The sequence below is a fragment of the Stegodyphus dumicola genome, chromosome 5 (assembly GCF_044657685.1).
Source record: "Stegodyphus dumicola isolate Sdum_Otavi_A_Nest chromosome 5, ASM4465768v1".
Classification (NCBI taxonomy): Eukaryota; Metazoa; Arthropoda; class Arachnida; order Araneae; family Eresidae; genus Stegodyphus; species Stegodyphus dumicola.
The window spans coordinates 100,897,501-101,019,396 of record NC_140772.1 but is presented as its reverse complement, the minus strand read 5'-3'; the positions used below and the strand labels follow the sequence as shown (position 1 = coordinate 101,019,396).

The following is a 121,896-nucleotide window of genomic DNA, read 5'->3' as shown; positions in this document are numbered from 1 at the left end:
AACGTAAGATAAGCAGTTAGAAAGATCTGCGTATATCGCGATCTCAGATCTTTATAAATATAGTGGACTTTTTACTCAGATGTTGGAAAATATAACTGTACTTGTTTTTGTTAAGATGGTAAAAACAGTACACTACTTATTATTTCCTATTAAAGCATATAAGACGTGCGTATGTATTTTTCATTCTTTACAATAAGCTACCACTGTTTAACTTATTTGAGGAAGATAAAAGCGGAACAAGATTCCCCCCCCCCTTCATCAAATATCAGCGAAATTCGAGACTCAGGTGCAGTGTCTTTTATCGGCAGGTGTTCGCCTTCCATGCGGGAAAATAGTTGGTGACGTTACCCACGACTTACCAGTAGCAGTTTTATCATCAGATGTACTTTGGGATATGAGAGAAAACTTACGTCCTTCATATTTCTCGAAACGTGGATCCAATCTTGATTCAAATGGCATTATAGATTTCGGACTGTGGTAAGTGTTAACTCTTTGGTTCAATATACATGAGTTGCGTCCAGCAGAAAGGTTGAATTGCTAATTTTTTATGCTAATTTATTTTACTTTGAAGATCAGATGATATGTGGCAAACATTTAAAATCTCAAAAACTATTAAGTTAAATAACAAATATTTTTTGTGCTTATATCGAAACAAGACTTACTGATATGTATTTGCTGTTGGCAAACTTCGTAATTCAGTCTGATAAACTTTTATACTGCAGACCAAATTTGTGTTCAAGTAGATTTCGAAGCACAGCAGTTTTTATCTTTGCAGTTATTCAAATAGGATTTGAACGTATTATTCATTTTAAACAAAAACAAATACCTAGAATTTCTATATTTGTCTACATGATGTACAAATATATCCTAAATAAAAAGTACATGAAATAGTTTTAAATTCCAAAGAAACATTTTCCACCTCCAAAAGCAAACTCATTTTTTTTATAAGAATATCTCTTTCTTTATGAAATATGACTATATTATTCCTTAAGAAATATTTCTAACTGTGTAATTAGATTAATATTTGATTAAAGAATATATTAACAGGCAATAGAAATATTTCTCCAAAAAAAGGGGAATTTACTTTGCCTTAGTAGACTTTCTTAGAATCAATCTTTAAAGCAAAACTAATCTGAAATCTAAGAAATGAGTTCCCTTAAAGATTCTCTAGAAACCTGATGAACATATCAATTTTTTTGTTTTAAATATTACAAATATTAACGTCATTTACAAGTACCTGAATGGATGTTTGAAGCTAAGCAATGAATATTTTCCGAGTTGATCTTTACATTATGGTAACTTGGCGTTTTTTTGGCGAAAATTTGCCGACTAACTCTCCTACAGCAACCCTCTATTTTTTTTTCCCGCCGCCATTTTGTCTTCACGAAGTAAAGACATGTTTCTTTTCTTTTTATCTACTGAACACTTCTTCCAACAATCTACTAGCCGAATTACACTTATGCTAGAAATTTTATCTAACAAAACTGCTTAATCATGACAAATATTCACTGCAAAATTGGGAAAAAGTGCACAATACCATACTCCTTACGCGTTTTTCAAAATAACACATACACATAAACCATGTACACGCCGACTTATTTTTACTTAAAAAAACATCCCAGAATTGCACAAAAATGGCATTGCGCACACTCTTCACTATATCCATGTACACTGCTTTTTTCTCATAAATTAGAAAAATTTCACGAAAATACATGACAATTTTCTCAATCTTTAAACCCGGTAAAAAGAACATATATGAAATTACCTGATCGCGAAAAAGTATTTACCCTTTCCAAATATGAACATTTCCACATATAAAATAAATAAAATATCCAAAAACTTTTACCTCTAAATCATCTATTACATTATACACGTCACCAACGAATTCATACCGCAAGCATTACAAATACTTAGTATCAAATATTTAAATTATTTCCATGCACGTTTACTTCAACTTAAACGTGTACCAAATTCCTACAAACATAAAATTCACAAAATAACTATCATTTAATTAAAATATCACTAAACCATGTACACGCCGACTTATTTTTACTTAAAAAAACATCTCAGAATTGCACAAAAATGGCATTGCGCACACTCTTCACTATATCCATGTACACTGCTTTTTTCTCATATATTAGAAAAAATTCACGAAAATACATGACAATTTTCTCAATCTTTAAACCCGGTAAAAAGAACATATATGAAATTACCTGATCGCGAAAAAGTAATGAACATTTCCACATATAAAATAAATAAAATATCCAAAAACTTTTACCTCTAAATCATCTATTACATTATACACGTCACCAACGAATTCATACCGCAACCATTACAAATACTTAGTGTCAGATATTTAAATTATTTCCATGCACGTTTACTTCAACTAAAACGTATACCAAATTCCTACAAACATAAAATTCACAAAATAACTATCATTTAATTAAAATATAATTAAATTCAAAAACATTACTTAAAATATAAATGAGCACATACATTAAATTAATACATACATAAATACCCATTTCGAATTCACTTTGGTTACGGCCATGGGATCCAAAAATTCACGAACACTGTTTCACACAAGACAGAATAAAGCCAAATACAAAATTTCCAGATTTTTTTCCCGATTTCCCCCCTTTTCCGATTAAAGAACCTTAATTCGTCCATTAATATCACATGACATATCCCATGATCTCTCATTTCCCTCACACAAAATAATGCGTAATCGGAACTGAGTACTGCTCACATTATTACCAAAGTGCCAGGTAGTAACCTTTATCGCCTCCAAAATGTCGCCAAACTACCAGTTACCATATTGTAAAGATCAACCATTTTCCGTTTTTAAACCTAACAACGTAGGTTACCTTTTAACAAATATCTGAAAAAACCATATTGATAGTAATTACCTACCTGAACCTTTTTTCTCGTGATGGTGCTATCCGCAGAGCAGCTGCTGCTGAAATTCTTCAGTGTGCTGGGCTATTCAGATACTAAAGGGTAGTGCTTTGACCTTAAATTCCGCGGTTTGTCGCTCTGTTTCTTTTCAACTGAGAAAAATTTCCAAAAAAATTTCACCTTCAATCCCACTTGCTCTGCTACATGTTCGAAGAATTTCTGAATCCATTGAGTGAGCTTTCAGGAAGGCTGCTATCAAAATGTAATAATCTCATTCTGTCTACAATAATGTTGTATCGAAGTTCTTAGCAACCAAAGATTTTTATCAAATATACATAAAATGATACTGTCATTCATTCATTTGGCCTGCTAATTTCATTTCATATATATCAAATATTGTATGAAATGAATCCACTTATCATGTGATGAAACTTTTTTCGCCTAATTTATTGGTAAGAAATGTACAAGTATCAACTCACCTTACTGAAGAGATCCAAATCCGGAGATTTTTCTAGACATTACTCTGTTCCTCAGCATAGTTCCATTACTTTTATAATATATATATTATCAGCGGAATTCTTTACATATATATATGCAAACACATATTATTTTAGTTTACGTCAGTGTTTTTCTACTAAAAAAAGTGCTCTGAAAGCACGCAGGAGGAAAAACAACAGAATACGTTTCACTGCAAGCTTTAAAGTGAATTATGATGAAACAATAAATTGTATTTTTAAAAAATAGTAATTCCTAAAGCTTTTTTTTAACAGAAGCATATTATCAAGAGGAAAATTTAAGAAATCAATTTTATTTCAGTAACTTCAAATAGTTATTATAATAATTAATTTTAAGCAAATTCAGTCATTAATTACTTCCATAAAGATGAACACTTTTCATTTAAAATCGCTGCCCTTTTTTCCTTTTTTAATTAATACAGACTTTATGTTTCAGTTCTCTTTTTAAAAGACAATATTTTATTTCTTAAATAAAACAACATGCTTAATTACTGTATTTTACGTGGCATAAAATGTTATTGATATTATTTACTACAAAATAATTGCTCCAAATTCTGTCACTGTTTATAAGTGAATATGTGTAAATTAGTTGAGGTTGAAGGAGTAAGTAAACAGCTAAAACTTCTTATTTTTTGTGTATAGTATATGTATATTGTGCCTGTATGTATTGCCATGAAAGACACAAACTGGAGAATGTTGATATTCTCCGGGCGAATATCAGCACATACCAAACACGTCGGTAAAGACCGAAAAATATTTGGTTTTATTCTTATACATTCGGACTATCACCACTGTATATCGACAACCACAAATATGCTTTGGTGGACGCCGAAGTGAAAAGGCGAGAAGATAGAGAGACGTTGGTAAAAACAAGGGTTCTCTTGTGCAATTCAAAGGGTCGTAACAGTTTAAGTTGTCGCAATAAATAAGACCGTAAAACGTCAATCACATGACTAAGTAAGTTTATTACCGGTGTTATTTTCTTTTCTCATTTATAATGTACTGTTTGTTTTAAGTTCAACAGTTTATTTACATGTACTTGAGCTTTCTCCTATTTTGACCCACATCATAATATGTTTTAATAATAAAGTGTGATTTAAAAACGTAACAAAAATAGCTTTATACAACACTCACCATCAGTGCATGGTGAATGTCGGCATTTGCCGTTGTATGTGAGAAATAAGGATATTTAGCAAATATTTTGGACGTACATCGAGCGACTATATGAATGTTGACATTCACTTCAGAATGTCGACATTTTCCAGATTTCGGTTTATCACGGTAACATATATATGTTACCGTGATAAACCGATACCGTGATAAACATATATATATAATATATATATATATATGTTTGTACTTTGAATTTAGCAAATATTCTCTCATTCATATAAAGCTAATTTAAATTTTAAATTATGAAAATTCAATTGTATACAAATAAAAGCTTAATTATTGCTGCAAACTAATTTGCAATATACTTCAAATTCAGAAAGCATATGTAAATTAAGTGTAACAAGCTAGGTAGTAAGTACAATACTGAAAGACCAAGTGGTCTAAAAAATTTTTTGCGCAATATGCTGCAAAATTAAGGAAATGAGAAATTGTAGAAAGCTCGCCAAAAAGTTACCAGGAGCTGTGGCTGCAAGAAGTTCAACACATTTTTTAAAAAACAATGTCACTGAAGGGTGAAAAATTATGCTACACGCGAAATAGAATGCAAAATATATTAAACACAGTAAAATACTAATCGTTGGAAACTAGTAATGGCAAAAAATACAGTAAAATACCTATCGATGTGATAAGAGAAAAGTTAAAACATATAAAAAACCAATCGATGGAACAAGTTAAAACATAAAACAAACAAAAACATATAAAAATATAAAGCAGAAAATGGTAAATTAGCTTAATTTGAAGTCCAACCTGGCTTTTCAAGGGAAATTTCTAGTTAAACGTCGAACTAAGCTAACTCCATTACGCGTTTCACCGAAACAGACAATTGAAACTTTTGCGTTACAAAATTTTTAATTAATTAGATGAATTGTCTTAAAAAATTTTTTTAGTCTCAATTCTCTGTTCCAATTTCCCGACGCGTCCGCACATAATGACACATTAAGGTGTTAAAAGATGTAAATGCAATTCCGATGCACAGCAATAATTAAGATAAAAATAAATAGCAGTCTGCTATTAGTCAAAATATACAAGAACTTACAGGCTGGACCTGCAAGCTTAAAGAATTAAACCTTTATAAATTTTAGAAATCTGAAATTAAATTTAAATGAAAACAAACACAGTGGGTCTTGCTAAGACCAAGAAAAATTTTTTTTTGGTAAAAGAAACATTAAAACCAGACCTGTGGCTATGCAGAGTTCTCCATCGTGAAGCAAAGTAGAAAAGGGGTTGTAATTCCCCTCTTTGACCTTTGACGCTCTCCCACTCGTCGTGTGACGTAAGTAGGGGGAACAATGTCACTTTGCAACAGCCAATGTGATTAGACTGTCCGTTGGCTGGAACTCGTCCCTAGTATTCAAAGGGGGGGGTTGGAAGACTCGGAAAGACGTGGACAGATTTCAAAATGGCGTCAGTCAAGTTGTTTGAAGAAAAAAAAAAAAAAAACTGTTACTGAAAGTGAAAATGGCTAATTCAGCTAAAATTACTTAACATGGCCACAAAAGTAAGGTAAAATGGAAAAAACAGTCATTTGTTAATAAAAGTCGTAATTCTTCAAGCTGGAGGGCGATCAAGCTACAATGAAAAACGAAAAGGCCCGATTTGTTAATAAAAGTAGTAAAATTGGCCCTCAAAGTAATTTAAAACTATTTAAACAATAGTATTAAAAGTATTGTGCCAAAATTTTTTGGAGGAAAGAAAATGTAGTGACAAGAATTATTTGTACATTTTTACATTAGATTCTCAGAATCAGCCATCCACTTTATACCGTCCCATTGGGCTTTAAGCATAAAATATCATTATCTAACTCAAAAATTCTAAAAATTGGTAAGGCTAATGCCAGCTTTTTTTAAGGTATTTTTAATTATTTTTTGAGGAATTAGGTTATTTTTCAAAATAGTTACGAAGTATAGTATTTCTTCTTGAAGGTGTTTTGTAGTATTGCAGATTCTTTGTATTCTGAGTAGCTGTGAATAAATTGTGTTAAGGATGACTCTTTTGGAAATATTTGAATTCCAGTTGGTTAATTTTAGTGTTGAAAAATTAAATTTTCTTCTTTTGTCGTAAACTTTAATAAAATTGTAATCAATAATATGTAAATCAAGGTAGACTACATTATGTTGCACTGTATTTGTATTATTTAGTTTTAAACATGTAGGGTAGATATTAGCAACTTCTAATTTGTTGTAGTTGTTAAATGCAATGACATCATCAATATATCGATAGATGTGTTGGTAAAATTTATGTTCTTCTTTACTGAGTGAACGGACAAAAATTAATTCTTTTGTAAAAAGGAATAATTCACAGACAGAACTTGAAAAATTGCCTTCCATTGGAATTCCCTGTATTTGTTTAAAGATGCTATTGTTAAATTGAATAAAATTATTGAATAGCACGCTTGAGAGAAAAAGTTGCCATTTTTCGTTGCTTATTATTGTAGAAATTTGCGGAAATAAATCTGGAAGAGCAAGTAAGCTTGTAAATATTTCTTCAAGTGGTAAAGTAGTATAGAGATTTTCAAAGTCGTAGTATTGGATATGGTCTATTTTAAGTGAATTTACAGTTTTCAGAACTTGTTCGTTACTTGAAATCATGAAGTTGCAATGCAAATCCTTAAAATCATAGTTATTAATTAGGTCACGTATTAGGCGAAGTTTATTGTTTTTAAAGCAAAAGTGGTCTAGAAAATACTAGTTTAAAATACTATTAAATGCTCACTAAAACGTTTTTCCTTCGTGGTTTTAAATTGTTCTGTTCCTTGGAGATGGTATATGAAACGTTTTCTTATTATAAATTATTGGTTTATATATACAGAGAGAGATATATACAGATATATACAGAGAGAGAGAGATATACAGATATATACAGAGAGAGACACACGCAAAGAATTTATTATAAACTTGAAGGCAATATATGCAGGTGATGATGATGTTGTAAGGATTATGTTAATTTTATTAACAGTTAAATTTTTGAGTTCCTGTCCTGTCAAATTCTTAACTTCCACTTACTACTTCCGGAATTTTAGAATCCTCGTCTGAATACATAATGAGGAAGAGCAGTATTTAACAGCGAAGTTCTACTTGCTGAGTTTTAATCAGAGTTTCTGATTTGCGCGCGTCCGCCTTGTTGCCTGCTCTCTCTCTCAAAGCTGTTATTACGTTCGGCCGTACTCAGGCCCTTGATAGCTTCGCAGTCAATTAGCGTTAAGGAACCAACTCGGTTAAAATCTGGATAGCTTCGGCTATATCTCTTTAGTTTAGATTACTTTTAGTTTATTTTTTAGCCTCTTAAGTTCAAGCCCAAGTGTCGGCTTTTATTGTACACTCCAAAACGGAGCTCTGTTAAATCTTATTTGAATAATAAAGGGTTATTTACCCTTCCAACTTGTTGTTTTTTGTCACACGAACTTAAGCGATTATTCGCTTAGCAGTTCTTAAGATTCTTCCCGTTCAACTGTAAATTAGCTTTTACAGAATGAGGAACTCTGCAATGTATTTATTGAAAGATCTCGATCGAAGACTGAAAAATATAAGTATTATCGAATAAAAATTTCTGGCAAAATCGTATAATCTGAACTTAGAAATATCGTATACTATTTTTAAATGTATTTTTCTTTCAGAATATCGCACGTAAATAAGCTGTGAATCGAAATGTATCTTTCTTATCGGGAAAGTAAAATCATACTTTGACAAAATAAAAACAAACAAAATGTATACAATTTTAAATATTTTAATAATGGAAAAAGATTCCAAACGAATGCTTGAATAAGAGCATATTGTTTCGAATGCTTCTAAATCAAGTTTCTGTCAATAACGGGAAATCTGCCTAAGCAGAAATAAGATATATCAGCTTTAAATACTTTTTTGAGGGAACAGTTAACGTAACAATAAACAAAGATTTTCCGCTTAAAAAAGCTAAAAATTTATCGACTTTTGCCGATATAGTACGTGGCTGAACGCAAAAAATTGTAGAGCCTTATACGAATACTATGTAGTAGGAGATAAATCAAAATACATTGCGAGCTTTGATGAGTATAAATTATCCATAAGTTACGTTTTCCACCAGCAACCTGATTTATGGCACGACACAGACTGACTCCTCACTTCCGTATTAAGCAGGAAATGAAACCAAAGGCTTCTGTTTCGTTATCACTTGCCGGAAAGCTTATGGTCTCCCAAGCCATGGGAGGTGGGCGTTTAATTTTGAATTCTCTAATGCCACACCGCTAAATTTAGCCAGTTGTGGTCATCACTTCCTAGGGCACAGAGACCGTGAAAAGGTGGGCCTACCTATGCACCTGGATATTCGAATCAGCACTCGGGATTTAGGTCCTTTGTTACCCGACGGGCGAAGCCTTATTTCCGCTCCCATGCATTATTAGGAAATGCCACGCTCGTGTTTTTATACCTCCTGAGCCGAGACTGCCAGTACATCAAATGCTCCTGAAAGAGGTAGATGAAGCATAAATTTATTTAAATGATCGCAACAAGAAAAGATTTATTATATATAAAGAGAAGGAGAAAATGTATAAACCTGTTTCGATAAGGCAAAGAAGTTTCAGTTATGTATTTATGATTGATGCAGGATGTTTCCTTCAGCGGAAAATTGAAAATAAGAAAAATATGAGAAAATAGTATTAAAATCATCTCACCATATTATCAGAAAATGTTTTATGTTCGATTTTTAGAGAAGGCCGATTCCTTTATCCTAACAAATTAAAAAAAATAACACTATTCAAAGAAAAGCAACCAGTCATACTTCTAAAGCTACCGCTGCATTTCTTTTCCTTGATGGGCTCTGGAAAATAGTTAAAGAAGAATACAAAACCAAAGATTAACAGGAATTGTCTCCACTCAGGTTTCAGGAATTTATTACAACAAAAATAGTTTTGACATGGCCAGACAAGGGCGAGAGAACATAAATGATACACCACACTTGCTTATCTTATTTTAGAATATAATGAAAAGTTTGATCTTACAGAAGCTAAGCGTGTTTTCTAATTAAACGTGCAATTTTAGAGAACATGTAAAATAACACTAATTAAACTGAATATTAATATTAAAATTAAGTTAAAATTAAAAAATAAATTAAAAATAAGTATGCGCAAATTATATATTTACAAACACTAAAATTAAAAGCTGATGTGGGACACCACATGACTTCCTAATACGACTTATTAAATTATACATATTTTTTGCTGCACTTCACTTAAACTTATTTCCTAAAATTTCACTAGAGACATATTTCTAATCCAATCAATTCAGCTCTTACTTCGTAGCAAGGCAAAAATACGTAAAAACTCAATCTTAATTAAAAACTGTAAACTACAGAAAAACTTAAACCACCAACCACAGTTAAAAAACAATATTTAGAATTAAAATTAGAGTTTCTACGCAGAAGCAAGCAATTTGGGCAGGAAGATAAATTTTCGGTGTACAAAACTGAAACTTAACTTTTGTTCACAGAGGGCACGAAGAGACTGATGTTGAAGCACCAACTGATTTAATTCACTATTCTACTAAGAGTTTCAAATGTAAACAAACGACTACATGGTTAGGCTTAGTACAATTTAAATGACTTTTAAATTGTTGATAATTCTACAGCTACTGCATGCAGATTAAGTAAAGTCATAAAAACACTAACCGGAACATAAGGACAACATAATTCAACCACTTTTAAAGCAAAAAAGGCACAATTTACTAATATATAAGAATAAAAACACTGAGTCACCGAACCGGATAATAGAGTGGGTATACAGGGTGATTCGCTACCAGACCGACAAACTTGTAGGGTGTGGAGGGGATACAGAGACAACTCGGAATCACATAGGAATGCAGGATCGCAAATGCTATAGTTGCGAGCTATACACCATAGCATTAAGGGAAAAAAAAAAAAAAAAAAAAAAAAAAACAGAAACAGCAACACATTAATAGGACAGAAAACAATTTACTGAAAGGTTCTACTGCAATAGGTGCTCGAAATTACGACCAGAGGTTGTCAGGCAGGCCTGACAGTGGCACTGCGTGGAATTCCTTACGTTCCGGAAAATTCCTCCCAGCAGTCTTGCGGTAGATGGCGCTGAACGGAAGGCTGCGTGAACAGCGATCCTGCTGGAAGTCAAGTCGTCATTTGCGATCCGTTTCCCGAGGTTAGTCAGGGCTAAAGGGCTAGTTCATCGAAATCAGCCTATATGCGGTCAAGTCGTAAATTTACAACCACTTTTTTCACGGGGGGGAGCTGAAAAGAAGAGATAATCTTGCTCGGGATCCTGAGAAAATGTGGGGGAGCTTTAAAATCTAACGTCTCTACATTTAGTTTCATACAGAGGAAAATACAAATTGAATTCCTCGAACGAATGCAATTTTGTACCATGAAAATGTATTATTGAACGATAAACTGTAAAGCAAATAACATCTTTTTTTAAAGCCGTAGGAGTAGAAAGACAGATATTTGTTATATATTTTTTTTTATTTCGAATGCTATGTTACATGTATCAAGGCTTAATATCTAAAATCAGAAGTACCGGAAGTACCTATTAAGTTCTAAAATTGGAAGTATTGGAGCCCTATAGAAGACCTCGAGGAAAGAGGTAGAAGAATAAATAAATAAATAAATAAAATGACTCCAAAAACCATTAACAATTTAAAAATTAAATCATTCATTATTAATATAATTAAATAATTAATAGTTAAAGTAATTAAATAATTAAAATTTAATAAAATGCAAAGAGATAAATTAAAATTTAATAAGCAATTTTCAATATAATTTTATTACTAAAAATAAAATTTTCAAGATCACATTTCTTCTGAAATTGTTGTTCAGTTGCATAAAAGTGCCGAAGCCAGCTTATTTAGGGCTGCATCCAGAATTATGAATTATTCTCAAAACTAAGAAGTACCGGAGCCGGTTGCGGTGGGCTCCGGCGCAATTTGATCTCTGACATGTATGCGAAGTAGTCGAGTATCTGAGAAAATAGTCATAACCCAAATGGCTTTCAACCTTTTCACGTCTAAAAAAAAGGACTTTTTCAATTACATTGTGATCGCTGCTTTTTGGTTAACTTCCTAATAACATATAAACAATCGTTGCTTTTATTTGAGACTTATGAATAAAATAACGCAAACTAGACTGCATAAAATTCTTCAGAATGACGTTAAATAATAGTGAAAAATACATCATTGATGCACTTATGGGATTTATATGTAGTAGTTAATACGGAATCCTTAAATTATATGTATAGGTATATATATATATAAACGGAACAAAATATAGAACAAGGTATAAAATAACAAAAGAAAAATATTTTTATTATACAATGCTTATTACCATACGTATATTTATGTAATATCAATATAAATGGTTAGCTAGGTTTCATACATATATAATTTATTTTTATATTTTGTATTTTTTGTATTATATTTAGTACTGTATAGGTATCCGAAGTTTAATTTTACTTGTTCTTCTTTTGGCTTACGACTTTAAGTGAGAATGAAATGTTAGGGCCTTCATAGGGATTAAATTATATACACTCCATTAAGATTTGAACCCCGGATCGACCTACCAGGGTTCGACGACTTTACCGCTCAGCCGCTAGTGAACCACACACACATACACATCCACACATATACATTAAATCATATTTACATGTCGTTTATAAAGTATAATTGAGTGCAATTTAAACATAAAGAGTTAGAAAATATTCTACGGAATTACTTCGCTTCGTAGACTTTTGGTTAAGCTTCACCATATTTCTTAAAGAGAATCTCAGTGCTAGTTCCATTTCCAAGCCGTTTATGTACCTTATTTTTTATGCTTTGAATTATATTTAGAGAATTATTTCACCTGATTATAGCTGAAAATGCAGTTTTTTTAATGAAAAATTTAAGGATAAGAAGAGAATTAAGTCCTTTTCTAATTATTCTTGAAGCATTTAAATTAAAAAAAAGGGCACATTAATAGGGATCACTGAACTAAGGTGCTCGACAGAGGACAGATTAATTAGCTACTAAATTTTGATTTTCATTGAGTAAAAATGAATTCATCTGCATTATATAAGAAAGTAAATGTCAAAAAATGTTTTTTATATTCTCGCAGTCATAATATTTTTCTTAAATATTCGGATAATTCATATTCAAATATTCCAATCCATTATAATAAGTAATAAATCGATATAGTAAATAAATAATTAAAATCAATTAAATGGAATTTTAACTTCAAAACTTTTCGCATTCTATATAATTTGTCTCTATTCTAGTACCACGTACATCCTTGTATACATTACTGACTTAAGTGAAGCATAGAGGAGAACTCTGTAGCTCCATTCAAGTTTTTATTCCTGATATACTGATACTGAATGAGACCTAAAAACACTTTTCTTTTACAATATATCTCCCCTTGATCCCTAACACACCTGCTTATTTTCCCCTTCCCAATTAACACCAAGGTCTCCCTCTTGACCGCATTCGAGACGCCATTAGTTCATCAGCTTCTCAGGGCTGAAACAAACCGAAAGAAGAGACTGATGACGTATTTGGTTACTCTTGCTCAGTTCTGCTATTCAGTTTCTTAAGCATTTGCTTGAGAATCAAAACGCTTTGAAGAATAGTTTAATAACCAATATGAGCCGAGATTTTAGCTCATGAAATTGCGATATACATGCCTTTATATATGAACTAGTAATGTTGCTACGTCATACTAAATTAAACTCTAATATGTATAAAACGTAAGTAAAGCATGCGTAAACATAACTAATTTTTTAGGTCAGGTGTACCCTAAATGTAGTAAATCTTTTTCATAATCATCTTTTTAAATATATGTAAATAGTAAACCATCGATAACATAGGTAAATTTATACATTTACGAAGAATTCTTTTTGCGTTAAAATATCAGTTAGTCGCAAAGTAATTTGCATTATAGGAATATTAAATAAAAATATGCAAATACATTTTGAGAATATACGCTAAAGACTTTACACATCTATCTGATTAAAAATTAGTTTGCGTAGTGGGCGAATTTTCTTGCAATACTGGAGCACTCTGCGTAAGCTGCACATCAGCTTCTCCCATCTCTGCATCATATGCACTTTCAGATGGTTCAATACTTGCTAACTGCGACTTCGTAACTTCACTATCAGTTTCCTTGAACTTAACAGTCGCATTTTCACTTTCTTCCACTTCCACTTCAGGCACTTGAGAATCAGGAACTTTATTTACATGAATTATTTCTTCAACTCTTTCAGAAGCTTTATAAGCCACTTCGTTTATTTCTTCATCTTTACAAACAGTATTATCACTGTCTTCCAGTTCAACTTCGGACACCTGAGGACGAGAAGCGTCTTCCCCGTCTTTTTCTTCACCTTTTCTTTCTATTTCTTTAATCTCGTTAGATAGTTCATCCTTCATTTCTTGATCTTTCTCATAAACTTCATCAGACACTTCATTCATTTCTCCATCCTTCGAGTCTTCAGGCGCCACTTCTATCATTTCCACATCTTCTTTTATGGCTCCAATTTCTTCTGTAAGCTCCACTTTCATCTGTAAGAGTTGCCCTGGAAACTCTTCTTGGGCGACATTTATTTCTTCTCGTCCGGCTTTCTTTCCTTCCAATCCAGCTTCCATCTCTTTCAGTGCGGCTTTGATCTCAGCTCTCATCTCTTCATATCCAGCTTTTATCTCGGCTAAGAAGTCCACCAAAGTCTTCGTTCCCTCCGCGATGGCTTTCCTCTGCAGGCAGATTTCTTTTTCTGACACCAGTTGTTACGTAATTTTCTTCGTTCACGTTCGTACGGGGCTCGTGTGGATTTGGAGTAAATAACGACGACACTTGATGAAGTATCGAAACACACTTTATTTACCAATATTAATCAGGACAGCTCCAAAACATTTTTACAGTCGTCGAAGATCTACTATACACTCGCTGGAACTATCAGCGACACAGCCTTCAGGCTATCAGGCTATAACGGTGAAGACAGCTTCACTGTAAAGCACCAGAGTACAGCTCTTGACTTTGCTCGGTCGTGACTCTCCACGCTACAAATTGCGATGCACTCGACGACACAGAGAGCATACTCCCGACTCTTCGGTTCAGTCGTTCCCGGAGCTTAACACACTCTCTCGACGATGCACTAACCTCAATACACTAAGAGACTCTCTCGATGCACTCGACGACCAACTCTGCGCTAGACTTCGAGATACTCGCTCAATGACTGACTATCAGCTCGCTGGACGAGGCAACTGACTGCGAACCAGTAGGGTTTATATAGCATTCGCCTTGTGTTCGAGAACATTCTGGGCTAAACCGGTCAGAATTCGTTCCAGAAGGTTCTCCATCCGTCCATGGCATATCGCCAATTTTGTCGCCAAATGGGCGATTTCTCCCCAAATGTGGAAACACTGCCGTCCTTTGCCGTTTTATGGCAACCCTATAACTGCTTTGTGGAGAGGCTATCTTACCGTACCTGTACATTTCGTAACAATATCTGCTGTGGAGTGGCCAGTTCTGAAGCTATATTGCCTGAGCTAGTAATAATGTTATTGCTTGTGGAGGTGTAAATTGAACCTATTGGTAAGGAGCTTTTTGTATCTTTTTTGCAAAGTTTGTCTTAAAAGAGATCATTTAAATATTGATAAAAGAAAGAAGTGCGTGCTTTATATGGAATATTTAGGTCTGGGTAATCCATACCATCCAAAAAAAAAAAAAAAAAAAAAACGGAAAGAGCTTTTTCCTTATGATTACAGAAAACCTTTTTAATTTCATTAACTGTGAAAGGAACGTCATCTTTAGTTTCCAGAATATTCATGTCTTCTCCGAGCAGCTTTTGCTCCGCTGCGTCATTATCTGGCTTATCAGGAAAAACAGTATTAAGAGGGATGCTGGCAGAGTTAGATATGAGATTTTGATTTCGCGGAAGACGAAGCGAATTTTTCAGTCGACTGAGATGATACAACAATTACACAGAAAAGCGTCGACGAAGAAAACGAATTTTTGCGTGGGCCTGGAATCAAGAAAATTCATATAATCAGAGCAAATTTTACTGTGGCTCGTAACTGCTTTTTAGCTGAAGATGAGAAAAGGGAATTGATTTAGCAATTGATAAACAGCTGCGGAGCTCAAGCAAACAACGGCGTTATTAATACTGATTCACCTTGCATTGCCGTAAAAGCCGTATCTGAAGGGGGGTTTACTCGACTAAATGGCAAAATTTTTCTCGTTTTTAATAACTAGTTTAACTTTGTCTTAACACAAGCATTTTATAGATATAGCCAAATATTATTATTAAGAATAAAAAGCACAATGCAGGCTTATAAAACAGAAAAAAATCTGATGTGTACACCACATGACTTCCTTCTATGGAATATTAAATTATACGCACTTTTTCTTGCATTTCATTTAAACTTATTAGATTGAATTAAACCTACTTCGCCGACAGCGCATAAACCACAATAGAATAAATGCATTCTTTAAAATTCACTTTGTTTACCATAGCGACACTCTGACGCTAGGTTTACTTAACAGTATTATATTTCGTTCATATTATAACTCAGAATGCACAAAATTTATATCATTCAAAGAATTATCTAATCGTTGCCACATGTTCTATTCAAATACTATAATAAAGCTAGAACTATGTATAAAAGAGATTAAGCGAACAAAACAAAAAAGAAACAGTTTTCCACAGACGATTGAGTATTTCTCATTCAATTAATTCAGTTTTCACTTCGCGACAAGGCAAAAATGCATAAAAACTCAAAATATCTGTATTAAAAATTACGAAATGTGAAACGCTTATTTTCTCGAAAAAATTCCAGAAAGTATTAAGCATGATTTAAATAATAAATGAAGGCGTTATCTTTGTTGTTGCGAAGCTAAGGTTCTCTAGATTGGCAACAAATCCGCTACTCAGCTGTTTCAAATGTAAACAAGAGCAATGGCCGCCATCAAATTAGGCTTAGCGGCACTTAAACAATTATAAAATTGTTGATAATTCTAAAAATATTGCATACAGATTTACTAAAGGCATAAAACCCTTAACCGGAAGATAAAAACAACATAATTCAAATATTAAAGCAAAAAATATTAAAGCAAAAAATGTACAATTTACCAATATATAAGAATAAAGAAACTGAGATCACTGAGCCGGGTAACAGAGTGGATATATTTATAAATATATTTATATACGTTTGGCGCGGCCGATTGAAACCAAAATACGAGGTGCACATCTACATGTTATAGTAGTCTTATATACAAAATTTCAACGTTCTGAGGCTACTCGTTTTTGAGTTATGCGAGATACGTACGTACGTTCGTACGCGCGTACGTACATACGTTCGTACAGACGCCACGAAAAATTCTCTCCAGAATTCATTTTAAAGCAGTTTTTTTTTTTTTTTTTTTGGAGGAAAAGAGTCTTTTATTCTGTCCTTACGTACAGATATCACGCAAAAACATCGTTAAATTGCTTTCGAAAGTGGTCAAAGTGGATATTTTCGTTGAAATATGCTGCCTGATGCTTTTCGCGAATACAATACTTCCTTTTTACTTCGTACAAGGAAGTGAAAAGGCCATCAAATCAAACACAGTGAAAATCCTATAACACGAAACTGACGGGACTGAAATATTTTTTCGTGTAAAAGAATTTCGCGTTAAAGGATATTGAAAAAAAAAAAAAAAAAAAAATTAATAAATAAATAATTGAAATGTTTCGGATTTTAAATTACATCCAAAGGGAAGTTTTTTAAACATTTTGTCTGTTACCTTTATTTATTGAATAACTTAATTAATTTATTTCACTCCCCCCCCGAGGGGGTCGACGTAGAGACTATAAAATTTATGAACCTAGTGGTTCTGGAGGCCCCAAAAAGGTCACTCATTAGCCCGCACGGTGGCATATTTCACAAGTGCACATCTGTGTATCCACCGAGAGAGTGGCTTCTAGGATGGACCTATCGACATGCAGTAATATTACTGTCATGTCATATGACCTTTCGCGTGCTTTAATATTTAGGCAAGATGTTTGAAAACATTTTGCAAGGCAATTTTCTGTACAAAATAATTAAAGCATCGTCCATTTCTTCTGAAAATGTTCATTCCGAAGCTGGATCAAATGTAAGCAACTGTGAAGATTTCACTACCTGGTTCAAAGGATTTGAAATAAATAAAAACCCATGTTGGATACTCCGCAAAAATACCGATGTGAAATATTACTTAATATGTGGTAAATAAGATGAAGAAAGAAATATGTGATAAATATCTGAGCTCAAATGCTATCTTTACATAAAACTATGCATATGAGAAAAATATTTACGCCAATTATATATGTAATAGAAGTGAGCACTTTTTATTGCAGTCTATATGAAAAAGATGTTCTATAATAATAAACAATGCAGAATTTTATTTAATAAGTGAATTTTAATAATTTGCATTCGTATACATTTAGTGTGTTAAATTTCACATTTAATAACTGCTCACTCTTAAATGTACTGTCTTCTCCAGAAATACTCATCAAATAGAATGAATTTACTTTGTTCACAACGAATACATTCAACTTATTAACATATAACTTTTAATGTTAATAATGTATATAAGCAGATCACATACAATATGTATTCTGAATCTTACACTTTAAAAGTCAAAAGAATGCAAGCACTGAAATAAGAAAACACTAAATTCATTATAACAGCTGAGAAAGACGGAAAGACTTTCTCAGCTCAATTAAAAAGACCTATACACTTGAATTCTGTTAATCCACAGGTGTTAGTAAATGCATAATCCGAGGCTAATTATAGCTTGAGTCATTTTTTCGATATAAAGAGCGATAATATACCGTGAACATCAATCTAAATATTAATGCGAGATAAAAATCGCGAAAGCGAAATGTCAGCGATTTATTAAACTCATAAAACGAAAGCACTATGAGATTTTTTACTATTACGCCATATATTTTTACCTGAGAAACAAATGCAAGTTAAAACGTATACAACATCTGCGAGGATTTAGTTTCAAGAATAATAAAAGCTCATTGGTCCATTTTCGAAACTCCTCCCTCAGTGGCTACGCTAATGTGCACTTATGAAATATGCGGCCCAGTGGTCTGGCGTGTTCTAGAGCGGTATGGCTCTAGTAGCCCCAGGGGGTAGCGCCCCCGGTTTCGCTGGGTACTTTCCCACTGCGACGGGCAGCCCGAGCGACTGGCAGGTAGAAAATTTGACGACCAGTGTCGCCTAGGGCGATGCATCTTTCTCTCCAAGGTGCGAGGGCGGAGGTTGAACCACTGTGCCTGGTTCTAAGGGGCGAAGGAACTCATAGCAAAGAATTTGTGCTCATAGTGCGGTTAAGTCTCGCGGAGTGAGGAATACCCATATCTTATTATTTATTAAATATCATGCTCTTCGCACTTAAACCATAAAATTCAGTTCAAGAGCAATATCGCAAAATAATTTTAAATTGAGCATATCTTTAGAATTTCCAATACTCAGTCTCACGCGCTGGAGATAAAAATGTTTTTTTCTGTACAACGTTGCCATTGCTCGCTTTGAAATCTTTGTTAATCAAAAATTCGTTAAAGTTTTACTAAATATGAAATCAATAATAAAACAAATTCCAAATTTCAAATTTGGTCTTCCAGATGCCCATATTCGCAGTAGGATTACGTTATTCAAAATTCGATGGCTCTAGGTACCGTTGTTTTATCACAATGCGAGAAACATACATACATTTATGCAAATTCTTCATTATTTAATTTCTTCAAATATAATACAGGGCGATAATATTTGATGGACACAGTTTGAAAAGTGAAACGGGCATTTCAGAATGATTCGACGCAAAATCGCAAATGAAAACAATAGTCCCTCACGAACAAAGTCCCTTTGGACTTAAAAAAAAAAAAAAAAAAAAAAAAAAAAAAATTAAGTTTATTAGATTACATTTTATTTACATAGATATGCATACACGCATGTATTTAATAAAAATCAATGAAAAAAAACATCTACAAGAACCTAATTTAATTTCAAATTTTCAGATTTTTGAAAAACAAAACACATTTATAGTGTTTTTGGAAAATAATGTGATATTTTTCTGCGCATTGTTTTTTTAGAATCAAATTGTCAACAAATTGTTCGATGTCGTCCCTTTTGTTATTCATTTCACCATTGGAATGTGCGTCTAAATAACTGCGCATACTTTTTTCCTGTGGGCATTTTTCCTGTCACTATTCCTTATTTCGAATGACGTGGGAACAGGAGCTGCATTATTCATTTGATTTTCGTTGCCGGAATCTACATCAATGATATTTTATTTTTGAACGAACTCCAAAATGTCTTTGTCTTGGGGTTGTACACACATTATCACCACCTACTGCAACGAATTCTTCCGGTGATACAGCAGGACAATCTAATAATACAGAAACTTTCTCAAGCATTTGATTAAATGTCGGCTCAGTTTCAATATCCTCCTTCTCCATTTCTTTTGACGCCAACCAAACTCACTGATCTTTGCACACACTGCTATGTACTCGTCACCGAATTCCACAGCTAACTGATGAGAGATGATATGTTTTTGCGTGGCGTTTACAGGGGTGAAGGGTGAAAGTAGCTTAGATAAACAAAATTGGCTCCTGTCTCAGGCTATTCCGAGAGTATTTCAAAGCCAAGTTAAAGCTTTTCTACGAAACATGTTAAACCACCTTTCATTCCACACCCCTCTTAAATTTCGCTTGCGCCGTTGATGTTTTCAGTATTTTGTTTATTCCCAGAAGGGAGATCTTTTCGTGTTAAGCGATTTTCGTTTCATGTTAAAAGAAAAATACATAGTAATTTGTCGGGACCGTTGTATTATTTCGTTTTACCCTATATTTCGTCTTAAGCGTTTTCGCGTTACGTATTTCACTGTATTTAAATAATAATTATTTACATTCTAAACATTTAAACATAACATTTAACATCTAAACATTTAAACATAAATGGCCTCTAATTCACTCTATAAATATGTTAGCACCCTTTTATAACAAAAACTAGTTTTTTCGTTGTTTTATTTCTATTTTAACGGGTATAGTCACTATATGTCGCACAGCTATTCAAGAACAATTTTTAAAGTAGCTTAAACGCATGCCTGAAGCAAATTTTTCAAGAAGCAGTACTAATTGATATATTGTATCGCTGTTGGTGGCCGTAATTGTTAAGAGTTCTTGTAATCTTGTTTCACTTGAAGTAAGACACTCTGTATTTATGACTAAATAAATGGATTGTGACCAGAGTTTCCTATGTGAATATTACTCGTATCTTTGTTCTGTACCTCCCCTCGAAGTTTGTACCATGAATTTGGAATCACCCTGTATCTAATGAACAGATTCTATACACATAGAATAAGATTAAGTTGAAATTATGTTTTAGATTACATACCTTCATTGTCATTGGGCCCAGATATCTATTGTTAATGGACTGATGATATCATGATAATCTCCTATAGCATATTTGGTAATTCGGTATTTTCTCTTACAAATTTTTTTCATCTAATATCTAAGAATGGGAAAAAGAACTCCATTTTATTTTTACTGAGCATGAATATTATTCTAGTCTAGTCCGCTGTGTATGCAAGTGGAAAGATCTCGGCGTCGACTCTCTTTGAAGATAGAACTAACCAGCTTTCACCTGTTTTCTTGAATTGCTAACTGACATTAGATCGCAAGAAATTTTACTTTTCACATGCTTCTTGCAAGTGATATTACCGCAATTTTAGTGCAATATTTTTGTTCATACTCATGAAAGTATTCTTGTGATGTGAAAGAGGGCTCGAAGTAAAGTATATTGCTGCATTAGTTTTGAGTTTAAATCATCATTAGGGATACAATGGATGAAGTAAGTCTCTCGCAACAAATTATCAAGCAGCATGAGGGAATAAAGAAAGAAGACAACATTAGGTCATAGCCAAGGCCGGCGCCAGAGTCGATACAACCGAAAAAGCTACACACAAGTTTTTAGAATTTCGGTAGGCACCAGGTGGCAGAGTTTAGAAACAGCAGAGATTGTACCTAACGGCAAAAAGTCTAGTACCAGCTTTGGTCATAGCGCAGACAAGCTGTCAGTAATACAATGTTATGTTGTCAGGATTGCTAGTCCTTCTAATTGCCTTTGCAAACATAACTGGAATCCTGAGTAGGAACAGGGAGTTTACTCAAAACTTATGTTCGTGCGTGTGTAGAAGATACGACAAAGACGAGAAGGGTTAAATTTACCCTTTATTTCCTACAGCGTACAGCCGTTCCTGTACTCCGGGATACAGACACCAGCTCTTATGGTCTAAAACGTAGAAAATAAGAACTAAACCAACTTAATAAGAACTAAACTAACTTAATAAGAACTAAACTTAGATGCTTTACAGAGAGTAGTAACGCGAAGACTGGCCTTTTTAACTCTACGTATGGAGTGAGCAGAATGCAAAAAAACTACAATCCGTCTTCAAATATCGGCGAGAACTAAGTTCTATCCTTTTAAGGCAGACAGGAACTGACTGAAAAGCACGCGCGTGGTAAGGCAGCGAGAAGTCTCTCTCTTTCCCTTTTGGCTAAAAGCCATATCTTAAATACTTATACAGTTTACAACTTCATTTACATAAACAAATCTAATCGCGTTTATTCTGACGGAAATAAAAAATAAGAGAGGATAGTAAAGTTTTAAAATAAAATAAACGTTAGTAAAATTCAAAATCCTTACAATGTTACTGACGGCATGTTCTCCATATTTTTAAGACATTTAAATTTCAAGAAAAATAAGAAATTTTAACAAAAGATTGGTCCTGCGGGTCTTAAAATCTAAGGATTTTACTTCACTAGCCACCACTACATTTTTGCAGTCAAATAGAATCTCTGAGTTGTTATTTTTCTTTTACACTTCAGTTAGTCCTTATTCGTATAAAATTCGCATCTTTGAAAATATTCAATATTTTAATAAGAAATATGGTAATCTAAGCGTGAAAAAATATATTTCTTTAAATTACGATGGAGAAAAATTAATGAGGTTTGCATTTGAAGTTTATAAAAATACAGCGTTAATAACTGAATATCACAGCTGTTCAAATATCTTTCTGTCTCGAAAAATAAGTTGTACCTTTGTATTATTTACTGCTGTTAAAGTTGTTAACCTAGACACTTGATTTTTGGAACAGGTGGAAGAAATGTAACTGTATTACCGTTTCGCAAGCGCTGTGCTCAGTTGACTATTTACCTGAAGAAGAGTGCGAAGCGAATTACTTGGCCCTTTTTCCTTATAAAAATTTCCCTCTTCTGAAATTCATCATGCAATCCCTTAGTTTTGCAAAATAAGGAAATAGGGAAACTACACGTAGATTTTGAATCAGAGTTTTTAAATATTTGCAAGGTACTTTTCTAAACTGTTCGAAATCTTAAATTATACCATGATAGACAAGGGAAATCTTTCTAAAACCTAATTCATTTCGTAATTTGCTTGTTGTTATTAACTTGCGTGTAACTGTGGCTTGAACGGCTTTTGCGTCGTCATAAAGTGAATGTCGGTTATGGCGGCTTGACCGTACGTCGGCTTGATCATACATCGTCTTGACCTTGAAGTTTGATTTTAAGGGGGCTCATACACCTTAAACCCCTTATGATCTTCGAATATATGACTGTTGCAAGAATTGGGATATTTTATTTATTTTAAAAGCAATTACTTCCAACTTTCTACAGCTGACTACATAATATAGCTGCTGTAGAAACTAGAAATCAGAAAGTTTGTGTTGCCACAAATATTTGTGTAATTTAATCCGCTTAGTGACAAAAGTTTTCGTCATGTTTCCACCTTGCGCGCATGATATTTTAAAAATGACGAATGGTACATACTTGAAATTTAATGGAATTCTTTATATGGCACTATTTTCTAACTGAACCAAAAATTTGACGAATATTTTAGTATTAAAAAAATTTATGCACGAAAACATTACAGGTTTTTTTTAATAAGATACATTTTATAAATCCAACTCCGAATAAGATAAAAATTTAACATTAAATTCTTAGAATTTTAGGTTCACAGTAGTTTCCAAATGTTATAAAAGCTATGTATTAAACATGGAATTAAATTATGCAGCAGAATGTTTTAAACTGTGCGCGCAAGGTGGAAACTTGACGAAAACTTTTGTCACAAAGCGGATTAAATTATAAAAATATTTGTGGCAACACAAACTTTCTGATGACTTATTTCAGATAGCAGCTTTATTATGTAGTCAGCTGTAAAAAGTTGGAAATAAATGCTTTTAAAATAAATAAGTTATCCCAATTCTTGCAACAGGCACATATTTGAAGATCTTATGGGTTTTAAGGTGTATGAGTCCCCTTAAGGAATAAAGAAGACACTGGGCGCAAGATCGGATGAATATATGGGATGGTGAACGGGGTCACTGATAGCAGGCTCCTAGGCGCAAAGCCCATCCTGATTAGAACAACGACAAATCAAGCACAAAACGGTATTACGGCTCTCACTGTGAAAATACCAGAAGTGGGAGAAGACCTGGGTTTCATTTCGTAATGTTCAAGAAAGCGTGGGAAGTCATCCGGATGTTGGAGTCAGTCATGCAAAATATCGATGTAGGTAGAATGGCATATTAAGAACTGGCACACATTTTGCACTCTCAACTCCAACCATATCAACAAGAGCATTATTGAGCAGCAAGAAGAAATCCCTCTTCTTCCACCATTCTGGATCGTACCAGCTTGAATCCACTTGCACAAACGATCCATGACAACAAGGAATTGCATAAACATTTTTTCCCTAGTTATGATTTCTAGTTTTACCCTAGTCGGGAAGAAAATCTGTCTCGGAACTTTTCGGACAAATGGTGTATCGAAACAATGTAAAATATGTGCAGAAATAGGAAATATTTTGTGTAAGTTAAGAAAATATTACTAAAATTGATAAGTTCTTCTAAATATATAATATAAATGATAAAATACCATAGTGTGTCTTTGTGTGTGCTTTTTAATGTGCTATGCTTATCATTTATGTTCCATCTTCAGAAATAGTATACGGCACGTATTTTTCCGCTCCCGGTTTTCAAGCAGTAAAATTAGTAAGAAAAGGGGGGGGGGATACGGTAATAAGAGTTTGAATGTGATACATTCATGTCAGAAATTATATGTAAGGTGTTTAAAATTAAAGTATTCTTATTCAAACCTTTCAAGCGTAAGAATCCTTGGATAAAGTGTCGTGAAATAATGTATTCTATATTTAAAAAAAAAAAAAAAAAAAAAAAAAAAAAAAAAAAAAAAACTTTCAGATTTTATTTTAAGCCCGAAGGGGCATTTCTTTAACGTTTTGTGTGTTACCTTTATTTTTCAAATATCATGTTCTTTGCACTTAAACCATAAAATTCAATTCAACAGCAATATCGCAAAAGAATTTTAAAAGAGCTTATCTTTAGAACTTCCGATACACAGTCTGGCACGCTGGAGGTAAAAAGTTTTTTTTTCCCGTATAGTGTTACTATTGCACAATTTGAAATCTTTCAGCTTTTTAATCAAAAACTCATAAGTGCTTTAGAAATTATGAAACAGATAATAAAACAAATTCCAAATCCCAAACTTGGGCTTTCAGATGCCCATATTCGGGTGGAGACGTACGCTATTAAAAATTTGATGGCTCTAGGTACCGTTGTTTTATCACAATGCAAGAAACATAGATAAATTTATGCATATTCTTTATTATTTAATTTCTTTAAACACAATGCAGGGCGATAACATTTGGTAGCAACAATTTGAAAAGTGATTCAGACTTTTAAAATTTTCAACCCACAATGCCAAGACGAAATTAATAGCCTTTCTGGTTTAACACCTTTTGGTCTAAAAATTCAGCGATAAATAAAGTTGGAAAATGTACCGAAATAGGAAAATCTTATTTATAAATAAGGAAAACTGTCCAAATTACCTCTTTGTGGAATTCAGAGCTAATACAAAATTCTGCATTTTAATGTGTATCACAAGTTCTACTGGATAAGTTGCTTCCAATTAACCTGACCTATTTAAAACCTTAACTTTTGGAGAATGTAAAAAAAAATTTCTGTAACCAGAATCTCACAGGTTTTGGTATTGAAAGTTCTACAAAGATTAAAATGCATCTTCATCATTCTAAGAACTATTCTGAGGCCAATATCTGTCAAACTCAATACTTTCTAAGAATGGTAGTACAAAATTATTCCAACTTTTGCATCTGCCGAAAACAAGATTTGATTATGCCTCAGTTTATACGGGTAAAATTGAGCTCTTCAACCAGTAGCAAACTGCAAGTCTCATCTTCCTGGAAATTGCAGATACATTTCATGATCTTGAGTCTTCTCACTAGATCCCTCAACGAGAGCTATTGCAGCGTGTTCTGACAGTCTTACATCCACATTTCTTCTTCAAACTACGAATTTAATAGCTTCCTTTGTTTCCTGTCTGTAAATTTTGTAGCCGATTTTGAACGCTATGAGAAACAAGTTTTAGGTTCCTTGAAGCAAAATATAATCTGTACTTGATTCATAATTGCTCTGTATAATCTCAGGCCTCCATTTTGTTCGTATCTGATGGTTTAGGGCTTACGTGGTAACTTTTTTATTCCCATTATCTGATCATTACGCCCTTTCTCTATTCCTTCCTACTAAGAATTTATTTACTTTTCCCCTCCCTAATTCACAATTGTCTGAAAAGCATATAAGTATTTTCTCCCTCCCTTCCACATGCTTTTTTAGTGTAACTGTAAGATTTACACTCGATGCGTATTCGAGAGATCCGGAGTTTGAATCCCGACGAGGGCACTGCACATTTTGTTTATGTTTCTGCATCGATATAACCTAATGACATAATGACACTACAGGGACACACACCAAATCTAACAGCATTTAATCCAAGGCTCTTTTGAAGTGTGAGGTTCCTTTAATTTGAACAACTAGATTTTTTGAATCTGTACTGTTACTTCTCTCTTTCCGGTGTCTTGCCAGAATGGAAATTAGTTCGTGTGTATTTAAGTGAGATTTTGAATTTGTTAAGGTAGAGTGTGTTCTTCCTCTTGAGGCCACGTTACTAGACTTGCTACTTTAAACAAGAGTTCCTGTCTTCGGCCTTGCGTTATTGTTGCCGATACTTTAAACTGACGAAGTTCTGAGCCAATTTTGTGTTAAATTGCTCTGTGTAGCCTTTGGCGAATAGTTTATTTAAATTTAATCTTTACATCTGATCTAGTGCTTCATAAATGCTGGGAGTTGTAATCATTAGAAATGCCTTTCATTCAAATTATTTAGTTTTAAATAAAGGATCTTTTACACTCTTTACAAGTTTCTGACGTATATGTCCGATGACTTAGCGATAAGTCTCGTAATTTCTACATAGAGTTTCACGTTAGATGATATCCAAGAGAGTTACGCTGTACAGCTCTGAATAAGAATCTGACACGACAATCAATACTTTAATTACTCTAAATTAGGAAAGAGGTAATTTATTTAAAGGTTTTTCCTATTATCCAGGTTTAAAATCCCATATCTTTAGGTTTCTCTGATATCTCTGGTTCTTCTAGTAAAAGTTGATGAACTTGTTCGAAATCAGAAGGTAGATGTACTATTAAACTTTTCCCAGCTGTCAAAATTTTTGGCTTAATTTCTACAGAAAATGAACAGTTGAAAAATATATAATATTAATCTAAAAGAACAATAGAAAAAGAACTAATCTGAATTTCAAGTTTAAGCATTTAGTTTTATCCTTTGGGGGGGAGCAGCAGGCGTGTTTTTAAAAAGATACTAATTAAATCAAGGGAAGACAGTCATAAGAGAATCCGGAAAAAGACATAATTTCTGTTAAAAAAAAAAAAAAAAAATCTAAACAAAGGTTGAAAAGTTCTTTTCTTACTGAAAAATTTATGGCAAATGCATTACTAACATCTTATCTATGGAAGATATGAAAAAGAGATGCACAGAAGTAGGAGAAAGAAATTTTGTCTAATAAACCATAAATCAAAAACCAAGATAAAGGCGCACATTCCGCTATACAAGTTTTCCACATTACGTAAGAGCTTGATGCGATCAACATGTACATTCTTCTTTGATCAACATGTTCTGGAGTAAATATGATTGGCAGCGCATGATATATTTGTTTGATACTGTGTAATATGTGCTTAAACGGCTATCTCAGAAATTGAAATTTTTAGCAGAAGTTTGTAAACGTCAGAGACGCAGCTAGGGGTTTCAGCGTCCGAGGACAGCTGAAAATTTCACTTCCCTTCCTGTTTTCCAGAATGCAATAGGAACGGGAAAAAAAAAAAAAAAAAAAAAAAAAAAAAAAAAAAAAAAAAAAAAAAAAACGGCTCCTAGATGTTCGTCCATTACCTAAGATTTCCCGTTGCTCTCCGTTATTTATTTATTTATTTTTTATCTGACTTCCTTAGAAAAAGCGACAAGAAGTCTTCAGAGTAACAAAGATGAAACAAGAAACACAAATTAGACCCGTTTCCACACTTTTCAAAATTGTTCCTGTTTGCATAATATTGCAGAATACACTATACGCCTCCCGAAACTTTTTTCTCCAGGTATGTCACAAGGATGGGAATGTTTCTAGGGTGTCAATAAGAAGGATTGGGCTGTTTTCTTTGTAAATAAGTTAGTCTTCGCGGTGATAATTTAAGAAGATGCCTTAACACATGTCTGCGTTCAGTCATCTTCTCGAAATCTCTAATTTCATTCTATTTGTAATTTCATTAGAATATTAACTGTATTTTATACCTCCTGTCTTAATGAATATGGATATTTTAGATTATTGAACCTAAAAGAAAAACCACTAAGTCTTTATAAAAGTTAGTAATATCGAATTCGGCACTGAAATAAGGAAAATGTAGTTTATTGAATTTGCATAAAACTGCAAGGGTAAACTTAAATGCAAACAGTTGTAGGAAACGCAAAAGAAGAAAATATTCCTGATTTCAGAATTTACTATGAAAGCGTAGGAAGCTTATACAAGCAAGGCTTTTGAATATTAACTAATATTTCCCAGTTTTCAATTTGTAAAACTGCACCATACAAGTCTATGCAAAAGTGTAAGATATGCTCAAGCAACTACGTGTAACGAAGATTGCGGAATTCCAAACGAATTATTAGAAATGGATAATAATTTTAACTTTTAGTTACTTAAAAATTAAAAAATAACAGAATTTCGGCCTTTTCGGGTAAGAAGGGAAGGGAAGCAATGACTATGTGTGGTGCAACACCGGATATCCTAGTCCTCGGAGAACTTACCTCCATCGAGAAATTAGTCGATTTCAAATATATCACTCGAATTTAGCAAGATATTGCAAGTACCGTTTATGAAATGTGAATAGTGTTTGCAGGAAATCAGAATTAGATGACTTAATTCTTAACAAAAGGGCCACTAAATTCATTGCGAAAAAGAAGCAGTGAGAAGCAGCTGAACTTTCTTTGTGGGTGGAACATCTGAAGGATGTTCTAAACTTTTTTTCCCAAATTTACATTATTCTTTGTTAATTCTAGGAGCACCTCAGTTCAAATAAATGCCGTCTTGAATTATTTCCCGATAAGCGAAAGCAGACTTATGAAAGCTATTATTTTGTTTAATTAAAAATTATGGTATTGACTGGAGTTCCGGATTTTGAAGTTGCAGTCACATTCTAAAGTTACAATAACGCTAAAAGAAGCTTTTTCCTTTCTTGGAAATAAAAGATTGCAATTTCCACTTGAATCAGTATCTGTGGAAAAGAATTCAAGACTTCTGAACGAACGACTATAGGCACAGTGAAAAAATGAATCGATAGAATTAAAAAGGGATTATGCGACTTTTTTTTTCCAAAAATGAGATTAATGCCAGGAATTACTACACCAAGCTTCATAAATTATGTAAAAATTAGCTCAATCACCTCGGTGAAACAGGAGGTCGTATAATTCGCAGAAATTATTAAAAGGGGACATGTGCATACTATGGAGTTGTTCACTAGCTTGTGAATCGCATTCTCACTTACCGGTTGTTTATGTCGTAAGCACCCATTTCTAGCTTGCTTGTGAAATTGATTCCAATAATTTATAATGTAATTCAATTCTTCTGAATGAAATAAAAGCCGGAAAGGCGAAAACACAAAATAAACTGTCTATACAATTTACAAGAGGCATGTAATAATCATATTAAAGGTGACCGAAAGCATAATTCACAAGTGCACATCACTATCACCACTGGGATTTCAAAAATGAACCAATGCGCTTTTATTGCTTTTGTGAAGCTGAATCTTTGAAACTGTGCTTATGAGCGCATGTTGTTGTTTATGTTTTATTTTGTATTTGTTTCGCAGTTATAGATGTATTGAGTATAAATGCTGCTATCATTTTAGTAGAAAATCTCGTAGTGCTTTCATTTTAGAAGTTTATTCACTTTCGCGAAACTTATTACGCACTGATATTCGGATTAATGTTCGTGGCTTATTATCGTTCTTTATGTAGAGAAAATGACTCAAGCTACAATTAGCCCTAAATATTATGCATTTACTAACACCTGTAGATTAAGAAAATTCAAGCATATAATTTTTTTTTATTGAGCTGAGAATAGCTGGAAGTGTTACAATTAATCTAGTATTTATCTCAATACTTGCATTCCTTTGTTTTTGAAAGTGTACGATTCAAAATATATATTGTGTAAATTAAATTAAGTTAAATATAATTAAAATAAATTAAAATAAAATTAAATATAATAAATAAATTAATAATAAATTAAATACATTCGTTGTGAATAAGAGAAATTCATTCTGTTTGAAAAGTATTTCTTGTGCAGGCAATACATTTAAACAGTGCTAATGTGAAATTTAACACACTTAATGTGTAGAAATGCAAATTAGAAAAGTTCACTTTGAATTAAACTGTGCATTGGCTATTATTATAGAACATCTTTTTCATATAGACTGCAATGAAAAATGCTAAGACTTCTACTATTTACATATTTCATTACGCTTATATTTGATCTAACTTCGCACTGAAAATTATCACAATCCATCATGCTTTAATTATTTTATACAAGAAACTACGTGGCAAAAACATTTCAACGATCTTGTTTAAAGAGCTTGTGAAATGAGAAAAATATTACTGGAAGCCCACCGGTCCATTCGAGAAGCCACTCCCTCGATAGCGATACAGATGTGCACTTACGAAATAAGCTGATGGAGCGAGCTACTGCTGATAATTATCTTTATGTGTAGGAATGATTGTATTGTGAGTGATACTAAAGAAGCTTACTTCTTCTGTGATTTCCATAAAATTAGCATCTTCCTAAAACTATTGCATTTGAAATACGTAAATTTCGCGCTCGGCAATTCTAGAGGTGTATATATATTTTTTTTCTCTTGGATAAAAAAATCCCTAATTTACGGATTTCGAGTCAGGCCATTCTACAAGGAATTTCTTTTTCCTTTCGGGAAAATAATCACGAATTTACGCATTTCGAATGAGTAGTACCAGTTGGGGATCGTTTTTCCTTTCGCCGGTTTCATACAGCCGGCATAGTTGGCGGATGTAGATTAAGGTCTATTTTCTATAGACCTTCGGTATCTAGACGAACGTAATTGAAAGTCTTTTTCCAAAAGATAATCAGTACATAAGGTAAAGACTTACGAATGGGTTTATAGTCATTATTTTAATTGAATTTTAAAAAAATTTTCTATTATAAGGTATTTTAATTTTATATATTTTGAAAATCCGCAAATACAAAATCCTACCTCAGATGTTCCCTTCCCAAAACTTCCAAATTTCCACGTTCTGTCCAATGTTTGCACGGCATTTTGAATAAGTTTGTATATTGATCATTTTTCGTTTGTGGAAGGCTTAAAAGTGAAACAGAATAAATTTCTTTGTAAAAAGTACTAAATAAGATGAATTGAACACATTGTCAAACATGTTAAAACAAGAACCACACTGTGTTCATGGCACTCGTCGAAATGAAAGTGTTCGATAAAATTCAAATTTGTTTTCATATTAGGGGTCATTCCGTTCCTTCCATGCAATCATCAGGAGAACTGATTGGATCTACAGGTCAGAAGAACGTAAAGAATTGATGAGGAAGACAAGCAAAAAACAACGATTTAATGTAATACGGGTTAGGCACTGATCAAATCAACAGGTTGAGGAAATGAAGGGACTTAATGGAAATTTCTATGATCACGTGTATCAGATGAAACTACGGCATGTCAGAAAAAAACAAGACAAATTAACCTTCAGGATACCGTTCATTATGAGGCATTTTATCACCTGTGACCCATGTAAAGACAAGGGATACGCGGTTTGAGCAAAGATACGTTTATACCAAAGAAAAATTTACAGCGCTATCGTACCTAATTTTCTTAACGATATACTTTTAAAGCTATATTAACTTACCGTAACATTTGTTTCTATAAACAGAAACAAATTTCTTATAACAATGAGGGTTTTTACTATTTTGATCCTAATCTGAGAAAATGTCACAAAATGTAAAAAGAAGATATGTGTAAATTAAAAAAAAAATTGTGGAGGAAGGTGCTATGAACAGCTTAATTGTTTAAAAAACATGAATTACGTAGATTCCAGTTATATTAGTCTCGTAAATTTTTTTTGTTGACGTCTGACATTCTTATGAGAAGTTGGATAGTTTTTGTTGCTCATGTAAAATTTGACTTTTGTCACATAGCCCCTTTCGACATTCAAATTAAAACCTCAAAATGTGTGCGTTCCTTGCCTACAGATCCACAGAATATGTTCATAATGGTTGGATTTTTATGTAAGAAAACTATCTATGTGAAGCAAAATCAAAGGAATTTTATGATTACTTTCTTGATCTATGGCTTGAAAAATGCAGATGTGGATTTGCAATGGGGGAAAAACATAGGACAAAACTAATATTAGAGAAGGATAGCATCACAGATTTAACATAAAACTATCATAAAACCTTAGAGTTGATAGAAGTTTTAAACAGAAAAGACATACAAAGCTTTTTTTTTTTTTTTTTTTAATGACCGTTGTAACATAAATTTAAAAGGAAGAAAAACAATTGTACTTAAAAGTATAAAAGTATCCAACATTTGATGCAAGAGTTTTACAAAATGCAAGAAAGTGCTTACTATCCTTTTCGTATTTAGGAAGAGGCCGAGTCTGTGTTTGGGGTGGCATCTCTTTGGGTGGACGCACAGATCTACAGGTCTCTCCAAGGGGAACCGTGAATGCTCATGTTTATAGAGATGACATCCTTGATGCTTATGTGCTCCCATATGCCGGGGCAATAGGTGATGCTTTCCTGTTACAGGACGACAATGCAAGACCACACAGGGCTCGCATCGTATATGATTATCTTTAACAGGAAACAATTATGCGCATGGAGTGGCCAGCTCGATCCCCGGACTTGAATCCTATCGAGCACGTTTGGGATGCTTTAGGGAGACATTTAGCTGCTCTCAATCCGCCCCCTTAGAGCCTTGCCGCGCTTGCAACTGCTTTGCACGAGCAATGGCTCTCGCTTCCTATGGAACTGATAGACCGCATAATTGAAAGCATCACACATCGCTGAATATGCTGTATTGCTTCTAGAGGCGATTATTAAATTATGCATACTGAAGGTACTTTTACTATAGCAAACTGACATCTTCGATTTGTTCATTTTATACATGTGCTAATTTCTACACTACCATAACTGTCTGGTGATTTTTATGTTATTTGATACCATATATGTGTTGTATATTGTGAGTAAGTTTCATAAAATTCTACATGTAACTTTTCAGTAATCGTGATTTTGTGATTTTTCCTTAATTTATGATAACCAGTGTATATATATACAATAGCGAATAAAGTAAAAAATAGTTTAATATCCAATCCAATTACGCGCTGACGACAGCAACAAGAGCTGGGAATATGTAATACAAAATGAAATAGTAATAACATAAATCATTGACCAAAAAAAAAAAAAAAAGCTTAAAATCTAATAATAATTTTCAATTTGAGTGGAACGAGTCTAGAAACATGTAAAACAGAAATATTCCAACATATTCAAAAATAAAAGAAATAAATGAAAATTTCATCTGAAAAGTATGAAATAAAAATAAAAAAACAGAGAATTTTGTTCTTAAACTCTGTAATACAAGAGCAAAAAAAGTTTTTAAATGAAAAAAATATATACGTCCATGAGCCTAAAAATGTGTTAAGTAATAAATTTCGGTGAACTACGGATATGAAACTAATTAAACTCAATTAAAAATAATTAGAAAAAACTTCTATTGTAACATAAAATATGTAGTAGTAAAGGTGAATAATTAATAAAAGGAAAAAGGGTTGAAATACCTGGATTTTGAATCCAAAAAATCTGATGTGGACACCATATGACTTCCTTGTACGGCTTATTAAATTATGCATACTTTTTGCTGCGTTTCATTTAAACTTTTTCCCCCGAACTTCATTAGAGATATATTTCTCATTCAACCAATTCAGTTCTTACTTCGCGGTAAGGGAAAAAATACATGAAAACCCAAAACATCTTCATTAAAAATTGTAAAACACAGAAAAACCTAAAACACCAAATAGAGTTAAAAAAAAAGTAAAAATAAATAAATAAATAAATAAATAAATACAATTACAGTTTAAATTAATTAATTAAAATTAGGCAGAAAGACAGACTTTTCGGTGCACAAAACTTCTGGCCCACTCGACAAAAAGACACTGAAGTCGGTGTAGAAACTAAGTTAATTCACTATGCTACTACACTGGTTTTTATAAATTAAGCAAAAATCACAAAAATAGCTATAACTCCCTCAAAAATAAGCCAAACCGTGTAAAACTGAAAATGTTGCCAAGTAAGAGTAGCTGAGTAAAACTGTAATATGCAAATTAGTGGCGCTGCACTCAGAATACGTCATCTGCTAGGAGAATAAAAGTCTATGTTTGAGAGCAAGCCCACATATTTCATTCTGATAGTGACATCAGAAATGTGAGATAGCCAATTCATAACAATGACTTCCAGGCATCATTTGCCTGCAGAACTACGATGGAAAGCCATTGGGAGACTAGAGGCAGGATAAAGTCAAACAGAAGTGGCCAGATGGCTAAATGTGAGTCCTTCTGTGATTCATAGACTTTAGAGGTGATTTCAAACCACAGATTCGGCATCTAGGAGGTTAAGCCAAGGACGGCCAATTGCTACGACGAGCGCCGATGAACGATATTTGACATTATGTGCACGCAGGAATAGAACCGCTACTCCGAGTCTTCTTAGATCCTCCTTTGCTGCAGCCACCGGAAGGTTGGTGTCAACGTTAACTGTGCGTAGAAGGCTTCACGAAGGTGGTCTGTATGCGAGACGACCAGCCATTTGCGTGCCGCTCACGTCACGCCATAGGAAGGACCGTTTGCAGTAGGCACGACAGCATGTCCACTGGACGCCCGAGCAGTGGAGGGCTGTTCTCTTTACGGATGAGTCCAGGTTTAGTCTAAAAAAGCGATAGTAGGCGTTATTTGATATGGAGAGAACCTGGAACCCGTTATCATCTGTCAAACATCCCTTAAAGAGATACATACGGAAGAGGCAGTGTCTGTGTTTGGGGTGGCATCTCTTTGGGTGGACGCACAGACCTCTATGTCTTTCCAATGGAAGCTGTGAATGCTCAGGTTTATATAGATGACATACTTGATGCTTATGTGCGCCCATGTGCCGGGGCAATAGGTGATGCTTTCCTGTTACAGTACGATAACGCAAGATCACACAGGGCTCGCATGGTAGATGATTATCTTCAACAGGAAACAATTATGCGCATGGAGAGGCCAGCTCGATCTCCGTACTTGAATCCTATCGAGCACGTTTGGGATGCTTTAGAGAGACGTCTAGCCGCTCTCAATCCTCCCCTCAGACCCTTGTCGCGCTTGCAACTGCTTTGCAAGAGCAATGGCTCTCGCTTCCTATGGAATTGACAGACCGCATAATTGAAAGCATCATGCATCGCTGTATGTGCTTTATTGCTTCTAGAGGCGAACATATTCCATATTGAAGACACTTTTACTATAGCAATTTGACACCTTCGATTTGTTCATTGTATACATGTGCTAATTTCTTTTATACTACCAATTTGTGTGGTCATTTATTTTTATATTATTTGATACCTTACTATGTGTTGTATATTGTGGGTAATTTCATAAAATTCTACATGTAACTTTTTCAGTAATCGTGATTTTACCTTAATTTATGATAACCAGTGTAATAGTGCTATAAAAATAAAGAGAAATTTTGTATCCGTACGTATTCGTTACTAAAATAACAAGTACTTGTTTCTCTCGTATCGTTACTTTTCGGTACAATCGAGTACTAGTATGAAGCATCGCATCGTATTGCGTTGCACATGACCTCATTCGTACTTTGTACATATGTAGTGGATGTAATCCAGAGTCCGTGGGTATGTATAGCTGGGCACCCTGCCTCTGGGGATTATATCAGGGAACTGGTCCTTCAGGATGGGACTGGGTGTGGGGCTAACTATCCCACCCTGTAAAAAATAACGGTTCAGAAATCTCAATGGCTAAATAATGGACGGATATCGCACTGATGACATGGAACGAGAACAGATTTGCGTATTGGCACTTGGAATGCGCGTACACTCTATAAGGGTGTAGCACTTAAATATCTCATTGATATGTTTGAGAATTATAAATTAGACATTTTTGGCCATTCAGGAGATCATATGGCTTGGCCAAGGAATTTTGGATAAAAGAAGATACAGTGTTTATATAGTTGGTCTAGATAAGCAGGACTGCTTTGGGTTAGGATTTGTATAGTAATCAGGAAAATTAGAAACAGAGCCATAGACTTCAAACGTATGAATGAAAGAATTTGTAAAGTGCGAATTCGAGCTTGTCCTCAAAATATTAGTATTATCAGTGGACATGCACCCACTGAGGACAAATGCGAAACTATTAAGGATGATCAGTTTGCATGAGGAAAGTAGTGATAATGGCCTAAGAAAAAGATTGTTTCGTAAGAAAAGAAAGCATATATGGAACTTATGAACTTATTATAGGAGGTACCTTCTTTGAACATAGTAATAGACATAAAGTCCCATGGCACTCACCAGATGGAAAAACACTAAATCAGATTGGTCATTTCCTGGCGGATCTAAGACACCGAAACAGCCTTTTGGATATTTGCAGTTGTTGTAGAGCCAGTGTTGACTCCAATCACTTTTTGGTGATTTCTAGGCTGAGAGGAAGGATAAGGAAGACCTTTTGGATGAGGAAACAAAGGGATGAAGTCCTGGATGTTAACTCATTGCGCAAACCTGTGACAATGAAATATTATAAAAATAAATTAAAAGATAAGCTACTGAAATGTGGTGATTTACAAAATGCTGATTTCTCCTGGAAACAGATTGAAAAAAATAAATAAGGATACTGCAAGAGAAATTATACCAGAACTGAAAAGGAATAAGCGATATGGATGGTACGACTGCGATTGCGCAAAAATTACTGAGGAGAAAAACAAAGCTTATAAACTTACGATTCAAAAACACTATACTAGAGGAGCAGAGGAAAATTATAAAGAGTTGAGAAGACAAAAAAAAAAAAAAAAAAAAAAAGTTGTTTCGTAAGAAAAGAAAGCATATATGGAGGACACAGTTTACTGAGATAAATTAAAAACACAAAAGGAGTCGAGAAAATTTCACCAAAGAATTAATGCTCTCTATCTCACTTTTTCAAGACCTTTTACTTGTAGAAAAGGTGATGGTGAGCTTAAAAGTGATCGAGTTGAAGTGCAAAAAAGATGGAGAGAGTTCTTCAGGGATCTTCTCTGTGGAAGTGATCTTTCAAAGGAGAAGGCTGATCTAACTATCGACCTGAATGTTGCTGAAAATGATTGAACTCTGGAACCCGGTGCACCGTCCTTATATGAAGTGAGAAAGGCTATTGAAAATTAATTAATACTGGTCTACCTGAACTGATTGATGATATTCATAAGATTATATTTAGGCAGGTCATGGACGAAGAAGGAAAAGTTTCTAAATCAGTCGTCTTTCAGGAAACAGTAAAGAATTTCGTTTAATTAAATCAGTACATTGAAAAAGTCTTGATTTCTTTCATCAGAATGAAAATATTTTGCTAGTTGTCAACTATTGCAAAAAAGATATTGCCAACGATTTAAACAACTAGCTAATTGATTTTGTATCTAAATCCAAAACTGCCCCTCCACGGATCCCAAGCAAGAGGTATCGAAAGGATTGACAAATTATCAAAAGCTAGAATTCATATGAAGATGAAAAAAGGAGTTTAAAAACTACGTTCAGTTTAAAAAAAATTAATTTTGAATATTAAAAAAATTTTTCTAAAGTGGTGTGCAGAGAAGTTCCAGAATAAATCTGCTCAAAAAAGACCCGAAAAGGATTTTAAGTAGCAATTTAAGTGTGGATATAGGAAAAGTATTCTGATATAAACTTTAGTAAATCTAAATTTTAAATGAATATTTATGTCAAATTTGAAAAAAAAAAAAAAAAAAACATTTTTCAGTTCCTATCACTCTTGTCTAAGACCTCTTTACATGTTTAATGTAATTATAAATTATAAAGATAATCTATGGACGATGAAAAACTTTTAATTTCTAAAATTGCGATAAGGAATATCTCCCGAAACCTTACGTTACCTCCCGATTATCTCATTTCAAAAATGCTTTAATTAATATAAAAACCAAATTATGAAATCACTTACATGTTCCCAAGAATTTAGGTTAATAAATGATACCTAGGTAACGGCATCAAAGAAAACGGAGAGGTGCAAAATGAAATAATTAGAATGAAGAAAAAGCAATGTTCCATACGCCGGAAGTAGTATCTTCCGGGAAAATTAGCAAATGAACGGGAAACGCAGACTGGAGCTTTCGTTTCATTTCCGGCAAGTACGGTATGGAAGCGAAGATAAGAATTTTTTTTTCCCCCGACAAGAACAAAAGTATTTAGATGTCACTTTGGAAACTGTGTGTAAATAACGTTTGAGAAAGATAGAAAATAAAGAGAGACTGGTAGAGATATCTTTGAAAACGTTTGTCCTGGTCTTCATCTTGTTCTTGGAATTCAAATGTTAATTCAGGTAAAAGCTTTTCTTCCTTTTTGTAATTGCTGTGATTTCCAGTGATACAACAGAGAGCTTAATTTCAGCTGGTAAGCAAGGAAGTATAGCTCCAGTAATTTTTTTTTCAAATAAAATTTTAAATTTTTGTCGGGGTACATCACAGTCTTTCTTTAAACGAATTTCGTTATATCTTCTTCGATGTTTGAATAAATTTATGTCATATGATATTGTTCAAAACTCTAACATTTACTTAATTATGAAGCTAAATTTACTTTTTACAAGAATACTTATTTTTAGCCTAATAGCCCTTCTCTGCTCTTTTTAGCACAGAAGGGCTATTAGTCTCGAAACGACATTTTGCGTCGAATCATTAAAAGCGTTGCTGCCACCAAATATTATTCGCCCTCTATTATATTAAAAGAAATTAAATAACGAAGAATCTGCATGATGTATGTACGTTTCTCGCTCTGTGAAAAAAAAAAAAAAAAAAACAATGGTAACCCAGAGCCATCCAGTTTTGAATAACGTAATCCTCTAGCCGAAAATGGGTGCCTGGAAGAACGAATTTTGAATTTCGAATTTGTTTTATTATCTATTTCATATTTTATGAAACTTTAAAAATTTTTATTAAAATCTAAACGATTCCAAAGGCAGCAATGGCAACACTGTACGGAATAAAACACTTTTGTCTCCAGCGGGCGAGACTGTTTATCGCAAATTTTCAAGATATGCTGCTTTTAAATATGTTTAGCCCAAAGGGGCGTTAGCCTAAATGCTGTCGGAAAGTGTACTTTTGTGTAAACGAAAAAAAGGGCCCTTTAGGCGTAATATAAAATCTGAAAGCCTTCAGAATTTTTCTTTTATATTTTTGGAGTCATTTTTTTATTATTATTTCATATATCGGGTTGCTTCTGTTTTGCGTCTTTTTGAGCTCGGTGCGCTTAAATTGGAAATACTTTTTATATTTTTAAGCTTTATTGCTTATTTATAATTTCGTAGCTCTCTCTCTCTCTATATATATATACACACACACACACACACAACGTTTTTTTACCCGATCCTTTTTACACGATTTTGAAATAACACGGTTCATCAATAAGCATAAAGACACTGTTTCAGACGAATTTTTTGCTCTAGCATGAATCCTCTCCCAAACGTTTTTGCATTCTAATTTTGACAGTGTGATCAGAAGTCGGTCGGTTTTATGCCTACATATGTGTTGGTGACTTAGCTAGTGTCTACTTCATTCCAGTAGTCACGGGAAATACGCGAATTTTATTATCACTCTTTTTTGTATCAATGCAGTTCAACTTGAGCACAGCATTCGTTATTTAGTGTGAAAATGCTCAGTTCGTAGGATGCAATAGATAATTTCAATAAAGTTCTAAAAGTTGATGTTCTAATTAAAGTTTTTTCCCAATTCCATGGTGAAATTTCCAGTATAATTTGTATTAATGATAATTTTTTATAACTAAGAAAGGTAATATTGTGTTAAATTTTCGATCTAGAAAAGTTATAGTACCGTTATTAATAAAATGCCTGAACAACAACAAAATATTTCGAGGAGACAAGCAATTTCGTGAGAAACTAAAATAAAAATGTTAGACTGTCTAAAGAGAGACGAAGATCCTACATCCTTCGGCAAAACTTTTTGGTTTAAACGAAGGACTATAAGAACAGTTAGAAAAAATAAGAATTCCATTCGACAATCAATAATATCTGAATCGAAACTCAGTTACACTTTTTCTTATACTCGAAATCCTGTCTTAGAGAAAACGGAGAAACACATGACATTTTGGATAGAAGATTTACTGGAGAAAAGAATACCTATTGATGAGAAAATTTTAAAAGAGAAAGCACTTAGAATATACAACCAGTTCCGGGAATTGGAACCATCAACAAGTCTTCAACGAAGAAACTGTAATTTAATGTAAGTGAGGGATGGACAACAAGTTTTCTAAAAAAAAGACATGCATTTCACTATGTAAAAATAAAAGAAGTAGCATCAGCAGACGAAACTGCTGCAAAAATTCTTTCCAGATAAACTAGCAAAACTAATTCAACAGGGGGTTTATACTCTCGATCAAATTTTTAATGCTGACAAAACGGAATTATTCTGGAAGAAAATGCCTGAAAGAACGTACATAGCAAAATCTGAAAAATCAGCTGGTAGTTTCAAAGTAGCCAAAAATCAGGTCACCTTCTTGTTTTGTAGTAATGCATCTGGTGATAAAATGTTAAAGCCTCTGTCGATCAAGAAATCCCTTATGCCAAGAGCTTTAAGAGGTTAGAAAACTGAACAACTTCCGGTTTATTTGATGGCGAATAAAAAGGCATGGATGACGCCTAATCTGTTTGCAAACTGGTTCAACAACTGTTTTGTTCCTGAGATCCACAAATATACGGAACAAGGTTTGGAATTCAAAATACTTTTGCTGGTTGATAATGCGCCCAGCCATCTACTGCCGGATCATCCAAATATTCAAATGCTGTTTTTGCCGCTTAATATTACCTTGCCGATTCAGCTACTCGATCAGAGTATTATTGCAAAATTTAAAATGTACTACATAAAGAAAACGTTTAAATATATTTTAGATTTAGTGGAAGAAAGAGATTTGACAGTTGTGGAAAGCATGGAGAAAGTTTACAATTATGGATTGTATTACACATGCTTCTTTTGCCATCCAACAGTTGCGCCAATCGACCTTAGTTTTTTTTTTTCGGGGGGGGGGCTTATTACGTGCTCCGCCCTTAGGCACTACACGAAAAAGGAGGGATGCTCCGTGGAGGTTGTTTTAAGGGGAATTGGCTCGTATCCACGTTACACATGGGAAAAACCACGAAAACGCCCATGTAACCAGCCCGTTCGCCGGGACTCGAACCCCGGACCGAACTACCAGTGTTCAGCGGCTTTTACCGATCGGCCGCTGGCAGGCCTTAAATGCTTGTTGGAAAGAAAATTTGCTAGCATGCGTCAAATGTGAAAGTTTCGTAACACAAAAATCATATGTGTGTTCTGAAATTATAACTCTATCAAATGCAATTGATCGCGAAGCTTTTAACAACATGCAAACGGCTGACATCGAGGAATTGATGCGTGAAAGCCCTTTGGACGAGGATGATTTGATCGAATTTATGAAAGTCTATGATAATAAAGAAGTCGATAACGGCGAAGTCGAAGGTGAGGTTCAGCTATTAATGGTTGATTTAATTCGCAAGGCTTGAGTTTTGTGTAGGTGGATATCAAGAATTATATAAGCAACTTCAGAAACCCCCCCCAAAAAAACAGTCGCTATTAACAGACTTTATAACAATAAAAAAACCAACAGCGGCCGTTAAAAAGTGCATGCTTGTTATTACGTAGCGATGAATGATTGCGAAATTAATTTTTATTCCTAATTTTAATTTTAATTTTTATGGGTACTTTTGAACTGAATTTTATATCTACACTAATTTTAATTTTTTTTATAAAAAATGGTTTATTTTTGTTTTATAAGTATGTAATGTGTATTTCATTATTACATTTTTGCACTGTTTTTTGGGGAAAAGATTTAGAATTTTTTATCTTACACGATTTTTTAAAGTTGCGGAACATATCCCTAAATTTACCAAATATCGTATGTATTTTTTACACGATTTTTTGGGGGGGGCGCGGCTTTCTAAGAAACGTATCTACTTTGTAGAGAAAAGGTTAGGTTAGGTTAGTTTATTTAATTACGGCAAAGCCTCGAGGGCTATCTGCCTAAGAGGAGGGATGCCTTCGTGGAGGACTTTCTAAGGGAAACTGGCTCGTATACACGTTACACATGAGGAAAACCACGAAAACACTCATGCAGCCAGCCCGTTCGCGGGATTCGAGCCTCGGACCGAACTACCAGTGTTCAGCGACTTTACCGCTCGGCCGCTGGTGGACCGTGTAGGGAGAGGGAAAAAAAAAAAAAAAAAAAAAAAAAAAAGGAGTTGGGTGTATATACTATATATAAGAGTTTAACCCCCTCTGTGGGTTTTGAAATTTACATATATTTTTGTTTTTGTATAAGTTGGATTGCTTTATTTGCAGGTTTTGTTTTTTTGAACTCGGTCTGCTCAAAATAATTTTTCTTTTTTTCAAATTTGTTTATGTTTTTGATGCTGTAATTTTGCAATTTTTTGCACAGTTTACATCGGCCTGTAGGATTTGGACTGATAAAGACACACATTACTCTGATTGTTTTTTTAATTATTTTAAATTTCATTTTTGTTTTTGGCATGTTTACCCCCTTTTCCTTGTAAATAGCCACTGTGTTTCTGGTATCTTGTTTTTGCATGTATTTATTCCGAGGGATGAATTTTAAACTGGAATACTTTATTAGAATACTGTTATTATTTTTATTTTGCGTTACTATCACCACTTGCTCCTGCTTTCATCGAGCCACTGAATTAGGTTTCGAATTTCTTTTTACTTTTTTCATTATGTATAAATAAAGAGATGATAACTAAATCAAAATTATCTAACAGGAAATACACATATCAAAACTAAAACAAGAGCGTAAACATTTCAAAGCTGAAACAAAAGCGGTTCAATAAATTTGATAAAACTCATATAAAATAAAAAAAAAAATTAAAAATGTATTGAAGATTCTTTGGTTTTTTTCAAGGAGTAGTTGAAGAAATTTCAACAGAGCCATGTTTCTGAATTACATTAAATGCGTGTTAGTAATGTAAACATTTTAAAAAAGAGAAAGAAAAAAAAAAAAAAAATAACCAATTAAGATGATTTAGTTAAAATTCAATTGTTATAAAAGTGGAATAAAAGGAAATTTTTAATTCAATTAATCGTGAAGATACAACTTACTCTGACGTGTCCCCAAAACAAGGTTTTATCATAGTGCTTAATTAGATTAAAGAATTTATAAAAATTTTAACTAAATTATCTTGACATTTTTTTAAAATTTTGTTAATTGGTTGTTCTTTCCTTTTTTTTTTTTAATGTTTCCATTATTAACAGTCATCTAGATTTAATTCAGAAACATGACTCTGTTAAAATTCTTCGGCTGCTTCTTTGGGGGGGGGGACATTTCAACATACTTTTTTTTTTTTTTTTTTTTTTTTAAATATTTTGTTTCAGTTTTGAAATGCTTATGCTTTTGTTTTAATTAATTTTGATATGTGTATTTCTTGTTAGAGGGCTGCCCACCTTTCATGAGGTAATTTTGATTGAATTACTATCTCTTGATTTATTAATTAATTTCGCAGCATACTGAGAGATTTTAATAATTTGTATCATCTTAATTTGAAATTTCTTAATAATTTGTACCATGTTAATGAGTAATACCTAAAATTTTGTTTACATATGCATATATATATAGATTCAAAGAAAATTCAATCACGGAAACCCCGCGAGCTTGTTGATTTTCCTTGCCAGAGGTCATTTAGTAATTATAGTGTAGAGTTCCTCACTTTGTAATTTTAAGTTAATGTTGGAAGTGAAGAATCTTAAGAACTGATAAGCAAATAATCGCTAAAGTTCGGGTGACAAGAAACAACAAGATAGAAGGGTAACTAGCCCTTTATTATTCCAATAAGATTTAACAAAACTCCGCCTGGGAATGTACAAACAAAGCCCTCACTTGGACTTAAACTTAAGAGGCTAAGAATTAAACTAAAACTAAGATTAACTAAAGAAATATAACTAAAGAAATATAAAATAAATATATATATTAATATATGTATACAAAATGTATATAATATATTTTGATATAAATGTATATAAAGAAATATAAGCTATCAAGATTCAAATCGAGTTGGCCCCTTAACTTATTTGACTACGAAGCTTAGCAAGTACGGCCGAGCGTAATAACAGCTTTGAGAGAGAGAGTGGCCAAAACGGCAGACGCGCGTAAATCAGAAACTGATTCTCTCTGCCTCAATAAGTAACTTCGTGGTTTAAATACGCTCCTTCTCATTAAATATTCAGCAAGATTCCAAAACTACGTTCTGGCCGGAAGTAGTAAGTTAAGAATTTGACAGGAAAGGAACTTTAACTTAAAATTTAACTGTTAATACAATTAACATAATCCTTACAATAGGATTAAAAATCAGACATAATTCAGGAATAAAAATCAATCCAGAAGACACAAATTCTAATTCTCGGAATTGCACAAACTGAATTCAGTCCTTATCTAAGTGTGCCATGCAATATTGATATTGTCTCATAACATTGATGGATATCCCATAGAAAAAAATGTATTCTTTGGATATAATTAAAAATATACGCATATAAGCATTACTTAGTATTGTCGTAGGAGCACTATAAACTGTTTTCATTCTTTGATGAATACAACATCCAAACCTGTAAATTATTTAATTCATTATACATTTTTCATATTTTATACTGAAATAGGTATAATAATGAGATAGGTATATGGGCAATTATTGTAAGTTTTATCTTTAGTAATATTTCCTGGTGTAATTTAAATGGTGGAATGGCTCTGGCAAATAAATGGGCTGGCTCAATTTTGTCCTTTTTACGTTCTACTTAAAAAATCTTCCACAAATACTTTTATTCTCAATAGGAATTTTAAGTGCTTTACCATAATCCAATCCAATCTGATCTTGCATAAAATAATTACTAAAATGTTTTTATAAAAAGATATTGTGCAAAACCTTTAACAATCTAAAATGAATTCTAATATTAAAAATGTTTTAAAATATTAGTTAGACTTTAGACCAGGGTTTCTCATATGGGTTGATGAATTTTTAAATGGTCTCTATGATGGTCAACGATTCGATATCCAAATATGCAATTACAATTGATCAGCACAATCAAGATCCCACTGACTGTAAAAAAAAGATAAGTAATTGTATATTGATATAAAACCTTATTATACAAATAAATCAAGTCATATTCAAAACATGAGTGCACTAAGTTTGGTAATTTATAAATCATTCGAGAGAAATTACCAAACCAATATTATAGAATTTTTTCCCTCTTACCCATTGGAAAAAAGCTTTAGTCAAGTCAATAACTTAATCCGGAAAACAAGAAACAAGCTGAATATTTCTAAACGAGCTGATTTAAGAATTAAGCAATTTTATGCCAAATATTTAAAAATTTATTTCAATATGCATCAAGTGCAGCCATTACATTCGTTAAAATCAAACTCTGGGGCAATTAAAATCTGTGATTTTGCATCTTTTGCAAGTTCATTTTGCATCTTGTTTATATCTCTAAAATTCAAAATAATAAGAATACAAATAAAGCATAAAACTAAAAAACCATCTCATCTAAAAAATCAAACTCTGGGGCAATTAAAATCTGTGATTTTGCATCTTTTGCAAGTTCATTTTGCATCTTGTTTATATCTCTAAAATTCAAAATAATAAGAATACAAATAAAGCATAAAACTAAAAAACCATATTTTTTTCCAAATCTTTTATGCATATTCTTATATAGCTCTATAATCCTTAAGCTATGTATGCACAATTATTTGTATTTTTATTATGTTATATGCTGTATATTATAGAGAAAAATATAAAAAGGTTAATGAAGAAAAAGCCTGGGAATCCTTAATTTAAAAAGTACTCTGCTTTACAAGGCTCATTCTTGGTCCTTTCAGATGTTATATATATAAAGAATAAAATCTTGTGGAAATATGTGTGGCTACTTATATTAATTTGTCTGGAAAAAAAACCCTCAGAGTAAACGACAAAATTATCTGTGTAGTGTCGCTTTAGTTCCGTTAAGTTTCTAATTAAATTTAGTTAAAGCGGAATGGCAACACCTTCTAGTCTCCGCGAAGAACGAAGTAAACAAACTTCGGTTTTCTGTCACGCGATGCTACGTGCATGTAAAATGTAAATAAATCTTATGAATAAGAATCTATAACTTTGTAAGGAATAAAATATTGGTTCCATTGGAGTCAGAGAAGTGTTATTTTTCTATATTTGCACACCAGACACTTCACTGGTGACCCGGACGTCATCGAATTCTACAATGGCTGACGAAGACGAAACCGAAATTAAAGCAACAACTGCATCTGTCGCCAAGGTAAGCGTTAAAGTTCCTCCTTTTTGGAAGCCAGATCCTAAAATATGGTTTATTCAACTAGAAGCACAATTTAGAAATGCAAAAATAAATGCAGATCAAACAAAATATGATTATGTTATAAGTTACATTGAACCCGATATTTTGTCACAGGTATCTGATATTTTGCTAAGTCCACCACAAGATAATAAATATGAGGCAATTAAAAATAGACTAATTTTATTATATGCTGATTCAGAGACTCAAAAAACCCAAAAATTACTGAGTGAGTTAGAACTGGGTGACAAAAAGCCATCTCAATGCTATGTGAGATGCGTAATTTGGCTGGCGATAAAGTAACAGGGTTTAATTCCCAAATCTTATCGGCCATTGTAGCCACTTTTGACAAATCTTCACTACTAACAGATATAATGCTACGCATATTAAAGGGTAAACGTTGTAGCCACAATGTTTTTAGGAAAGTATCTGTTACTTTATCGCCAGCCAAAAAACTTAAAAATCCTGCAGATCCCTATACCGGACAGCGACAAGAAAATTTACTGTGATACTTCTACAAATTATAATCGACCATACATCCCTGCAAAGTTTCGGCAGAAAATATTTTCTTCAATCCATAATTTATCTCATCCTGGAATAAGATCCACGATAAAATTGATAACACGACGTTTCATATGGCCCAATATGAATAAAGACTGCCAACTATGGACTAGAGCATGTTTATCTTGTCAAAGATCTAAAGTTCACAGACATACACATTCATCTTTGGGAGAATTCAAAGTACCTCCACACAGATTCCAGCATTTAAACATACATCTGGTGGGTCCGCTACCTCCTTGCAAAGGATTCAAATACCTTCTAACCATCATCGATCGTTATACACGATGGATCGAAGCGGTACCGTTAGAAGATCAATCAGCAGAATCTATTGCTAAAGCTTTGATTTATACTTGGTTTTCACGCTTTGGAATTCCGAATCGCATAACATCTGACCAAGATCGGCAATTTGATAGCCAACTTTTTCAAGCTTTAGGAAAATATCTTGGTTTTCATACAAACACTACAACTGCGTACCATCCACAGGCAAATGGCCTGATCGAAAGACAACACCGAACTTTAAAAGCAAGTCTCAAATGTCATCTACTCGAATCAAAATCATGGCTGAAAGCATTGCCTTTCGTTCTTTTAGGCATAAGATCTGCCATTAAGGAAGACTTAGGCTGCTCATCCGCAGAACTTATATACGGAACCCCTTTAGCATTACCTGGTGAATTCTTTTCAACAGTACCTCATATGAAACAGTCTGAATTTTCTCAAAACCTTCAGAAAATAATAAGAGCTATGAATCCAAGTTCTACCACCACCCATGGAAATAGAACAGTCTTTGTTTCTAAACATCTTTCCAACTGTTCTCACGTATTCCTATACAACAACATTAATAATTCGTCGCTACAGCCTGTCTATCTTGGACCGTATCCTGTAAGAGCAAGAAAGGATAAGTACTTCGATATTGAAATCCAAGGAAAAGTTAAAAGAGTTTCAATAGACAGACTAAAGCCATGTTTCCTAGTGCAAGATTCTGATATTCCTTTCCAAAACTCCCATTCCAAGAAAGCGGAACTTAGGGAAACGCCTGCACTCAAGAACACTGAAGAAAATTCAGAAAATCATCATGAAACTAAGACTACTAGAACCGGCAGACATGTGAAGTTCCCCAGTCACTTTAAAGATTATCTTCCATAATCGCTGTCACTAGGAAGGGGGTGTGTAGTGTCGCTTCAGTTCCGTTAAGTTTCTAATTAAATTTAGTTAAAGCGGAATGGCAACACCTTCTAGTCTCCGCGAAGAACGAAGTAAACAAACTTCGGTTTTCTGTCACGCGATGCTACGTGCATGTAAAATGTAAATAAATCTTATGAATAAGAATCTATAACTTTGTAAGGAATAAAATATTGGTTCCATTGGAGTCAGAGAAGTGTTATTTTTCTATATTTGCACACCAGACACTTCAATCTGCAATCAAAAGCTTAATTGTGCAAAAAAATACAGTTTTTCACGAACTGAAACTAAACAGAGTGTTTAAAAAATTCAGGTTTAAAAAATTCAAATAATGTAAAGTTCAACTTAGGAAAGTTAGTATTGAATTTGAGTTCTACATTTCAGTGTTTATAGAAATCAGAGGTGTGCTCTTCTGTTATTGGGACTGTATTCAAAAACGTATGTGTGTATTCAGAAATGTAAGTATATAAAATGTATATAATATATTTTGATTTATAATCTACTAGCAGCTTTGCTGCCAGCCTTCGTCTGGCTTTTAAATGTACCGGGAAAATGGCTGAAGGGAACACCAAACGTTAAATTTAAAAACTGCGTAGAATTTTACTCTGCAGAACAACTTTATAAAAAAAGTTATTACGTATAACAAAATTACAATGAAATAAGCAATATCCCTTAATAAAAATATCAATTATCTTAATAAATAAATTAACCAACTTCCCTTTGCAAAATCTTTAGAACTCAAATGGTACAAAGGAGGTTAAGAAATTTGTTTCCTAAAAAAATCACTCAAAACTTTTCAATATCTTAAAATCAGTGAAATGAGCAATAAATAACATAAAAGAATACAAAAAACAAAACATTCTGAAAATCAAAGTATAATTAATGATATTTTATCTTATATTTTCAAGAGAAAAAAATTACAATGAAATAAGCTACGTATATCCTTTAATACAAATATTAATTATCCTAATAAAAAAATTAACCAACTTTCCATTGAAGAAAAAAAATCATGCAAAACTTTTCAATATCTTACAAACAGTGAAATAAGCAAAAAAATAACATGAAAGCAATTCAAAAAACATAAAATTCCGCACAGAATTTTACTCTGCAGAACAACTTTATAAAAAAAATCAATAAAAATGTCTTATATATATGTATAAATGACAATGAAATATGCCAATCTCTTAAAAACAGTGACATAAGAAATACGATGAAAAATTGTTGCCAAACCCATATTTCTAAAAGAATGAAACTATTCAAAATGATGCGATTGCATCAAAAATCTATCAACAACGATAAGACAGGAAAATTGTTGCCAAAATCACATTTTTAAAGATGTGAGAAGTGTACTCGGAAGCTTCATTTAAAATTTTTTTTAAAAATACAAAATATTCTAATTTTTCCAAAATTCTTTTTGTAAAAGCAGTCGCAAAGATGAAAGTTTAACGTGTCCAAAAATCAGAGAAAAATAAACTGTACATTTTTAAAAATTTTTAGAAAAAATCCCGTTGAAAAGATGTTAAGCTCCCTTTGTTAAATAAATTCGTATTTAATCGATTTATTGAAACACGAAATTTATTTTAAGATCGCAAAATAGCTAAATGCCTACGTTTCATGACGATGTAAAAATGGAGTGTGTAGAGTAAAATCTCGCTTTCCTATAGCCTATTATGTCTCAAAATGACGCGATTTCGTCACAAAATATAAAATATCTAATTCGAATTTAAAAAAAAATCGCTTCGAGGTGCACTGGCTCTTGTTTAGATGCACCTATGTTCTAAATTTCGTGGCCGTGGGTCTATTAGCTTACGCGCAGCAAACGAAAGACACACACACAGAGACAGACTCTTTCTTTTATTATATGTAGAGATACATACAAATCATGCATTTTTACTTTCTGAATGTATTTTATATTTTCTATTTAGTTTACTGTTACATACATACTGACATAAAATTTTGATTGGAAAAAAGTTTCTCAAGTTTGCTACTAAATACATGAGTAATTTTTTCTTTCAGGTAAACGATTCTTTTTTTTTTTTTTTTTATTCACTTTATTCTCATATGAGTTTACCACATTATAAGGGGAAAAAAAAGCATAAATTAATAATAAGCATCTTCAAAGGTTTGTTAATTTTCTAAACTATTTTTCTTTCCGAAACGAAATTTTATGTCCTTTGACATAAACAGCCTAAAATTTTCAAACAATTTTTTGGATTAAGAGCTCTAAAGATGAGGATAAACAACATTAAATAAAAAAAAAGTTATATAAACAACATATAAATATAGTACGGATCGTTCATTCTCTCGGTAATGCTTTGCTCATTTTCCTAAATAATTGAAATATATGCAGATGAACTGTTATCATGGGGAAAAGCACGGAATAAGTCTGTATTTAACGTCGCGTGAAAACCTGAAAAGAGATGAACTGAGACGCTCTCGTCCTTAAATAGCTTTCAATCGGCCGCACGAGATCTTTCTAGTAATTTCTGCTTCTCGAGATTTCTGAAAGGCAAAAAAGATTGTCGAATTACGGTTACAGCTAACATAGTGTTCGGTTACATTTATACTGAACAGTACATAGTGTTCAGTTACAGTATATTGAACAGTACTGAGATAAACTTTTACTCAATGTTAAATGCACGTGCTCTTGTATTTTTAATTTTCCGGCTAAGCTTTCTCTTAAAATCTGTCTCGCGCTGCATTGCACGAGGAAGTACAACAATTTCAATTATAATTCTACTAAAATTAGCAATCTAAATACAAATTTCGTAACAATATTTAACTCTTGCAGAAATACAAATTCTTTAAGATGGCAAATAAAGCATGCCCACATATCCACTAATTCAGCGTCTGCAGTCTACCGCACATCTCCTTCTCTTTATTTTCAAAAGTTAAAGAATTAAAATGTTTTTAATTTTGTGAAGTGTGATAAGTGATAACAGGTCACACCATGCATGCTAAAGCGAACAACCCAAACGCGACGAATACTGTTTTTCCTGACAATCCGGCGTATTAATTCAGAAAGGCACAAGAGGACTAGGATCAATATTTTGTAAATTTTAGTCTCTTGTGTTTGTCTGAATGTACTTTACTTTTATTCTTCTCTCGTATTATGAAACTGAGCATCATACTCTCTAGTACATTTTACTACAATTTTGTTTAATGTGGGCAATGTTTTATTGTGTGTAATTTATTAATTAAATTTTTATGTAATTGTGTATGGTGTATATAAACTGCATTACACATAGCATATTCGATACGCCCGTGGTTCCTTGCCATCATGCAAATCGTAGAACTACTCATGAATATGGAAGTACTACTTTATATATTATTCAGAAATGTGGACATAACTATTTTTTTTTTTTTTTTCAGATTAAATGGTGTGTATTTTACTGTAGTTCTCTTGCTAAATTATTGCCAGAATTTTTCCATTTTTAGCCACTTTCGATCTTAAGTAGTCAAATTCTTTTTCAACGCTTTTATTTGAGAGTGAATGGCATTCATTACACCTTTCAAAATTTACTTTGATCTACTGTTGCCAAATTTATTCCTTCAATAGCACACTTTTTTATGCTATAATGTTGTGAATAAAAGAAAGATGTGGTATTTTAGAAAGGATAATTAAAACATTTTAAGTTTTTTAAATTGGGAAAATTGCTTATTTTAAAAGTTGTTTTAAAGCTTAGAATTTGGGCTTTTTATCATTTTTAACGAGCAGTGTGATTGCACTTAATTTTCCATTTACTACGAATGGTTCTTGCAGCATTTTAAGTGATCCTAATTAAAACAATTAAAGTTGCATGTCAGTAGCAAAGCGAAGTTTCAAGACTTTAGTTCAGCTTCTAAGAGCCTCTGGGCTATCCTTAGATAAATAATCGTTGATGTATAGGATGTTAGGTCAGTTTGGAAATTCTGTATCACATTAATAAAGAAGATTCTTGATTTAAAAAGAAATCGCTTTTTTATATACTATCATGAGTATTTTCATTTTGAATGAAAAATTTAAGAACTCCAAAGGCGATGAATTTTGTAGGAAATCTGAGCCAATTTTATATCTGCATAAATCAGGAATGTCATGTAGTATCATGGGGGCTTACAATTTTGTTCTGAGATGCATCACATATCTGACATTTTGCAATTTTAATTTCTATTTGCTTGTTGATAAACGGTCAAAACAAAATATTCTTTCGCACTTTTCTCTACGGAAGTGATCCTTATGCCTTAAGTTCAACCGTATATTTCATACAGCATTTAACGATTGTTCCACATGAAGAAAATTTCAAATCTATTCATATTATCAAAATTCAACAAAATACCAAGACTTTTTGACTATCAACATAATTATACTTGCTTATTCATGGTACAAATATTACAAAATATTTAGTGTAGTAAAATGTACAATATTATTTATTAAATATTGATACATACACATATAATTTAATATTAGCCTATGTAATGAATGCGAGTAACGTATGGTAACTCCCCCACTCGAATCTGTTATGTAATGAAGTTTTGAGTATTACAGACTATATATGCATTAGGTAGTAGAGTAATATATCAAGGATACATGGAAATAACATGCCTTATCTGTCCCAATTCAATTCACAAAATAAAAAAGAATAGCTTTAAAAAAATTGCAGTTTATCAAATCACAGAAAGAGAAATAAATGATAATTCATCGCTACCGGAGTGTTGTTATTTCAAAGAAAAGCAACATTTTTTGTTTTTGCTTGTATTTTGGGGCTTATTTTAAACTAACTTTATTTATAATAACTCTGTTTTTGAAGTGTTTATTTAATGTTTATTTTAAAGGGGTTTTTTTTCATTGCAGATTTTTATATATGCTCAGCAGCTGAATATTAAATCCAATATTCTTGGAACTTTAGTCACTGCATTTATCCAGCATTTGAAGTTTCCAAACCAAATATGAAATCAGCCATTTTATACATCGTTTTCCTATTGGCTTCTTTTAATCTGGCCTACAGTCAAGACGATATTGATTTCGAAAATGTCTTCGAAAGCCAAAGCATTCCAAGTTTCTCATCGAATGAGCGTGTTTCATCCTATGATACTAACTCATACTATAGAAATGAAGAAAGTACTCAGTCTCATGTGGTTATTCCCTGGATTGGTTCGGAGAACGTGGACTCGTCGAACATAAATTCAAATCAAAGCGAACAAATGAACTCTGATATCTCTTTTGGAAGTAATGAAACATCTTCATCGACGAATGCTTCATTAGTGTCTTCAATGAAGACATCGTCAACAGTGTCAACTTCTTCGAAAGAGTCTTCGTTAGCACTATCTAACAGCAGCTCTACAAGCACTTCTACACTGAAACGGTTGGAATCCATAACAGAAACCTTCAATAATGAAGCATTGTCAGATGAAGGAGACAATTCTTCTGAATCTTCTGCTATGGCAGATGGCAGGACCAAATCGGGTAGGAAATCAACCATATTTTTTGTTTCTTCTTCTAGCGAACCATATGAGTCAACAACATCATCTGATGAAGAGGAAGAAGTTGTTCTTGGTACAAGGCAAAATATTCTTCCTCTTCCAAGTAAGCTGCTTACGCTTCATATTATTGATAAAATTTAGCATAAATTATATTACTGATATCTCTGTGTTAAAAGCCTAAATCTCTATCCTTATCAGGAAGAGTATCACTAACTAATTATTTTATTTGTTAATATTTAAATATTTTGTATATTAACTATTTTATTCTCATAAAGTCTTAAAATGTTGTTTAATTAATTAACGTATGTTATGAATGGGTAATATTAAAAAATATTTTTTGAAAATAGTACTGAATACAATAAAATAAATTATACTGTTCAAGAGCAGACAGGAAAAAGAAATCTGAACGTTCCACTGTGTAAAATTTCCAAGTAGATTATGATACGGCTATTGCATAGGTGTAGCAGTGTACGGGTTGCGTAAGTCATACTGCATGTAAAGAGACCTTACACGTCATAAGGGAAGTTTATAGAAACTTTGGAAAACTACACACCTCTTTTTATAACGTACGGTTTCAGCAAATGCTGCTATTCACAGAAATGCTGTTATTCACCGTTATATAACATATATTATATGACAGTTGGTTCTATCTAGATAAAAATCTGATGTCAAATATGCAGTCTGTTGCTTCCAAATGTTAAAGACTAGTAATTTTTCTTCGTAAATCATGAGTTTTAAATGAACCTATAGGTAAAACTAGTGTTCGGCCTAAGCTTCGTACGGATCATTCAACAATCTGTCGGAGATAAATAATTCTGAAGAAACTGGAAATTAATCCCTGTTTTATCGAAGAAATATGTCACCATGAAAATGTGAACAAACAAAACGACAAAAATTTGCATTATGAGGTAAAAAATGCAGAAAGTGCTAAAATTTTGTTTCTAATCAATATGTATTATTAATTTTGCCATTAAAATTCTACACTAAGAAGAAAGGCCGACAGAAGTGGGCTTGCAAGATCTGCAGTGACAGGCGAGGGTCTCCCAGAAAGGGGCGCCAACAGGCGCTTGTTAGATATTGATCAATCTTTAACCACATGAATTCTTATTAATAAATATGCGTTTATGAGGAGATATTCGTAAAATAATGAAAGAAATACGTAATGGCAGAAATTGCGTTTAAAAAAATATATGTCGCAAAATATCTTTGGAATGAAACTGAAATAATAAAACTTACTCATATTTAGAAGCGGCGCCAGATTTCATTGCGGTGGCGCCGGGTGACAAAATTTACCGCCTTGTGGAGCGGTGTCAGGATACCTGGGTGAGAAGGTCAGGACACCTGGGTCCTAGGAATGACACTTGGGTGGGTTTAGAATTTAGATGAATTAGAATTTAATATGAATTTGAAAAATAAGTACTTAGTAGTTGTGAGTTGTGAAAATTTTAGGAACAGGAAAGTTCTTCAGTCCTTGGACGGCAGAAAGTATAGCGACGGACTTGCGTATCTTTTCAATATTTCTTTGTGAAAACATCTATACTCCTTTCTTGAGAGTCATGCTATTCAATCAGTACAGCATCTTTGTACAAAGCATCAAATTTAAGATCGCTTTATTCATTCGTGTAATCTAAGAACTCGTATACGAATATTAGTTCTTCATCATATCTATTCTTGTTATTTCATTTTTATGGCTTCTGTGAACTTCTATTGAGTCCCTGCTATTAAACGATGCCTTGGTATTATAAAATTCTACAAAATTTATCATTCCTATTTTTTGCATCCCACTTATTCTATTTCCTTCAGTGATATATTTAAACTCTTGAATACCAAAAGTAAGATCAAAAGCTTCATATTTTTGACTCAGGGCGGCAGGGCTTCCTTGTCTTATGATAGCAAATAGCAATGAATTAGCATTACATTCACTTTATCCCAAACTTAGCCGTGAGGTTCACTAGGCCAAAACTGGGAGTTCCTTCCATAAATCAAACATATTTCATTCATTCCTAGGACAAGCTAGAGAAATTTCGGTGCAACTGGGGGGGGGCGTATAAACTACAAGCAGAGGTAATTCACATATGTACAATCGAGAGTTCAGTATATTGTCAACAACAGTGATTCATCACTGATAAATTTACTCACAGGATACCAAAATCCACTTAGGATGATATAGAAAATATTTTTAAATATAATTAGAACCTTTAATGTTTTTAATTTAATAGCTTAGCCAATTTTAATTTGTTTAATACAACCTTAATTCGAACCTTAGTAATAATCTGTCAGAGACATTTAATATTACCTCCTGAGAAGATTTACCACTCATTTTAATTTTAAGCTTACAGTCAGGGCATCATTGTCAAAGCTATTTTTCCGCACTGACGATTTCGATTAAGTGGAGTTTTACTGTAATATCTTACGTAGGGTGAGTAACTACCTAAATATAAAGACTAATTCAGATTCAAATTATTTATGAGGGTATTTATTTATTTATTTATTTTTAAATATTATATAAAATAATGTAAAACCTAATAGTTCAATTTTAACTTAAGCTATGTGATTAAATTTCTGATAGATATCTCTGAAAAGCTGAATGACTTACCCAAACCAGCCATTGGCAGACTATTCGAAAAATCGGACTGTTCAGATGAAAAAACAATTCAGTTGGCAATACTATTAATGCTATTGAAGTTAACAACAGTTAGAAATCAATCAATAATAAAAAGTAATAAATAATAATATAATAATTAATAAAAAATAAAAAATAAATAGAAAATAAAAAAAATTTAAAATTTTGCTATAATATTTTTCTAAAATTAAAAACGGCGTTTTATGAAATTTTCGCTGATCCAGATGCTATTTTTATTCCAAGAATTTATAGTGGTTAAGTTTTTATGAACGGAATTGCTTCCTCTGAAGAAGTTGCAAGATTTGTAACAGGAGGTCGTACCTTCAAAAGATTCTCGAGCTTCTGGCTTCTAAAATTAAAACCGCTGTGAAATTAGCTAATATTATCTCGTGTTCTGTGCTTCTTTTTCACTTTGCGAATTTCGGAAAAATGTCATTTTATTTCGTTGTGCTGTTTTCAATTTAAGAACTTTTTATTCATTTCTTTAAACAAATATCCATTTTTTTTGCTTCTTCACCAAAGGGATGTGCAGTTCTTTTAATCAGTTCCTAACATTCAGTTTAACGTTGAAGCAGAAATCAGATACTGAGTGTCAAAGAAAATTCAAAGCTATCTTCTGTGAGAAACTTAGGACGCATTTTATGAAATAATAAATGAAAATATTTTTAATAAGAGTATAACGTGAAACACAAAATATTTGTATTAAAATTAAAGATTTAAAATTTTATTTCCTCTGTCAATGCTTAGCACTAACTAACTATCATAATTTAGTGCTAGTTATTCTGTTAAGAATACTTAACAGAATAAATCCAGTCAGCCAACAGCTTCAAGATAAGTAAGGACCTATTTTTATGTTCCTAGTTATATTTATATTAAGCTAGCGGAAGTACCCAATGCTGGTTAAATTAGGTTGAAAGTAATGTATCTAACAACAGAGAGAACGATAAACGATCTACATAAATGTATGTACGCTTCTCGCATTGTCATAAAACAACGGTACCTAGAGCCATCAAATTGTGAATAACGTACGTTCCCACCCGAATATGGACATCTGGAAGCCCAAATTTGGAATTTGTTATATTATCTATTTTATATTTTGTAAAACTTTAACTTATTTTTGATTAACAAACTCAACGATATATAAGCGAGCAAAGGAAAAAGTAAATAAACCTTTTTATCTCCAGCGCGCGAGACTGTGTATCGGAAATTCTAAAGATATGCTCATTTTAAAATTACTTTGCGATATTGATACTGAACTCAAGTGTATGGTTTAAGTGCGAAGAACATGATATTCAATAAATAAAGATAACACACAAAACGTTGAAAAAAAAGTCCCTTTGGGCGTAATGTAAAATCTGAAAGCTTTTTTTCATTTATTTTTTATTTTTAATTAGGATTATATTATATGCTGCATAATATAGAGCTAAGGTCCTCAACCGGTGGTACGCAAAGAAGCAAAGTATTTTTAACTATTAAATTCAAAAATTAAACCCCCAACAGCCTGATTGAGTTTTTTTTTCTCTAACACTCGTAAATTTAAGCGATTTGAGCTTTGTTCATCAAGAGTGGTGGTGGTGGTGGTAGTACTTTGTAGTTGTGGTACTAAAGGTTTTCAATTTTTTGTTTAGATGGTACGCGGTAGTTAAAAGTTTGACAACCGCTTATATACAGAAAACAATTAGGGGATCAATTCAAGAAAAGGCTTTTAAGTCCCAGTTTTTAATATGTGACATATTTTGTATGTTTGCGTACAAATAGTTAGAGTTTACAAAGGAAGAAAGGTACTTTTCTTATTACCCATGTACTAAATTCAGCAAAATGTATATTACTGTGATGATAAAATTCCTCAAATTGTTTTTGCTTCCGTATTGTAATCACGAAAAATTCCGGGTACCATATTTCAACGAAAATATCCATTTTGACTGCTATCGAATGCAATTTAACGATGGTGGGCCCTTTTTACAAAATATGAAATAGATAATAAAATAAATTCCGAATTCCGGCTTCCAGTTGCCCATATTCGGGTGGAAACGTACGCTGTTCAAAATTTGATGCTTCTAGGTGCCGCTGTTTTATCACAATGCGAGAAACATATACATTTATACAGATTCTTCATTATTTAATTTCTTTAAATATAATACAGGGCACTAATATTTGGTGGTAACAATTTAAAAACTGAATCAACGTTTATAGTGAATCAAAATATCGAGTTAGCCATGTTGGAGCGTTTATTGCCCATTCAAAAAAAGTCGCCAAGCTGTGGTCTAAACTGCATTTGGGCCTTTATTTTATCCAAAGAAACACTTCAGAGATCTGGAAATTTCCATAAAAATAGTCGTACAACTCATAACATCACAAAGTACAATCAATAGTTACACTTCAAACTATTAAGAACGTTAAACAAAACGCAATGTAAAGATAAAGCTAACCCAGAAATATCTCAACATTCCGAACTCACGCTGAACTGACAACTCGATGCAACAACAACTATGAGAAGATGCTCTCTCCGGCCTTATGTAGTTTTCACCCGGCCGCGGGGATATTTCTAGTACTTTCCGCTTCTCGAAATTACTGGAAGGCATCATGAAGATTGAATAACTGTTACAGCTAATATAACGATCAATTACAATACCTTATGGGTTCCAACCTTGAAGTTACAGCTATGTGAGTGGAACCTTGAGAACTGCTAAACGAATAATAGCTTTAACTCAGGAAACAGAAACGTAAACTCAAGAAGGGTTAATTACCCTTTATTGCTGAAAATAAGGATTAACAGATGGCTCTTTTCTCAGGACGTACAGCCTCCACTTGGGCTTGAATTCAAGTGTACTAAGAAAATCAAACTTAACTAATGCTTAACTAAAAAGATATAGCCGAAGCTATCAAAATTCTACAGGAGTTGGCCCCTAAATGCTAACTAAACGGCGAAGCTATCGAGGGCCTGAAATACGGTCGAGCGTAGTAATAGCTTAGATTATAGCAAATGGCAAAAGCGCGCTAGTCACATTCTCTGGCTCTCTAACGAAGTCAGTGGAACTTCGACTTAAATACCTCTCTCTCTCTTCCTTCATTTGCGTTAACCACGATTCTAAAAGCACACTCTGGCAAGAAGTTTGTAAGCTGAAATTAGAAGAGACATGAAAGTAGTTTTAACTAAACTGTTAAAAACTTAGGATAAACCTTACAACCTATTACGGTAATACAGGGACTGGACCAAAATGTTGCCATGTTTGACGACTTTGACCATTTCTCTCCAAATTTGGTGACAAAAATTTGTTTCCTAAACCGTTACCAGCTTGGGGATATCTCACCAAATTATCGAGATAACCATTTATTCAATATTAAATTGACTTGCCCCTGTATTCTTAATTTTCCGGCATAGCTCCTCTCTTGTAAATTTTTTCTCGAGTTACATTACACAGAAAAATATAACCCCTTCACATATAACTGCACTAAAATCATCTTATGTAGAAATTCGTAACACTATGTACGGTATTACCATAAGTTATTTTCTTCCTCCTTTCTGCATGCCTTTACGGTGTAACGGTACACACTCGGCGCATATTCGAGGGGTCCAGGTTCGAGTTCCCGCGAATGCAATGCACATTTTTCTCGTCTCCTGCATAAAAAAAATCCTAATGACTCTACATTACATTAGATCATTTATGCAGTTTCCTTATCCTGTTTCAGTGCACCTCCCAGTAGAACCAAGGCCATCTTGAAGAGAAGGCCGGAGCTAACGTTTGATGACGTCACAGCCAGGGGCAGTCAGCCAAGATGATCTTCGATCAGCGTGCTTTCTTTTTCCCGATAGAATATAAGAAAAAAAATATTTTTCTCTTCCTATAAGCATTAGTAACAAAAAATACTGAAGAACTCAGTACTAGTCTTTTACACTTAGACGACAGGAGTGCATCTAAGGGTAGTTTCTCAAATAATATTAATTTTTGCTTGCTAATAGTAAAATTTTTTGCAATACTATACTTTTGTTACATAACATTATGTGCAGTTTAATAGCATTAAATACTGCAAAATCAAATAGTTCTACACCGGTTAAAATGGAAAATTATACGAAATTTTTAACCGCAGTGTGAATTGCATTCAAAATTAAATCATAAGTAAATATTTTCACTTATTTCCAAGCAATACAAAAAACTATGTTTTTGCTCTCTCATATAAAAAAATTACCCAGAAATTCGAAAGCTTCAAAAATTTATGTTTCAGATTTTTTCAAAGACTGACATTCAACAGAAAGTTATGCTTTTCAGATAAGTTTTCATATTATTTACATATAATTGTTTATATCATATAATTTTAAGATGAAAACATGTTACTTTTTAATTAATCTGGAAACATAGCAAAATAAATGCATTCCGTTTCTTCATTATTTAATTTACACATAGATTTTTATTCATATAAAATGAATACAAAATCTGAGGCCATTCTTTTAGATGTAACTTCATAATATACAATACACATTATTCTCATTTCTTCAAATTTTGACATTCACAAATGCATGCAGAAATATGCATACACACACACATATATATATAATGTTTTCCAGAATAGTAAATATACGTATATTATTAAACAAATTAAAATCTAATATACTTATTACTTCATACTGAATATCAAAATAAAAACACCCACCAGTTATTTATCCTTGAATAATTTTCACTAAATACAAAAATTTAAAGCTTATTTACACGTGCTCAATAAATATTAAAAAGATATTGATTCTTTTTGCATTTGTTATTTATAGACACATATAGAAAGATATTCAATGTAAAAATTTGCAGCAATTAAGAAACACTTATTTTCATAACAAAACATTTGTTTCATAAATTTCAGATATTACATTTAACTGAAGTTAATATAAAGGAATAATAATTTGCCTAACATAATTAATATTTTTATTGTAATAGGTTATGAAAAAAACGTTGTAACTATTGTATTAACCTTATTAATGTATACTCACCGAAGCATGTTAAACAAGTGACTCCAGATTACTGATATTAAATTACTGTATTAATAAGGATTGGTTTTTCCTTTTCTGGGGGGCGGCGAGCGGTAAAGTCGCTGAACACTGGTAGTTCGGTCCGAGGTTCGAATCCCACGAACGGGCTGGCTGCATGGGCGTTTTCGTGGTTTCCCCATGTGTAACGGGTATACGAGCCAGTTTCCCTTTGAAAGTCCTCCACGAAGGCATCCCTCCCCTTAGGCAGATAGCCCTCGAGGCTTTGCCATAATCACACACACACTCCTTTTCTGGGGTTTCGCTTGCTTTTTAAAACGATCATTACGAACTTTAGTATAATTATTCAATAAAATGTTTGAAATTGAGGATAAACATAACCGTCGTAATTTACCAATTTCCATTTTACATGAACATATTAACTGTATAGATCCAATATTCATGAGATCTAGTTTTTCTTCAGAAAGCTGTATCAATAAAAGTTTTTGGTTGTTGGCACATAAAAAGTCAGTTTCATAATGTTCTGAAATAAGTCCCTGAAATATCTGAAATGTAACTGCAATAATATATACAACAAATTCAGTAAGCCACAATAACCCCCCTCTATCGATGCACTCCAACTCCAAATAATCTGAAAGATTATTTTCACATTCTAAAACCTTATCAGAATGTAGAATATTTTTGCCTTTTGAACAATTTGTTTTATTAGAGACTTTTCGAGTCACATATCCACCTATATAAATTAATACTCTCATATCTTTTTCCGTTATTTTAAATGTTTGTGAAAAGGAAATAATTTCATTAAATTTTTCAGTGCTACATTCAGTACTGTTGTCTGAATCATCATTATCCGTTTGTAATGTCTTTATTGTGAACTCTCCGTTTTTTGAAGAATTCAATTTCATCCAGCTAATTAACTGGAGTTTCTTTTCAGATTCTAAAGCCTGAGTCAGTGAAATATGGTAATTTGCACCACTCATTTGGCGATATTGTCCAAATCTTGCCTCCAAATTGTCTGTTTGAAATTTTCCATACAGCACATACTGGAATTTTAAATTCTTTAATTCGACATGTAATGCAGCAACAGTCTTTTCAACAAAAAGTTTAACGGCAGTAGAAACATTCTGCCGTTCTAAAGAAGTTGGATATAGAACTTTTTCGAAAGAGCTGGAGCTCTTTTTATAGAATGCTGTTGCTCTATGTTATATAGTTTTTTCAGATGCAATAGACTTGCACAGTACAACTTATTATCTGTATCATCAAAAGATGGAATATTAAAGGTTTGATTGGTTTCAGCTTGGTTTAACCAATTATTCCTTATACATTTCAGTAAATGAACTGAATCAAATAATAAAAAAATCTTTTTTCCCAAACGAAATTCATTTTCAATAGCAGACATCATATGACCATTTCATAGCATTTCAAACATTTTCGGTTAACATAGTTGTTGTCGGAAATTATGGAAACAACCTCGAAGCCACAATCATGAACAAATTTTAACACCTGTAAAGTTTGAATTTTTAAATCGTTTGGCTTGAGATTATGGACAGGAAACATTGCAACAACTTCTTTATTTGAAGATAAGATTGAAGAAATCATAAAGGTTTGAATTGTAGAAGCTTCTTGAGACATATCTGTACATGACAAGCCTTCAATTTTACCGTTCTTATATGCAACAGTAGGTTTAATATAAATCTCATCAAGTAAGAGATTCACAGCCTTTTCATGATTTTGTAGTTGTGAAGATTTATGAGATAAATACTTTGCATTTAACCCCGTTGTCGACCAACATTTAATGCTAACTTTTTTAAGTAGGAAGGATGTGGTAAAATCAAGGACGAGCTTTCTCGTATTCGAGAATAACACGTAGGGCTGCTATAAAATAATGTGCAAGCCCATATCATCATTTCAGCTGTGTAGGTTGGGCGTTTAGCTTTCAGTAATGATATCTGTTCCCTAAAAAAATTTAATCGGTAAATCAGCAGGGGAGAACCCCTTTGGATTGGGCCTTCTCTTCAAGATGGCCTTGGTAGAACGGTGTTTAGGACACCAGGGTACCTAGGCCGAAGGCCTTACCCCTTGTAGAACATTTGGTAGCTTCGAATGATGTGAGATGAAGTAACCAGTAAATTCCTAGAACAAGAATGTGTAAACAACAAAAATCATAATAAACATATCAATATCAGTTACATAAATTTTGGTTCTGGAAAGCTGTAAGATATAAAAAGTAGCATAATAGATGATAAATTGCTACTAGCGGCAAAAGCCGTCGAGCTGATCCAAACAAAGTCCTGTGCTTAGTCGTCAAAGTCCTTTCGTTAGATTCTAACTGCTCATTCGTCGGAGCCAGTCACGTGGGAGGTCACCCTCCTAGAAACTGACCCCAATCGATGCTGCTTGAAAACCAGAAAACTGGAACTAAGAATAAGTGTAGAATGTGAAGAAAAAGATAGTAAAACGTAATATTACTGCATCTCTATTGATGTAAGGTCCTTAAAAGTCTTCATCAGCAATCTTCACAAGGTACATTGCAGCTTTAAATCCACATGAAAGTTTTTCAGCAGTAGTTTTTGCTTTCTTGATATTTTCAATGTGAAGAATGTGAAGAAAAAGATAGTAAAACGTAATATTACTGCATCTCTATTGATGTAAGGTCCTTAAAAGTCTTCATCAGCAATCTTCACAAGGTACATTGCAGCTTTAAATCCACATGAAAGTTTTTCAGCAGTAGTTTTTGCTTTCTTGATATTTTCAATGAGGTTTATAATTTTTCCCAGAAATTCTTGAACCTTATCGTCTCGTATCCAGTTAATAACGTAACTAGTATCTGCAAGGACTTGATTAATTTTACTCTTTAGATTTTCACTGTACGAGGCTTTCTGAGGTGGAGGGAATTTTCTTTCTGAATTTTTGGTAGGGTGTGGAAAGTCATCGCTCTTGATAGTAAATTCCGTCGTCTTGCGGAGGGCTGGTTTCCGTTCAAATTTTTTCTGATTCACCTCGCACCCACGATAACTGGATACATGATTTTTTCCGCAAAATAAACATGTGGGAGTTCCGTCCTGCTTCTTAGGGCAAGTGTTACTGCAATGTTTATCTCCGCATTTGCAGCATCTAATTTCGTTAGTGCATAGGTGCTGGGAGTGCCCCCACTCCTGACATCTAAAACATTGCATCGGTCGTTTCCTGGGGGCTGTACTTTTCAATCTTTATGCTCACGCTGAATATACAGTTCAGCTGATGTATTGCGTAGCCTTCTTGGTTTCTTTTAAGTTCAAAAAGCCATACTGGCAATTTCTCTGAGTTGTATTTTTTGCTCCGGGAAAACTAGTGCATATTTCTCTTAAATCGCGTTTAACTATCAGCTTTTGTTTGAAGACAATAGGAGAGGGTATTTCTTCAGTGCATTCATTTTCTGATGCTTTCGGAGTATCATTCAATTTCTCGAATCTGTTTTCAGTAGAAATTTTCATCTGGTCAGCCGTAGGAGGTTTCCGCGCCGTTTTCTATGGGGATATCCATGGGTTTTCCTTCAGTTCATCATTTTCAGTCTGTGGAGTGTTATCTGCGGGGCTAGGCACTTCTGCTGCGGGAGTGCTGTATGCGTTATCTATTGCTTGAATACTTTTCAAGATTTCCGGTTGATGACGTAACATTTTCAGTATTGCTGCATGAGTTTTACTTGGAGCTCCAGAAATCATTTCTTGGGTGATATCAGTCTCGGATAAGGTAATCATCTTCTTTTTCTTACTTTTCCTCCTGGGTGACTTGATAAAATCTTCACGTCGGAGTGGAAATTGCATAGATTTACTAGAAATCATGGACCGGTCGGATTCCATATCGTCATCGGAAGTATCACCTTGTGTCATAAACAAGGATATTTTGTTGTACCCAAGGGTACCTGCACCCTTGGGTACCTCAGAAATACGCAGTAAAACCTAATCAGAAACTTAACTGTCCGGGACTGGGACAGTTGAGAAAAGCTAACTGAATTATATACTGCGTACGGGTGAGGTTCGAATTCGCCACGTTCCTGTTTCAGTGCGGTTGAAAGTAGAGTTTGGTATAGTTAGAGTAAATAAAATAAAAATTTAATAATTTAAAATGCATTTTAAATCGTATAGTATAATATTACAGCGTTTTAAACTTCAGTATTGTTAAAATTTCTCTCCTATCTTTAAATTTCTGTTCGCTTACGATTTTGTTCTTTTTTAAATTCAGTCATAATTTCTGTTATCTGTCTACTTCATTACGTTAACTACATGAAGCACTTCTAAAAAATAATAATTATATTTTCTCCCTCTAGAAACAGCTCTTCAGAAAGCTATGGAATGGATGGTAAGATGTTTTTAACAAATTTTCATTATTCTTTTTGTAGCAACTTATATGTAATGATTACTTTTTATGTTTTTTATAATCTTATTTCTAAAGAGAATTGCGTAACAGTCAAATTCAGTGGTATTTAATTTCTGTTAAACAGAAAAGAGCAAAAGGTTCTGAAATTAGAATATTCATCGTGTTTGATGCTTTATTAAACTCAGCGGACTAGACCGACACATACGCGTTCATTCCCATAATTGGGTTCGTCCAGCTATATTACATTTTCGTGGCCTTCTCGAAATGCAAGTTTAATTTATTAATTAATTTCGAACTCACAATTTATATTTAAAATTGTCAAGAAATTGGTTTTTAGAATTTTACTTTATTGGGTAGAGCATTTTATTCTGAATAAAGTGACACTATTCTCTTATTTCTCCTATATTTTTCATGTTACAAAAATAATTATATGAATATTTAAGTGAAATATATATATATTAGATAAAAAGTAAGAAATTTAGAACCAAATTCACAGAGACGCGAAAGAAGTGGAATTCAATATCAGTAAATTCCAAAATTCTCTATAAATATGTAAAAATTATCAACCAATTGTCACCAAACTGGAAGAATTCCCGAAAACTACAAATATGTAAAATACAAAAATTTCAAAATAGTAAATAGGAAGAGGAATGCAATCAACTGGTTGATATTTTTTACATATTTAGAGGAAATTTTGGATTTTACTGGTATTGAAATTCACTTCTTTCGTGTCTTCCTGAAATTGGTTCTAAATTTCTTAATTTTTGTCTAAAACTGATTAATTTTTCAGCAGCATCTCGCGCGGAAATAATTTTGGGAAAAACTTTGTTTTAAAATAAAAATTTGTGATACTATAATATATATATATATATCTTGAATGATCTAAAATTCATTGAATTCGAAAACAAGTTTTTCTAATACTTGCGCAATAGCTGCAAAGTAAGATAGTAATAAATTATTTACTAAAGAAATATTGATTATAGTATCTCCTAATATAAATTTAGTAGAATGGATCAAAAAAAGGGAACCCATATGTGGGAAGTTTAATTCCGAAAATAATGTTTTAAAGAAACTTGAATGTAAATCATGAAAAAAAAAAAGTTTTTTTTTCTAAGGGGACTTGAATTTAATTCATGAATAACAAAATTTCAAACTTTGAAAAAGAAAGTAAAAAACAAGTAATTATTGCTATTGATCGGAAATTAGTTGACTTTTCAAGGGGAACAAACCAACTCCCGTTCAATGAACAATAATTAATAAATGCGAAGGTGTTTCATCTTTTACTATATAAGTAAGAATGATGATGCCAAACTGGCAAATTAATTTAGGCCAAAATTGTAGTTCCTTGAAGTGATGGGATTATAGCCAAAGCAGAGTATCAAAGAACTCATTCTGAATGAAGCATTTTCGCTAATACAAGATTCTTTAGAAATTTTGAGTGAATAGCCAATTTATGTAGTGAAATTTACAAGATACATGAGTAAATGTCCCTCGTCACCTTCGCTTTTATGCATGCTAATTCAAGACTATTTTTATAAAAATAAGCATAATAAACAGTAGTAATTTTAACTGTAATTATGAAATAGAACTCAAAGTAATTCAAATAAAAATGAGAAAAATAATAAACTTAACTATGTTATCTTTGCAAAAACAAATCAAATAAAAGGTAAAAAATTGAAATATATATAATAAGAAAGTGAAATGTGAAGTGTACATGAAAATAAGGCCAGGAAATGCATTAATTAACTTACGTTCTTTCTAGTGGGATGTTGGTAAAAAGTTTTCTTCTGTGTCTTACTCAGAAGGGGGGGTGTCCGAAATTCCGTTATCGGCAGTGAGGATACTTTGAAATAGTACATTCTACAGTAGGGAGGTATGTTGCAGAGTTCTTATGTGAGTGAAAACGACTGTTAAAATTTTGAATATACTAACTAGTGAATGGAAATTAATTAATTTCTGGCTAATTGTCGTGTCGGAACGAGGTAGAAAAAAAGTAATTTTCACTGTCAACGAGCTGACAGACCAAAGAGTATGAAATAGGCTCATTTTTTTTTAGTAACAGCATAAGAAAAGTCTGAAAACAATTTTTTACATTACATACAATTTTGTAATTACACTATGTACAAATCCTTCAACTATCCATATATACCGTCATCCAATTTATACCGCCTTCTCAGTTTAGGAACAAATTATCATATCCCTATCAGTTAAACGATTTACAGTGAGTATTTAACGTCTGCCCTTTTAAGACAATGGTTAATAAATCGATTAGGTATTAGATTATTTTTGAGAATTTTAATAAGGAGCAAAATTTCGCTTTGTAGATCTATCGTATCTGTGCGAATATTTTTAATACGTTGTATTTGATTTAGGATAGTATTACTAATAACATTTTTGGAGATGTTGGAAGTCCAATTTATTAATTTGTTAGTATTGAAATTAAAGTTTCTTGTTTTATCAAACAGTAAAATTTTTTGTAGTTAATTATTTGAAGATCAAGATAGTCGATGTTATTTTGCGAATGATTAGTTTTATTAAGTGTAAGGCATTCTGGATAAATCTCGCAGTATTCAATCTTATTAAAATTATTAAATGTAATAAGATCATCTATATATCTGTAAGTGCGCTTGTAGTAATTTAATTCTTGCTGTTGTAAATTTTTTGGAAGGTAAATTCTTTGATAAATAAAAAGAGATTACAGATGAAAGTACTGGAATCTGCGCTCATTGGAAGTCCTCTGACTTGTTTAAAAAGTTGATTATGAAATTTAATGTAGTTTTGAAAAAATGGTGCATTTTAGGTAGGTTTTTCCATTTACTAATGTTCATAATCGTGAGCATAGCAGGAAAGAGTTTAGGCAGATCAAGAAGACTACTATAGATTTCTTCTGAAGGAAGTGAGGTATATAAGTTTTCAAAGCCCATGGCAGTTAATGTTTTGTATGTTGATTGTTTGAATGACATTAAAGACAGGAGTGTTATGGATAATCCAGCAATAGTTATGATTAGTGTTACAATCGTTGAAAACAATTATACAATTTTTTAAGCTGAATTGCAAAATAGTAGTCTGCATTTTTCTTGTAGTTATTAGTTCCATTTGCTATGAATCTGAATTTTAGTGGTGTTTTATGGAATTTGGGAACTATATATAGTTTAGTAAATCTGTTGTATTTTGGATTTAAAGAGATATTTAGATTTTTTATGAAAAGTTTTAATTCTGTTAATTATAGATGTTTCTCTACTGTTTGCTAATTGAAAAGTTCTTTATTAATAATTGCTGCGTAGAATTCTTTTCATATAATGCTAAAGTTATTATTTGCTTTATCTATTTTGGTAATAGTAAAAAGTTTTTTTTTTTTTAATTATTATTATTTTTTATATCAGACAGTAGTTGTGACCAATTTAATGTACTTTGAAACTTGAGGTGATTATGTGCGGTGGAAATGTGTTTAAGTATTTCATCTTTCCATTTTAAAAAGGTATCTGTAGGGTAAATTCAGTTGATAGCTTGCTTTAACTATAAATTTGTTGATGCTGTTTTCGAAAGTCTTGTAACAGTAATTTTTGTTTATGTATCTCACTGGTCTATATTTTGCTCCATAACTAATTAGTGTTTTTAGTTCATCGTTTTGTATGATATCCAGGTTGCCAGTTATTATGTGCTGGTGATGAGCACCTACGTAAGTACTGTAAATTGGTAATTTGCAATGTCATTCTGCTGACTCATCTATTTCATGGTAGTTAGTAAGCAACTTGCTTAAAGTCTTTTGATATTTAAATGCAACTATTGGTATGGTGTCTACAACTGGGAAGTAAGCTTTACATTCGTTGAAGATTCTTAGAGAATCAAATATTGTCAAACTGCGGATGCAGAAAATTGACTTTAAAATAAATTTTGCGTAGAGCCAGACAGTTAGAAAGTCTAAATTTACAAAAATCAAGAACCATGTCTTTAACAATTTGTATTTCGTTGTAGTTTTTAAGAATGAATTTTTTCAGTTTTAAAAGGAATTTATTAGTTCAAGAGGTTAACCATACACGAAATAATTTACTAAAACTAGAGAATTAATTAAGAATTATCTAGTTTTAGTAAAATATTTTGTTTTCATTTTTATATCAGTAATTGTATGCATTACTTTTTGCTTTATTAGGCAACTGAATTTATTTCATTAGAAATTGTTTTTATGTATTACTGATAGGAGAGCGAAAGTGTAGAGAAGGCATTCGTAATTTTCGGATGAACTATAATGCTTCATCAGCTAATTTGGAGTGAACAAAAAGAAAGTGGTTTTCCTAGAAAGTTGATTCCATTGGGATCTGATCGAGCTCCTCTTGATAACATTAAATCAAATATTGATTGCATTCCTCTTCCTTTTATTTTTATTGCATTTTTATGGATTTGTATTGTTATCGGTGTTTTTCCTAGTTTCCATATCCTGAGTTGTTTCGTCTTTTTACATTTTTATCGTGAAATTTGCGATTCTACTGGTTTTATATTTCCTTTCTTTCATGTCTTTGTTGTTTTGGTTCTATATTTATTACTTTTTGGTCCATAATAAATAATATTTCAGCAGTATTTTGAGAAAAAATTATTTGGGATATTATTGTTGCAAAGAATTTCTGTATGTATATATTAATACATACATATATGCATATGCAAAATTTCAGTCCAAGATTTCTGATTTAAATACTTTTCATCAGCTGCCATCGAAGTTAGTTTACACCAAAAAAACACGTAATATTCATTATAATTTTAGTGCTGTGTGAGAAGACGTACTTTTTGAATGCAGTCTTTATTATTTTAAATCAAATTTAAAAAAAAAATAGACTTGCTAGATCCAAATTTATTTAAACTTTCCTCAATGAATCCTTTAATTCGAATTTATGGAAATTTTACCAAAGAAAGTAGCTTAAGCAAAACAATTGCTGATATAGCTCTAAATGAAGCAGTTATAGCTTTCAATAAAGATTTGTCTTAATTTTGGCAAAACATGAGGCTTATCTTCCTAAGAAAAGAAATGTTTTCCTGTAGAACTTTCTAAGGAAAAGAAACTCATAACCCCATTGCCCATGGCGAAAGCCACAGGGCATCCCTGCAGCCAGCTGTTTCGCCGGTCTTTAAAATGAAGTTAAACTACCAGTGTTCAGTGACTTTATTACTCAGTTAGTAGTGGACCACATTTAATAAAGAAAGGAAGAGAAGACTGCAATTCTGCAAAATTTATATTTTCAGATAAGGCACCATTCTTCGGAAACAGCAAAATAATGTGATTTGCGAAGAATAACCGAAGATTAAAAAAATGCTGCATAATTTCATTTGGCTGTTCGAAGAAGGAGATAATTATATAATACAAAATTAGAAACAATAAAAGAACAATACAGGGTTTGTGTACGAAAGAGAAAACTTTAAATTGTTATAAAAATTAATTATGTTTCAATGAAAGTTTTTCCTAGAAATTTATATAAATCTTATATCAAATAAAATTTTAATAATAATTTAAATGAGAATCTTGTCACAAGCATTATGAACATCTAAGTTTGAAAATATGAGGCGTGATTTTCCTAAATGTCATTAATATTGTAATGGTGAGTACTATAAGTCACGTGTAAACATTTAGTTATTTTTGTTGTTCGTTATTACATTCTGTATTGTTCTACAAATTATTTTACATTCAATACTCCAGATATTATAAAGTATTATTTTAGTGTTAAATTACAATATTACATGAACGTGATTATATTGTTATGAAATTGAAGTTCGTATTTTAAAAGTGAAATTTCCTCAGACTTGAAGCTCACCAGCGGCAGAGCGGTAAAGTCGCTGAACACTGGTAGTTCGGTCCGAGGTTCGAATCCCGCGAACGGGCTGGCTGCATGGGTGTTTTCGTGGTTTTCCCCATGTGTAACGTGTATACGAGCCAGTTTCCCTTAGAAAGTCCTCCACGAAGGCATCCCTCCCCTTAGGCAGATAGCCCTAGTGAGCTTTGCCATAATTAAATACACCAACACCTCAGACTTGAAAAGATTAACTTTATCTTGATGCAGCAGTAAAGTGCGGTTCATTAATTTCATTCTTCTAATGAAGACTTGCAAATAAGGCCCGCCCGAACACACAATTTTAAAAGAAATGAATATACATATCTTAAAACAATTAATTTGTATAAACCCTGAAGGGGATGAATGCTGATACTGAAAAGAGATTTATATATCAAAGCTTTATATTTCATACTATTAAAAACAGTAGTCGACAAAACTATCATATTATCTAGACTATAAAAAAATTCTATAAATTATCAAATTAATAGGTAATATTAAATAATAAATAAAATACTCTATTTCGTGTTATTTGGAAATTTGGTTAGAAATGTAGTTTCACTCAAAAACTAAAAATTAGTTCAACCGTGCTCCGGTTGAATTTAAGCCCTGAATGTATGTATAATATTGCTATTTCAAGAGATGATAGAAACGAAGACTATTCTTCTTCCAGCACACCAATAAAAAAAAGTTTGGAGAGAATAATATTAACAGTAACGGAGCATGAAAGGAATTTAACGGAGGATGTGTAGCTATGAAAAAAAAAGTGGGGAGAGAAGAATCCAACACTTGCTGACCATGATCTCCTACCAATATGATTTTAACTGTCAAACAGACTATGGCAAGGGAGAAATTCCCCCTACCCCATTGAGAAGAAAGCAACAAGAGACAAATTTGTTCGGTCCAAAAAGTCTGCAAGTGCTCTTTTCCAGGAGAGCTCCGGGAACGACTGAACCGAAGAGTCGGGAGCTGTGCTCTGTGTGTCGTCGAGTGCATCGCGAGTTGTAGCGTGGAAAGTCTCGAGAGTACGTGGCGTTCCGAGATCGACCGAGCAGAGTTGGGAGCTCTACTCTGGTGCTTTGCAGTGAAGCTTTCTTCACCGTTATAGCCTGATAGTGTGAAGGCTGTGTCGCTGATTGTGTCAGCGTGTTTATAGTAGTACTTCGATGACTGTGACGTGGTCCAGACAATACTGGCTAATAAAGTGTGTTTCGATACTTCATCAAGTAGTGTCGTCATTATTCACTCCAAATCCATACGAATCCCGTACGGACGTGAAGGACGAAAATAACATAACAATAGGTGTCAGAAAAAAAACGCAACAATATACTTAAAATTGGAAGACCAGGTTATCTGTTTCCAAGCTTTATAAAATAATGGTGACACTTTTATCGCTATCTTTACCTCTAAAGAAATATTGTACTTATTTTAGGGTTATTTTCATATTTTCATATGTTAAGATTAAATGCCTTCAGAATGCTGCATAAAATATAGACGATACCGACTCTTTCTTTAAAACTATAAATCATTAGTTTTCATTTCTTCAGAAGCCTGGAAGATAATAAAAGATGAAAAGAATTGTTAAACTCTTTTCAATCAAAATGTGTTCATATAATTCTAAAAATGATTTGGCTATATACTATTCCTATTGTGAAATTATATGCAAAATCTAAGACTAAACCGGTGATAGAAGAAACTGAGCACGAAAGATAAGATTCCTAAACAATAGCTTCTTTCACAGATAAAAGGCAAAAATTCTTTTGCTATTTTGCTTCATTTATCGTATTTTATAATCTGAGCTGCTACATAGCTAAAAGGTTTACTACATAGCTAAGTATTAAAAAAAATTAGGTTTGTAACCAAAACGTTTCGTATCAATCTTATCGGAGTAATGCTTTTCATATTATATTATTATTATTATTATTATTATTATTATTATAGTTGTGATAAAGTTCTATAACTGATAATTATATTGTAACTTTTTTTTAAAACTATAAATCATTACTTTTCATTTCTTCAGAAGCCTGGAAGATAATAAAAGATGAAAAGAATTGTTAAATTCTTTTCAATCAAAATGTGTTCATATAATTCTAAAAATGATTTGGCTATATACTATTCCTATTGTGAAATTATATGCAAAATCTAAGACTAAACCGGTGATAGAAGAAACTGAGCACGAAAGATAAGATTCCTAAACAATAGCTTCTTTCACAGATAAAAGGCAACAATTCTTTTGCTATTTTGCTTCATTTATCGTATTTTATAATCTGAGCTGCTACATAGCTAAAAGGTTTACTACATAGCTAAGTATTAAAAAAAATTAGGTTTGTAACCAAAACGTTTCGTATCAATCTTATCGGAGTAATGCTTTTCATATTATATTATTATTATTATTATTATTATTATTATAGTTGTGATAAAGTTCTATAACTGATAATTATATTGTAACTTTTTTTGTTGAAGGGAGACGCATACACTCTTAGCATTGTTATGCCAATTGCTGCTGGTGTTGTTTTTGCATCAACGATAATAGTATTTATAGCCACATGCAGATGTATCAGACGAAGATGTCGCCGTCGTAGACTCAGAAGAAAAGCACTGCCAGTAAGTTAAACGTTTCCTTTCCATATTTTATCAAGATGTAGAGGAGTTCTTTAATGACATTTTTGAAGTAATGCATTGAGCCAATATTTTATAACAAAGCAGCGTTTCTCATTATTATAAAGATTTCTGTTGTCATACTTAAGCCCACCAGCGGCCGAGCGGTAAAATCGCTGAACTCTGGTAGTTCGGTCCGAGGTTCGAATCCCGCGAACGGGCTGGCTGCATGGGCCTTTTAGGGGTTTTCCCCATGTGTAACGTGTATACGAGCCAGTTTCCCTTAGAAAGTCCTCCACGAAGGCATCCCTTCTCTTAGGCAGATAGCCCTCGAGGCTTTGCCATAATCACACACACAGTTGTCATACTTAAAGAATTGTTTTGCGTTACATTTGTGTTCTCGCATGCTAGCTGAGTTACCATATTCAAATTATCAGTATTGACAGATTGCTCTCAGTCATGTACTAGAATTCTGAATTAAATTTAAGCAACCACTTATCGAAGGAAGTTGTAAGCTTATACTTAGTCTAGTACTGGAACGTTTAGCCGTATAACCCGAAAAAAAAACACGAAGCAAATTATGACTATGTCTAAGACAGAACCGACAGACAGACAAACTATGTCTAAGTCTTAAGAAGGTTATAAAACAAACCTTTATTTAAACAGAACTCTGAACATAGGAGCACGGCATTGTGCTACAATAACCACAGCTCCTGGTGATGCAAATAAATTTAAACGTTGATTAGTAGTCTAAGATTACACAGTTAAATACTAAGCTACAAGATGGCTCGTTAATTTACCGATACATCAGATTAAAGTTTCGGCGGCGAGAGAAAACCGAGATAGTTACAACAAGCTAAAGCTGACAGAATTTAGGCACGTAGCGCGAGCGCCAGAAATGCTCTCTCTCTCAAGATCCAAAAACCTAGGTCTAAATAGGTAATAAATTCTGAATGAATTCCTAGTAAACGGAAAATTAAAAAAATACTAAAATTTCTTCACAATCTCTAAAATGTTCGACCTACACGCACATACACACAAGCACACACACATACATATATATATTTCGTTTCTTTAGACGTTTTTATAACTCGATTGGGTGAAGAATGACGATTTTAACTCACAAAACACATTTCCTTTTCCTGAACTTTGTGGCCAACTAAAGCAAAGACTCGAAATCTTCAAACATAGCCATCTTGTAGCTCGTTGCCTCCTAATACGACCCCCAGGATCCCCAAATAGACACACCTCTCTTCAAGTGTAAGGTATTTCTCCCGCTTTCTTAGAGTGCCTTCATGCTGTAGTGGTTCTGCACGCTGGGCTGTATCCAGAGGTCCGCGGTTCAATTCCCGGAGAAGGCGTTTGCTCATTTTTCATTTCTCCTGCTTTTTCAATTAACCTAATGTCTCTACAGTGGCGCCCGAACTAAAAGGGTTGGGAATGATGATTTTCCACACCCAAGATTTGGCGACTAGGTCCCCTAAAACCTTGATCACCCTTTAAAAAGGGGAGTATATAAGGTATTTCTCCCGCTTTCCTAGCATGCCTTCGTGCTGTAGTGGTTCTGCACGCTGGGCCGATATCCAGAGGTCCGCGGTTCGATTCCCGAAGGCATTTGCTCATTTTTCATCTCTCCGGCTTTTCCAATTAACCTTACGTCTCTACACAAGAACATCCATTAGCATAGCAAGAGTTTGCAAAGACCCGTTTCTTTTTAGATTGCGCTGCCATTTGTTAAAAATAACGGTTTCACTTTTCTGGTAACCATGCTATAAGGTTGATTCAAGCATGGCAACTTTTTTGCTACCGGATTTTGCAAGCCATTTTGCATCAGCAGTTCGCTTCTACTCAAGGTAAGAAATTGTCGTTCTTTGGTTTTACTTAAAAGATTTTAGCAAATTTGCTCTTGACCATTTCACATTCACAGTTAGTAAATTTAATTTTAAAAAAAATGTTTGGCAAAGTTTATTAATTTACGCACTTCAGCTGGCACCTTTTTGTTAAGGAGCTGGCACACAGGACAATCAAATTAATTTTTATGACTGAAAAAAAGTTTGAACTTATATTTAGTAGTTTATTCTTGCATTTTTATTCTTAGAATTTTTTGTTTGCATTTATTTTATTCTAGAATGGCATGTTTCTTTTTAGGATTTTTCTTGTATTTTATCATTTTACTGGTATTTGATAATATACTCTTCCCTTGACAAGTCCTGTTTGAAGTTCTGAGCAATTAACCTATGTTTTTGTTACTCCTAGGTTGCCATTTTAATGTATTTAGCACTTTCGGTTCTAAAGTTAATTGTTTACATTTTTTTAATTTTTTTTTTTTATTTCTTTTGTGATGTATTTCGGAAACAGAGCTAGGTAGAGACAAATATTCTTACGGCTTTTACTGGGTATTTTAATCTTAAGCTTTAAAATATATATATATATATATATATATATATATATATATATATTATTAGGCTTTCAGAACATATATAAATTTTGCCCCCAATTTCTTCTACCTACGCTTATATATTTTAACAATGCCTCAAAGTTAGCAACGTTTTTACACATAAAACAAGCATTTTACATTTTACATTAAAGTTTACAGCATAGATTTTTTACAATAGCTCTCACAGGTAGCAGCTTCACACTCAACTTTACATTGTATTAGCGCCCTCTACTTATACAGTTGGCAGTACAAACTACTCAACTTCACCTAGTTTAGTAAATGCTAGTCCACACTCAGAAATTCAAATATGCAGTAGGTAAGTTAAATTAAAACTTGCTATTTACTAGCCTTTTCATTATTATTTTTTATATTTTGATAAATTGTATATAGTTTATTTTAGGTTTACATGCATAACTCGTGTAGGGGAAGTTTTCTATAGGCAAGAGTTCTAAATTACTTTGGTTTTCTACTCTTAATTGACATGTAATTAATTTTAGTTCTGGTCATGAAGTTGCTAATTTCTCAAAATTCCTACTAATTTAAATTTCTATTTTAGTAATTCACACCATTTGGTTTTACTTTTGGTTTTGAATTTTACTTTTACCCTTGCCTATACGGATGACGAAACACGAATTGAGTAATTGAAGAGTTAGGGTTTGAAGGCAACTTCCCCTTGATAAGTCTGTCTCCTGCTTGCTCAACAAGTGTTCACTTATGAAATTTAATATTTTGGAATAATATATTTTTTCATGGTTTTAGATACGTGCACTTTATTTACATATGCTCCTAGAATTTAAATGCTATTGTACATTAGTTTGCAGCAATTATTTTTATTTTTGCAATTAAACTTGTAATGTTGCGCGCTTCCAACCTGCACGCAACAATAGTGGTGACTGCTAAGAACTGGAAAGTAGACAAAGTCTTGAGAAGGGTTTAAATCCCTTTTTATTCAACTTTAGAAATTACAAATGCGTGCTCTTGACGCTCACAAACTACGCCGACCCGGCGGTAAAATAAAAATAAGAAAGTAAAAAAAGAATAATAACAAGTGACTAACTACAAGGCTCTCTAAACGTAACTAACCTAACCGCGTTCTAAAATACCGCTGATAATTCAACAAACTTCTGAATATTACTTTGAACGATTTAACAATCTGCCGAGGCAAGCACACAGGCCGAAACGCGTGGTTCCTCAATTTCTAACTAGCCACCTCCACGCTCGTGAAGCAAGAAAGCACAGTTTCGAACTCGTTTCCCTTCTATTTAACTCAGATTACTTCCGCTGACAATTTGAATCCTTGCGCGTTCTCCTAAAATTTACATACTCTAGCACTGGCAATTCCAGGGGAAAGTAAGGTTTGACAGGAAAAATAGTTTAAACTTAAAATAAATGTTAGTTAAAATAAATATAAACCCTACATTTGCCGCTGCCAGAATTTGGTAAACTTGGAAGCAGGTCCTAGAAACGACCTGTTGAAAAGTTTCCACAATTCTGAACTAAATTTTAAGAGCCTCGTTTACATAAAAAAAACTGTTTTTTCACAAAAGGTAGAATAAATTTCTGTACATACTTATTTAACCCTCTCTTCTTACAGCAACCTTTCCTGGACTTCAGCAATCAATCTGTTCTCTTCCTTCCAATTTTCGGCCATTTCAGTTCGACAAGTGTTCGGGCGCCAATGTAATGTTGCGCGCTTCCAACCTGCACGCAACAATAGTGGTGACTGCTAAGAACCGGAAAGTAGACAAAGTCTTGAGAAGGGTTTAAATCCCTTTTTATTCAACTTTAGAAATTACAAATGCGTGCTCTTGACGCTCACAAACTACGCCGACCCGGCGGTAAAATAAAAATAAGAAACTAAAAAAAGAATAATAACAAGTGACTAACTACGAGGCTCTCTAAACGTAACTAACCTAACCGCGTTCTAAAATACCGCTGATAATTCAGCAAACTTCTGAATATTACGTTGAACGATTTAACAATCTGCCGAAGCAAGCACACAGGCCGAAACGCGTGGTTCTTCAGTTTCCAACTAGCCACCTCCACGCTCGTGAAGCAAGAAAGCACACTTTCGAACTTGTTTCCCTTCTATTTAACTTAGATTACTTCCGCTGACAATTTGAATCCTTGCGCGTTCTTCTAAAATTTACATACTCTGGCATTGGCAATTCCAGGGGAAAGTAAGGCTTGACAGGAAAGATAGTTTAAACTTAAAATAAATGTTAGTTAAAATAAATATAAATCCTACAAACTTTATTAAATTTTAAATTTTTATTAGCTTTATACGAATAGAGAATATTTGTTATATATAATTATTTTTATATGTTTATAAAATTATTTTCTGTGTAATACACATACTAACAAAAAAGTAAAATATGAAATATTCATAAACATATAACACTAAACGAAATCCAGACTTGGGCTTCTATTAATTTCAGTAACAAAGTTTAACATTTTAAAAATTTTATTAACATTTTAGGTATAAACATTTCTTACGATATCGATGCGTTCTATGTCATCTTTAGGAGGAAGCATTTTGCACATGTGCAACCGTTCAAGAATCGAAATATCTTAGATATACAGAACCATCTATAGAGCAAAACTGAAAGAAAAAATAGAACAGAAGAGAGAGTGGCAGTTTTAAATTCTAATCCTTGTTTTTAGAGTATATACACAACGCTCTTTCCTTTATTAAATTGATTTTTTTTTACTTTTTTTCTTAACAATTGTCTTAATGTAATTAATTAATTAAACATACAATTCATGCACTTAGCTAACTTGCACAAGTAGTTGTATATAAAAGCTTTCGGATGCACAAGTTTTGATTGGCTTCATCAGGCAATACAGAATTATAATGCACAGAAAATTTCAGACCAATTAAGAGTAACTTTTATTCTTATCTAATAATAACAATTTCATTCACGATTATATGAAGTTTTGTACATTAAAGTAGAAAATTCGAATTTCCGTTTAAAGCACTAATTATATATCAAAATTACTGCGCCAAAAGTATGTGTTGAATGCTTGATCATAGATCCATAGTCCTGGTTTATGAAAAAAAATCAAATAAAGAAAGCTGGATGTGACAGTTTTGGTCATTTCCTACCTTTCAGCAAAACTATGCAAAATTCAAATTTTTAATCTCACACCTTAGAAAAAAATTTCAATGAAATAAGTACACTTTCCCACACTGAGAAAAAAGTCTGCATACAGTCAAAATTAAATTAAATACTAGGATTTTAACAATTTTTGAGAACTAATATACAAATGTTGATAAAGACAGGTACACATGTAGCATTTCTTTATTTTTCATTGTTTGCTGGAGTGTATAAAGACATCTTACGAATGAGTGAGCGTTAGCTTAACATACTATTACCAGCAATTGCTGACAGGAGCAAATAACAGAGCTAATAAAAAATAACTGAAAGATCGGAACACGTTCTGTGAAAAATTTTAAGTGCAGCAGAAATCTTATGCTAGAAAGAACCAGTTAGAAGGGAGCATAACGTTTTACCTTAACCGTTCCCATTAGCCTCACTATTATGCCACAAGCAAGAGCTGGTATAGGGAAGGTATTGGAGAAGAAAAAGTATCATATGTCCCAGGGTTTCATGTAAGAATAAACCTATCAAGAGCCGAAAGCCCTCTCACTGCGCCACCACCATCGTCATATTTGAGTTTACCTAAGCACGTTTTGTTCCATATTTGGATTAGTTGCATAGCTGCGAGTGATAAACATTTCCAAAGCCCCTTAAATCTCTCTTGCTGATTCCGTACTACTCTTTTCGTCGGATTATATGAAAGACTTCTTTTATAAATGTTTTCTCTCTGAGAATCAGAATGGCTCAGTCGAAAAGTCATATTAAAGCAGTGAAAGCTTCCATGCACGTCAACAGGAACTTGAATATCGCATTAACAAATACAGAGTAACCAAGGAAAAGAGAGAGGGAAAAAAAAAATTAACGAATCTTTTCGGGCGACCTTTAAAATATAAACACTTTCAGATTTTTTTCATTTTTATTAATAATGCCTAATAAATATTTAGTAATAATACATGAAACGCTGTTTTTTTAATTTATAAAGAATATTAATAAAAAGTGTAGAGATATTTTTTTTTCTTTCATAAGAATAAATTTTTACCTCCGTTATTTTACTTGATTTCATTTTATGTGCAATGAAATTTATTTTACTGATTTCAAAACTGTGCACATTTGAGAACAATAAGATCAAACAATACGTCAAAAATGTAAATAAAACATGCTGTCTTCTACTACAAAAATTTTTAACAGCAATAAAATTTACTAAAATTTAAGATTTTTCTTTTCTTTTCTGTGTGTAGCAAAGGCAACAAAAAAGATTTTGAAGATGTCCAAAGATACTTCGCGGCCTTTACTGCATAGCAAATTTTTCAAACAAACTGTAGTTTACTGTAACAAACTGTAGTTACCATCAAAGACCCCTTTTTCAAAGCAAAATATTTTTTTATGTAAACATAGGATTTAGAATAACTACGTTTCTGATCGTTAATAATATAATAAATGATGATTATTGTTACATCTATTTTCATATTATCATTTCTGTTACATTTTCTGTTATACTAAAATTTATTAAAATTCTTATTGTAAAGTAATTTCAAACATAGTCCATTTCTCTGGACATAATCGCTAATTTTGTATTATTTAAAATGTTAGCACCATAACTTCTGCTTTCTCTCACCTAACTCTGCCAAAAAGTACAAATTATGTGAGTGATCTTGGCAATTCAACCACTGGCACTGTATCTATTACATCCTTCCCAATGGATAACTACAATAGGCTTCGGTAAATTTCTGGTTTTCTTAGTTTAGAAATTGCGCATAAATTAGATTGGTTGTTTTCTTAAATATTGGCAAAGGACTTAGAAGCTGTTTGTCTGAGGAAAGCCTTCATGGAGGATTTTCTACTGAAAAGTCGCTTGTATTCACGTTACACACGGCAGAAAACACGTACCGTGCCAGCTCGTTCGCCTAAGTTCGTTTCCGTACAAACTATCAGCAGTCTTTAACCGCTCGGCCAGTGGTGAGACCGCTTAAAGAGCCAATTAATTAGCTTTGCAATTCGCTAGTTATTATAATTTCAGTCTTTACTATAACTTTTCTTTTCGATATTCTTCACCAGATTACAAATTAGCTTTGCGTGTATTTAAGCTGAAGGTTTTTAATCTTTAGCTGAGGGAATTTCTAGCAATGGCTTCTTGCTGTTAGTATTTTTGCGAGCTCTGTTTAGTAATAATATTCCGGTTTTGACTTTCTCATGAGCCAATGCATTAAATATGCGCCGGTAAAATATAGGAGCCAGTTTGTTCTATTTAACGTGTAGTCTTAGACGGCACTGAATTTAATTGCCTGTTCTGCTCATTTAAAATATCCATAAGTGATGGAAATTTCATTTGTAGCACTGAGCCTTTATGTTAAAACTAAGACTAAGGTAAAAAAAAATATATATTTAAAGTATAGTGCCACCGCCTTAGCCGCGATAACGAGCGCAAACATACATGTGCCATTCGGTCCGATCTAATCGCAAAATAGGTTGTATGGACAAGTATCATGCAGTAGAAAATATTTCCGTTTTCTTATTTTCTCCTCCCTGTTTCCATGACGTTTAAAAGAGCAAAGAAATGAGAAGAGAGAAAATTGCTTTTAAATAATTTAAGCTGATATACTGATTATCATTTATAATTAGCTGTTTTATTACATCATGTTTAATTTTGTGCATTTTTTTAGTTACATATTTGTGAAAAAAAAGTGTTTTAAAAATTACTTTGGCTGTTTATACATTATTTTAATATAAAACATAATAAATAATTTTTGCATTATAATTATAGTTTAGTTATAATTATTCAGTTATTATGTTTTATTTTATGATTTCGATTTTATATTATAATTGTAAAATTGTTCAGTTATTACATTTATTAGGACTACTATTTCGTCTAAACATGTCTGCTTTGGCCAACATGTTTGGGGTCTTATCCGTACAGAAGGTTGCCTTCCACATTCATTACACATGAAAATTTCTGCTAGCTTTTAATGTATCCTATTTCAGTTTGGATGTATATTGGAAAAAAAGGAATCAAGGTACAAAATGAAAGAGTCATTTTTTAATTAAAATCAAGAAAATATCACTTATTCGTGACATTTTGAGGAACTTTGAAATTTCAGGGCTAAACCCGTAACGCTCAGAGGGTTTTTCTTTGAAATTGTAGAAGATATGGCACAAATGGGAAGGATTTAATTACCCTTTATTCTTCACAGTTTGCAGCTGTGAAGCATAAGTACAGTACAAAGTTCAGCACTTGTGATCTGAACTTAAAACAAATAAGAACTACAAACTAACTGTTCATGCGATGCGTGCGTTGTTATACAACAATTTCAAATTAACTAGAAGTGGACTGTACTAAATATTTTATTCGACAACTTTAATCAAATGCGTGCCATCTTTCAAGCGATGACTTACTACTAACAACAACAGCAATAAAAAATAAAACTGAGTAAGCGTTTACAGGGTTGCTGTAATGAACATCTGCGCCATGCAAGGCGCCAAGAAGAGAAAAAATTACGTAATCCTACAGTTAAATAGTCTTAATGACTTAACATACCCCCCAGCATTGAAGGGTTACTTCAATAATTTCGTGCGATAATACTCATAATAACCTACAAAATTGTACAATTACTACCTTATACAATAATGCAATACGAATAACATCTCTTAATTCAATATAATAATATTCAATTTTCAATAAAAATTTTTATACACAATACAATGTACAATACAAGTTTTATAATAATAAGCTAACACTTAACTAAGCTACTTCTTGGGATAAAATTGCAATTTTTGTAATTCCACGCTTTGTAATTCCCTTTGCTGTCTGTATTTCTACTACTCTAACCTTACCGTCAACTCCAGGAAAAATTCTTGTAATGCGCCCTAACACCCATCTACAGACAGGAAGCTCATCCTCCTTAACTAGTACTAGCATACAATATTTTAATATCCGTTTGTTCTACCTTCCATTTTGAACGCTGCTGTAGTGTGTTTAAATAGTCCCTATGCCAACGATTCCATATCAACTGGACAAATCTGGTAGTTCGTTTCCATCTTGAGAGTCTGTTTTCAGGTATATCAATTAATTCGGGTTCTACTATAGCATTCAAGGGTCTTCCAATGAGAAAATGACCTGGTGTTAATGCCTCTAAATCATTTACATCGGAAGATAAGGGAGTAATAGGGCGAGAATTTAAAACAGACTCTATCTGAGTTACTACAGTTAATAACTCCTCGAAAGTCAACCTTGCATTATCTACAATCCGCTTTAAGTGATATTTCACGGATTTTATTCCAGATTCCCATAGTCCACCAAAATTAGGTGTCCGTGGGGGAATAAACTTCCATACTATTCCTTCTTCACCTAAATAATCTGATAATTTTTTGTCAGGATTTCTAATTAAATTGTTAATTCTTTGCAATTCGGCATTTGCGCCAACGAAGTTTTTTGCGTTGTCTGAGAAAATGATTGAGCATTTTCTGCGCCTAGTAATAAATCTCTTTAAGGTGGCAATAAATGCGTCAGTGGTGAGATCACTCACTAGTTCGAGATGCACTGCCTTTGTTATAAGGCAAATGAAAAGAGCTAAATATACCTTATGAAGAGTTCCCTTCATCTGTCCCTTGTACCTAATAAGAAATGGACCGCAAAAATCGGTGCCGACATGATTAAAGGGTGAGCTTGGATTTACACGCTTTGCAGGTAATGGCCCCATAATTTGTTCCATAGTGACTGGTTTATTTTTACTACAAATTATACATTCATGGGTAATCTTTCTAGTTAAATTCCTACCTTGTAATGGCCAAAATTTCTGTCTCATAAAACACAATAATGCTTGCGAACCTACGTGTAAATATTTCTGATGATAATGCTCAGCAATCAGCTTAGTTAGTTTGCATTTAACAGGCAAAATTATTTGATGTTTTTGTGAAAACATTACATTGGCCCCTTGTAATCGGCCTCCTACTCTCATTACATTATTTGCATCCAAAAAAGGGTTCAAAGAAAGTAAATTACTTTTATTATTAATGGTTTACCTTGTGCGAGGGAGTTGTAATCTGAATAAAAACTACATTTTTGAACCTCTCTTACTAAAAAGGATTCTGCCTCATTTAATTCCTTTGAACTTACTCCTCCTGTTCTTCTCTGTGCTTCTTTCTGTTTTGCACACCTACAGTTCCAAATGAACCTGAAAATATAACTAACAATACGTAATAATTTTAAATAATTGTTAGTGATATCTAGGACATTATCAATAAATTTTGAAGGCAAAGTGCATAAACAAGCAATGTCAGTTCTTTTTCTCAGTTCATTAGAAAATGTCTCTGTTTTTTCTAATTGTTCAAAGTCAATGTTCTTGTTAGGTATGACACCTTCACTCAAGAATGGAGAACCTTTCCACCACAGATCAGCATCATGCAGCTTGTCAAAATTCAGTCCTCGGGAAATAAGGTCTGCTGGGTTCTCCTCTAAACGCACATAATTCCACTGGCATGTATGTGTTAGCTCTTGGATCTGCAACACTCGATTAGCAACAAAAGTTTTTAGTACATGCGGAGGATTCTGAAGCCATGCTAACACTATGGTTGAGTCACACCACAGACATATTTTACTGATGTCCAATTTCAATAAAGGCACCACCTTTGCAACAAGCTGTGCTAGCAGTACAGCTGCGCAAAGTTCCAGTCGAGGTACTGTCAGCGGTTTTAGTGGAGCTACTCTGGACTTGCTGCAAAGCAAATGTGAAGATAAATTATTGTCACTTCTACAGCGTAAATAGATGGCTACTCCGTATGCGTGTTCTGATGCATCTGAAAATCCATGAATTTGTATATCAGAAAAACTATCCCGTAAAACATATCTACTGACTTTCAAATTGTTGATAGATTGCATTGAATCAATAAAAAGTTGCCAATCCTTAATTATCCTTTCGGGTAGCGGATCGTTCCAATCAAGCCTCAATAACCAAAGTCTTTGGATGAAGATTTTTGCTTTTGTTATCCCTGGACCAAGCAGTCCTAATGGATCATAAATGCGAGCAATATCAGACAACACTGTTCTCTTTGTGTAAGTAATTGGTTTCTTGATCGTTGATTTGTACGAAAAACAATCTATCTTTGGATTCCATAATAATCCTAAAGTTTTGATGCTCTGATCGTCATCGAAATTACTGAAAGAATATTCCTCTTGTCCATCCGGAAACTGCAAAAGATCAGGATGATTAGCACACCATCTGTGCAGACGCATTCCTCCACGTGATAATAGGTTAATCAATTGCGACTGTAATTCTTTAGCCTCTATTAGAGTATGGGCTCCTGTGAGTACATCATCGACGTAAAAATCCCTTTGTACTATTGGGGCTGCTAACGAAAAATTGTTTTTCTCGTCTTCTGCTAATTGATTAAATGTGCGTGTTGCTAGATATGGTGCGTTGGAAGTACCGTAAATTATAGTCTTCAGTCTATAGACCTTAACTGGTTCTTCTTCACTACTCTTCCATAAGATGCGTAATAAATCTCTTTGATGTTCTTTAATCAAAATCTGACGATACATTTTTACAATGTCTGCTGTGAAGGCAATTTTATGCGTTCGAAATCTGCAAATAATATCAAATAGTTCGTCTTGAACGAACCCTCCATTCAGCAGAATATCGTTTAACGAATTTCCAGTAGTCGTAGGAGCAGTGGCATCGAACACTACCCTAAGTTTAGTGCTAGGTTTCTCAGGTCTGAAAACCCCATGGTGAGGAAGATAATATGAGAAACTAGAGCTATCCCCTTCATCAATTTCTTCGGAATGGCCTAATTTATTATATTCCTTAAGGAAATCTTCGTATAAGTGTTTCATTGCGGGATTGCGAGTGAAGCGTTTAAGTAGATAATTCAGTCTTTTGCTAGCGTTTTCTCTCGATTCCCCTAAAAGGCTAAGTCCTTCCTCCTTAATTGGCATTTCCACTACGTATCTGCCATCATCTTGCCTCGTGTGTGTACGAAGAAAGTGCTGTTCACAAAATTCATCTTCCTGACTTTTCACTTTTTTTGCTTCATTAATACCTTCAATCTCCCAAAACCTTCTCATGTTGTCAGATAAATTATCCCCATTTTCCACAAACCCACAAAAATTATCAACACTGCCTTGCTGCGGCATGCGCACTGACCCACTAACGATGTATCCAAAAACTGACTGATGGAGAATCAGGTCTTGCATATTTATTCTATTTGTTCCCAGTAAATCAAAAAATATTTCGTTAGATAATAAAACATGTATTTGACCAGGTTCATAAACTCTGGATCAGCTAAACCAATGAGTTGCAACTGCTTAACATCAGGAATGTTTATATATCTAGCAGGCGTTACGCAAGTTATTTTTGGAACAACAAAAAATTGTAAGGTACGAATAAAATCTCTAGTAGCGTTAGCGATGGTTGCTATAGGTTTTTCCTTAACACCCATAACTGTACCATTGATACCTGAAATAGAAGCGTTTATTTTTCTTTTCTTCAAATTCAATAACTCAGCACCTTGTTTAGTAATGAAATTATTTTGAGAACCGGAATCCAGCAAGGCTCTCAGCGAGATAAATTTTCCATCATTACCCTTAACGAAAATAATTGCAGTTGAAAGTAGAACTTGTTTATTAAAAGAACTGGAAATATTCAGCGCAGTACCGTTAATGGACCTTGTTTGGTTGGTTTCATTAGTGTCACTAACCTTTTGGCTGCTTGCCATTGGAGTAAATATATCAGCATTTGGAGAAAGATTACTGCTAAATTTACTAGTCTTGTTTGTGATTTGATTCGATGTGCCGTTTGCTCTATCGAAATTTTCTTCATTTCGATCAAAATGTAAGAGCGAATTGTGAAATTTCTGACATTTTCTACATGTATTAGAACTTTTACAGTCCTTGATTGTGTGGACTGAAGATAAGCAATTGAAACATAATTTTTTTGTCTTTACAAATTCCAATCGTTTCTTGACTGTTAGATTTAAGAATTGCGCACATTTCAACAATAAATGATCAGCTTTACAATAAGGACAATTTTTTGAATTTTTCGAAAGTGATGTAAGAGCTTTGGTATTAAATGAACGTTTCGATTCCCCATGCGGAGGTTTGTAATGTGATAGGGTGCGAGCGTGTTCCTTCAAAAAACATGTCAGTTGTTTAACCGTTCCTATCTCGTCTTTTTTAAGTGACCTTTCCCACCAACACCGAGTATTTCTATCCAACTTTTCAACTAATAAATAAACAATTAACGTGTCTGAAAATTCTTCCACCTTTTGCTCCAATGCTTCCAAGGATCGTAAACATTCATGCACCTTATCGATAAATTTTAAAAGCGACGAAGTAGAATCACTCGTTTGAGGTATAGAAATTAATTTCTTTATGATAGAATTGATCAAATCTTTTTTGTTGCAATAGCCCTCAACCAACAGATTCCATGCTATGTCATAATTCGAATCAGAAATTGGAATGGACTGAATAATATTTAAAGCGTCTGCCTTACACGAACTCTTTAAATATTGCAATTTTTGCGCATTAGTTAATTTGCTATTTTTATGCACAGCTGCGGAAAATAAATCCTCAAATTCAATCCATTCTTCGATTTTCCCACTAAATATTGGAAGAGACAATTTAGGCAATTCTATATCCGAAACAATTATGTCTTTACTTGAACCGTTTTCATTTGAGCAGCTATTCCTTTGAGAACAGATCTCAGAAATTTTTCTTTTAATTTTCAAATGAATTTCATCGAGATTATCTACTACATTTTCCTTTTCGCTAATGAATTCGTCAGTGTCCTTTTCTTCCCAATGTGCAAATAAATAATCGAAAATGTTACTTAATTCCTTTTTAAATTCTAATATTTTTGATTCGTATAACTCCAATAAGGAAATATCTGCTTCATCCACTGTAGAATTTACCTTATTTTCAAACTTTCTGATACTGCATTTTAAACTTTTTTTGTTAGCTTTAATCCCTTTCAATTCACTCATCATGAACAAATAAATAATTTATCACTTACCGTGATTGCAGATTTCTCGACAGCAACACAGGAAATGAACGATGACACAGTATTCAATCTTAATTGCGTAATCCACACGAAAACGAAAGCATTCCAAACACTCTATATGAAGCTATCCGTAATACAACCAAACGAAGGTATTACAAATGTTCTAAAAAGTTAATTTTAGCAACGATATCTTTTACCTGTGGCTCGACGGGCCATAAAGTGTTCATGCGATGCGTGCGTTGTTATACAACAATTTCAAATTAACTAGAAGTGGACTGTACTAAATATTTTATTCGGCAACTTTAATCAAATGCGTGTCATCTTTCAAGCGATGACTTACTACTAACAACAACAGCAATAAAAAATAAAACTGAGTTGCTGTAATGAACATCTGCGCCATGCAAGGCGCCAAGAAGAGAAAAAATTACGTAATCCTACAGTTAAATAGTCTTAAGGTATCTGCCTACGTTCGGAGCACTTTTTTTTAAAAACATAGAATTCTGATGAAATATATATTTATTTAGTCAAATTATGATATCAAATCATGAAAATAGGTAAATTTTTAGGAATATTTTTATAAATTTTTGAAATATATGCAATTTTATGCAAATTTTTAGGAGAATTTAACACTTACGTTAAATGCCGTATATTTTTTCTCACAGCATATATTTCAATTTTTTTTATACTGTATACTACTACAACACTTATCTGTGTTATGAACTAAAATGTATATGATATTTCTAAAATTTACTAAAATATGTGTAATTACATGAAAAAACACAGTTTTTTGTAAAATATTTCTTATCGTTTTATATAGAAATACTTATAAAACAATCAAATTAATAAATATTACTTAGATTGTAGCTTAAAACCTAATAAATAATATAGAAAACATTTTAGTGAAATTTAATAGAGATATCTCTAGAACATTTTGAGTAATTACATTTCTTGTATGTAAAAACACTAGAAAAATTAGTTTTTCAGAAAACGCATTTAAAGATTTCACATTAACAGAAAAACTGTTCTGTTGTATTTACACACTTAAAATTCTCCACATTTGTACATAACACCCTCCATATCTTTATACTTAAGTAATTTTGATTTCCTATTTGATTTTAATTTTTTTCTGGCTATTTTCGAAATGAGCGACGAATGAATTTTCGAGTTCTTTATTCTTTCGTTATCAATTCCAAAGTAATTTTTAATCATTTCTTGTTCAATTGATATGCCTAAATGTTCAAACACAGGAAGTAATCCAAGATACCCTGAATTAAAAATTAAAACGGCTATACATGCACCCAGCAACATAGTCTTTATACCTAATCGCAATGTTGCCAAACCCAGTTAAAAAAACCGCAATGTTGCCAGTCCCAGTTCAAAGAATTAAGGCAAATAATTATTGCCAGAAACAAAAAAAAAGTACCCAGAATTAAAATGATATGTTTTAGCACAATTTTACACACAAACAGTTAAAAAAAAACACGGATAACAACATTGTTTACCTTTAAGTTGAGCCTTTTAAATGGCACTTCCGGTCTTTCTGCTTTCACTTCCAGTGCAGTTAATTGGCTATACCTTCTCTTCTAATTATCACAAACGTAAAAATGAACCATTTTCGGAATCCTACAAAATTGATCTTTCAAATTGGGCAATAAAAAAAAAATCGAATTTTTTCGCCGAAATCGTTTTTTTAACGTAGGCAGATACCTTAATGACTTAACACTAACTAAAGTAAAAGATTTCTTACAATAAGAAACATAATTTTTACCTGCTCATCCTTAATCCGAATATATAATTGTACTTTACCTATACACTTACATCTTTCCTCCTGGGCGGCTATCACCATCGTTCTATCCGTACTATAGATCCTATATCTACGAAAATATTTTTTTTTAAAGTCTTCTGACACGAAGCTACACTGAGCGCCTGTATCCAGGAGAGCGGTAGATGCGATATTGTTCACTAGAACTTCAACTTTTGCTAGAACTAAATTTTTCACATTGACTGTATTGAGCTTGATGGTAGAGGGATTTTCTTGGCCTTGGGATTTCCGCACCCTCCCGTCAGCAGAAATCCGTTTCAGTTTAAATCTTCTTTCTTATTCTTTTCCGAGTCTTCCTTCTTTTTGACCTTCTTGCTAACCTTCATATTTTCTGTCTAGCTTACTATTGAACTGTCGACGCTCGCCGTTTTTTTTTTTTTTTTTTTTTTTTTTTAATTTTCGGGTTTTTTTTTTTAATTTTCGGGTTTTTTTTTTTTTTTTTTTTTTTTTTTTTTAACCACTGATTTGATTTGAATCCGTATCCTTGTTCTTGCCTCCGCTGTGACCTTGGCGCACCAAAATGGCTTCGTTGCTCATACTGGCGTCTTCTTTCGGTGTCCGCCGTTCTTCTGCTTTTAAACTGGATTGTGAGCTCGAATAATTTTTCCAATGTCGTAGGGTTCCTTAATTCAATAAAGTAATTTAGGCAAAATCACCTGGATTATTTTAGGATCGGGCCGGTTTCCATACAGCAGTTTAAATACTTGCATTTTGCTCAAAATAAAACTCGACAGCTCCTCAAGTCTTTCCTGGTATATACTAAAGATTTCCGCCTCCAACTTGGCTCGATTTGTTACTACAAGGAAGGTCGTTACCAAAGTGGCTTTGAAATTTTGTAAGTGTGGGTGGGACTTCCCGGTTGACCCAAGAGATTTTTTCCGATGCACTTGAACCAGTTAAGCGCTTGACCTCTCAAAGCGCTGGCAGCCAGGTTGACTTTCTGAAATTCGTGAACTGGATACTACACAAAATAGGCGTCTAATTTCTCCAATAAGTTGTTCACCGGAGAATTCCCATCGAAGCTTGCCGCTGGCATCATTGCCGCCCGCATGTCTGGACGATGTATCCGAATCCTTCTAGGTTGTTCTAGATTCTGAGCCGATGCTGCAGGTACATCAGATTCTTCTTAAAACTCGGCCATGGGTCTTCTTCTTCGGGCGTCTTTATCAGGACTACTATTTCGTCTAACTGTTTTGGCATCAAGAAGAATAACATCAATAAGGGCAAGTGTTTTTTGGGGGGGGCTCACTGAAGGACTGCATAAATTTAAATTACGCCACTGAACTTTACATCATATCATAAATGAAGAATTTAAAGATGTCTCAGTTGAATTTGTAGAAGAGTCATGTATTTATTCACAGCTAAAAATGTTTTCAGTGTTGATGAAACTAGTCCTGCACTGTTTTAACTGTGACCAGTTATAGTTCGACCGCCTCATCCGCGACCATGAACGCAAACACGCATGCGCCATTCGGACCGAATTATTCTCAAAATAGGGTGGAAGGATGGGGACTTTCTTTTCCTATAGCATAGCTCTTTCCGGAGAAGAGAATACCTTTCGCGTCGCAGCAAGTAATACCGCCTCTTTTTGGACGAGTCTATGTGTTTTGGCAGAATGCCAACTAGGGTTGCGTTTGAGACGGTCGAACTATACTGATCAAACGGAGGGCAACGCTTTTACTCGTAAGAATGTCGCAGAAAACAAGTTGCTTCTGAAGTGAGTACGGTATACAGCAAATAAAAATGGGAGAATGATTGCGGATATATCAGCAGAATGTCTCAAAATCATTAAGATTTATCTTTTTGGAAAGTCCCACTGAAAGATATATTAACCATGCTTTATGGTGCTTTCTCTTTTAATGCAGATTGAACTTTTCAAAGGCATCGTGACAAATACTGGATGACAAGGTATTCTTTCGAAAGAAATGCTATTCTAACAAATAAAATTATATATAAACATGATTAAAGTACACAATGCAAATGAATAAATAGAAATTTTTAAAATAACTATATGAAGAACTACAATGCAATCATGCAACTCAAATAATTAAAATGAAACTGTAAAAAAAGGTTTAAGAAAAATAATATGAAGTAAAAATATATGCATGAAAGAAAAAAAAAAAAAAAAAAAAAAAAAAAAGAGTTTCTTCCGCTCGCGCAGAATGAAAGGGAAGTGAAATAAATTACGGCAAACTAAGAAGTTTCCCAAATGAATTATTTAAGTAAAAAAATGTGCGCCAAGTCTTTGGTAATTACTGCTTAAATTTCACCATTTCAAAAAATGTTCGGTTTTGCTTCAAAATACGTATGTTAGAACAAGCTATACATAAATCTAATATATATCTTAAGTCGCGCTTTCGGGGCATGGAAAACGCAACTTGAATTCCATCAATCGGCCAACTAAAATGAAAGAGATAGAACTGCCCCTTTTCTTTTTAATTTTGGATTATGCCATTATTTTTATATCTAATGTAGCACACAAGCGGCCGAGCGGTAAATGACCTGGGATCGAATTCGAATTCTGGCGAACGGGTTTGTTTTCCCCATTCGTAATGTAGATGCAAGCCAGTTGTCCTAAAAATTCCTCCACAAAAGCGTCACAGGGATATCCTTTAGTAACCTCGTCGTAGCCGCCTTGATGCTCCCAGAGTCCCTAAATGCTGTCCTTTGAGGGATTTTTTAATCTTTGGGATCAAAAAGAAGTCGGACTGTGACAAATGCTTCTGAAGCAAAAGCCTCCGACGGCGTTTTCTCAAGTTTGAAACAAAACTTTATCGTGTATCGCTGCTCGAGATTTTTTTCCATCTTTTCAACCGAGCACTCACACAAGGGTTCACTGAAACAGGCACTGTGACTATCCAGAAGCTCGGAGCCGACTGGCACTGGTCGCGCTGTGTTCCCAAGGCTTCGCCCATCCTTCCGTGCAAGCAGCAACGCTGTGCGACGTATAGTCGCTCCAGAAGAAAATGGGGAGCATTACTCTCGGGACAGACATTGTATACATTTAATAAATTAGTTCCATCTCAAAAAGAATAATTTTGACATTTATTAGTCAAATATATTCAAAGTTTTTTATAATACTGAAAAAGGAATATTAATAACAAAACTAAGTGATAAAAATATTCTTGATCTCTCATAAGATTCTGCTAAAATTGCTTTGATCTCATTAAACTTTTAAATGGTATTTTTACAAATTTGTAATTTATTTAATTAATTAATTTGGTTTACATAGTTTATTTTTAATCAAAGCGAATTTGTGCTTTAAGAATAGTATGCATAAACACTGTAATTAATATGTATACAATTATAACATGATCTTTCTGTTTCATATTTCTTCGGGATTATGCTATGCATTTCTATGTATAGCTCAGAGAAGATAAAAAAAAAAGTTATTTGCATGAGCACCATAATCAGGGCTGCATTAAAACTTTTAAAGGCCCTAAATACATAAAAAATGTTGGTGCCCCTACATACTCCTGCTTTACTCCTGCTTTTTCACCATTCATCTGTCTTGGTTTAGCTGCACCATTCCATGGTAAAACCGGATATGGAATTCTTTTGTAGTGCACTATTTACTTGATGCCCTAAGCACATGCTTATTTTGCTTAGTAATTAGTCCAGTTCTGATCTTAGTGATCTATCTTCCTCTTAAAATTCTAGGATGTAACTTGAAAAATTCTGCTTGTTGATATAAAAATTTATTTTGTATTTTTCTTAATGTATTTCAGAATTCTTATCAATTTTTATAACATGAATTTTTATAACATGGATATAAGTATTTAAATTCAGAGAGAGTAAGTTATTGAGTAACTTTAAATCAAGGAATAAAATTTTTTGAATTTCTAAATTCATATTTTCATTATATATCAGTTTAATTCACATTTCATAGAATAATATTTTTTCGTTAATGCAGAAAATAATTTTAAAAATGTTATTATTTTATCCAGAAGCAATTAATTATTTTCTTCAATTTTTTTTAAACCAGTTTGATGATTCTTCCCCCTCCCAAAAAAATTATTTCCGCCACTTTTTATAATATTGTATCTACATATAATTCCAATTTTGCTAATGTCACTTAAATTATCCACCCACATTTAGTAGCACGAAGAACTATTTGCTTTGAAATTACATCCCCGTGCTTATCGTTAAGGCTTTTATTAACAGCTTTATTTTAAACTTATTGCAAAATGCTAATGCTTCTAAAATGTAATGGTGAATTTAAAAGGCATTTCGATAGTGTGACAAAAATGTTTAGTTTAATAATGAAGCCGTGTTTTTAGCAGCATGTTTAAAGCAGTGAAAAATGTATACAGTTACATGTAATTAGCAGTCTAACAAAAACAAGCTGGGCAAGAAAACTTGGCAGGCCCGCGCCAAGCTTAATCGACGCCGTCGGGCAAATGTCTAGCGAGCGCCTTTATACAGTGACGCCTTTGCGTTAATATTTAAAATGAAGTATTATTAACATAATAATATGAAAAAACAAAGGAATTACATTTTATCTTTTAATTTGTCTAAATCTGCAAGCATTTTGTGCTTTGTAAAAACCCACATTCAAACATACTTATTAAAGAATTATATATACATTTATGTTACAAAATGCCGCCCAACAGGTATAGTGGTATAGTGCTGATTGCGGTTCTTAAGGGCCCGGGTTCGAATCTCGGAGAAGGCGTGGATGTTTGTAAATGTATAGTATCCATGCGGCATGGGGGCACTCTAAATATGCGAGACGAAAGTCCTCTCGAAAGGTTGGTAGAAGGGGAAGAGAGGTGGGAGACGCTGGGACCCATTCCCCCCGGATGCTCTCCATCAAAACTGGGGCGAAACTGAGCTAAATCGCACTGTCACCTGTAAGGTGCTCACTGTTGCCAATTACAGGTGTATCTTGTGCTCCTTGACACGAGGAATTTCGTGGGCATTGGCTGAGTGAGCATTAGTCAACAACAGCATGTTATAAAAACGTAACACTAAAAGCGAAGCGAAACAATATACTAAACGCCTTGGGTACCAAATATATATTGCCGAACACTATTTATTATCTTTAAATTAAAAACAAATGAATTTAGATATCTAATAAGTTTCCACTGAATAAACTGTTGTTTGCAGCATTGTTTACGACAAGGTTCATACTGTGATTACAAAAGGTACAAAAAAGGCTGTAGCGTTGTTACCTAGGGATATATCCAAATTATTCTTTATGCACGCCGCTATGTTGTTGGCAACGATATAGCTTAGAGTTTCAACCGGCGATGCTACATTTCCTCCAAATGTTTTCAAAAACTGCAGTTCATGCATAAGATCTATATACTATTTATATCGCTTTGATTTTTATTAGCTAATGCTTTTTTCAGTTTTTGACATAAATTGAGCTGATCTTGTAAATCTATGTGAACGAAAATACGTGATGCCGATGCGTATGTAAGGGTACAGGCCGCCGCCGTCGACGTGATGGACAAATTGCTTAGTCCTTATTTTGTGTCTACTGTTGTAATGGTAGTAATTTGTAAAACATTTATCTTTTTTTTGCGATTTTTTTTGTGACAGCTTGTTATTGAAATTTCTACATAAAAAAGGTAAGTGAAGTTACATATTATGTTAAACATAAGCTAGCGTTTCAATTCAGAAAAGCGATGATTTGAGCATTATTACTCAAAAAAAAGTTTTTTTTTTACATGAACCATTTGTTTATTAAACTAAGAATTAGTATCTTTCGAGAAGAAAAGATTGCCATGTTTACGGAGTATCACTGAATTTAAATTATGCCTATTTGAGGTTTGAAGAAGTAAAAATGTACGAAGGTATTCTGAAATAAAAAATTAGCCATTCTCCAATTTGTAGCTGTATGGAAAACCGAAGAAAAATGTTTCGTTGTTTCATTACGTTTTAAATACATACTTTAAATTTGATTTATTTACTTTAATAAACAAAAGAGTAATACCACCTCCTTGAGTTATTTGGTATTGATGTAATATTTCATATATTTTTTAAGTGATGGTTTAAGATGTACTCAGTTTTTCACAAGTAAGGTAAAATATTTCAGTGACTTTCCGAATGTTTTCAAGAAGAAGTGTTTTACACAATAGTTCTTATGATAGTTATTTTCTACTTTCGCTTTTTCTGTTTTCATTTTTCCTCAGATGTCGGGAGAAAAACAGAAAAAACTGTCTGAGCATCAATGTAGTGAAAAAAGAGAAAGTGAGAGGAAGACTTAATAAAACAGAACTTTAAAATTACTCAGTTTTTCCAAAAACCCACGGAATACCCAAGCTGACGCTAGTAGCACTATTTGTCCATCTACATCTCAACTACCACTGAAATTACCAAAAGAACTTAATAATCAGGAACTGTTAGAAAGTGTTTTCACCCGAGAATGACCTTTAATTTCAATGCAGCCGGTCAGGAGAAAAAAAAAAAAAAAAAAAAAAAAAAAAAACAGAAGAGATACTAGTGAAATCTACACTTTTCGTAGTAGATACGCATTTGCCTGTTTCTGATGATTCCTCATTACGCCCAAGTCCATTACAGCCATCCCAAGTTCAAGTCTTAATAGAAAATAGTCCTGGACAATCTGGTTTCGAATTTCAGTTTCCCAAAAGACAAAAATTGATGTAATTTTTTTTAGATGTACTTTTGTCGAATCTTGCCAAACAACCCAAAAGTTAAAAGGGATTAGTTGCTAAATTCTGCTGAAAAAAAATATGTTTACTGTTTTTATTGCAAAAATTTTAACAGTTTCAGCAACGTAAAGCTGAGTAGTTCTGAATTTAACGACTGGAACCATTTAAATGAGCACTTTAAACTTCATGAAAAAATAAAATGCATTTCTGAAATCTACATCTTTGGTCCGATTTCTTGGAACGATTACGAAAGAATTAACCTGTTGATTCGGAATTTCAAAATTTATTAAATAAAAGAGACTATGCATTGGCGCGATGTTATTGAAAGAATTATCTATGCCATTCAGTTTTTAGCCTTCCGTGGTTCCAGTAACAAGTTATTCGAAAGAAACAATAATTTTTAATGTATATAGAAATGATCACAAAATTTGACCCTATCATGTCTGTATATATTAATAAAATTCAAACTCAAAAAAATATGCTTCATTACCTTGAAAATAAAATTCAAAATGAAACAATTAGCTTATTGGGGATAATATAAAGCAATTTTTTTAAGTAAGGTAAAAAAGGCAAAGTATTTTTCTATTCTACTTGATTGTACCCAAAGAAAAGTTTTTAGTATTTTGTGTTTCAACAGATACGACAGGTGAATGACGAAAAACATTCTTATTAAAGACTTTAGAGGAAAATGGTTTAGATATTAATAATTCACGTGACCAAGAATACAACAATGGTTTAAACATGATAGGTAAACAGTTTTCGATTAATTATGCTCAAATCGTTGCTTTTCCGAATTAAAAAGTTAACCTAAGTTTAACATAATATGTAACTGCACTTAACTTTTTTTTATGAAGAAAACCAATAACAACAAGCAACAACAAAAACGATAAATGTTGCACAAATTACTACTATTGCAACAGTAGAAACAAAATAAGGATTAAGAAATTTGCCGAGTGCGTCTACCCTTACATAAGCATTGACATCACAGAAAACACCAGAGAGGAACTCCTGCCCTGGTTATATCTTTCGGTCAAATAAGACAGTGTGCTAGGAGGAAGGAGTACTCAGGCCTGGGAAGCTCGAGGCTGCCTTAACACAAGGTCCGTACAGTGAAACACAGTGTACGGACCTTGGCCTTAACACAGTTAAACGGCCCATCCCCTATACGCGATCCAAGAAGCCGCTAACCTATCGTTCCAGCCGACGAGCTAAGACTAAGCTTAGTTGACAGCAATACTTAGCAACTCACAATCCACGTCCCCGTTCTGGAAGGATGGTAAAAACATCTGCCATCAACAGGAACCCCAAAGCTGGACAGTAGAACGAAGTCACTTAAACACTATAAGACAGACCGGGACACCAATCTGGCCTGTTAACACTACGTCATGGTATACAGATGTCGGCTTAGGCGCTTGCAGGGGGAAACCATAGAAGGAGATGAATATGCAGTTTTGAGGCTTCAGGCGCCCACTGGAAACCTCAAGCACTTTAAAGACTGGCTGAATTCGCCAACGGGGATGTTTCGCCACGGACAACCATGAATATCTGACTATATAGCTCAACCACAACCGGACGAGAACAGGCAAGATCACTGCAGTGCCTGAAACAGCCATCGCTAGAGATGACTCCAGTCCTGTGGAGACTGATTCTAAACATCCGTGGCCGAGATTGCCTAGGTACAGATCCTAATCAGTAGCTTCCCAGGTTTTGAGTCAACCCACGGAGAGGCAATCAAATAAGACAATTTTCCTGTTCAGACAGCCAGTGAGACGAACTGCTTGTTTTAATGATTGCACGGCGCCTTTTTGACTCAGCGCCGTCGTACGCTGCACGACATTGCACCTACTGTCGCCGTGGGTCTGGGGATGAGGCTATAACCAGTCCAACAGCGAGGGTTACCGAAGACTGCTCCATTTACTTCAACCTTCACGGATATTACATGCATAACAGAACTGCCACAAAAATACTTTTTTGGTGACATGGTATGTTGTCTCATCAATACTTTTCCATGACTTTCAGTGGCCATGCAAATAATAAAAAAAATACTCTTTTTCTTTTACACATATTAATGCTATGTTATCCAGATTCCCGCTGCACATATCACTCTAAAACAAAAACTAGATTTTCTTAAACAAGTATTTTAATGGTTTTCCTTATGCATAATGTAAATATAAACCAGTTTCTCTTAAAACATCTCACCAAAGCATCCCTTCTTTTAGCCATACGATTTTTCAATTAGATAAAGACTTTCTTAATAAAATGTGCAATTCTTCATTGCCTTGAACAAAATATTAACTTACTTCAAGAATTGAAAATACAAGCAGTTTACATTTCTCACATTTTATAATTTTATCTTATTTATATACTGTATTACTTCATTTTAGGAATCTGCTAAAAAGCTGAGACCATCAGATCATGCCCGATTGCTTGCAGAATCAACAGATGAAGAATTTTAAGTTAAAAACAGATGAGAACAACCTGCAAGTTGTTCAAAGAACAATGCTTAAGGAATAATGTGTTTTAAACTTTATTATTGCATGACATGCAATTCATAAGATGTAAAAGATGATGACTTGAAGACCTATTGACAATTTCAAAGGAAGAGAGAAATTCAGTGTTATATATTACAAGGTTTTGAAATCAGTAACTTCATATATGGTAATACAGAATGGGGTAATTACAGCACTGATTCAGCTAATGTTATAAAACTATTCCAGGAATACAATTCCAATTATAGTTGTATGTAGCTACTATAGATCTGGAAGAGGTACACAGTTTCTGATCATTTGTGGTGCAATTTACTGATATAAACTGCTCGTGCAAATAATAAAATTATGAACATTGGACAAAACAAAAGTCCCATAATTTCATATGTGTTATGTCAATGTATTTAAATGTTTAATGGAATCAACTTTATGCTGATCCAATATGAGTCCTGCTAGTCATGTATTTGAAATATTTCAATGGAAATAACGGTTTTGGTAAAATAAAATATATATTTATAAAACTGGTTTCGTAACTGTTCAACTACTATTTTTATTTTAAGATATAATAAAATTATATTATTTAAAATTTAATTTGGTAAATTCATCTATTTTATTTTATAGTATTTCATACATGCAATATATGTATCTGGGATGAAACTTCAGATGCAGTTTCTTAATTAAAAATTGTGTTTCAGGAAAAAATTAAAATTTCTATACTTTAATTCTTAAAAGCAAGAAAATGAATAGGCATAAAAAATAATTATTTCACTTCAAATAAACTGAATTGTTATAAACAGCTCATAATCCATTTAATTATTTTGCTTTAAAATTAGTCCCACTTATATATTAACTACACAGTGTATATTCATATCTGAAAATATACTTGATGCAGATATTTGATAATAATAGAAGCTATGGGTAAGTAAAATTGGGAAAAAAATTGCAACAAGGTGTTTGCAAGGTGGACCAAAACTGACAGAAAGTAAGCTTTACATATGTACAGGGGTACAAGGTTGAATACAAAAATTTATAAAATATCAGCTCCAGCAGGTAAGCTCACCCAATATGAAATGGAAATAACAGAGACATAATGCACATTTTTATTGCAAAAGTAGAAGGAACAAGTGTTGCTAGTTTTCATCATCAAAACAGATTTATCATAATAATGTGCAGTGATGCTAAATGACATCTTGAAAGGATGTCTTTCTTTCCATAGCACTTTATATCACCATGTGATGGCATACGATGAGCATATTCACCAAATATCACAATTAGCAATTTCTTCTTGTGAAGACGTTTGAAAGAAGATGACTTAAAATGTAAGCTTTGGAACACTTGTGGACACAATTTAAGAGGAAATTAAAGCCTTATTTTAGGAAATGATGAGGAAGTCATTGCATAATTTCAGTTAGGCTTTATGTGAATTTTATTATGAATTTCAGTTAGGCTTTATGTGAATTTTATTTTTATGAATTTCATTTAAGCTTATTTATTAAATTATTTTCTAAAGTGTCAATGTCAAAATTCTGATTTATATTAAAACAAAACATACATTTTGGTTAAATAGCAATACAATGTTTACATTATGTAGCTAAAACCTTTACTGATATGTGAAAAGTCAAACGAATGGTAATAAAGAATAAATTAGGAAATAAATTAATATATGTTCTAAAAATCTGATTCTTTAAAACTAAATTATCAACACTATCATAAGATAAAGAGTTGCAAAACAGTAACACATTTTAGAAATAAGAGTGAACATACACACTCATTATTATGCGAACAATTTTAAGCCACAAAACACAAAGAATATTGCAATAACTGGAATTTTTTACTCAACAACGTATTCTATAAAGAGTTAGGTTTTGTTTTTTAGAACTTTTCACAAAACCCCACAGCAGTGAAATTATCATCATAAAATTATATTTTTTATTCTATGAAGCTCTGCAATTGAAAGTGCATATATGGAATCATGATTAAAAGAAATAACACCTGTAGCAACCATTTAAAAAAAACCTGTATAATTACATACTTCACATTAATATTATATTTAAAGATGAAACTCATAGCCATCATTTTGACACATTTAAATTATACATTTGTGTCTAGAACCCTAATCTCTACATAATGTTCGATAAATTTCAATAATCTACTGAGGAAATTGATTTGTTATGCTTTTATTTATCCTAATCCTATTTGTACTGGACAATAATCATTTAAACATGAACTAGACAATCTGGATATCATTTCCTGCATACATTTTAGCTAAGAAGAAGAGAAAAGGCGGGTAGAAATAAAATGCAAATAGATTGGAATAATGTACCACGCTCTTTTTAAAAGAGTTGAACCTCATTATAAAGAATTTTAAGGGACTGAAAGTTTGGTTTGCTATATCTCATTTGATAAAAAAAATTCCATTATCTCACAAAATAGTGTAAAAATTAATATGTGAATCAGAAAGGAAAAAAGTGATTCTTACCTCTCTTATAAAAAGTAAATAACAATTCTAACTAAAAAGAATCATATCAACCTCTTCGCTCCAAAGTAACATTATGATACAACTCAGATTCCCTCCGCGGATCCACCATATCAAACATTATACAGCAGCGAAGTGTAACTGATGGTCCACCATATCATATTTGATACACTAAAACGGAACATTTTATTTCAAATTTTAACAAGGTTCGTAAACAATTCTGTACATGGAAATTAAGTCTTTTAAGGACCATTAATGAAAAAACTAATAACCCATCAACATATGGGAACTGAGTAAATTTAATTAAAGATATTAGCTATGCCTGAACTTCGCTTTTGTGATACTATCCTAAGAATAAAATAGATCCACAAGTAGAACGTATTATTATTAAACATAATTTAATATACATAATTATAAAACAAATTTGAGAACAAAATCAGCTTCAAAATTAATCACGTAACATTAAATATTTTACCCTTATAATAGTTGGACACATTTGAAAGATTATTAGTAACATCTTATTTACGTTTTACTAACAGTTAGCTTTATGCTGACTTTTTCTTTTATGTCTCATTTTGTCACGTACTTGCTCAGTTTAGAGGTTTAGTAAATAGCAGGTGGATTTTTTGTCAAACGGCATAGGTTGAAATGAAAAGTAAAATCATAGACAGTATGATTCGTTACAGAAGACTGGCTGTTACGACCACTGCTGCTTGCCTTGAGAAAGGCCTGCTGATCAGAACAAACCTGGAAACCTGATGTAGGCACGGTTGGCAAATTCTGAAAGTTAGTTGTGCTCTGTCTGTCTGACGCTCTTAGTGTCATAACTTCGTATAGAGTTCTTGGGGTTGCGGAGGGAATATATTAACTATATACAGCTTGTTTCAAAAAGAATATACATATGTCGAATGCATATATTTACTAAACTGTATGACATGCGAATATGAAACTTTACACACATATGTACGAACTCTCTCAAGTTCAGATTACAGATGTTACAGATGTTCAATATGTCCTCATCAGCAACACGAACAATATCACATCGATACTTAATTTCCTCCCATACTTGGCCAAGCATGTCCGTCGTCACTGATGTTATGGCAGTATGGATCCGGTTCTTTACCTCTTCCAGGTTCTGTGGGAGTAGTTGTACATAAACGTTGTCTTTAACGAAACCCCCCAGGAAGAAGTCACAGGATGTCAAATCTGGTGACCGTAGAGGCAGCTGAGACACGCTAAGTCGCCAGCTCCTTGAAGACCAATCCAACGGTTCGGTAGAGTTTCATTCAGATAATCACGCACTTGGCGACACCAGTGAGGAAGTGCTCCGTCTTGTTGAAAAATGGAGTTATCTTCGTGCAGCCTCAGAAACAACCAGTTTTGTAACATAGCGAGATACTGCTGACCGTTAACCGTGTTCCCATCAAAGAAAAATGGGCCGTAAACAGATGATCGGGATATCGCACAAAACAACATTGATTTTGGGCGAATCTCGTATGTGTCCAGTGGCTGCATGTGGGTTCTGTAGGCCCCAAATTCGAACATTGTGTTTGTTTACATGACCATTAATATGAAAAGTCGCTTCATCACTGAACGCGATGCGTTTGGCGAAAGTGTTATCATTGTCAATAGCATCAATAATCTCGTTACAAAATGCCACACGTTTGCGTTTGTCATCAGGACGCAGAGCCTGTAACAAATGTAACTTGTACGGTTTCATAACCAACCGACGTCTCAAAACACGCCAAATTGTTGTTGTAGACAGTTGTAACTCCGAAATGGCACCACGAGTTGATTTTGAAGGACTACGTTGGAAAGCAGTTTGAATTCGTGCAACATTTTCGTCGGGAACACGAGGGCGGCCAAGAGTAATCACGGAATTGCACTTCAAAAACTCGCAAACAAAATGATTTCTGCTGCAAAGTAGCCATTTTAAACATTTGACGGTTGCCACGCAAAACAGAAGATAACTAACATCTAGCGGCTATTAATATAAACTAGACTATGTATTCGTTTCGTCAATAGCCGAGCCGAGGCGTAGTGATCGATAGTTTGGACAAAATAACACTTTGTAATACTTATATTCTTTTTGATACACGATGTATTTTAAGATTCCAATAAGCCACTAAAGCATCAGAGGTAAAAGTTGGTTTATATTATTTTAAGTTTCACTAGATGCCCAGAATTAAATTTTACTTTAATTTTTACGCTGTATCTTGTGGCCACACAGTAAAGATTACTGAAACCAGTTAGTTACAAATAATTAAATTAGCTAGTTTGATACCCTGAGTCATTAGAGATTTACATAGCCACTATTGAATTTATTTTTTAAAAATATTTGTTAAAAAAGCACTATTAAAATCACAGTCTATTAACATGCCACAATTTAAAATACATGTTTGAAGCCTAACCAGACATTCTTGCTAAATTTCTATCAATTTCCTTCTCTTTAAGTATCTTTTCTAACAATTAGAAATTTGTTTCAATATGCAAACCAATATTTCCACTAATGTCTGCGTGTTTTATCTTTTAACTTGTCAATCTCTCCACTATGTACCTATGAGGTTTTATTTGATCTGATAAAAGTTAAATAGTCCAAAACCCCTGACAAACGTGAAGAAAATTATCGCTATGTCTGAAAGTAACTTATAAAGTCAAATAATGGTTTAAATAAACCTCTTATTTAAAATGACCTTAGAATATAAAGGCATGTTCTTATGCTAGCAAAATCAAATAGCTTATGGTGATCCAATTAAAAAGGAATAGCCAAATTCAAACTAAAAATGCGGTCTAGTAGTCAAAGTCAATTTAATTTTAATCTAAGCTGTATCAGTAACACATCGTAACAAACTCGTAACTCGTTGTAACATAGCTATACGGTAACAAATCCAAAATAACGCAATAATGAATACAAAATTACCACAGCTGGTAGGAACTAATTCAAGCGGAGGCCAGAAACAAATTCTATCTTACATCCCCAAAACCTTAGTTTAAAAACTACCTAAGGGATTTTCATTCTGGTGAGGAAACAGAAAATTATAGCAGAGGCTTAAACTATTAATAACTGCTTAATTTACATAATGATAATAATTGTACAAAATTTTGAAGAATAATTTTCTTTCTCTTTATGTATTCGGTTTCTTTCTTCAATTGCGTTTCCTCTTCATTTTAGAATTTTTCGAAGTTAAAGACTTCTGTTAGTCTAAAAAACTAAATGCATTTAGAAAGTACAGGAAAAGGTGCTAATTTTATTTCTTTAGTAATATGAGCATTCAGAATAAATATGAAATGATATATGGTAAGGGCCGGTTACAAAGCCGGTGTAGCAGAATTTTTAGAACTTAGTGACACAGTGAGCAACAAAATCTAGAAATGGCAAAATTTTAAAATTTAGGAAGGCACTTAGGCAGCAGAATTTAGGATCAAGAAGAGAGATTGCTTCAGATGGGAAAATGCATAGTGTGCCCTGTGTATGATACACATGATATGATAATGCCCTGTGTATGATACACAGAGCCGTAGCTAAGGTTTTCAGCACCCGAGGACAACTGTGTTGACGTTGGAGCAGTTGCAAAAGCATACTTTGCTTTAAATAAATGCCGGGACTAATATAAAATAAAACTAATCTTCATTTCATGACTTTAAATAAAATAAGCTAAGCTTTAATAGTAGCCTGTACAATTAAAAACATCAAAAGAGAAAAGAAAACAAAACAGCGAATTCCCTCGCGTTCACGAACACCGAGTATATCGATAAATAGAAGGGCTAGTTCATTCCTTTGTTCGATTCCTCACCGAAGCGATCCTAATAGGGGGAGTTAACCGGGAGTAATTTGACGTTACTGTGCTGCTTTGTTCGCGTGTTTAAAACTGTAGTTTCATTGAGCTGCGAGGCGAGTTTCTGGAGGTAGCATAATCCCAAATTAATTTTAATCACATATATTTCTTTTCTAACAACGAAATTATTAAAAATAATTTTTATGTATATAGTTTTAGTCACATTTTCTTTTAAATTCTCTATTGTCAAGTATCGTTTATGTAATATGGCTTTTTGCGCTGTAGTAACGTGCCGTAACACTTATAGAAATACGAAAGGAAGAGATATTGTATTTCATGCTTTTCCAAAGGACAATTTGCTTTTGACGAAAGAAAGGATACATAAATGGCAAAGGCAAGATTCTATCAATGTGAAGAGCGGAAGAATTCGCAGCGGACTTTTTCAGTGCAGTGTTTATGAAGATGATATGAAAAATCGCTTGTTTGGATAGCCACAGAAGAAACTGTTGAAATGCAATGCTATGCTGAAAGTAAATTTATCGTGTACAGTAAACGAAATAACACCAAGAAATTGGAGACATTTGAAAAGAAAAGTAATGCAGAGTGCTTTTGAAAGACGATACGAATTAAGCCCAAAGAAAATTCATTTTGCGGCCGAAAAGGAAATTGACGATGACATTAATAACTCAAAAGTGAATGATTTGAACATAAAAATCATAAAAGACAATGTAAATTTCTCTGAATGCTCTAAGTGTAAAGATAAACGAGGATGCATTGATAATTTGAAGAACATAATAATAAAGCATATATTTACAAAAATTTAGATTACTGGCGCAGATTGGCATAAAAAAAACCTGCCTTCTTAACTCTCAGTTCTGAAAAATTAAATAATTGTTTTAGGTACTGTGAGTAAAACTGTTTTATCAAAATTAAGATAACAATCTTACATATATTTATTTGAATGTAATACAGATGTAAGTATAAGTTACAAAATTATTTAAAAAATACCTATTATTATATCGAATCGGAAAAGAAATATTCCAATGTAAAATTTATAATTAAGTAGAAACGTCATAACCTTAGATTAGCAGAAATTTTGCCACATATGTCATATACGTTTAAATTATGTAATCTAATGTAGATTTTGATTAATTTTAAATAGCTGTTATTATAGTTATCTTAGAAGCAGTATAAGAATTCTCTCAGTTGGCATGCAGATAAATAAATGATTATAAATAAACGCGCATTAAATAAAAAGAAAAGAAAAGAAACTTTATGTTAAAAGAGTAGCGCATTATTATGATGTAAATTGCACCTCCGCGTTGAGTGTCAGCATGACTACATCATCACTTCTCACTTGCTGTTTCAGGGGAAAAAGTTCTATGAGCTAGCCCTTCTCTTCTAAGTCCTGGAGTATATTAACAACATCGGCCAAACCGCCAATACGAAATGCGTTTTTTGCAACCAAAATCATGCGAGTTCTTTTACTGAATGTATTGAGTAGCGTAGACTTAACGAAATTAATAAGAAAAATGTGCTGAAAAACCCCCACAGAAAAATCAGAATCAACCCAGAAAATGAATTTCAGCTCAAAATACAGAAAACTTGCCCTTCCTGAAATTTTCTAAACCTAATGTTACCTATACCACCAAAAAAATCCAGTCACATATCCTTCAAAATAAAACAGCAGTAGAAAACCAAAATAATTCTTTCTAAATAATTCTCCAAGATGGGGGAATACTAGTTCATCTACAAAAACTTATGTCACTTATTCAAAAATTACGAAATTCAAAAACCATGCCCGAAAAACTGATGTTCGTGCTACGCCGAGCGCTATGTTTTCAAGGAGGTTAGAATAAAAGGAGGGAGGATTCGCTGTTTCCTCCACTATCGGGGAATGAAACCTTACCTAACAAGCGGCGTCCATGTTTGTAACTTCAAAACATTGCATTACGGCAGTGAAACGTAAGTGTTTCTAAGTTGTTCCAATGACAATGCCAATGATTATAAGTTACGTAGTGCCTATGGTTCAAAACCATGTACCTCCACATCAGAAAAATATCTAAGTAGTGAGCAGAAATAGGAAAATTGCCTAATTGGTTATCATGATGCACACTAGAGGGAGCTACATTAGCTCGAGAAAAGTTAGGGATAGGAAAAATCAAGTTTTGATTTTTTTTTGGAAGTTTTATGATTTTAAACTTTTTTGGGGGGGTATTTTTCTGTAATTTTATTTTATAACACATAAATACTACACTAAAGCAAAAAGCGGAAAGGAAAGATTTTACAGATTAATAGGCTCATTGGCATATGGCACTAATCATAGCGAAGTAAAGATTAAATTTTCACGACAAAATATCCAGGGTAGCGGGCATGATGTGATTAAATAGTGAACAGATTGATAAGAATGCAGAGGTGGCCACTTTTCAGTAATACTGGAGTAGGAGAATGGTAGAGCAATTACATGGCTATGTACGTCCTTCATGGGGCGGGCGCTGGAACTAAGAACAGAGTTCCAAGTTCCAAGTTCCTCTTTAGGCCGCGATTAGCACGCAGTAATTACGTGTTGTGTTCCGGCTGTCTTGATTTAGATGCTACTAAGAGCGCTGCAGGTGGGAAAATGCTTGAGCTGGGCGGTGCAGGAAGCTGAGATGTAAAAAGGGATGTAACCAAAGTCACTTTAGCTCTGAGATGATATCTGATTGGTGTTGAAGTATTCGTCAAAAAGTAACATATATATATATATATATATATATATAGAATACAAGAAAAATATAAAATAAAATGCAGAATAAATCTTTGAAAAACAATATTCTAGGTTAGATAAAGAATATATACATATGTACATAGTTTCAGGAAAGCTTGATTGCATGAAAAATACATCTGAATAGCGGTGTGCACAGTACATGTGGGACGCCACCATCCCACGTGCTGGTTCTGATGAATGCTGCTTTGTTTTGCTGAGTTTCAATAGTCGCTAAATGAAATAGATAGCAATTACGTGGGAAAGTTCTGATTGCTATTCAGGATAAAAGCAGCAAAAGGACGGAGATGTCTGTCTTCGTCTAAGATTTCGTAACGAAATATATTAAATAAATTCAGATGTTCACAGTCTTTAGTTTTCCTGAAGAACTTGTCATTTGTTTTGCGTAAGAAAGTATCTAGTGGCTCGATTTTTAAGTCCCTGTGCAGTACTTCGTTCCACACAAAGTAATGAGCACTAGTTATCAGTCTTAGAAAACGATTTTGCACAACCTGAAGCTTGTTTTAGTCACAGTAATCCAGGCTGGTGAGGCATACGTCATGATAGGACGAACGATAGATTAATCTCTTTTTGGTGAGATCAAGTTTTGAAAAGAGTCCTAACATAGGATACAAGCATTTCATTACATAGATGGCTTTATTTCTCACATTATTAATGTGGTTAGTCCATGTCATTTTACTATTGGGGGTAACTTCTAAGTGGGTAACTCCTAAGTACTTAGCATGTTTCACAACAGGTATGGGTTCATTAAACAATAGGAGTTGCCTCTTGAGGTTCTTTTTCTTTTTCTTTTTTCTGATGATGAGTAGTTGAGACTTGGATGCATTAATTTGTACTTTCCATTTCTTGCACCAGTCTTCTATGAAAGGGATGTGGTCTTGGAGTTTTTTAACTGCATGATTCATATTTGCAGATTTCACCGCCAAAGCAGTGTCGTCTGCGTAACAAGCTAAAATTGAGTTATTGTTGTAGAGTACAGAAGGGAAGTCTGCAGCATAGAAGAGATAGAAAATTGGACCTAAAACACTCCCTTGAGGAATTTCACTGTGAATTGGACGTTCTGAAGAGAAGGCACCGTGAACAGAAACTACGAATTTTCTGCTGGTGATAAAAGAGAAAATAATTAGCAGGAGCTCACGTTCAAAGTTGAAATCAATAAGTTTCGCTATGAGACCCTCATGCCAGACGCGGTCGAAAGCTTTCGCCACATCTAGCATGAGGATAGCAACATTTTGATTACAGTGACGAGCTGAGCCTATAAACTCAGTCAATCTTGCTAGTTGTTTGGAAGTTGAAAGGTGAGCTCTGAACACAAATTGTTCAGGGGGCAGTAAGGTGGGATAAGACTTCATTTTTTCCAGTAGAATTCTTTCAAAGACTTTGCTTAGGCTCGGGAGGAGACTTATTGGACGAAATCCGTCTGGTTGAAGTTGATTTTTCCCCGCTTTGGGTATCATGATGATCTTTGCAACTTTCCAGGGGATGGGGTAGTAAGAGTTTGAAATGCAAGCATTGAAAATACTAGTAACTTTGGTGATGATGTTACTCGGGAGATGTTTTAAGGTAATGTTAGTGATACAGTCGATTCCCGGTGCTTTCTTTGGATGTAATTTTCTTAGAATATCAGAAACTTCAGCAGGAGTAGTTAATTTACAAATATTTTTGGCTGTTGGTGCATTGAGCCAGTCTCGAACTTTAATTAGTGTATCCTTTTCAAAATCAGGATTCACTGGCCAGGCATTAGGTATAAATTGAGTTTGGAGATAGGATGCAAACATATCAGCTTTTTCCTGATTAGATGTGGCTACAGAGTTATTATAATGAAGAGGGTAATTTGTAGAGAAAGTTTTCTTCAAATTTTTAATTAAAGTCCAGAAGGAACCATCTTTTACGTTTAAATTGAGCATTTTTTCTGTCCATAATTCTTCTTTATAAAGTTTGATGGCAAGAACAGAGGGTCGTGTCTACGCCTTTTAGCTGGAGGATAGATGCCGTATTCGAGTCCCATGATTGAGCGAGGTCTTTTCTGCGAGCTGCAAATAGCAGGATCGTAGGCCGGTAACTGTTGAAGTGCACGATTACAACACCTTCTTAAATACAAGCCTCCCTACTGAAGGCTCGTAGTTTAGTGACGTCAGAAACTATTAGCCTTCTCAGTGGGGTGCGAAAGGGCATTAGCAGGGAAATGTCGTTTTTGGTCGTGAGAAGGCGCATTAGTGAACCAAGTCTTCTTAATTTAATACTGATATTTTTTTTTTCGATTTCCATTATGCCTTTAAAATGCTGTGTGCCGTTATGTCGAGGAAATTATACTGACGGTCCTAAAGTGTCAGTATATAGATTTCCTAAACAACAAGATGCATTATAGAGATGGTTAAAATCGATACCACTAGAAAATTTTACCATTTCGAAGTATTCTCGGGTAAGTTAAGCCTAACTTGAAATTTAAATTTATTAAGGTATTTGCTTCTGTATTTAAAAGAATGGCAGCGCCGGATCTTTGATTTTTCTGATGTGGGGCAAAAGCTAAAACTGCCGCCCTCACCCATCATCCTTTAAGTTTCCCTAAAAAGTTTTAATTTCTTTAATAAATTCAGAAATAGGTAGGGTTAGAGGTAAAAATCTAAGCTCCATTTTATACTAAATTCTTAATGTGCCCCCCTCTTTTTTTTTTTTTTTTTTGCTATAAAGGAAAAAAACGTAACGAAGTTACATAATTAGAAATTCGTCCCCTCCCCAGGAGAATCGTCTTTCTGGTGAGCTTACTTTCGGATTCAAGCCTAATCCTAACTAATCCTGAATGCTTCTAAACCTCCAGTCCTCGCCACCATTCGTTTTCCGTTCTAGGGACAACGGGCAACCCCTAAGCTTCTCACTATTCCGTATTATTGCATTACTGGTTAAATTAGGTTGGGTTAGATTATATGAATATGGCAAAGACAGGAGGGCTACCTGCTTAGAGGAGAGGTGCGTTCGTGGAGGAACTTTATAAAAGAAACTGGCTCGTATTCACATTACACATGAAGAAATCCACGAAGAGAAACCATGCAGCCAGCCCGTTCTTTTGGGTTTGAACCCAGGCAAGGTCGAATTACCAGTATTCAGCGGTCTTAATCACTCGGCCACTGCTCCATACATTTGTTTGATTATTTACTATGTTTTTCGCCATTAGGCACTGCATGGAAAGGGAGGAATGCCTTGTAGAAAAAAGTTTTAAGGAGATTGACTGGTATCTACCTAGAGGAGAAGTGCTTTCGTGGAGGAACCTTTTAAAGGAAACTGGCTCTTATTCATGTTAGACATGAGGAAATCCTCGAAAACAAACCATGTAGCCAGCCCGTTCACCTGGGTTTGAACACAGGAAAGGTCAAACTACCAGTATACAGCGATCTTAATCACTCGGCCACTGCTTTTCGGCTACTGTTTTAGACTCTTGTATCCGATATTCCATAGGATTTTTCTCTCATTTTTTATAATTCCTGAGTTTTGGTCAATTCTTTCGTTAACTAAACAGAACGCAGAAGAGGAATTCCTTTTGAATTTCTATATTTACTCGATTGAATTCTAGAACAATATTTGCTCAAATAGTCAGGTTGAGTAAATTCAAATTTTTCACAGCATGTAACAGATGTCCTACCTCATGCTTTGATTCTGTCTCAAGAGAAATATCTTTAATTTTTTTTTAATATTTGAGTATTTCCGGTAAATTCATTAGATGGACTTTCACAGCCACATATTTTTCCGACCATCTCGTCTGGCTGCTTCTTTTTAAGTTGCATTTTACACATTTTTTAATAATATACTGTCGAGTAGTGCATCCGACAAAAGAGCGAAGTGTTTTCTGAGTAATTCCAAACAGATTAACTGCTTCCGGGGACGAAGAAGCAGAATGCATACTGACAAAATACGAGGAGTGAGCCAAACATGGCACAAATTCATCCAGCTTATTCATTTCTGTAAATCTAGCTTCATCGTTTTAGATCATGTTTTAGAAATGCCAGCCATATTAGACCCGTTGTCGTAAGACTGACTTCGACATTGTCCAATATCTAAACCATCAAGTGTCAATTATGACACTAATTTTCTACAATGCGTTCAAAAATACATTCTCCTATCTTTCCACCAACTTCTATGAAATCAATTAAATTTTCCTTTATCTCACACGATCACCACACGTTTTTATGTATTGAGTCACATGGTTCATTTTTTTCTGTATGAGACACATATGGGGTAAATATGATTCCTTTCCCTTTGTTAGGTGCTTTGACTCGTTAGGTGCTTGCACTTAAGAGTTGAATTATGTTTGACAAGCGGAGAGATTAAATTCAGAAAATTTTCTTTGCTACGTCGAGGACACTTTGTGAACAGACTACTTGGGATTTCATCAGACCCAAGAAAAGAACGACAGAATCTTGAAAGATATAATACCGCATTCCATGACTATATAGAATATTTCTCCATTTTTCTTTCTATGTATGAATGAGTCGCTCAGTGTCGTGATCGATGCCTTGGCACGATTTCATTTGTTGTACTCGAATTTTCTACTTAATCATCCACCTCTGTGGATTCCAGACGCTTCGCGCTCAGTTAATCTTGCTAAAACTTTTTTCCAATTAATGAATCCTGTTGTATGGTGTAACGGCAGCACCATGTTTCTGATAAATATTTCAGGGTGCACAAAAAATTGCATTCTTGTTTTTAGAATATGTAAACCAAGATCTAAGCTTTTTATTATTTACTAATGTTCTGTATAATATGTCAAATGTCTGCCATGACGTTCAATGGGATTGTGGTTTACGTTTTCCCCGGATGTTCACCGGCTAATAATACTGATTGTTGACTGCTTAAGAAAAATTGTTTGTGACCGTTCTTTTTTTTTTTTTTTTTTTTTTTTTTTTTTTTATGACCAGCCAATTGCATGCGTCCAACAAATCAAAATTTTTTAGTTTTTCGTCTTTCTGCTGCCCGCTCCCATCTAAATGAAGAGATCTTTATATCATGGTTTCATGTCCTCCAGCTATTCGTTTGATGTCGATGAAGAATTTTATTCTTTCAAATGCTGACTTGTAGATTGCTTGGGGATGATATATGCAGTCATGTTTGGTCGTGCAAATTGCAAGAAATATTAATTCCCTCTAGAATCTCAGCACAATCGGAATTGCGGCAGGATCTGACGGTTTACTTCTTCCGTTAAGTTATTTTTTCATCTTAGTTGAAATTTGTTTCCTCTGTTTGGCCTTATCTGTGGCTCGTTTTCTGTATTCCGCTTTTCTCCCCCTCGACGCGCAGATGGTTCCTTTTAATCTAAATGAAATTCACTATGAATTGCCTTAATAAGAATAACTAAGAATTGACATAATTACACTGAACAGTTCTAAATAAATGGTCGTGTGTCGCTAAATATAGTGCCGCTAAATATATTAAAAATAGATATGCCGCTAAATATAGCATATATTAAAAAAAAGTGCAGAAGAGACCTTGAAAAAAAACATAGAAATAATAAATCTAACACATAGAAATAAAAATCCATAAAAATCCAACATGCGCTCCACCGTTCCGAGTCAAACCAAAGGTGAGCCTAAGTTGCCAACTGGCTGCAAAAAAATCTAAATGCCTTGCTTCATCTTGAAGACATAATATCTGTGTCTTGTATATACTCGATGAATATTAATTTGAATTATTTCATTTGTCCAGGATGGCCTAAAGTTAATTTTTTGGGTTAGCTCTTAAGAAATATTTACAATGCTTCTCCATTTCGCAGCAGACGTTGCTATGGGAACCAGGTGACTTCTTCTATCTGTCGTTCTATTTATTATTTGAACACGCCCGGCCTAGAGAGCAAAATGATACAGGAACTCCAGATGTTACTGATAGGGTCAGTCTAATTCAATCAGTGACGCCTGGAGTCCCTCTATTGGCCTCTTTCTGATCTAGTATTTCTAGTTGTAATCGGCTGTACTTTATTTTAACTCATGTTTCTTTAAAAGGGTTCTTAGTATTTAATTACAAATCTTCTTAAAAGAGTTAGAGAGCTGTTTTAGCGAACAACATACCAAAACGATCCAGCGTTATATTTGAATTTGCCGCCCTCAAAAGTTGCCGCCCGGGGCAAGAACCCCGGCTTGCCCCCCGCTAGATCCGGGACTGAAGAATGGATTACGTTAATGTTAATTAATTTCATTTCTATAGTATAAATTATGTATAATATTGTGTAATAACCTATCAATAAGTATAATTATGCATCGAATTGTATGGTTAATAATCATGTATGCAATTGTATGCTAAATATTCTCTTACTTTTTAAAATATCCAATTTTTAAAATATCCAATCCCTCCCGAGTGGGAGACAAACACACATATGCTTGCTGTTACCTGTTTTGTTAAAATATAAATTGCATTATTAGAAATCCTACTTTTATTACTTTAAAATTAGTAATTAGGTCTATGTTTACGTTTGCGGGGATTTAGGTCTGTGAATTACATTTTCATGAGAAAGATTTTCAATATGTTTCTGAATACTGCGATGAAAAAACGGGGAAGAAAATGGAAGTTCCATTAAAACAATTACGATTGAAAGAAAATGCAATTCCTTCAATTTTCACTGCTTGCCCCAAATATTTGTCTTCAACAAACTCATCTCGTGAAGAGCCGCTGAAGAAAAAAGAGAGAAGGGAAAATGAGCAATTTGAAGCAGTAATATCTAAAAACATAGCAGAATACATATATGAAAAGAAAGTATATGAAAAGAAATATTGTTGAGTGAGCTTTTTGGCCCACCAGCGGCCGAGCGGTAAAGACGCTGAACACTGGTAGTTCGGTCCGAGGTTCGAATCCCGCGAACGGGCTGGCTGCATGGGCGTTTTCGTGGTTTTCCCCATGTGTAACGTGTATACGAGCCAGTTTCCCTTAGAAAGTCCTCCACGAAAGTCATCCCTCCCCTTAGGCAGATAGCCCTAGTGTGCTTTGCCATAATTAAATACACCACCTGAGTGAGCTTTCATCATGTCTAAAAAATGTTAAGATACCTGATGATTTAACAGTTGTGATTAAAGAAAATAGTATATTTTTTCTACAGATAAGCACCTCTGCTCCTTTTATTTCTGCATCAGTTGTTATCCATGATGATCTGCAAGTGAAAGCATATTTTAGAGATATTCCATTAACAAAAATTAGTAACCATGAATTCCCTTTAGAAATTAATAATGTGCATAATATCTGTTCATTGCTTTAAAAAGTTGCAAAAATTAAAGGTGATATGAATTAGAAAAAAAATGCTCCTGAGCATAAAAAGAAAGTAGTTCAGTTTATATTTGAGCAGCTATCATTAAATGACTCATTGTCTAAAAAAAAGTAAATGACTTATTGTCCAAACAAGGTGGAAAGAAAAGAAAAATTCAAACTTTTAAATGATGAAAAAAGATTACTTTAAATTTTATTTTGAGAAACTTCATTTTTGTTCGTGGCATAAAAGTTGAATTGCTTAGATACAGATGCCAGTCAGAGCACAAAACTTTATTGAAAATTTTTTATTAATGTTAATTTGTATGAAAAAAATCTACAGTTTGAATGTAATAAGAATAAGAAAATTTTGAGAATGTTTTTAAAATACTTGGTAAATTGACAGCAGAGGAAAATTTATTTAAAAATTGTGAATTTCAATACGGAAAGGAGGGAGGGATGGAGTGTTAATGCAAGGGACTTCCGGTATCCTATTATGTCACAGCACTTTTCCTGACATAATTAGGCTCTACCACGTACACTCTGGTAACGAGGATTGAAAACCTCGGCTAATACCTTGCTATTTAAGAAAATTCTATTTAAGAATAAAAATAAGTAAGAATTGTAATTCAACTTGTGTATATATGTGTATATAGAATTAGTTTCTTTAATGGAAGCTTTTGTACTTATAAATCTGCCCTGCTAAAATTTAAAAGCTTCTAATATCCTTAAAAATATTTCCATATATCCTTCCTATATATTTTTTATGCAGTTAAGTGACTTGCATATTATTAGTGAGCGAGATTCCAACATTTCCTTACTTATCCATTACTTATCAAAAGTTAACCAGTACTTTAAAGCATTATTTTAACTGTAAACATACAATATAAGACCATAAAGAAATGAATAATATATAATATACTTTGTGCATATGAATATGTTTTCAATATTATATCCGCGAATGAATTGAAAATACATATTTTCATCTTTCTCTCTCTGTATATAAATGTTGAATGGATATGTAAAGTAAAAAAAAAAAAAAAGAAAAAGAATATGTATCTACATCACTAGAAAACACCAACTTGTTAGTAAAGCTTTAAAAACATATATATTTTAAAGGTAAGTAGTAGGTGACCAACGGCGATTGTCAGCCGCCAGCATGTACTTTATAAGAAATAGACTAACCCAAATGGGTTTTCTCCCTCGTCTGACGCGTTCCCGGCTGTCACCTTGATAACATCCGGAGGAGTAGGGACGACTTGCAGAAATTTAACAGTGGTTGCCTATTGCAGCCTGTATAACTGTCAAGAAAAAGCTGGTTGTAGCGCCTCATTTCACAAATTAGAATTTCTACATATTTTTATTTTTGAAAATGAGATTGATTTTCAACAATTTAGGATATATATCAAGCATAATTAACGTTCCAAATAAAGCTATTGCGTGCTTTCAGGGCTGGATATTTTTTAAGCTTTTCCTGTGCTGTAAGGAAATTTGTAACTACTTCTTTTAGAAAGTAATATTTTAAATCTGAATTAATAGAAAATTTCAAACAAGCAATTTTCTTTTGCAATTTTTATGCTTTTTATTGGTGTAAATAAGTAAAAAGTACTAAAATATTTAAAAACGAATTTTTGAAAGTTTTGTTTAAAATTCTAAATTTTGCTGCTTTTTTTTAAAAATTATAGATGAGTATTATAGTACAATTTCTATAAAGGAATTTTATTTCAATTATATTTCATAATTCATCATAGTGATTAGCCTACCAGCGGCCGAGCGGTAAAGTCGCTGAACACTGGTAGTTCGGTCCGAGGTTCGAATCCCGCGAACGGGCTGGCTGCATGGGTGTTTTCGTGGTTTTCCCCATGTGTAACGTGTATACGAGCCAGTTTCCCTTAGAAAGTCCTCCACGAAGGCATTCCCCGCTTAGGCAGATAGCCCTAGAGGCTTTGCCGTAATTAAATACACACACGTCATAGTGATTAAACTCTTTTGACATCTTAATTTTTATACATTTAATTTTAATATTAAGATTGTATTTAGCCGTAATAATTAATTCTGCTTGTATTTTATAGTGATTATTTTATAAATTTATTTTTAGTTCTGCATAAGATTTTTTTTATTTACTGTTAATTTAATTTATTAGCTCGAAGCGGCATTTTGCGCTGTTTCACGATAAATGTCCATCTCTCCTTGCAAATTGTTGTTACCAAATATTATCGCCCTGTATTATATTTAAAGAAATTAAATAATGAAGAATCTGCATGAATACATGTATGTTTCTCGCACTGTGATAAAAACGACGGAATCTAGAGCCATCAAATTTTGAATAATGTAATCCTCCACACGAGCATGGGCATCTGGACGGCCAAATTTCTAATTTATTTTAATCTATTTCATATTTTGTAAAACTTTAACGAATTTTTGATTAACAAACTCAATGAGTTCAAAGCGAACAATCGTAACACTGTACGGAAAATAACATTTTTATCTCCAGTGCGGAAATTCTAAAGATATACTGTTTTCAAATGTATGTGGTTTACGGGCGAAGAACATGATATTCAATAAATATAAGTAACACACAAAACATTTAAAAAAAAAGTTCCTTTCGGACGTAATGTAAAATCTGAGTGCTTCTAGATTTTATTTTAACTTTTTTTTTCCCCTTTATTACAATCAGAAAATTTTATGCTGCGAATTTTATAAATTACTAAAATAAATAACCCACTTTAATGTTAGTAATTTAATGATGATATAATCAAATAAATAATCGTATTGAAAATTTTATGCTGCGAATTTTATAAATTACTAAAATAAATAACCCACTTTAATGTTAGTAATTTAATGATCATATAATCAAATAAATAATCGTATTGCAACGTTATTATAGTTTTGAAAATTCCTGCTTGAAATTGTTCATTAAACTTTTTTAAAAAATTATCAGATCTTGTTGAATTTTACCTTCTTTATTTCAAAGCATCATGTACTATCAATCTTATTTAATTTTACTTTATTTTTACGAAAAATTAAGCTCATAAATTTTGTGCTTAGAGTTTTTACCGTTTTACCAAAGTAACGATGTTTGTACAAGAATTACGCGTGAAAAAAATGTGCGAAATGCCGTAAAAACTGCTTTAATGAGATATATTAAATCCTATTTTAAAAAAACTGTGACTTTCATAATCTCATCACTATACAACGTGTCGCATTTAATAATTAAAAACAGTTAAGTGATACAAACGTCATAGGTTTCAGTGTTAAAGTAAACCAGATCGTCCCTACTCTTTCTTGCGGAGATGTCGGTGACGCGCGCCTTGCCCACTGGGTTAGTCTATCTCTTATAAGGTCTATGGCCGCCAGTTTGTGGCGTCACGATCTCGTAGTTGGGCTTCTGTTTAAGAAGGTGTTGACGGTTATCAGTCTGTTCAATTTTGAGGAATAAATTTGGACTAAGTTTTTTAAAAACAACGTCTATGGGTTTAATGTTAAGATCCGAATGAATCACATCAGTACGGACATAATAGGCTGCATTAAGGACTAAACGCAGGGTCTTACTTTGGAAGCTTTGAAGTTTTTTTATGTGTTTTTTGCAGCTGTACCCCAGATGGTGCAAGCATACAAAAATATTGGTCAAATGATGGAAGTATAGAGAAGAGCTTTGTTTTTGATTGACAGAGGGCTCTTTCGGTCTAGTAAGGAGTAAAGTTGGGTTCTGACGGTCTTCGCTTTATTGAGTGTATAATCAATATAAAGACGCTAGATTAATTTGGAATCAAGTATCACTCCTAGATACTTATACGAATTTGACCAGGGGACATAGTCATCGAAGAACTTTATATTAATGGTAGGGTATGGGATTCGGGAGCGTGTGAATATCATGGAGCACATTTAGCGACGTTAATTTTGATTTTCCAAGTAATGAGCCGGTGCTCGAGGCTATTGAGATAACTCTGAATATTGTCAACCAGAACATTCAAATGTTTGTGTTTTGTTAGGATGGCCGTGTCATCTGCATAGAGTAATTTGTTACGTGCATGTACGAGTATTTTCCAGTAAAAATATGTTAAATTTATAATGAAATGCCTGGCTATTGTTGAATTTTTGTTTTAAAGTAATAACGATAATATCCATAATTTACTATGTACAGAAAATTATTAAAAACTAGTTCGAAATCTAAATGCATGTGTGTAAAAGCCTTTAAAACTGATGTTTCTGCGTATTTCAAAGATTTGTTTAGGTTTTATTAGCAACCTGTTGGGTGTACTTTCCAATTTTTACTTCAAGAAGTGATATTTCTAATTTATTCACAGTATTATCATAATTTATTAAAGAATCATTTCACATATAAATGTTTAAAGAGATAGAAAAGAAAGTTATTTTATTTTAGTATGTTCAATACTAATTTAATCTGTAATACACTAAAACAGAAATGCACATATTTTTTATTGGTTATAGCAGTTGTTGAAATAGCTAATTTCAGAAGCTTGGTGCTTGATGCAAATAGTATTTCATTTTTATTCTTTTTTAAAAGCATTTATTGACATACTTTATGCGTGTTTCATATTTATGAATCTCAAAGGAATTGCATGTCTTCCCACATGTTGAATAATAATTAATACATAAAAAAGCACTATTTTATTTAACACCTTTATAATTCAACAACCTATTTCTTGCTTTTCATGAAAATCATATAACGAATTGCTTAAAACATTAAAATTATATAATTTAAATCCTAGCATATATCATTGCATGTTAAGAAATGAAAATACCACTTATAAACAAAAACATTAAAATTTATTTAACATATTTTGATTATTATCCTTTTTCTTACATCTTACTTTTTCTTACATATTAAGTCCTTTTTCTTACATCTGGAAAGAAAACAACATGACATTGTGGCATTTTTCAACATATTTATCAAATTAAATAAAAAAAAAAAAAAAAAAAAAAGAATCAATACTTACGCATGAAAAACAATCCCAGGAATCTTTTTGAAAATCGGTTCGTGCATCCATATGAAACACAAGAAATCAAGCTTCAAAAATAATTAAAAAAAATAAATAAAAATGTTGTAATGACACACTTCCTTGCATAAGTCATAGCAGTAATAGTAACATAGCCGCCAAGCTTCACAGTTTAAGTTGAAACTTCCGTCCTTCTATTCTATCCTCCTTGTATATTTTGCTTATCCACTGCCATAGCCTGATTGCTTTTTATCTGCCATTAATTGCTATCATTTTTATAATATTAATTACGATTATTTTCTAAATATTTTATTATTTTTTCCTCGATCGGTCTTGCAACCCCCAAGCAATCGCTCTCAGTGACAGACAGGGGCCTTGTAGGTTTCCACCTGCCCATTATGTGTGCCGGAACACCGTCGAGTGGACCCGGTTCGAAAATATGACTGAGATGACAAACATACCTGAGCTGGACGCAGCAAGTAAGGTGCAAGTAAAAAATAATACAAATATTACGACATACATGAATGAGTCTCGTACAACTAGTACTACGCATGAAGAAAATAATTCAAATAACATGGCTAGCAATAACAATGATAACAATATAATGGATACTAACAGTAATGAACAACCTACAAATCAAACATTAACTGATAATCAACAAACCATTAAAAGTGACTTCACTAAAAAGAATAAAATTCCACCCATCACAATTAAAGTAAACAGTAAGGGATGGAGTAAAACCAAACGTATTTTCAGAGAAAATAATATCGAATTTATACCTAACACAATAAAAGACTCTATAAAAATTTCCACCAAAAGTGTTGAAGTAGTTTTGAGAGAAGCTAACATCGAACACCATTGCTATAGCTTACCTCAAGGTAAGGATTTAAAAGTTGTAAGAGGACTATTGAGAGATGACGATGCAAAAGAAATAAGAGGACGAATTAGAAGCAAAACTTTACACCAT

The 121,896-nt window shown here is 33.2% G+C and overlaps 1 protein-coding gene across 5 annotated transcripts; it reads left to right on the top strand.

The window, feature by feature from the left end:
- The first annotated feature begins 321 nt into the window (after positions 1–321).
- Positions 322–100,255, top strand: LOC118197409 (uncharacterized). Of its 5 annotated transcripts, none has more exons than XM_085816905.1 (5): positions 322–477; positions 53,285–53,896; positions 65,818–65,849; positions 74,144–74,284; positions 99,633–100,255. In XM_085816905.1, exons 2-5 carry the CDS (start codon positions 53,380–53,382, stop codon positions 99,702–99,704), a joined length of 762 nt encoding a protein of 253 aa, XP_085673031.1. In that variant the 5' UTR covers positions 322–477; positions 53,285–53,379; the 3' UTR covers positions 99,705–100,255. The 5 variants fall into 5 exon arrangements, with proteins under 5 accessions (XP_085673031.1, XP_085673030.1, XP_085673029.1 ...); XM_085816904.1 differs by having other exon boundaries at positions 74,141–74,284; XM_085816903.1 differs by having other exon boundaries at positions 53,285–54,016.
- The last annotated feature ends 21,641 nt before the right edge of the window (positions 100,256–121,896 follow it).

What these genes read in the sequence shown, in the direction of transcription:
- LOC118197409 (XM_085816901.1), top strand. Translation starts at nt 53,380, where the DNA reads ATGAAATCAGCCATTTTATACATCGTTTTCCTATTGGCTTCTTTTAAT. An exon ending in AAATATTCTTCCTCTTCCAA is followed by an intron (nt 54,017 to 65,817) that starts GTAAGCTGCTTA and finishes TTCTCCCTCTAG; the next exon opens with AAACAGCTCTTCAGAAAGCT. An exon ending in TCAGAAGAAAAGCACTGCCA is followed by an intron (nt 74,285 to 99,632) that starts GTAAGTTAAACG and finishes ACTTCATTTTAG; the next exon opens with GAATCTGCTAAAAAGCTGAG.